The sequence below is a fragment of the Dendropsophus ebraccatus genome, chromosome 1 (genome assembly GCF_027789765.1).
Source record: "Dendropsophus ebraccatus isolate aDenEbr1 chromosome 1, aDenEbr1.pat, whole genome shotgun sequence".
Classification (NCBI taxonomy): Eukaryota; Metazoa; Chordata; class Amphibia; order Anura; family Hylidae; genus Dendropsophus; species Dendropsophus ebraccatus.
Window position 1 is genome coordinate 221,872,438 of NC_091454.1, and position 117,943 is coordinate 221,990,380.

The following is a 117,943-nucleotide window of genomic DNA, read 5'->3' on the forward strand; positions in this document are numbered from 1 at the left end:
TGTATCATACAATGTGTGTAATGGTGCAATGGACCAACAGTCTTTTCGTACCCTACACCTTAGAGTTTTAACCAGTTGATCTCTTGTTATCTTCTCCTGGCTTTTCTCTTATGACTGCTTTCCTCCAAGCCTGAAGAAGGGCCTTAACCATCCTAAATGTTGCATATTAAATTGTTTCACAGTGTTGTAATTATACACGCATGGATAATAATTAAAAAAGATAAAGTTATTAAAAAAGATAAGGTTACCCTTGTGTGCTGTCTGCCCTATATCTGGCTTCTATACTACATTGTGGCTTTTAGGGGTTCTCTGAGAGAGTAAAAAGAGGAAAGGACTGGATTTTCTCTCTTTTGCCATCTTGGAGCATAAGATGCCTTCCCTAGTGAGGCTTCAGTTGGTGTCTTCATTTTTTCTTCGCTTCCTGGTTTGGGGGTTTCCCATGATGCACTTTGTCTCTTCTGATGTCTGACTCTATAAAACTGTTAGATGGCTTACATCTTGCTCAGCCAATCAGAGCCGAGCAACCTGAGTCACCTGACAAAGAGAGGCTGGCCTAACAGGGCTTAAACTCGCCTTCCTTTTGATGAAGTCATTATCACAAAATGGCTGCCACAAAGCAGCCTGGGGTCAACAGTCATTAGGTAATAATGAGTTTACTTCACTTCCTTGTTAGAAGTTGATGGGGGAAAATAGAGGGAAGGGGGCAGATAGGCGATTGAAGCATGTTACAAAGTTATATAACTTTGTAATGTGTTTCAATTACTGGGGAAAAGCTTTTTGCCGGAGTACCCATTTAACCCCTTAAAGACAACGGGTGTATGGTTACGACCTGCGGTCATTAAGGGAGTTCAGAGCGAGGACGCGAGGCAACCCCGCTCCGAACCGCCGCGCTCCCGGGTGCGGCATTTAGCCGGGGACCGTGGCTATTAGCGGGCAAGGTCTGATCACCGTGCCCTCTAATAAGGTAATCAGATGCAGCTGTCAAAGATGACAGCTGCATCAGATTATCTAATGCAGCCGTTCCCTGGTGTCTACTGGCGAAGATCGCCGCCCGAGACGTTGTCCCGGAGGAGTGATCCCCGTGTCTGCTGCCAGCCGGGGTCTGTGCCGTAATGTCGCTGATCCCGGCTCGGCACTTGGTTGCTTCCGGCTGCAGCAGCTGGAAGCAATCGAGTGCCTATATCATTGATCTATGCCGTATTACTTTACAGCATAGATCTCAATGAGAGATCAGTGTACTTATACTAGAAGCCCCACATGGGGAATAACCCTAACCCCAGGGGGGAATAACCCTAACCCCAGGGGGGGAATAACCATAACCCCAGGGGGGGGAAATAACCCTAACCCCAGGGGGAGGGGTACTCCTAACCCCAGGGGGGAAATAACCCTAACCCCAGGGGGGATGACCCTAACCCCAGGGGGGGATAACCCTAACCCCAGGGGGGCTTCTAGTATAAGTGCAAAAAAAAAAGTGTTATTAATAAAAAGTCCCCTCCCCTAATAAAAGTTTGAATCACCCCCCTTTTCCCATGTTATAAATAAAAATAAATAAATAAACATGTTTGCTATCGCCGCGTGCGTAATCGCCCGAACTATTAATTTATCACAGTCCTGATCTCGAACTGTGAACGGCGTAAGCGCAAAAAAATCCCAAAGTGCAAACTGTGCATATTCGGTCGCATTAAATTCAGAAAATTGTAATAAAAAGCGATCAAAAAGTCGCATATGCGCAGTCAAGGTTCCAATAGAAAGAACGCATCATGGTGCAAAAAATGACACCTCACACAGCCCCATAGACCAAAGGATAAAAGCGCTATAACTCTGGGAATGGAGCGATTTTAGGGAACATATATTTGTTACCAATGGTTTGAATTTTTTACAGGCCATCACATACAAGAAAAGTTATACATGTTATATATCATTGTAATCGTAACGACTTAACGGACGAATGGCGATTATTGTAAAAACAAATACCCCCCAAAAAAACAAAATGCTTTTTTTTTTTTTCAATTTCACCACACATTGAATTTTTTCCTGCTTTTGCAAGGTACTTTATAAAAAAATTCAGCCTGTCATTGCAAAGTACAATTAGTGACACAAAAAATAAGGGCTCATGTGGGTTTCTAGGTGAAAATTGCAAGTGCTATGGCCTTTTAAGCACAAGGAGGAAAAAAAGAAAACGCAAAAAAACGAAATTGGCCCGGTCCTTAAGGGGTTAAAGGAGTTGTCCAGAATTTGAAAAGCATGGAAACTTTTTTCCAAAGAAAGCCAAACTCTTGTCTCCAGTTTAGTGGGGTTTTGCAACTCAGTTCCTTTGAAGGGAATGGATCTTAAGGGTAGCTTCACGCGTACTGGATCCACAACGGATTTCACGCTGCGAGTTTGCAGCGAAATCCACTGCGGATCCTGGTAGTGTGAAGGTCTATAGGGTTACATATCCGCAGAGGAATTTTCATTCCACTGTGGATATGTAACCCGGCCCCTTTAACCCCCCCCCCCCCCCCCCCCGCCCGGAGCATACATTACCTGCTCGGCACTGCAGCTTTGTGTGAGGCTCCCGGCTCCCATCGAGAGCGAGGGGAGCCAGGAGCCTCACACACAGCCACAGCTAAGAGCAGGTAATGTATGCTCCGGAACGGGGGCTGCGGGCTGTTAAAGGGGCCGGGGTACATATCCGTAGTGGAATGAAAATTCACACTACCAGGATCCGCAGCGGATTTCGCTGCAAACTTGCAGCGTGAAATCCACCATGGATCCGTTATGTGTGAAGCTACCCTTAATGTAAACCACACCTGAACCCCAAAAGTGGGGCTGTTTCTGGAAGAAAGCATCCAGTAATGTTATTTCTAATCAGTTTTATTTAATTTTAATTGGCTGCAGCAGTAGTACCCCAGACCAAGGTTTACTCAGACATTTTCTCTCTCTCTCTCCCCCTCAACCGCATAGGGCACATAGTATGCTCCATCCTACCTTCTTGTGTTCCATTGAACTCAAGTTGTCCCTAGAGACAGATTTCCCCTGACAACAAGCGGTGGTCAGTAAATATCAAAGAAAGAAGACACCTAGTGGTCAAGACTTTACAGCAGTTTTTTTCTGGTGTAAGAAGTAATTACAGCAAACAGGACCCTGCTAAACTAAATCCAAATAGACTTACGGACAGGAAATCTCTCGAAGTAACCAACTATCTGGTCTTGAAGTCTTATCCCTGAGGAAGGAAACTGCAGATCTCAGAAACACTTTCGAATGTAGCCACATAGAACCAGAAACATAGTTGATGATATCACCGATCCAGCAGAAAGTAGAACAAAGCAGTGAGCGGAAAGCGAAGACACCAGCCTTGGCTCTCCTCTATCCCAACATCCCCCTCGGACTTATGGAAAGACCTCAACATTAGGTTCAACGCAATACCATATATCATGATATTATAACAAATAAACTTTATTGTTATGGTATAATGTTAAACATAGACTTTTTACATTGTTTATTAGGATACTGATCCTACCTATGATGCTCCCCTCAGGGGTCTACCTGTGATGTCTGGTAGCCGATGAATGCTCTTGCCACTACTTGTTAAGAGTATGTTTCCACTACAGATTACGTGCTGAAATTTCAAGCGGAGGCTGTGTGGTGGACTCTGCTTGAAGTTCTGCCTGTCCCATTGACTCAATGATATTCTCAAGCTAAATCTGCCGTCCTCCCAAAAAAATTAAGCTTAAGAATATCACTGAGTCAATGGGAAAGACGGAACTTCAAGTGGAGTCTGCCGCGCGACTTCTGCTTAAAATTTCAGAGTGTAGCCCATAAAGGTAACATGTACTTAGACAAACTCATCTCGGCAGTGACAGCCCCCTCAGCCAATGACTGAGGTTGGACAACACTGCAACCAGTGACTGGCTGAGCGACTGTCACTTCCAGAAGGAGTTTGAGAGAAGGAGCATTCAGCAAGGGTCAAAAGAAGGCACATAGGGAACCTCAATGAAGCCTTGCAGCCTTGTAAGTGTGAAAGTAAGGATTTTTTATTTTTCTGGTCCCAGAAATATACACAAAATGTTGTGTCTGGATTACCCCTTTAACAGCATCTTTAAATAAATAGAATAAGCTAAAGTAATAAAAAATGCTCACGAGGCAAAAGTTTTGGACCAAACTTAAAGTAAAAAAATTTAAAAAATACTCTTACGCCCTATATGCTGAACTAATTTAAAAGGGAACTCCAGTGACTGTTATTTTACCCTTCAAGCATAAGGCGGATTAGGGTGAATGGCTGGTCTGCTCCCCCTGATTTCTGGGCACTGGTTTTCCCAATACTAATTCCGAAACCCATTGCCGGTCATACTGTTTGTGGATGGGGCATCTCATGGGGAGAGTTACATCTGGATCAAGCAGCAAGCACTGTGTTAATTGGCACTGCAGCGGGGATGGAAGGCGGTACTATTGAGCACCCGGTCAGCAGGCCAACCATTTACCCAAACCCGCCTTATGTTGTTGGAGTGTCACTTTAACAATTATTAATAGAGGAAAAATTATTGATTCATGTTCATCTCACCCCAATAGAAGGAAAAGAATAACCTTGTGCACTAACCTATACCATTACTAAATAATGACATCAATCTAGAAGTAAAATTATTGCTATATAACATCCAATCTGTAACGCCTGGAGTAGTGGATCCACTGGACCGGCACCAGCGATGGCACAAACCTCACCAGGGAGCGGAGTCTAAGGGGCCGCTGGTTTTCACCAGAGCCCGCCGCAAAGCGGGATGGACTTGCTGCGGCAGACGACCCCCAGGTCGCTACCCCTGGCTTGGTTGCTGGTGACGGCAGGCGAGGCGTGGCAGGAGTAGGTACTGACTGTGGCGTGTAGGCGTACCGCAGGTGACAGGCTGAACACAGGAACAGCAGTGAGACGGGAAGCAGGAACCAGGGACTAGGAGTAGGGACTGGGTAGCGTGGCAGGAAACAGGAACAAGGACTAGGGACCAGGTAGCGGACAGGTATCAGGAACAACAGGGAGCTGGGCCAAACGCTATGGGAAGCATGTAGAGGCTCCAACACAGGGGACAGGGCATGCTGGGATTTATAGGGAGTGATTGGGTGCAACTACCAATTAGGGACGGACTGGCCCTTTAAATCTGAGACAGCCGGCGCGCGCGCGCCCTAGGAGGCGAGGACGCGCGCGCCGGCCGGCACAGACGGAAGGCGGAGCGGGACGAGGTGAGGCGCCCCCCGGGGCCAAACAGACCGCAGCGCCGGGTCCCTGCACCAGGACCCCGGCAGCTGCCTGAGCTAGATGGCGGTCGCGGCGGCGGCCCGGAGCACGGGACGCCGCCGCGGCCATGACAGTACCCCCCCTTTGGCCTCCCCCTTTTTCTTGCCTGCAGGAACCCCTTGATGAGATCTTTATCCAGGATGTTAGCCTCGGGTTCCCAGGACCTCTCCTCAGGACCAAATCCTCTCCAGTCCACCAGGAAGAAACGTCTCCCTCTGACAGTTTTCATGGCCAGAATATCTTTAACAATGTAGACGTCATCTGAGACGGCTTGTGGTACAGAGAACGGAGACTGATCGGAGAACCGGTTGAGGACCACAGGCTTCAAGAGGGAGACATGGAAGGCGTTCGGAATCCGCATAGTAGGGGGCAGGCGGAGTTTGTAGGTGACAGGATTGATGCGTTTTAGCACCGAAAAAGGACCAAGGAATCGAGGACCCAACTTGTAGCTGGGAATCTTGAGTCGAACATATTTGGCCGAGAGCCAGACTTTGTCACCTGGACGAAAATTCGTGGCAGGTCTCCTCTTCTTATCAGCCTGGTCCTTCATGCGTTCAGAGGCTTCGAGTAAGGACTGTCGAGTTTGTTCCCAGATCGACTGCAGGTCAGATAACAGCTCCTCCACGGCTGGGACCCCAGAGGATGGAGAGAGAGGCAGAGGAGGACGAGGATGATGCCCGTAGACCACATAGAAAGGAGACTTGCCTGTGGAACTCGAGTCCAGATGGTTATAGGAGAATTCCGCCCATGGAAGGAGATCGGACCAGTTGTCTTGGCGGCTGGACACAAAATGCCGTAGGTAGTTACCCAGGATCTGATTGTCTCTCTCCACTTGCCCGTTAGACTGGGGATGGTAGGCTGATGAGAAGTCCAGCTTTACTTGGAGCTGCGAGCAGAGGGCACGCCAAAACTTAGAGACAAATTGAGAGCCTCGGTCGGACACAATGTGAAGAGGAAGTCCATGCAGGCGGAAGATGTGTCGGAAGAACAACTGAGCCAGACGAGGAGCAGAGGGTAGGCCAGGAAGAGCCACGAAGTGAGCCATTTTAGAGAAGCGGTCCGTCACCACCCAAATAACTGTATTGCCCGCAGATGGAGGTAGGTCTGTGATGAAATCCATCCCAATGTGGTGCCAGGGATGGTCCGGGACTGGCAAGGGCAAAAGTAGGCCGGCAGGTCTTTGACGGGGAGACTTATTCCTGGCACAGACTGCACAGGAAGCCACAAAATCCTTGACATCCTGGAGGAGATTGGGCCACCAGTAGTGACGGGAGATCAATTGCCCAGTCTTTTGAGTTCCTGGATGCCCGGCCACCAAAGAGGAATGCCCCCACTTCAAGATGCGTTTACGGAGCGCGGGGCGCACATAAGTCTTCCCGGGGGGCAGTCTCTGCAGAGCAGAAGTAGCAACTGGTACTAGGCGGTCGAGGGGTATAATGTGACGAGGAGATTCCTCTTGCCCCATGACATCGGATGCTCGGGATAATGCATCGGCCTTTAGATTCTTCTCGGCTGGACGGAAATGGATGGTAAAGTTGAACCGAGAGAAGAAGAGAGACCACCTGGCCTGCCGGGGATTGAGGCGTTGAGCCGACTGGAGGTAGAGGAGGTTCTTGTGGTCCGTGTAGATGTTAACGGGGTGTTTAGCCCCCTCTAGTAGATGACGCCACTCCTCCAGTGCCAACTTAATGGCCAGGAGTTCACGGTCCCCAATAGTATAGTTCCTCTCGGCAGGGGAGAAAGTCTTAGAAAAGAACCCGCAGGTTCTGGTCTTGCCTGATGTGTCCCTTTGCGAGAGAACGGCTCCTGCGCCCACAGAAGAAGCATCGACCTCGAGAGAAAACGGCCTGGAGACATCCGGGCGGACTAGGGCAGGAGCAGAGGCAAAGGCAGACTTAAGGCTATTGAAGGCTTGTTCGGCCTCTGGAGGCCAACGTCTGGGGTCCGCCTTCTTTTTAGTGAGAGCCACGATGGGTGCGACCAGGGTAGAGAAGTGAGGGATGAATTGCCGATAATAGTTGGCGAATCCAAGGAAACGCTGGATAGCTCTAAGTCCCACAGGGCGTGGCCATTGGAGGACAGCTGAGAGCTTGGCCGGATCCACTTGTAGACCCTGGTCGGAGACGATATAGCCAAGAAATGGAAGACTGCGCTGATGGAAAACACACTTCTCAAGCTTGGCGTATAAATGATTGGCCCGTAGTCTTCGGAGGACCTGACGCACTTGTGCCACATGAGTCTGCTGATCTGGGGAGAAGACCAAAATGTCATCCAAATAGACAATGACGCAGACATAGAGGAGGTCTCGGAAGATGTCGTTCACGAATTCCTGGAAGACCGCTGGGGCATTGCATAGGCCGAATGGCATGACCAGGTATTCGTAGTGCCCATCTCTGGTGTTGAAAGCGGTCTTCCATTCGTCTCCTTTACGAATACGGATCAAGTTATACGCTCCCCTGAGATCCAGCTTGGAGAAGATCCTAGCTCCACGAAGACGGTCGAATAGTTCAGGAATAAGTGGAAGAGGATAGCGATTCTTAACAGTCACCTTATTCAAGCCCCGGTAGTCAATGCATGGGCGAAGGGAACCGTCCTTCTTCTGGACAAAGAAGAATCCTGCGCCAGCGGGAGACGTGGATTTACGGATGAAGCCCTTTTGTAAGTTCTCCCGGATGTAGGAGGACATGGCTTCAGTCTCGGGCACAGAGAGAGGGTATACCCGACCACGTGGAGGAGATGCCCCGGGAAGAAGGTCTATAGGGCAATCATAGGCCCGATGAGGTGGTAGAGAGTCCGCCTCCTTGGCCGAGAAAACATCACCGAAATCTTGGTAGTCCTCCGGTAGACCGGCTAGAGGCTTGACATCAGCAGGTGACCTCGTAGAGCACTTGGGTTGAGGAGATCTCAGACACCGGTTATGACAGTCCTGGCCCCAGTTCTCCAGTCCAGCTTAGGGGTATGAAATTGCAGCCAAGGAAGACCCAGCAGGATGTTAGAAGAGGAATGGCACAAGACATAGAAGGAGATCCTCTCCTGATGTAAGGCGCCCACCTGGAGGGCTAGGGGTGCCGTCTGGCAGTGCACAGTTTCGGTAAGAATGTCCCCCGTAACCGAAGAGATAGACCGGGGTTGGGCTAGCTGGATCACGGGTAGCCGCCATCTTTGGACCAAAGAAACAGAGATGAAACTGCCAGCAGAGCCAGAGTCGATGAGGGCAGTAGTCTGGAAAACTTGCCCTGAAGGCGTCTGGATGGAGACGGGTATAGTCAACCTTGGAGAGGTGGCATTCACACCTAGGGAGGCCTCTCCCACCGGACCTAGGTGCGAGCGTTTCCCGGACGCTGAGGACGTTGGGGACATCTCTGCCGGTAGTGATCTGCACCACCGCAATAGAGACAGAGATTCAGCTCCATCCGACGGGCTCTCTCATCAGTCGTCAGGCGAGCTCGTTCCACCTGCATAGGGACTTCTGGAGACGACTGGGGTTAGGAGCAACGGGACTCTGGAACACCGGTGCCAGCCGAGGATGGCGACGGGGCAGGCTCAGTCGTCGTTCCTGCCGGACCTCCTCCTCTCTCTCGGAAAACCGGTTGTCGACTCTGGTAGCCAGTAAGATAAGATCGTTTAGAGAAGGAGGGAGGTCGCGGACTGAGAGTACGTCTTTCACTCGGCTGGATAGGCCCTTCTTGAAGGTGGCTACTAGGGCGGCCTCGTTCCAGTCCAATTCAGCTGCCAGGGTGCGGAACTGGATGGCGTAGTCACCGACAGAGGAGCTCCCTTGAGAGAGGTTGAGAAGAGCAGTCTCAGCTGAGGTGGCACGGGCAGGTTCCTCAAAGACGGAGCGAAACTCGGCCAGGAAGGCCCGGAGATTGGCAGCAACAGGATCATCACGGTCCCACAGTGGCGTGGCCCAGGCCAGAGCTCTACCCTCCAATAGGCTGATGATAAAGGCCACTTTAGAGCGCTCGGTGGGAAACTGACTACTTAACAGTTCAATATGCATTGTGCATTGAGTCAGGAATCCCCTGCACAACTTGGGATCGCCTCCATATTTATTCGGGAGGGCCAATCGAAGTCCCGAGGTGGCTGCAGGTGGTGGTGGGCGCTGGCCTGTAGTATGCTGCTGTAGGGCGGCAGTCAATTGCTGGATCTGCTGCGACTGCTGCTGGATCTGTTGAGCCTGTTGAGCGACCACTCTGGCGACGTCACGGAGATCAGGCACCTCGCCGGGATCCATGGTTGGAGCCTACTGTAACGCCTGGAGTAGTGGATCCACTGGACCGGCACCAGCGATGGCACAAACCTCACCAGGGAGCGGAGTCTAAGGGGCCGCTGGTTTTCACCAGAGCCCGCCGCAAAGCGGGATGGACTTGCTGCGGCAGACGACCCCCAGGTCGCTACCCCTGGCTTGGTTGCTGGTGACGGCAGGCGAGGCGTGGCAGGAGTAGGTACTGACTGTGGCGTGTAGGCGTACCGCAGGTGACAGGCTGAACACAGGAACAGCAGTGAGACGGGAAGCAGGAACCAGGGACTAGGAGTAGGGACTGGGTAGCGGGCAGGAAACAGGAACAAGGACTAGGGACCAGGTAGCGGACAGGTATCAGGAACAACAGGGAGCTGGGCCAAACGCTATGGGAAGCATGTAGAGGCTCCAACACAGGGGACAGGGCATGCTGGGATTTATAGGGAGTGATTGGGTGCAACTACCAATTAGGGACGGACTGGCCCTTTAAATCTGAGACAGCCGGCGCGCGCGCGCCCTAGGAGGCGGGGACGCGCGCGCCGGCCGGCACAGACGGAAGGCGGAGCGGGACGAGGTGAGGCGCCCCCCGGGGCCGAACAGACCGCAGCGCCGGGTCCCTACACCAGGACCCCGGCAGCTGCCTGAGCTAGATGGCGGTCGCGGCGGCGGCCCGGAGCACGGGACGCCGCCGCGGCCATGACACAATCTTACCAAATCTAATAAGATTCTGGTTTAACACCTATAGTAAGCTTCATTGGTCATAAATTTGGTATACTGCTTCACCTGTCCTGCAGAATGCCCCCTACTACATGATGCTGTAACACCTTGTTTCATTATTGAGATGGTGCTACCCATGGCCATTACTGCCGGACTGTTCCATTTTTGTTTCATCAGACTACAAAACATTTCTCTGAAAGGTAAGACAACCCCTTACCCCCGCTTCAGTAGTTCAGTCCATTCTTCAAACATATACATCTATTTTGCAGTACTCAACAGGGCAACAGAAAACACCATCAAATGGACTCTATTTGGTCAATAAAACGAATACCCCTCGTGTTCTATATCACCTTTTAATGTGATTGTGAAATATACTAGTAACACCATGTTCAATTGTGGAGTAAATCCAGCCTAAGCCATGGACCTTCACAGAGTGGTCAACCCTGCAATGCTCTCATACTCTGCTAAATAATATATGGTACCCTTTACTAGAACTACTGACAGGTCAAGTTTTTCCATATATAAGTCTACTTTATATCATTGTGCAGAATATTCCAATTCACCAGTGACCATGTTCCCTATGACTCAGGTTCAGGACTCGTCCCATAGGGTTACTCCAATTACCCAGCCCTTGCGGCATCTCATCTACACAGTAATTGAAGCAATTTTGCTCTAAGGGAATAGGAGAGGACCCAATCCACTTACCTTACATACCATCCTGGTAACCTTTGTTCATGTATAATAATGGGTAGGGCATACTCATGCTTTACATAGTACAATAAAAGTCAAGGGTTAAAGACTGTATCATGGAGCTCTCTCTATAAAAGTCTAGCTTTGATACTGTGCCAGCTATAGGAAGACAAGAAGAGATATGAGACACATCTTATCCTCTCTGCTCCTCCCAAAGCCATTTCTGCTCCGACCACCATCTGTATCTGAGTCTCTGAAACCCATGTGCCCACCTCTGACATATCTAAGGAGCCTTTGTATTGGACATAACGTCATAATTCAACTATTCAACCCCCCAAGATCATTTCTGGACCTTGTCTTGGACGTGAATGTAAGTCATTTATGAGCTCTCTCTCTGTATCTTAGTCAACACGATTGCTTTAGAAACATGGCGACCATCTAAAAACCCATAAATGATATCACTACTACACCAGCCAGTTATTGAAGTTGAACTTCAAGGAGTTTGAAAATCAATAGTCTTTCTATATAAACAACAGATATAGCCGAGCTAAATTTGTTCTCCAACCATGGACTCTTATGTTGGACTGATTTCAGTCAACTGAACCACTACACGATTGTGCTGTACGTGACTGAGAGGACCAGACAACCATATGGTGGTCCAAACTCTTGAGGAGTCCTGGTATTTTACAATACAAAAACTGAATTGCTTTTATGTGAGGTGGGTTCACTCAAGCCTAAACAGCAATTTCCGTCAGTCAGGGCAGGACTTACAGTAACATGACCATATTAGTCTAGTTTTAACTCAACCTTATGGATATCTTCCTTAATGGAATTGTCCACTTTAGATATTTTTTTACTCCATAGCATTTGTGTATATCCTAATCAGGGGTCCTGATCTGGTTTCCACCATCTATGCTGTTCCCACCCTTCTTAAAGGTGAGGGAATCATCAGACCTAGGTAGAATAATGAGGTTCCATCTTCTGGTATTCCAGTACTACTAATGGAGCATTATGATGGTCATTTAGATGAGTTCTCGAGAGGGGACAACACTGCAATAACCGATACATAGGTATCCTCCAAGCCCTCTAGAATCCTATTATATAATATTATGATGAGTTCTGACAAATGACAAACTAAGCTATGCTAATATAACACCCAGCCCTGCTACATCTGTGCATAGACATTTAACACGCTTAGCTTCTGAAGCTACAGTATATAATTATTACGATTGATGACACTTAACTTTAAGGTTTTTACCATAACAGTATCCGGCGTTTTTTTTTTTTTTTTTGGCTTAGGATGGAGATGATCGGCAGAGTGGTTTTGGCCTTGGTTCTGTTTTATCATATTCCTGTCACCTGCTCCATGACGGGTGGAGACAAATGTGACCTTACGACAGCCTCAGACTTGGAGGAGGTGACCCAGCCCGGAGACGTCATGCTGGGGGTCATCATACCGCTTCACCTGGACAGAGTGTATGCAAAAGTCTCCTTTGATGAGAGACCCTCGAGGACCATGTGCACCATGTAAGTAGGGCTGTTAGGATAATGACAGATAATGTAATACTGTTACCTGCTGCCCTATCCGGAACTAGAGATAGAAAGACCATACTACCATATGGGGTACACCACATGATAGTACCAGTAGTGTGCAGGTATAACAATAGTACCATGTGTAACACCAGTATCAGTATAGTCAGTATAATGCATGTATAACAATATGAACGGCACAATGTATGTATAACAATAGCATCATTATACATGTATGACAATATTACCAGTATAATGTACAGATAACAATAGCACCAGTATACATGTATAACAATAGCACCAGTATACATTTATATAAATAGCACCAGTATAATGTACAGATAACAATAGCACCAGTATACATTTATATAAATAGCACCAGTATAATGTACAGATAACAATAGCACCAGTATACATGTATGACAATATTACCAGTATAATGTACAGATAACAATAGCACCAGTATACATGTATGACAATATTACCAGTATAATGTACAGATAACAATAGCACCAGTATACATGTATATAAATAGCACCAGTATAATGTACAGATAACAATAACACCAGTATACATGTACAGATAACAATAGCACCAGTATACATGTATGACAATATTACCAGTATAATGTACAGATGATAATATTACCAGTATATATGTATAACTATAGTACCAGTATAACGTACAGATAATAATAGTACCAGTATACATGTATAACTATAGTACCAGTATACATGTACAGATAATAATATTACCAGTATACATGTATAACTATAGTACCAGTATAACGTACAGATAATAATAGTACCAGTATACATGTATAACATAGTACCAGTATAATGTACAGATAATAATATTACCAGTATACATGTATAACTATAGTACCAGTATAATGTACAGATGATAATATTACCAGTATACATGTATAACTATAGTACCAGTATAACGTACAGATAATAATAGTACCAGTATACATGTATAACTATAGTACCAGTATACATGTACAGATAATAATAGTACCAGTATACATGTATAACTATAGTACCAGTATACATGTACAGATAATAGTACCAGTATACATGTATAACATAGTACCAGTATAATATACAGATGATAATAGTACCAGTATAAATGTATAAATAATAATAGTACCAGTATACATGTACAGATAATGGTACCAGTATACATGTACAGATAATATTACCAGTGTACATGTATAACTATAGTACCAGTATAATATACAGATGATAATAGTACCAGTATACATGTATAACATAGTACCAGTATAATATACAGATGATAATAGTACCAGTATACATGTATAAATAATAATAGTACCAGTATACATGTACAGATAATGGTACCAGTATACATGTACAGATAATATTACCAGTGTACATGTATAACTATAGTACCAGTATAATATACAGATGATAATAGTACCAGTATAAATGTATAAATAATAATAGTACCAGTATACATGTACAGATAATAGTACCAGTATACATGTATAACTATAGTACCAGTATACACGTACAGATAATATGACCAGTGTACATGTATAACTATAGTACCAGTATAATGTACAGATGATAGAGAGAGAGACGCACAGACAGACAGAGAGAGAGACGCACACAGACAGGGAGACACACACACACACACACACAGGCAGACAGACAGAGAGAGAGAGAGACACAGACAGACACACACACAGACAGAGAGACACAGATAGACAGAGAGAGAGACACACACACAGAGACACAGACAGACAGACAGACACACACACAGACAGACAGACACACACACGCAGACAGAAAGACACAGAGAGACATAGACACAGACAGACACACACAGACAGAAAGACACAGAGAGACATAGACAGACATAGAGACACATACAGACACACATACAGACAGAGAGACATAGACAGACAGAGAGAGACACACAGACACACACAGAGACACAGACAGACACACACACAAAGACAGAAAGACACAGAGAGACATAGACAGACAGAGAGACACAGACAGACAGACACACACAGACAGACAGAGAGACACACACAGACAGAACGACACAGAGAGACATAGACAGAGAGAGACACAGACAGACACACACAGACAGAAAGACACAGAGAGACTCACACACAGACAGAGACACACACACAGACACACACAGACAGAAAGACACAGAGAGACATAAACAGAAAGAGACACAGACAGACACACACAGACAGAAAGACACAGAGAGACATAGGCAGACAGAGAGACACAGACAGACACACACAGACAGAGAGACACAGACAGACACACAGACAGACAGAGAGACACAGACAGACATAGAGACACAGACAGACACACAGACAGAGAGACACAGACAGACTCACAGACAGACAGAGAGACACAGACAGACACACACACAGAAAGAGACACAGACAGACAGAGACACATACAGACAGACAAAGACAGACAAAGAGACACAGACAGACACACACACAGACAAAGAGACACAGACAGACACACACACAGAGAGACACAGACAGACAGAGACACAAACAGACACACAGACAGACACATAGACAGACAGACAGACACAGACAGATTCACAGACAGAGAGACACAGACAGACACACAGACAGGCAGAGAGACACAGACAGAGGAACACAGAAAGACAGACAGACAGAGAGACACAGACAGACAGACACACACAGACAGACACAGACAGACAGAGAGACACACACACAGACAGACAGAGAGACACAGATTCACAGACAGACAGAGAGACACAGACAGACACACATACTGACAGAGAGACACAGACAGACACACACAGAGACAGAGAGTCACAGACAGACAGAGACACAGAGAGACAGAGACACAGACAGACACACACACAGACAGAGAGACACAGACAGACAGAGAGACACAGAAAGACACACACACACACACACACACAGAGACAGAGAGAGACACAGACAGAGACACACACACACACACACACACAGATGGACACTCCCTAATGTTACATTACTATGAAGGATGAAGTCTCTTCCTTTTTCAGCCGCTCCCCTGCCCTCCTTCATCTTCTGCCCCCTAGCTTAAGGACCTGGGAGATCATGCTCACATGACCATGACATCATCAAAGGTCCTTAAACTCCAGGACTGGGCGGATTTTGGCCTTAGGGCCCGGAGGCTATTTTGTTAATCTGACCAGTCTCACTTTATGCGGCCATAGCTCTGTGATGCTATAACTTATCCTAACAATTATCAGACTGTTTTATAGTGACATATTGTACTTTAGGTTAGTGGTAAATTTTGCCCAGTATCCATAAAGTTTTTCTTGTGAAAAATGCCAAATTTTCATAAAAAGAATGACAAAATGGTAATTTTTCTCTTAAGTAAAAAAAAAAATTCTGTGGTTACCGTGCGGGTTTAAACATGTGATAAACATATTGTTACACACGCGGTGATACTAAATATCAGCCTCCGTAGCTGTAACATTGGAAGTCTCAGTAAGGCCTCTGGTTGTTATAGCAATCATCTGGGCTGTGCGATCGCTCCGCACACCCACAATGCCCTAGCCTATAGATAATGCTATGGCACTGATCACAATAGCACCGGTATACATGTATAACAATTGTACCAGTATAACGTACACATACCTTCCAACTTTGGCTGAGAGGAAAGAGGGACATGGACATGCCCGGGACATGGACACGCCCCTACCCCACCAAAAGACACGCCCCTTAACCCCCAAGATATGCCCTTTAACCCCCCCAAGAAACGCCCCTAACCCCCATATCACGTCTTTCACTGTTTTTCACACAGTCATAGGGTAGTGCCCTGGTAGTATACTGGTTTTCTTGCAGAAGAAAATGGATTGACCAGGATGGTAAGTATGACACTTTTCTTTATATCTCTATAACTTTTGTAACAATGGCTTCTGCATCTAACCACACGTCACACATTCATTTATTTCTGCAGTTTTTCCCTATGAGGTAATTATTATATTTTAGTCCTAGAGGAGCTGCAGAGTCTCAGGTGTACACAGACAGTGTGGGACTACAACTCCCAGTGTGCTCTGTCTATCTATGTAGCCTTCGCCCCATTTAACTCTGAGTCTTGGGGGAAAGGGGACACACAGACAGCAGCCAGACCATGCTGGGAGTTGTAGTCCCACATTGTCACAGCTCCTGAAGAACTAAAACCCCTTTAGAGCTTACACACAATCACTGCTCTGTATAAGGGCCCTATTCCACCGGGCGATTATCGTTCGCATAATCGTTAACGATTAACGATCTCAAACGGCCGCTATTGCGAAAGACCTGAAAACGTTCACTCATTTCCATGGAACGATAATCGTTACTTATGATCTTATTTGCGATCGTTTTTTCTTTGCTATTGCGTTTATATCTACTGCGAAAGACGGAACGAAGTCTTATTCAAAGCGAACGATTTGCAAATGTTTTGCGAACGAGCAACGATAAAAATAAGTCCAGGTCTTATAAAGTGATCAACGATTTCTCGTTTGGTAGTTAATCGTTAACTACATTTCAACCGAACGATTATCGTTTAGATTCGAACGATTTAACGATAATCTGAACGATAATTGTCTGGTGGAATAGGGCCCTAAGTCAGCAGCCCCATCCACCCAGACACGTATAAACACACACATTCCTTATCAGTGACAGTGTTATCAGTGTTGTATACATCGGAGGGCCCGATCAACTATGTAAACGAGCGGCGATCTGCTAGATCGCCACTTGTTTACTGGGCCTATTCCATGGCCCGATGATCGTTGAGCGAGGGCTGCAAGGACATCGTTACCGATGTCCTTGCAGCCTTTGCAGCATCATACATTACCTGCAGGTCTTCTCCTCCGCGCTGTCTTCATCCCCGGGTCCCGTGCGCTCTATCTTCAGAATGGCCGGTCAGCTGACAGGCCACACTCAACCGGGACCCGGGGATGAAGACAGCGCAGAGAAGAAGCCTGGACAGGTAATGTATGATGATGCTGCTGCTTGTCAAATCGTTGGTCGCCTGCCGCGCACCGCCATTCAACCGTATCGATGCGCGGTGGGGGAACGATGATTTTAGGTCTGGCCTTAAATGAACGATCAGCCGATGACACGATCATCGGCTGATCGTTCTCTTTATTTCACCAAACGATAATCGGCCGAATCGGGCCAAATAGGGCCGATCCGGCCGATTATCGTTACTGTGGAATAGGGCCCTTACATACGGAGTTGTCACTGAGGTCCCAGTGGAGAGGGTTAAGGGGTCACAGGTCATCATGGACAGCGTGCAGGCAACTGAGAGACAGAGCGGCCTCTAGCTACAGAAGCAGAGAGTCTCCTGTGCAATCACTGCGGAGGAGAGAGGGAGGGGGAGCGCCGGGGCCTTATCTCCCGACTCTCTCTCTCTCTCTCTACATACTCTTCTGTCAGATTGACTGTCATGTCTGAGAGGGAGAAAGGAGGGGTGAAAAAAAAATAAATAAAGAGGTTTTTTGCCCCCCTGCTCCCTGGTACCGCCCCCCACAAGGTGCCACCCTAGGCCCTGCTAATCACTCTGCTGTCTGACTGCACCAACTCCCCCCCCCCGACCCCAGCCGGAATGCATAGCAGTCAGACAGCAGAGTGATGAAGACCCCCCTCCCCCAGTGGTGTCAGAATGAATAAGCACATACTTACTGCAGTTATGTGCTTCAGCCCTGCAGCGTCTCCTTCCTCTCGGCTCTGCTGGTGACGTTACTCTCCTGCTCCGCGCCGGAGCGCAAAGGATGAGAGAGACCTCTTGTGACCAGAGGCAGAATGCAGCTTCCGGCCCCAAGAGCAAGCAGTGCACAGCCCCGCATCTGCGAGCGCTCATCAGGAGCACTCGCAGTTTAAGGGCCCTGTATGTTTTGGGAAGCGGGACACTTGGGGCCCGTCCCGCGACAGAGGGACATGACCCCGAAGTCGGGACTGTCCCGCTGGATTCCGGACGGTTGGGAGGTATGCTCCCAAGTGTCCCTCTTTTGGAGAGGGAGTCCCTACTTTTGACCCATGTCCCTCTTTGCCCCTTACATGTCCCTCTTTTTGAATTAGATTTGCATTATTTAAATTTCTATGTTGTTCTAGAAAGTGTCTGGTTTCTTACTGTACAGTAGGCCCAAACCTGTATATTATTCCACCATGTGGTGCAAGTTGGGTCCTAAAAATGTTATATTTGGATGATTTAAGAGACACTATGGCCCCTATACACACATCTGTAGGTGTTACGGATCTCTTTTGGGAACACGAGCCATGCTGCAAAAAATTATTAAAGTGTCACTGTCGTTTATTTTTATTTATTTATTTATTTATTTTTGCAGAAATCAATTTTAAGAAACTTTGTACATGGGTTTATTAGACAAATCTGCCATTATCTGCTTTCAAAAGACTTTCCCCAGACCCCCCCCCCCCTCTACTCTCTCTCATTCACTGCTCATTATCAGGAAATCTCGACTCAGTCGAGCCCTGTGTAATCTATAGAGAGGGGAGGGGGGAGGAGGGAGATTAGTCACCAGCAGAGATCAGAGAGCAAAGGATTACACAGTGGGAACTGTGTAAAAGCCGGTATTCAGACGTCAGAGAGGTCAGTGCTGACTTCAGAGGCCAGTGATGTAGCTGTAAATTAACTCTTTGTTGTCCTGTTTTGGCTCCTCATCTTCCTCCACCCCTCCCTTCTCCATAGACAACCATGAAGAGAGGGGGGGGAGCTTCAAACTGCTTTTTCATGATAAAAATGCTTTTTTAGTGGCTAATAAACCCAATTACAAAGTTTCTTAAAATCGCCTGGACTATTGATTTCTGCAAAAAAAAAATATTAAACAACAGTGACAAATGTGCAAATGTGGACAGTTACTGAAACACATCTATAATCCTGTCCGCAGTTGTGGGTCTGAAGTTACAGACAGGGTTACTGATGTGTGACTGGGACCTAAGGATGCAGTCACCCATACAGGATCTGCTGCAGATTTGCAAATAGCAATGTAACTAAATGCATCAATATGCAGCCGATCTTGCATATGTGTGTTTGCATCCTTAATTTAAAAAATATGTCTGTAAAATTTTCCTAGCGTGAACCACAAGTGTCCCTCTTTGGCCGTCCAAAATGTTGGAAGGTATGCGTACATACTGTATAACAATAGCACCAGTATACATCTATAACAATTGTACCAGTATAATATATGGATAAAACGTATAACAACAGCACCACTTTAATATATGCATAATAATAGTACCAGTAGATGCAGGAATAACAACAGTACCCGTATATTACACACAGTATATGACTATTGTACCATATAATAATAATACTATAGGTATTGTACATATAAGTGGCATAGATTACAATTATAACTGTGTCTCCTATGCTGATCTCTAAGTAAATGCACTGTGCAATCAGTATTTTGTGGCCACCATATGAGAATATTATAAAGATATCATATGACAGTATGCCAGGAATATTGTTATATATTACAAGATCCTCAATCCCTACGTGCCCTTTATAATACTAATAATTATCACTAATCTATGAGGAATAAGATACCAGGAATAAGATAACTCTGTCCCCCCCATAGCTGTATCCATACCCTCACCCTGATGTAACATATCTGTCCAATGCACAAGTGGTAAATGTATTAGGCTGGAGTACCCCTTTACTGGAGCAATTCTTGTTCTTATTAGATATTTTATGTTTTCCACCGTGACCTTCTTGTATTTTCCGTGTCTCACGATATCTCCTGAAGGTTTCATCTCGAGAGTTATCAGCAGATCCAGGCTCTGATTTTCGCAGTGGAAGAGATAAATAGTGATCCCAGTATACTCCCCAATATATCCCTGGGCTACCATGTCTACGACTCCTGTAATGTTCTTCGTCACGATCTGGAAGGAGCCTTACAGGTACTTACAGGATCGGGAAGAGTTATCCCTAACTATCGATGCCAATTGGACGTTCCCCTTGGAGGTGTCATAGGAGCTGCAGTCTCCTCAAATTCACTCCTGCTGGCTCATATTCTTGGGGTCTTCAGGTATCCGCAGGTCAGTATCATCTACTATGAAGGGTTGATGGACTATTTGCTGTATGTTAATGGACTATTTGCTATAACCCCACCAACGTCATTCGGTGAAACCAGACTTTTTCATCTGACTTACAAGAATTTTGTTTCCACTAGGTCAGCCATTTCTCAACAAGCCGTCTTCTAAGTGATAGGAACAAGTTCCCCTCCTTCTTCAGGACTGTACCTAGTGATGCATTTCAGTCACAGGGCCTTGCCAAACTAGTGTTGTATTTTGGCTGGACTTGGGTGGGACTGGTGGCTGTGGACAATGACTATGGTACTCAAGGAATACAACTGGTCAAACAGGAGATAGTAAAGGCTGGAGCATGTGTGGCCTTCATTGTATATATACTAGGAAGCCAAGCCGACCGCAACGCCCAACATATTGTAAAAGTCATCAAGGAGTCCACCGTGAGGGTGGTTGTTGTCTTCGCTACTGAACTTGATTTTCTCCCAGTGGCTGAGGAGATATTGAGGCAGAATCTTAGAGGGAAAATATTTATTGCCAGTGAAGGGTGGTCAACGTCCTTCTTGTACTCCATGGAAAAATTTGCCCCGTTTTTCTCAGGCTCTATTGGTTTTGCTCTCTACAGTGGGATAATCCCGGGATTTGAACACTTCCTACATAAGCTTCATCCCGCTGAAGATTTACAACAAACCTGGGTGAGGATGTTCTGGGAGGAAGTTTTCAATTGTACATTTTTGAGTATGGGAAATAGGACTGGGAGACAATGTACGGGGATGGAAAGTCTAACAAGTGTCCAGAACAGTTACAATGATAACTCCAACCTCAGGGCAACATACAATGTCTACACTGCAGTCCATGTCTTTGCCAAAGCTTTAATGGATCTACAGACATGTAATGATGGGGAAAGACCGTTTTTTAGGAAAATTTGTGCTGATATTAAGGACTTTAAGCCGTGGCAGGTAATCTGATACATTTCTATTCTCTCTATAGTCCACTTTTGACAATAGAAAGAGACAATGGTGATACTCCGACCATAGAGCACCATAACTTTACTCGTATAAAGTTTTGGCAATTTTGGTTCTTGAGAGACAAGGAGAGGTAAAGAGATGCTTTTTACAGTTGTTCTTTGTGCCAACTAATTTATAGAAGTCTTAAATAAGTAACCAATGGGTTTTCCAAATCAATTTAAAGAGAGATTCTTTTTCTTTTAAAATGTATAAGTTGCTGGGGTAGGGTTAAAACAGACAAAAACCTACACCGACATAGACCCACTGTTTCCCCATAGTTCCCATTCAGCTCTATCTGGTTCCCAGATCTTCTGTCTTCTTACTGCTTTTGAAAGAAGCACTGTTGAGTACCTGCCTGCTCAGCCAATCAGCAGTCAAGAAGGGACACTGCTGCTGTTAATTGACTGGCCTCATTACGGGCAGGGGGTGAGGAGACAGTAAAAAAGACAATATGTTTACTGCTCCCATTGCCTGCGCTGCACCGCATCACTGAGCCCACCGGCTGTCATCTTCTCCTGGGTTCCAGGTACGTCACGATCTGTGTTTGACATCAAACAAGGTGGGATTTAGCCCGCTCAGCCAATCAGTGACCCATCCCCAGCCCGTAATGATTTTGTGCCCCTCTTTCCTGCCAAACCTCTTCTTTAATTTCTCTGGTTGCCCAAAGGGTCCCCAGTCCAACCACTATTTTCAAATGTTAAAGTTGTGTCGTCCTCTTACAGCTCCTGTATTATATGAAGAAATTGAGAATGACCTTGAGTAATGGAAAAGAATTTTTCTTTGATGAGAATGGAGACCCTCCCGCCATCTATGACATTGTTAACCGGCAGCTGGGGCCAGAAGGCTCCATACAGCCAATGAAAATCGGTAGTTACGACACCACAACTTCTAATGGGGTCTTCTCAATAAAAACTGGAGCTATCATATGGGACAATGGGGAGAAAGAGGTAGGCCTGGTAACCCTGAGCATTGGCTATGAGTATTCTGTATATGATTCAGGGAAATAGATATCTTCAATATATCAGCAGATTTTTTTTGTCTTAATATTTTACGTTTATGTATTACCTACATTTTTGTTACTGACTTAACCTATTCTATTGTATTTTTTTTTCTTTTACATGATTAATGTGTGATGCCATCTTGCTTGATCTGTTTTAACAGCACTTAGTGATATGTTTTACAGCAAGCTCCAAAGACATAGGGATAGGAAACATTACTGGGCATGCTCTGTGACCTTTGAAGAGATCATTCCACAAAAAGCTGTAGGAGCTGTAATGCAGCAGCCTTCTCTTTATCATCACAAACAGAACAGGCCTAGTGCTGAGATTTAAAACTGTAAGATTTCACGATGATTTTATAATATAGAAAAAAAAATCACCAAAAATTCTTTAAACATATTTATAGCCTACAAACTTGATTTAACCAATAGGTTATTTTCTGATGACAAATACCCTTTAAGTTTTCCTACCTTGTATGCCATACAGGTGTGATTAATGGAATTCTAACCTCTGCTTATGGATGTAGATGGATCTGTTGGCTGGGGACTATTGGTCAGCCTCTCATCAACCAGATTTGTAATCACATTTTATAATGTATATGCCAGTATAAAACCCTTTTGTATAGACACTGTATAAACAATAGGTTGAAAAGTCCTGCCCATTAAAGCAATATAAAGATGGGTACAAAGCTGGACATTGCCCTCGCTGTACATGGTCGGCTGGTCTGTTTAACAGATGACAGTCTATTAAAGGGAAACTATCGGCAGACTAGACAATTTTAACCTGCTGATATGTCCCTACTGCAGAGCAGATGCCAAGGGGGGAGGTGTGTCTCTTACCTTCCTTCTTGGCTCCGTTCTGGTGCAGTTAGTCTTTTGCTCCATGATCCGGTAAGACCTTTAGGAACACTGGGGCACCAGTTAAGAGCACTGGCCGCCCCCATATCACCGATCCGGCCCACTTCTGGCCCTCTTTACTCATTATCATTAGAAAGGGTCAGGTCAAGGGTGAATCGGCACTATAGAGGCAGGCAGTACTCCTAACGGTCTTGCTGCACTATGAAGCAAAAGACTAACTTCACCCGAACGGCGCTGTGGAGGAAGGTAAGACACATACCTTTCTCCTCTCCGTACAATAGGGACATAGCAGTAGGTTAGATTCATCTATAGTTCCCCTTTAAATAAAATGCTACCTTAACTTTTGGGATCCTCATACTATAGATTAATGCTTTTCTATACAGTATACGCTAAGAAATTTCTAATTCCCTTTAGGTCCCTCAGTCTCTTTGCAGCAAGACGTGTCCTTTAGGATATCGGAAGGCTACTAAAATAGGAGAACCCGTCTGCTGTTACCAATGTGTATCTTGTCCTCTGGGTGAAATCTCCAACGAGACAGGTAGAGTAAATTTTCCCATAAATAAGAATTCTCAAATATTCAGAAGCTCTGTAGAGAAAACTCTACTGGGTCAAAAAGCCAATAATCTATTCACAATCTTAACAGGAACGAATATATCCAGCATCAGTGGCTAACGCACTGGGAAAAGATTAAACATTTTTGCTCAAGGACCCCCTTGCACAATAATTATGTGAATGTTTTTACAGTTAGGTGTTTTTGCAAAGCAAAAGATTACTTGTTATCCCAATGGTTAAAACTTAACTTTTATTTCATTAACTTATTAGGGAAAGAAGGAGTGTAAAGTGTATATACAGTGCTAGTGTTAAAAATAATAGTGCAACTGAACTAGTCTTAACAAATGATCAAGTGTAGTCACCCTTATGGTTGGATATATATATATAGTTGTAGTACTCTTCGGTGAGATCGATAGACTTCTTTAGTAGGTATACATCGCTGTCTATCGATCTCACCGAAGAGCACTACAACTCACATACAAGTGAATACACACTAACTACTGACAGTAATCGGTATCGGATGCGATATCGGATATCGATATCGGATGCGATTGTTACCACACGCTACTATTAATGATTCATGTCCTGAGCCAGTAACCACCAACTATTGTTGCTAAAAGCATTGAATCAACATTACTGACAGTTGCATTATCAGCCGGCGATTTCTGCAACTGTATTATACTGACTATGTCTCAGCTAATCATATCGCTCTAAGTTGGCTATTTCACACAGTGGAAATCCAGGCATGATATCACTGGCAAAGAGAAGGCAAAGACAACCTCCTGCCAATAAATTGCCAAGGTGTAATATACCCCCAGCCACTGGACTGTGGGTATATATATATATATATATCCAACCATAAGGGTGACTACACTTGATCATTTGTTAAGACTAGTTCAGTTGCACTATTATTTTTAACACTAGCACTGTATATACACTTTACACTCCTTCTTTCCCTAATAAGCTAATGAAATAAAAGTTAAGTTTTAACCATTGGGATAACAAGTAATCTTTTGCTTTGCAAAAACACCTATCCGTTTAATCATTACTTCCCAATAGGTATAGGATCTCCCATCCTAATGTTTTTACAGTTTGCACCCTGCTTAATATTTTTGATTAGCAAAAAATGGGCTAAAAATTTGAGATAAGCGAACTGGGTTGGAGTCCATCCAAACCCGAACGATCGGCATTCGATTAGCTGGGGCTGCTGAACTTGGATAAAGCTCTAAGGTTGTCTGGAAAACATAGATACAGCCAATGACTATATCCATGATTTCCACATAGCCTTAGGGCTTTATCCAACTTCAGCAGCCACCGCTAATCAAATGCCGAAAGTTCAGGTTCGAATGGACTCGAGCATGCTCGAGGTGCGCTCATCTCTACTAAAAATGGATGCCAGCTCCGAGGAGTTATCCAGCGCTACAAAAATATGGCCACTTTCTTCCAGTGACAGCAACGGTCTTGTTTGGAGACAAAAGCTGTGCTGTCACTGGAAGAAAGTGGCGATGTTTTTGTAGCACAGGACAGCCCCTTTAATAAACCCAGCAGAGCAAAAAAGTGTGGTGCAAAAAAAGTCGACTATTGGGTTTCAATATCAGGTTTCCAATGGACGCTGCTACTCCAATAATAATTATGAATATATAATAAAAAGGACCAACAGGTATTCTTGTGATGCTCGCGTCTTAATCTGGCTCTGATCACCTAAAATATGTTGCTTGTATTTTGTTTTTTATTGATTGTTAAAAAAAAAAAAAAACATTAGTTTTACTGATTTGGTATTTTTTAAACTCCATTGGAACCTGATTTATTGCATTTGGTTTGAATAATTAGATGAATTTATCGAGACCATCATATGTGTTCACCAGTCTTAACAAAATCCCCACTTCTTTCTTCCACACCTGATTTATTGAGTGGAGCACGCCTCAAAAATCCACATCAACTCATGGCATAGATCTCCAGCACAATTTCCGTCTGCTTATGATTTACTCAGATTAAGGCTATGTTCACACAACGTCAAAAATGGAGAAAAGGCACTCGATTTTGATATTTAAAAAAATTTCAGTTTTTGCCGTGATTTAACTGCAATGGCAATGCAAGTCAATGGTAAGAAGGACGTCCAATGCACACAATGCATTGAATAACGGACGTTTTTACCGCTGACATCAAAATAATGAACATGATCATAACTTTTGGCCATGTTTTGCAAACAGCAGATGTTTTTTATTAGTAGTTCACACACAGTTTTTCTAATGTCACAGTTCTTTCTCCGTTTTTACTATTAAATTTAATGGCCTTTTCAATAAAGCGGCACTCAAAGTCCATTTACTAATCATAAACTAGAATAATGTACCAGCAGCCGTCATTGCACTAAGGGGAGGCCAGGCTGCTAAATGACCTCCAGTATTTTAGACTCAAAATGACGGACGTTATTTTAAACGGAGCTGAAAAAACGTTGTGTGAACATAGCCTAAAGGTGCCCATACAACTTATACTAAAGATAGCCAAACAAGTGGATACCGGTAGCATCTGCTGACTGTATAAGGTGGGGCTTCTTGATTCTCCTCTAAGAGATGATAGAGACCCCCATACACCTTTTACTGTCAGCCAAACCTGCTGGTAGCAGCGTGTTAGGCCAACTTAGGTAGAGGTTGGGTGTAACCGATTTTTAACTCCTGACCCTTTTGTTCTTTTCCCCTATCTACAGGGGCCCAATATGGAGATCGGACGCGACTTCCTATTTTTCCCCTTACCTATCGATAGGACAAAAGTACATTTTTCCCGGACAACCCCTTTAACCCTTCCTACCCATTAGGTAACACATGAACATTCGGTCATGCCAAATGTTCTTATATATAGGGAGGCAGGGAGAGGAAACTTCTTGGTGGTGTTCAAGCACCTGGAAGGTCTTTCTTGAATTTTTATGGTCATATCCTAAAATTAGCATGGATTGTCCCTTACTTCTGTTTAATGTGTTTCAGATGCTCTTGAGTGCTTCTCGTGTCCATGGGACAAGTGGCCGAATCTTCAGAAAACTCATTGTGTCCCAAAGCCTGAAGATTACCTCTCCTATGAGGAGCCCTTAGGGACAACCTTGGCTTTTATTAACATCCTCTCCTCTCTGGTTCCTTGCGTATTATTGCGCATTCTAACACTGAATAAGTCCAGTGCCCTTGTGAAGGCCAGTAACTACTCTGTAAGTTGTCTTCTTCTAGGTTCCCTCTCCTTGTGCTTCCTCTGCTCTCTCTTTTTCATTGGCTACCCTAAGCCTGAGAAATGTCTCCTGAGGCAGGCTGCTTTTGGGATGGCCTTTGTTCTCTGTGTATCTTGCATCTTGGCTAAAACTATCACCGTGTTGTTTGCATTCATAGCCATAAAGCCAAGAAGTAACATGAAGAAATGGACCAACGCTTGGGTTTCTTACATGATAATATCAGCCTGCTTTATATTGCAGTTCCTCCTATGCGTTAGCTGGCTTTCTCTAAGTCCACCTTTCATGGAGTACGACCTTCACACCAACCCTGCACTCATTATTGTTGAGTGTAATGAAGGATCGCCCATCGCTTTCTGGACTATGTTGGGATACTTGTTCATCTTGGCTACAGTAAGCTTCTTAGTGGCCTTCCTAGTACGAAAACTTCCCGATAGTTTCAATGAAGCCCAGTATATCACATTCAGCATGTTGGCCTTCCTTTGTGTGTGGGTGTCCTTCATTCCTGCCACCCTCAGCGCCCAGGGAAAATATACTGTGGCAATGGAGATATTTGCAGTCACAGCCTCCAGCTGGGCTATCCTGATATGTATGTTCCTACCAAAATGTTTTATTATTGTGTTCCGACCTGATAGGAACTGTAAAGACTATGTCATGGAAAGACAAAGACGTCCCGGGGTCAAGGCCTACAGAATATGAGCAATGGAGGAAACTGGGTTGGAGGTTGTGTCTTATGTCTGAGTAAAAGCAAATATATCCAACATCAGTTTCTACATAGATCAAATTTAGGCCATCGGCAACAACGGCCGTACTTTGTACGGGTGAACAATGCCTATTGTTCTATGGGATCCCGGCCTGAGCGTATACACATCGTATACGCTCCGGCCGGGATCCTACACGGAGACGCAAAGAACTGACATGTCAGATTTCTGTAAAAACCCCTGTCAGTTCACTCCGGCCGCTCGCTTCACTGTGTGCTATGGGAAGCTCTGATGCGGGCGCGCACTGATGCGCCCGTATCAGAGCTCTGCGGACGGAAAGATCATCTGGCCGGTACTTAAGTACCGGCCGGGATGATCCGGCCAGAGACCAGCCATTCTGTGACCCAGCCGGGTCACGGAACGGCCGGTCTCATACGACGTGTGAACATAGCCTTACAATGCAAAGTCGTCACAATGGGTTTCTGTGTATATACATTACATTACTTATCCTATACTGATCCTGTATTATACTCCAGAGCTGCACACACTATTCTGCTGGTGGGGTCACTGTGTACATACATTACCGTACTGATCCTGAGTTACAGTACGTTATACTCCAGAGCTGATCCTGTACTGATCCTGAGTTACACACTGTGTTATCCTCCAGAGCTGTAATCGTTATTCTGCTGGTCAGGTCACTGTGTGGATATATTACATTACTGATCCTGTACTTATCCTGAATTACAATACATTATACTCTACAGCTGCACTCACTATTCTGCTGGTAGGGCCACTGTGTATACAATAAATTATTTATCCTGTACTGATCCTGTACTGATCCTGAGTTACATTATACTCTAGCGCTGCATTATTTTAGATCTTGTAGCTTAATAAAAGTTATTATATTTTCTTTTATTTGTTAAAGCATTTTATTCAGAGTCTAATCCCAAATCTGGCACATGGGCCCTTAGTTGCCTGGGCCCACCTTTGTGGGATGGGTTTTGCTCTAAACCCAGCAAAACAGATGCTAAATTTGCATGGGTGTACAAAAGAGACTATAGGTACACAACTAAAGACGCCCTATAGACTAATCCATATGAGTAGATTTCATTAAATTAAGAGGTGGGTGAGCTGTCAATCACTGAGGATGGGGTGTCAACCCCACAGATGACCTCTTGAATCCATCAGGCATTAATAATGTCACCTCTCCACTCTTTTGCTTCGGGATCAAGACTTCTGGTGCTCTATGGGTTTTAACTGTGGCCGGCCATTACCCTTTTACTGGTTCTCCCTTCCAGGTCCACTTCTTCTGGGTCCCAACTTGGTTTCCCGGCAAGCAATCACAAGGATAATCATACAAGCACAAATAAATACCTGAAGTACCAAGAATAAGATGGGACCATTAGACTGGAATGGGAGATGATTATACAGTATGGGTGATGATTGTTATGGATGATATCCAGACACGGAACAGAAGCAGTAAGCACAGACACTGGAAAGACCTAATTTTTCCTTTATCTTTCCTTAACCTAAACTGACCAGAAAACAGTTGCCCCTGTTTTATTCCTGTTCTAACCCTAGACTAAACTATACAAAAGAAAGCAGAAGGCTTTAACCATGAATCTGCTGACTGAAGGAGCATTGAGGGCTTTTCAATGTTTTTTAGTCACAGCTCTTTTGTAGAGGTTGTGCCTGGTACTGCAATCTAGTCCCACTCAATCCAATAAGACTGATTTACTGTAAGCCCAGTGCTAGGCATAGCCATGATGCAATATACAAGGCTGTGACCGATGATAAGGGATGAGCGATTTTACAGTTCTAGCAAAGGAAAGCAGTTTGCTAGTATCAGTGGTCGGCTTGTCAGCTGGTTGCCTTTGAACTTGATGCCACTCTGCTCTGGGTGCCTGGAAAAGCTGGGCCCAGTCCTGAGACACTTCTCTGTGTAGCCCTCTTTTAAATGGTCCTCTTTTTGTAGTGCCCCTCATATATGGCCCCCTCTGTTTAGTCTCCCTTCTAGATGGTCCCCTCTGTTTATCCCCTTTATAGATCGTCCCCTCTTTTTAGTGCCCTTTAAAGATGGCACCCTCATTATAATAGCCGCCCTTTGTGTTGCCCCCCTTGTCGCTGGCCTACCTTGGATTGTCCCCCTTATTGATGGCCCCCTCATTGTAGTGTTCCTTATATATGCCCCTCCCCCTGTGTAGTCTCCCTTACAGATGCCCCCCTCTGTGTGGTGCCCCTTATATATGGCCCCCATCTGTGTTGTTCCCCTTATTGATGGCCCTCTTTGTGTTGCCCCCCTTATTGATGGCCCTCTTTGTGTTGTCCCCCTTATTGATGGCCCTCTTTGTGTTGTCCCCCTTATTGATGGCCCTCTTTGTGTTGTCCCCCTTATTGATGGCCCTCTTTGTGTTGTCCCCCTTATTGATGGCCCTCTTTGTGTTGTCCCCCTTATTAATGGCCCTCTTTGTGTTGTCCCCCTTATTGATGGCCCTCTTTGTGTTGTCCCCTTTATTAATGGCCCTCTTTGTGTTGTCCCCCTTATTGATAGCCCTCTTTGTGTTGTCCCCCTTATTGATGGCCCTCTTTGTGTTGTCCCCCTTATTGGTGGCCCTCTTTGTGTTGTTCCCTTTATTGGTGGTCTCCTTTGTAATATTACAGGTTATGGGCATTAGATTTCTGGTTGATCCAGGGATTATTCTGGTTGCCATTGGAGTCGGGGGGAGGGGGGGAGTTTTCTCCCTGTGATGGGGCAATTGTCATCTGCCTCATAGAGGTTTTTGCCTTCCCCCTGGATTAACACAGTAGGGTTTCCCTAGGTTGAACCTGATGGACTCTTGTCTTCTTTCAACCTTATTAACTATGTTACTATGTTACTATGTCCCCCTTATTTGTAGCCTCCTTTGTATCGTTCCTTTACAGATGCCTCTTATGTGCTAACCAGATTTTTTTTTTTTTTTTTAAACTCACCCAACAATTTGCTCCCCCGTTGCTGAAGTTTTCCTTTCACAGATCTCGTCTTTCTTACGGCACAGACAGCATTTGTAAAGGATGCTATCTGTGCCAGAAGTCCTGGCCGCCTGTTCTCACTCAGTTGTGTCCACGCTGATTGCTGCGCTCAGTCAGAAATTACTCACTCGTCAATGATCGATTATTGATCATTGTTGAGTGAGGATCTAGGGAAAAGGGAGGTTCCATCCAGGGCAATACCAGGAATCTCCCCATCCCCCTACTTCCCCCATTCCTTGACCTCACTTAGCAATAATTGATAATGAATGGGCTAAATGAACCATGAAACCAGGGTCCCTAGAGGTGCTGTGGGCCCTGGCACTTGTCCAGGTAGGCTGGGTGGGCTGAAAATATGAGAAAAATAAAACATCAAGCATTTATAAGCAGATTATACTTATTGCTCTACTGTGCTGGTACTGCACTTGCTGCATTTCCCCTATTCTGCCTGCTGTACCACCACTATTGTGCCACCTTGTACTCTGCCTCCTGTTTCCAATTCCACAATTCCCATCTGCAGGGTGCGGAGCTGTAGTTTTGTTAGGACTTTAAAGCCACACAGCACTAGGCCTGGCGGCCAGTAAAGTCCTTGTATACTAGTATCATACGAGAAACAGATCGCTAATCTCAGGGAGACGAGCCAAAGATAACACTGCCGGCTGCTGGCTAAAGCGCTCAATGCAGTGAAATCCTAGGTGCATTGCTCACTTGGAAACATGAATATACAAAAAAGAGCCTGTGGAGCCTCATTTAAGAGTCTCAAAACATAGGACTAGCCAGATATCGCTCCGGGAAGGACCCAGCCAAGGGGTGGCTCCTGTAGGGAAACCACCAAAGCCACCATATTAAGTGGTCAATGTAATGACAAGGGAAAAACCAAGGCCAGGTATCCATCCACAGACAGCTGTTTTGAAATGTTGCCCCTCATCAGTGTGGAGCAGGATTCTGGCTAGTATACTAGTATGGGACACCTGTATATTTTATGCCCAAAGTACTCTATATGTTCCTCCTTTCTGTTCTCCTTCCCTGGAGTCACATATATACTAGAGTACAACACCAGGATATAGTTAACCTCAGAATATAGTTCCTCTATACCCTAATCTAAAGCCTCTGGGCCCTATAGGCCAAAGCCAAGTTCCTTGCCTGCATTGGAGTTATAGAACTGACAATGTAATAACATGTATACACCGGTCATATAGTGTGATGTTTCTTCTTCTTCTTCTATCACTGACTGTCAGTAATACCCCCGGGATTTAGCGTCTGCACCAACAACATCGGCTCCACTTCTCCCAGGAAACTAATAAGCACAGATCTCATATGGAATTATTCTACAGAGAATTCACCGTTTATTCCATCCATGGAGAATCAAATCAAAAGACCAATCAACAATGAGCCCCGGGGGAAGAGGCGATCAGAGCAGAAGGGGTTAATTCATGTCACCCAGCAGCTTGTATATAAAGAAGCAATATCACCTATCAGCCAGGGGAGATAATTATAAGACGTGAGGTATGAAGTGTTATCATCATCATTTTTTTTCCCTGCGTATCTTCCGAACACATTATAAATTTTATTGAATTTAAAAAAATTTTCTTCTTACTTTTTTATCATTTCTATTTTATTTAGTAATTGTTTTGTTTCTTTATTTATTTTTCCTTTACCTAATTGTATATTTTATATATATATATATATATATATATATATATATACACACACACAGTATATATATATATATATATATATATATATATATATATATATATATATTCTTTTCTTACTGTTTGTTTTTATTACCTGTTTCTTAATTTTATCAGCACTTTTTAAATAATTGTTTCAGATGTAAGGTATGAGGCATTATTATTACTATTATTGTTATGTTTTTATTATTTTTAATCACTTACATTGCGCAATTTTATTATTACATTATTATTATTATTATTATTATTATTATTTATAGTTAGCTTGATTTTTTTGCTTTGCTTAGAAAAAAAAAAAAAAGCCTTTGTAAACTTTTAATTCTTTAATCAGCACTTTTTAAATAATTGCTTCACCCCATGGATTTTATTTACTTTTTTTTTTTTGTCTGTCAGAATCTGATAAATGTCGTTCTATTCTCATCAGATGTTGGAGGATGAGAGTATTTTCCTCTATAAGAAGCTGCATTTCCTTAAGGCCTTTTGTATGGGTTTTTTTTTAGCTTGTAAATGCTCTGTGAGATTTGTGTGTTTTTACAAGCATCTTTTTTTCTGGTGCATTTATTTCATGCATTTAAAAAAAAAAAAACTTATAGAGAAAGAAAGAATGAGGAGACCAAAAGGGGTTTCACATTTTATGATTGGATTTCCACTAACGTGCTGTGTTTTTTTTTGTTTTTTTTTCCCCTTCAAAACTGTAGAAGTTGGGATCAAAGTTGCAATTTCGAATAAAAATTTTTGTCACAGGCAAAAACGTATGAAATAACTTCATAAAGATAAAGATCAAAGTGCCAAAGTGCAACACAGTACAGCGTACACACTGCAAGCTAGAGAAACCAAGGGACAGTGAGGATAATATGGGGGGGGGGGGGGTGTAACTGATATAACTAGGAGGGCCGTGCTGGCCGAGTCATTAAAGGGGCCACATTGAAAAAGAATATAGAAGAGAAGAGAGACAAACTAGGAACATGAGGACAAGACACACATGGAAGGGGGAGATTGTATATGTTTCCTAGAAATGCTGTGTGAAACCACCATTATAGTGTAGTAGTAGTAGTAGTAATAATAGTAGAAATGGTAGTAGTAGTAGTGGTAGTAATAGTAGCAGTAGTAGTAGTATTAGTAGTAATAGTAGAAATGGTAGTAGTAGTAGTAGTAGTAGTAGAAGAAGTAGCAGTAGTAGTGGTGGTGGTAGGAATAGTAGTAGTAGTGGTGGTAGTTATAGCAGTAATAGTAGTAGTAGTAGTAGTAGTAGTTATAGCAGTAGTAGTAGTAGTAGTAGTGGTAGTTATAGCAGTAATAGTTGTAGTAGTAGTAGTAGTAGTAGTAGTAGTTATAGCAGTAGTAGTTATAGCAGTAGTAGTAGTAGTTATAGCAGTAGTAGTAGTAGTAGTAGTAGTAGTGGTAGTTATAGCAGTAATAGTATAGTAGTAGTAGTTGTAGTAGTAGTAGTAGTAGTAGACTAGTATGGAACATGATGAGTAAGGCAGGAGATGTGCAGCTACTGTATGTAGTGTTAGTAGTAGGGATAGTAGTGGTGGTGGTGATAGGAGTAGTAATAGCAGTAGTATTAGCAGTAGTGGTAGTATTAGTAGTAATAGTAGTATTGGAACAGTATAGAACATGATGGGTAAGGCAGGAGATGGGTGACTATGAAGGGATAGTAATAGTAGCAGTAGTAGTGGTAGTAGTAGAAGTGGTGGTAGGGGTAGTGGTAGTAGTAGTAACAGTAGTGGTGGTACTAGTATTAGTAACAGTAATACAGGTTGGGGTTGTAGTAGCAGTAGCAGGAGTAGTAATAGTAGGAGTAGTAGTAGTACAATATAGAACATGATAGCTAAGGCAGGAGATGTGCTGCTGTGTAAGATTAGTAGTAGTAGTGGAGTAGTAGTATAACATGGTGGGTAAGGCAGGAGATGTGTGGCTGGGAAGGCATAGTAACAGTAGTAGTAACAGAAGCCGTAATAGTAGTAGTAGTGGTAGTATTAGTAGAAGTAGGGGTGGTAGTACTAGTAGTAGTAACAGTAGCAGTAGTGGTCGCAGCAGCAGTAGGGGTCGTAGCAATAGTAACAGTAGCGGTGGTGGTGGTAGTAGTAGTAGTAGTAGTAACAGCAGTAGTAGGGGTGGTGGTGGTAGTAGTAGTAGTAGTAGTAGTAGTAACTGTAGCGGTGGTAGTAACAGTAGTAGTAGTTGTGGTAGTAGTAGTAACAGTAGTGGTGGTATTAGTAGCAGAGGGAGTGGTAGTATTATAAACAGTAGCGGTAGTAGTAGTAACAGTAGCAATAGTACTAGTAGTAGTAGTAGTAGTAACAGTAGTGGTGGTATTAGTAGCAGAGGGAGTGGTATTATTATGAACAGTAGCGGTGGTAGTAGTAGTAGTAGCAATAGTACTAGTAGTAGTAGTAGTAACAGTAGTGGTGGTATTAGTAGCAGAGGGAGTGGTAGTATTATAAACAGTAGCGGTAGTAGTAGTAACAGTAGCAATAGTACTAGTAGTAGTAGTAGTAGTAACAGTAGTGGTGGTATTAGTAGCAGAGGGAGTGGTATTATTATGAACAGTAGCGGTGGTAGTAGTAGTAGTAACAGTAGCAATAGTACTAGTAGTAGTAGTAGTAGTAGTAGTAACAGTAGCGATAGTAGTAGTATGGAGTTATAGGGACTGCTGCTCTACTACTGTAGCTCTATTCACACATCTCATAAGTGTAGATACTTTTTTATATCCAGTGCAGTTCCCTATATTATACTGGTTTCCGCTAGACAGCTTTTAGTATTATGCTGCGTCTATATTGTGGATCTATTACTATATGTGCATGGCATGTTACAGGTATCCCATCCGTGATGCTGACACTATATTTGCTGGTTTGGATCTTCATCCTCATCTCCCTTATCCCAATGTCCTGTAATGAGGATACACAATGTAGACTGGAGGTTATGGGGCTGGATGGGATTCGCCAGCCCGGAGATATCATCATTGGGGCTGTGTTACCTGTCCGGGTGGCGAGTACTTTCCAGCAGATTTCTTTTACCAAATCCCCTGCAAGAACCACTTGTACCAGGTAAGTGAAGATGTGAGGTCAGTCTGCTGCACGTAAAGCCACATAATATTGTATTGGCATTATTTTTCCCTTTTTTTTTTACGAATTTTAACTTCTGTTTGGATACATTTTATTTAAAGCGGTTTCCACTGAATATACATTGATGGTTGGCCATCTGTTATTTCCTTAATGTATACAGAGCCGATGTATTCCCTAGCATTCTACAGAGATTTCCATCACTCACATCCAGTTTTTATCAGGGTTCATTGAGAGGCTTCCACTGATGGACTATCTTTAGGATATTTGTATATTCTTTCTATAACCGGAACATGTGCCATGGTGCTGTTCAGAGCTTGTCATCACTCAAAGGGTCTCTGTTCCCACTGAACCCTATCATGGTTTGGGAGAAAATGGTGGCATATGAAGGAGACCCACACAGACATGGGGAGAACATACAAACTCTATGCAGATGATGTTCTGGTCAAATTTGAACTACTGTGAGACAATGATAACCACTGTGCCACCATGCTACCTGTTAATGAGGGTCTGATGGCCAGAACCTTGGTCATATGAGGGGTTGTGCCTGGTACTAGTGGTCAGCACCATTCTTTTGAAGTAAACATGATGGCTCCTTTGTTCTGTTAGGGTTGGACCCTTACTGATCCCACATTTATGGCCTATCCTAAGAATAAAGGGTTATGGAACTCAAGAACTTAGGGTAACCCCTCTAGAGAAGAAGAAACTTTTGGGCATGAAGATGTTATATTTTGCATAGTTGATCAGTGACGGTCCAACCATTGGAACTCCCACCAATTCAGAGAATGAAGGTCATCTGAACGATCAGCTCCAGTGCTCTGTTCATTCTCTATGCGCCTTCCAAACATTACCAGGTACATTGCCATTCTCGGGATCAGAAAAGGCCCTACTGATCATCTAGTTACCACCTATGCTGTGGATAGAGGATCATTTTTGATAAGGGCACCCCTTAAAGAAACATGGTCATTTCCTATACGAAAAAGTAATGGTGGAATGTGTTGATTTACGATGTAAGCAATATTTCTTCTAGCAGAAAACTTAAACGGCCACCAGTTATAACCACATGGATGGTGGTCTTCTGTATGGAGGTCATTGTTACTTCTCATAATCTTGATGTTTGTCTTCTACATTTAAGTCATTTTATGTCTCCTCAAGCTTCCACTTCGGTTACTTCCAGCAATTTCAAGCTCTTCTGTTTGCCATAGAAGAAATCAACAGAAATGATGACATCTTACCGAATCTTACCCTGGGCTTTCATTGGTATGATTCTTGTGGGGTAATGCCCATGAACATTGCTGCCACATTGCAAGTGTTATCTGGAGACAAGATGGCCATCCCTAATTATAGATGTCTCTACAATGCTCCTCTAAGTGGATTCATAGGTTCATCCTCCTCCACATTGTCCATAGCTGTTGCCCACATCTTGGGCCTCTACAAATACCCTCAGGTAAGGGTAAAGTATAATTCATGTAAACAAACTTTGCAAGTGTTGTCACATAAGAAGATGACCATTCCCAACTAGTGTTGTCACCACATTTTGAACTCCTAATTTCTCACTTATCTACGATAGGGCAGCTACATAAAATCTCTTTAGTTTTTCTAGTACAGGTTTTGGGTTTGAGTTTGGTTGTTGTGTGATTCCTGTCAATAGGTTATTTCTTGGATCCATGTACCTCATAGATCCTGTTACTGGATACTGTTTGAGTATTCAAACTTTAATAAGAGTATCCCCCACACTTATTTACTATCTTGTAGGTAAGTTAATTTAAGTTGGAATACCCCTGTAAGTTAGGGCTATATACCATCGCCTGACCCCTCACAGTAAGCAAGCAAAGGCTGCACCAACATTGTTAGCGATGCCATAAAAGTGTAAAATAATAAACTTTATTCTTACCTGTCAAGGCTACCCGGTGTTCTTCTAGCTCCTGCCTGCTCCCCGCTGCCAGTCTCTACAGTGACAGGCCACTGAGCCAATTGCTGGCCGAGATGGGACAGTGCTGTGCACAGTGATTGGCTGAGCAGCCAATGACTGGCCAGCAGTGGCTACAGAGAGAGAGGGAAGCTTGAAGGACACTGGGAGCCTAGACAGGTAAGTATAAAGTTTATTATTTTCTTTTCATATTCTCCAGCCGTAAGCCGCACATCATTATTACATGTAGCGATGAGGTATTTAAGCTGGTGTAAATGACAACGATCAGCTGATGATTGTTTCTTCTAGGGATGGTCCGAACCCTCCGCAACGATTACCGCTGTCTGCCCGCTCCGTGCAGTGGACGGATCCAGCGGGAGGAACACCTGGAAAACTGGGATACAGCCATAGCCATAGGCTGTATCCCAGTTTTCCAGGCGGTCCTCCCGCTGGATCCGCCGACTGTCCTGTCCTGCCTTTATCTGAACTTTTTATCAGTGAAATGTTTTTGAAGGGAGACTAGGATCTCCCTTAGGGCCCTATTACACCAAACAGACAGTCTTTTTGGAGCCAAGTCTGCATTATTGTATGTACTTTTGGCTCCTGTTGGCTCTGCACAATACAAGCCATAGAAATTATAAAATCCAAACACAGGTGAGCTAAGGACAGTCATGGTTCCTCTATTCCAGTTACCCATATAGGTCTCAGCACCAACTTCTAAACTTCCACAATAATTAGCTAATAAATCAGCAAACTTTTTTGTAAATTTAAAAAATCAATTTCTTATGTTATTCAGGTGAGTTATTATGCTACCAGTTCTCTTCTGAGTGACCGGATAAAATTCCCCTCCTTCTTCAGGACCGTCCCTAGTGATGCCTTCCAATCTAAAGGTCTTGCAAAGCTTGTACTACACTTCAGATGGACATGGGTTGGGCTACTTGGAGTTGATGATGACTATGGACAACAGGGCATTCAGTTGGTCAAACAAGAGATCATCAAGGCTGGGGCGTGTGTAGCCTTCACTGAGAATATTGTGACTAGCAGACAAGACAGGAATGCACCGCACATAGTAAAAGTCATGAGGATGTCAACGGCAAGAGTTGTGATTGTCTTCTCAGGTGGTCTTGATTTGGTCCCCATCTTGACTGAGATGATGAAGGAGAACATTAAAGGCAAGATTTTTGTTGCCAGTGAAGGATGGTCCGTAACCAGTCTACAGAAGATGAGGAGCTATTCACAACTCTTATTTGGAACTATTGGCCTAGCCTTTTATAATGGGTTAATGCCAGGATTTCAGGAATTCCTCAACAAGATCCATCCCAACATGACTTTAGGAGGCAACTTGGTGAAGACGTTTTGGGAGGAAGCCTTCAACTGTACATTTTTGATTGAGGGGAATTTGGAAACTCAACGAAAGGTGTGTACAGGGGCGGAGAGGCTGAACACAATCCAGAACAGCTACAATGATGTCTCCAATTTAAGGATTTCCTACAATATCTACACAGCAGTTCTCGTTTTGGCCAAAGCTTTAGAAGATCTAAAGAAATGCAAGAGGTGGGAAGGTCCATCTGATAATGGCTGGTGTGCAAATATCCGAAACTTCTCTCCATGGCAGGTAATAACTTCACTGTTGTAGTGAATATATTTTAATAGTTATATTCTTGCACTTGGGAAACAGCATTATAGTAGTTATATTCTTGTATACAGGAGCAGTATTATAGTAGTTATATTCCTGTATATAGGGGCAGTATTATAGTAGTTATATTCTTGTATTCAGGAGCAGTATTATAGTAAAAATGCAACAAGGAGAGAAAGGAACAGCTACACATTCCATCTATGGCTGATACTAATGCCGCTAGGCCTATTTTAAAATTCAACACCAGGGTGTCTGTATATAATTTGATAAAACCATAATAGCCCCGTGTACCACGTGCAGGTGCCCTGGTTCACACTGGTCCCTACGCTAACTCCACACCGTGTCGGTCAGTGACCGCCAACCCTGCAAAGCGTGCACATGCAGGGAAGGGGGGCCATGGAATGGCCCTGCAACCCCAGTGTCACAGGACCAAACCTAAAATGCCCCACCAGAACCCGGCCAGCACCACCGGCAGGGAAGGCTGCCCCCAAACAACACAAGTATGAATAAGGTATTACACTCACCACTGCTGCTCACACAGAATGGGGAAGACATAAGGTACTGACATGTGAGCACAAGCATATCCTGCTAATTTTGTTCATGTGGGTCTTATAAAGGAGTGCGAGCTGTTCAGAAAAGGGAGAACTGTAAAACACGACATGGAGAGAAAGGAATGGCTGCACATCCCATCTATAACTGATGCGGAGACCTGCACGTGGTACACGGGCGGTATGTTTTGATTAAATTATATGCCAACATCCTGATGTTGGTTCTTTAAAATTAGCCTAGCAGCATTAGTATCAGCCATGGGTGTGATGTGTAGCTGCTCCTCTCTCTCTCCATGTCGTGTTTTACAGTTCTCCCTTTTCTGAGCAGCTGGCACTCCCCTTTTAAGACCCACGTGACCCAAATCAGCAAAATATACCAGTGCTCACAGGTCAGTACCTCCATGTTTTTCCCATTCTGTTTGCAGCAGAGGTGGTGAGTGCAATACCATATCAATACTTGTGTTGTTTGGGGGCAGCCTTCTCCGCCGGTGGTGCTGGCTGGGTATTGGTGGGGCATTTTGGGTTTGGTCCTGTGACATTGGGGTTGCAGGGCCACTCCATGGCCTCCCATCCCTGCATGTACACGCTTTGCGGGGTTGGCGTCTGCCGACCGACACAGTGCGTAGTTAGCGTAGGAAACTGTGTGAACCAGGAGACCTGCACATGGTACACGGGGCGGTATGGTTTGATCAAATTATATGCCAACATCCTGACGTTGGTTTTTAAAAATTAGCCTAGCAGCATTAGTATCAGCCATGGGTGTGATGTGCAGCCGCTCCTCTCTCTCTCCATATCGTATATTATAGTAGATATATTCCTGTATATAGGAGCAGTATTATAGTAGTTATATCCCTATATATAGGAGCAGTGTTATAGTACTTATATTCCTGTATATAGGGGGCAGTATTATAGTAGTTATATTCCTGTATATAGGAGCAGTATTATAGTAGTTATATTCTTGTATATACGAGCAGTATTATAGTAGTTATATTCCTGTATACAGGAGCAGTATTATAGTAGTATATTCCTGTATATAGGGGGCAGCGTTATAGTAGTTATATTCCTGTATATAGGAGCAGTATTATAGTAGTTATATTCTTGTATATAGGGAGCAGTATTATAGAAGTTATATTCTTGTATATAGGAGCAGTATTATAGTAGTTATATTCTTGTATATAGGAGCAGTATTATAGTAGTTATATTCCTGTATATAGGAGCAGTATTATAGTAGTTATATTCCTGTATATAGGAGCAGTATTATAGTAGTTATATTCTTGTATATAGGGAGCAGTATTATAGAAGTTATATTTTTGTATATTGGAGCAGTATTATAGTAGATACACGAAGCAATATGGCTTGATCAATTCATATACAGACACTCTGGTGTTGATTTTTAATATAGGCCTAGCGGCATTAGTATCAGCCATAGATGGGATGTGCAGCCGTTCCATTCTCTCCAGTTCGTGTTTTACAGTTCTCCCTCTCTGAACAGCTAGCACTCCTTTATAAGACCCACATGACCAAAATTAGCAGGATATGCCTGTGCTCACATGTCTGGACCTTATGTCTTCCCCATTCTGTGAGAGCAGCAATGGTAAGTGTAATACCATATCCATACTGGTGTCTTTTGGGGGCAGCCTTCCCCGCCGGTGGTGCTGGCTGGGTTTTGGTGGGGCTTTTTGGGTCTGGTCCTGTGACATTGGGGTTGCAGGGCCGTTCCATGGCCTCCCTTCCCTGCATGTGCACGCTTTGCGGGGTTGGCGGTCGTGGAGTTAGCATAGGGACCCGTGTGGACCAGAGGACCTGCGCGGTGGTACACGGGGCAATATGGCTTGATCAACTCATATACAGACACTCTGGTGTTGATTTTTAATATAGGCCTAGCGGCATTAGTATCAGCCATAGATGGGATGTGCAGCCGTTCCATTCTCTCCAGTTCGTATTATAGTAGATATATTCCTGTATATAGGAGCAGTATTATAGTAGTTATATCCCTGTATATAGGAGCAGTATTATAGTAGTTATATCCCTGTATATAGGAGCAGTATTATAGTAGTTATATTCCTGTATATAGGGGGCAGTATTATAGTAGTTATATTCCTGTATATAGGAGCAGTATTATAGTAGTTATATTCTTGTATATAGGGGCAGTATTATAGTAGTTATATTCTTGTATATAGGAGCAGTATTATAGTACTTATGGTTCAGGGAAGAAGAAGAGTGCTGCACCTCACACCTATGGCTGATACTAGCACCTCTCGGCTGCATAAAAAACATCAGAATTCTGTATGTGAATTGATCAAGCCACACTGCCCCATGTACCGCGTGCAGGTATCTGATACACATGGGTCCCCACTGTGCCAGTCAGCGACCACCACCCCCGCAGGCGTGCACAGTCAGGGAAGGGAGGCCATGGAACGGCCCTGCAACCCCCATGCCACAGGACCAGACCCAAAAATGCCACACCAAAACCCAGCCAGCACCACCGGCGGAGGAAGCTGCCCCTAAACAGCACAAGTCTGGATAAGGTATTGCACTCACCATAGCTATCAAAGATAGAATGGGACAGACAGGAGGATTAAAACCATGAGCACTCAGGTGTCTCCTGCTAATTGCGGTCATGTGGGTCTCACCAGGAGAAGTGCAAAACACAGAGAAAAGAGAGAAACAAAATACGGTTCAGGGATGAAGAAGAGTGCTGCACCTCACACCTATGGCTGATACTAGCACCTCTCGGCTGCATAAAAAACATCAGAATTCTGTATGTGAATTGATCAAGCCACACTGCCCCATTATAGTAGTTATATCCCTGTATATAGGAGCAGTATTATAGTAGTTATATTCCTGTATATAGGAGCAGTATTATAGTAGTTATATTCTTCTATATAGGGGCAGTATTATAGTAGTTATATTCCTGTATATAGGAGCAGTATTATAGTAGTTATATTCTTGTATATAGGAACAGTATTATAGTAGTTATGGTTCAGGGAAGAAAAAGAGTGCTGCACCTCATACCTATGGCTGATACTAGCACCTCTCGGCTGCATAAAAAACATCCGAATTCTGTATGTGAATTGATCAAGCCACACTGCCTCATGTACCTCGTGCAGGTATCTGATACACATTGGTCCCTACACTAAGTCCACACTGTGCCAGTCAGCGACCACCACCCCCATGTGCACTCAGGTGTTTCCTGCTAATTGCGGTCATGTGGGTCTCACCAGGAGGAGTGCAAAACACGGAGAAAAGAGAGAAACAAAATACGGTTCAGGGAAGAAAAAGAGTGCTGCACCTCACACCTATGGCTGATAATAGTACCTAAAGACTGCATAAAAAACATCAGAATTCTGTATGTGAATTGATCAAGCCACATACAGAATTCTGATGTTATTTTGCAGCCGAGAGGTACTAGCATCAGCCATAGGTGTGAGGTGCAGCACTATTTTTCTTCCCTGAACCGTATTATAGTAGTTATATTCCTGTATATAGGGGGCAGTATTATAGTAGTTATATTCTTGTACAGTATATAGGAGCAGTATTATAGTAGTTATATTCTTCTATATAGGGGCAGTATTATAGTAGTTATATTTTTCTATATAGGGGCAGTATTATAGTAGTTATGTACTTTATGGAGAAAAAAATAGATATGGCAGGACATCCACAATACTTAAAACTGTGACAGGACTTTTCATCTGCTGGCACTGCCTACAGGGTTAGGCTATGCTCACATTATGTAAGAGACCGGCCGTTCCGTTTAGCGCACGCCCGCATCAGAACTCTCATAGCCACTTGCTTCATTGTGTGAACTGACAGGTCTTTCTGCGGCCGCAATTCACTGAATTCCGTCCACAGAAAACTGACATGTCGGTTCTTTGTGGCGCTGCATGGGATCCCGGTCGGAGCGTATACTATGTGTATATGCTCTGGCCGGGATCCCATAGAAGAATAGGCAGTGTTCCACACCGTACAAAGTAAAGCCGTTGTTGCCATCGGTACTTTTACGCTCTGTGAACATAGCCTTAAGGTACCTTCCCCAAGCCAGATTGAAACACCTTGTAGTTACAATGATAGGACGTTGTGACACCGGCCCACGTTTCCACATCTGTGTCCTGAAACAGGGCAGCGTGCAGTATCAGGATATGAACACAGTTTTGGTGCACGTCACTTGCCAGGTCAGGAGCCAATGGCTAGTTGCAGCACCCAGCAGCCGAGGAGCAGGGGGCCTTAGAGTTCTCTGTCCTCTGACTTGCTTAGATTCTAACTCATGACCCCAGGGCCCAGTCAGATGACAGCTTGCACCTTTAATAATGCAAGCAATGGCATACACCGACTCTCACAGTACCCTGCTAAGAGTCAGTGTGTGTTCTAGGCTGGGGGTCCACCAGAAGACCCATTCACAATTACATTCTCTATTTTAAAGGGAAGAAAATCATCATATGGTTAAGGATCCCTGTTATAAAAGTTAAAACTTGCAATTTTCATTTTTTGGTCTTTTCTACCATAGATCCTGCACTATATGAAGAAGGTCAGAGTCTTATTAAGTAATGAGAGAGAAGTTTCCTTTGATGAAAATGGAGACCCGCCTGCAGTCTATGACATTGTCAATTGGCAGCTAAGTTCAAGCAATATCATAGGTCCTGTCAAAGTTGGCAGCTATGACACCACAGCGTCTACTGGCCAGCTTTTTACCATCAACTCCAGTCTGCTGCTTTGGGCAACTGAAAATAACCAGGTAGATCAGATAGTTTTTTTTTTTTTTTTTTTTTTGCAATTTGTAGTAAATGAGCCCCTACTACAGTACTTACTGAGCAGTGTAGCATACCTTATAGGTCTCCCTGCTCACTTCACATTCAATGGGTTGGGCACTCTGACACCTAGTCGTAAATTACCATATGCATCACCACCTAAGCTTACATGTATTAGGCTATGCTTTGTATATGGGATATAGGATGCCATGGAAACAATGTAGAAAAGTATATGTACTGTATCGGTTACAGTCTCTGGCCCAAAGGAGATAAGTCTCCATGCTGTGCATTGCTACTTAGCTACTTACTCTCTTTCCTTCCTCTTAGACCAGCAAATGAACACTAAACAGGAAGCATACTGTACAGTTTATAGCCTCTTGCCTAGTACCTCCTTATAGCATCTAGAGAGCAAGGACTCCTGTTGGTTTGATAGGTGTCCCAGGTCCTGTACAGTAAGCCACTATGCATTAGACATCCCTGCTTACTGTATGGCCCAAAGAAAATAAATAGCGATGTGTATTATTAATTAACTTCTTTAACGCTCCATTATTGATGGAGTTTGTATTGCTATTATTGCACTCTGTGGTTTCTGCCCACAATCATAGGTGTTAAGCCCAATGATATCATCACTACATGGAGCTTCACTATCAAAGCTATGACATTGTGCTGTCCCCCAGATCATGTAATAGATAAATAAATAAATAAATAAATAAAATATAGATAGATAGATAGATAGATAGATAGATAGATAGATAGTTTACATGTGTTTGAGATCTCATCTTGTATATCTCCTGCTAACTTCTCCCCAGGTACCTACATCAGTGTGTACTGAGAGTTGTCCTCCAGGATTCAGAAAGGCCTCCATTAGAGGGCAACCTGTCTGCTGCTTCCAATGTGTCCCATGTCCACAAGGGGAAATCTCCAATCATACAGGTACAAAGGAAGACAATGGGAGAGATAATTAAAACCGGTCTTATACTTACACAGTGTAAACATAGAATAGATGGTCTAAGTCCCTATTACACAAGGTGATCTTCGGGAGCAAGCGAGCCCTGATCTTTGAGATCAGTTATTACAGGCGCCGACTTCGAGCAGTTTAGTGAGGGGGTATTGCACTGGCGACGGCCGCAGATCATTGCTAACTTAAGGCCCTATTACACTAAACAATTATCGACCGTATTCGCCCAAAATCAGCTGTTACGAACAATAATTGTTCCGTGTAATAAAAGACATTGCTGACAAGCTGACATGAACGAAGACGGCTGATCGTTGCAGTTTTTTGTCTTTCAACATATTGAAAGACAAACAACTAATATAGCAACAATCTGCTGCGGTCATTCCATCAAACACGAGCGGCGGCAGGAGACCGCCACTTTCCTCTATGGTCTGCCCGGATGATCTAGCGATCCCCGCAGCCTCCCCTGTACTTACCCACTCGCTGTCGCCCTGTGTAGTAGGGGCTTTAGTTATTAGTCTTTCAACATGTTGAAAGACAACGACAGACAACGATCAGCCAACATTGTCCAAATACAGCCCCTAATCGATTCATGTAATAGGGCCTTTAGTAAGTTTAGCACACAAATCCCTTATTGCAGTCCTAGGTTAAAGGGGTTATCTGGTATTAGAAAAACATTAGGCTCCATTCACTTCAATGGAACTCAGATGCAAAACCAACACCCAAACTGGAGACAAGTGGTGCTGTCTTTGGAAGAAAGTGGTCTTTTTTTTTTTTAATGCTGGATTACCCCTTTAATAGTTGTAAAAAGGTTTGGTTATTGACTTTTTAGCAAAGGGTAGCTTTATTTCTTGAATTGTTCAGTTTGTGAACTGTTCGCGTGTGGTAAGTGGACAAGAGGCGCTATCATGAATAACCGATGTGGAGCACCACGTGTCATTGTTGTAAGAGGTGAACACTGGCTATGAAGATATGCGTGTGTGGACCGACATGCTACAGGGGAGCAGCTTACCCCTGAAAAGGACCTAGAGGACTACCAGACATGTGTCACACAAGGGATCGGTGATCTCTAATGTATATCGGACTCTGGAGAAGACGGGTTGTCAATGCATCAGCAGAAAAGGCTTCATTTTACCTGGGAATATCAAGATTGCTAGAAGAACACAAGCTGGTGTAGGCAGCGTTATGGTCACGGTGGTATCCTCTGGGTCAAACATCCATGTTGAGGCGATCTCAGCCTATCTGGATATCAATCCATCCTGCAGATCACGTACACCCATACTGATCGTCTTTCCTGGAGCAGATAGGATCTTACAGAAACACAATGTTACATACACAGTAGATAGAAATGTCTAGCGCATGACCAAGACCTCTCAGTTTTACCCTACCTTCAATTCCTCAGACTTAAACCCACTGGATCATCTGTGTCTGTAGGACTTCGATGGTGGTGTTGACCCTCCAGCAGATGTGGGAAGCAGACAGCATGGCTCCAGATACCTGTAACACCTACCAGGACTTTATTGAGTCACTCCCGGACACTCTAGCTGCTGCCTGTATTTTAGCTGGTGGTCATAGTTTTTGGTCATGATTTTGGTTAGGGTCTTGGGTCTTTGCTGGGGGGAACGCAGGCATAAGAGGGCAAGAACAGTGTATGGGCTCCTTGTTGTCAAGAAGCTCCAAAGCAAACTATGAAATTAACAAAATAATGTGCACTCTCTATTTTATTTGCAGGAGTTTAGCAGCTTGATATGTTGTTTTGGTGAAAAATATTCTGTAGAACATGCAATTTATTCATCTAGGTTTATGGTGATCTCACTTAATGATTTACACCTTCCCTATACAAGCGAAACCATTGATTATACATAAACAGTGAAAACTTGGATAACAAGTAGTTGGTCTGAGAGAATTTTGCAAGACAAGCTAAGAATTAAAAAAAAAAAAAAAAAAAAAAAGGAACTTTCTAAACAAGCAAGATTTAGAAATGTAAGCCCCATGTGTCCTCTGTACTGGGTAGAACCTGTAGAACTGGGAATATCCTCCTGTGGAAGCGAGCAGCTCCGCCTTATCTCCTCTCCCTGCTGCCGGAGGACTAAGTGTGAGTGAGGCTGTGGCACTCTCCTACTCCAGTGTGCTGGAAGACTAGATCCTTTGTGTACAGATGTAACCCAAACAGTGAGTGCATCAACCCCCCTGGGCCTCATCCAGACATCTCCCACCACTGACACACATGTGGTGCTGGATGGTGTATGACCGATGCTTACCTTTGACCTCTGAATTAACCCCTTCACTGATAGTTGCTCCAGGCAGCCAGCACTACTACCAGCAGGTACCAGCACCAGCAGATTTTCGGCCACCAGGGGAGTGGTATATGGAGGAAGAGTGAACTGAAGAACCCCTTCTTTACTAATACAATGTTCTTTATAGCTACAGAACAACTTCTTATAGGAAAAGTTTCTTTGATATATGAGCAATTACAAGCACGTTCCCCGAACTAATTAGGCTTGTAATCAACTGTTTCACTGTAAATAACATTCAATGTGATAGGTCTCCGCTAATATCTTGTTATTTTTCCAGTGAATTAAATTGTTAAATTAAGACTTCTGGCATTCTATAAATGTGATGACTTCGACTTTAGTAAATTAATTATTCTCTTATTTCTAGATTCTAATGATTGTCACAAATGTCCATGGAACGAATGGCCAAATCCGGAGAAGAACAGATGTCTCAAAAAGCACATAGACTTCCTTGCCTATGATGACCCATTGGGTGCAACTTTATCAGGTGCCTCGGTCATTTCCTCCCTCATTCCGAGCCTAATACTGAGGCTTTTCATTCAATATAAAACAACTCCCATAGTTAAAGCCAACAACTACATCCTAAGTTGTATTCTTCTATTCTCCCTATCATGTTGCTTTCTGAGCTCTTTGGTTTTTATTGGTTACCCCCAGAAAGAGAAGTGTCTGCTACGTCAAGCTGCTTTTGGACTGGTCTTCGCCCTCTGTATTTCTTCCATTTTGGCTAAAACCATTATGGTAGTGTTTGCCTTTATGGCCACAAAACCTGGCAGTATTATGAGGAACTGGACTAACCCTTGGGTTTCCTATTCAATTACATTTACCTGTTGCTTGTTACAATTTATCTTATGTATCTCATGGTTGTCCCTAGCTCCTCCATTCCAACAATATAACATAGAAAGCTTACCAACACTCATCATTGTTGAATGTAATGAGGGGTCACCAATTGCTTTTTGGACCATGTTGGGTTATCTCTTTCTTCTGGCCATCATAAGTTTCATTGTTGCCTTCCTTGCTCGAAGACTTCCCGACAGCTTTAATGAAGCCCAGTATATTACATTCAGCATGCTGGCCTTCCTCAGTGTCTGGATATCTTATATCCCGGCCTCCCTCAGTGCTCAGGGCAGGTACACAGTGGCTATGGAGATCTTTGCCATCTTGGCCTCCAGTTGGGCTCTAGTCATCTGTATGTTCTTTCCAAAGTGCTTTATTATATTGTTCAGACCTGATATGAACTCTAGAGAATTTCTCATGAGGAGAGACAGAGACAGATAAAATAACTTACAAAAATTACATGATAGATAAGCTATAAATTCTTAAAGGGATTTCCTCGTGAACATAAGCACTCTTCATGTGTACTGTTAGAGCTGTAGGACTAACTCCAGTACTGGAGCTCAACATCCATGTATTACTGAATTGCAACCACGTAATGCTCCATTTCCCCTGTAGTGGCCGCTACAAGGGGAAATATGCAGACAGAGAAGGCTTCCCTGGAAGAATCAACCAACCACTGCACCACTTACAGATTTAGAGGCCAGAGGATGCTACCACAGACTTTGTATTTCTCTTGACAATTTTAGTAATACATGTTGCAAATGGAAAGCCAAACAGTTGACCTAAGGAAGAGCCAAATTTACAAAGGAAAGGAATTTGTCAATAGTTTTGTGTTCTGGTTCACAGAGGTTGGTGCAAGCAAAAAAAATAAATAAATAAAATAATCCCTTTCTACAGCCTAGCAAATAATTTATCAAGTCTATACTTCCCATTTGTGAGCAGTGATGTGATGTTACACACTCTGGGCTGCAAGCTAATAGCACTACCCCAGCTAGGGTGTTCCTGGGGCCTGGAGCAGAGCAAAAAGGACACTAAGAAATAACCAGTGCTCACGGCAGCCTCGAAACATCATATGGTGCAGGAATCACTACCTGGAGTCCAGCTGTACTATTGCTTGCTGCATGGTCAAACCTTCTCAAATCACCTGGAACACATCAGGAGCTCTACAAAGTCTTTAGGACTACAGTACAATAATAGTGACTCACAGGTGACATCTTCTCCGATAAACCATTTGGTTTACGCTTTGTCCACTCGGGGGACAGGGAGAGACTCCAAGTTACCGAATGCAATCTTTTTTGCACTTTAAAAAAAACATGACAGGGTTTAAAGCAACTCTGTACCCACAATCTGATTCCCCAAACCACTTGTACCTTCGGATAGCTGCTTTTAATCCAAGATCTGTCCTGCGGTCCGTTTGGCAGGTGATGCAGTTATTGTCATAAAAAATTACTTTTAAAATTGCAGCTCCGTGCCCTACGGGCGTATCTGTGCCCTAATTTTGCACCACCCCTCCGTCCCTCCTCCCCGCCCTCCTCATCATTAGGAATGCTCCAGGCAGATTGCCTCCTGTTCACCCACTGTGTTACCACAGCACATGGGCTGGATCGTTAAGACACCTGTGCAATGTTCAAACAGAAGTAAATGTTCCAGTGGCATTTCTAATGATGAAGATCGTGGGGAGGAGAGACAGAGAGGGTGGTGCAAAGTTAGGGCATCTGTCGAACGGACCGCAGGACAGATCTTGGATTAAAAGCAGCTATCCGATGGTACAAGTGGTTTGGGGGGGGGGGGGTCATATTGTGGGTACAGAGTCACTTTAAGAGAGGTGAGATGAGAATTATATATAAGGATTTGAAGGATGCTTTAGAGCATAGAATCTTCAGCGTTAAGAAGCAATTCTGGGAAAGGAAGCTTAGGCCAATATCTGAGGAGGATTGGGAGAATGTATTGGCTAGTGTAGGGAGGGCATCAATTAATAGAAATCATCAGTTGGTACAACTTAAAATTATCAATAGGTTGCACTAGTATACGGAAAATGGGTAGAGCATTAGATGACTCGTGCCCAAGGTGTGGACAACTAGGAGCTAATTACATACATATGCTTTGGAACTGTACTAAAATACGCCCCTTTTGGGATATTATAGTGGGGTTTATTAGGACTCAAGTTGGGATGACTTTTCCATATAATGCTTTGTATGTTATTCTGGGCTGTACAGTACAGATTAGGACGGGGTCTCAGTTTTTATCTAAGCTTCTGTTTGTAGCTAGGTTGCTGATTTTGCGGAATTAAATTGCCGTAGCTCCTCCATCCAAGGAACACTGGGTGGAAGCGGTTTTGAAGGTTAAAAACTATGAGAGGATCTATTGTCATCATAAGAAAAACGGTCTAAAGACATATAATGCAATTTGGGGCCCTCGGCCCACTAGACTGGAGGAGACGCCTAGGAGCATTATACATCATATATAGGGTATTAAGTAGTGTAGTAATTTTATCGTAACATGTTTTGCTTTTTTTCCCTCCTCTCTCTCGGGGCTGGGTGGGTGGTAGGGTTGGGGGTTTGTAACAGTTTGGGGGATAAATTTTGTATTACATATTCCATTATGTATTGCTTGTTAAGAATGGTAATTTTCTATGGAAAAAAATAAAAAATAAAAAAGGTAAAGTAAAAAAAAAGTTGTAGGCAGGTAAGAAGGTTAAAGAAAAGAGGTATGTAGTGTTAGAGCAATTTCGACCTCAAATGGATCAGTAGGTAGGTTGGTCATTCCAGTAGGTTTCCCCAGTATACAGGTCCCCCAGTATGTATTTCCCCAGTGTATGGTGATCCAGTAGGCAGCATTTCCTGTACATAGTTTCCCCAGTTTATAGGCTTCTAGCAGTTTCCTCTATAGATAGGCCCCCACTTAGTCTCTTTAAATAGACCCTAAGTAGGTCGTATTCTCTTATGGATAGCCACAGTAGGTAGCGTTCCCCTGTAGATAGACTCCCAGTGGTTGGGTTCCCCCGAGCACCATCACCAAGATTTAAAAAATAGACAAATATCATACCTTCTCCTGGCTTCCCTGCAGTCAGTGGAGGTCTCTTGGTTATCTTCTAGGTCGCAGGCAGCTTCATACCTTCAGCCACTAGAGAACTGGGGCATCTTTACCTCCAGGACACACTCATGGAGAAGTAGTGATGTTATTCTATTCACATGCAGCCCATAGATAGAGATATTCCCAACTTCTAGAGGCTGATGGCACAAAGCTGCCTGTTGGTTAAATCCATCAAATAACCTGTTAGTTAGATATGTGTCCAAATGTGAGTGTATAAAGGCGTCAGAGTCACAGTAGGCCCACTCTTTAGCCTAGGTTCTCTTGACAATCAATACTGTGTATGTAATAAAACTCAGCAGGTCTCATTCTCTTGATATCGGTTAGTGACTATATCTCACACGGAGGATTTGGAATGTTTTAGCTCCATATTACATTGTATTTCACTTCTGATGATCCTGTGGTCAGACTGTATTACTGTGATGTCATTGACCTCTTTATTTATTTTGTGTGAATGAGAAAATAAATAAAAATTACTTAAAGGAGAACTCTGGCGACAACATTTTTTTTTCCAGAAACAGCAGGACACGGTAGGAACATAACAAGCAATGTTAACTCACCTCACCCCGCACCTCTGCAGTGAGGGATGGCAGCTCCGTGACCTCTGACGGGCTCCGGGATATCCTTAGCTGCCTACGTCAGCTGCACTAGTTTGCTCCTCTTTCCCCGCTCAATGCCAGCGCTATTACATGCATGTCGTCAAGGAGTGGGTGAGTACAGGAGGGCTGCAGGGAGGTGCAGGGGGCTGCCTGGGTGATCGCTTAATCGTCTGGGCAGCCCATAGAGGTTAATGACAGTTTGCTTCCGCCGTTCCTATTCCTTGGAGCGACGGCAGCAGATCATTATCGTTCGTCTTTCACTTTACCATAGTGTAAAGTGAAACTCACTCAGCTGCCCCTAGCAACCAATCAGATTCCACCTTTCATTTTCCAAAGAGTCTGTGAGGAATGAAAGGTGGAATCTGATTGGTTGCTAGGGGCAGCTGAGCCAGTTTCACTTTACACCATGTTTGATAAATCTCCTCCTCATGGCTCCACCTCTTCATGGCAGTGGGATCTCCTAATGGCAGTGGCCTCTTTCAGCAGGATAATGCCCTTGGGGCCACACTGGAAAAATTTACCAGGAGTTAGGAACCTGACAACAAGATCTAAGTGGTGACACAGTCTCCAAATTCTACCGATTTCAATCTGACCAATCATCTATGGGGTGTGCATGAGAAACAAGTCCCATGTATGGACACTATACCTCACAACTGGGCCTGGAGAGCTGTCATGGGGACATAGGGCCCCCAAGAAGAGGACTTTGGTTAGAATTTCATAGTAGAAGGGGCATTTCCCCCAGGCAGCACAGAGAATTCTAGGAGAAGAATATTTTGACCTCGTGGTTAATGGCTGATCCACATATATTTACTAAAACAGAATGGGATGTTATAAGAGCTTGAGAAACCCTGTGTAGGGGTGTGTGTATACCATTAGTCATGGTCCTGAGGTCTGTTATCAAGTGGGACAAAGAGTACTAGCATGGGTGTCCAACCTCCAACTGTTGCAAAACTACAATTTCCATCATACCTGGACAGCCAAAGCTTTAATGCTTTCATCTGTCTTCTTCATGTCTCTCCATAGACTTTTTTTTCATTACGTAATCTATAGTGCACATCTGTATAACATGATTGTTCCTTTAATTGTCCTGGAACAGCATCCAGTCCCTCGGGGTGACATGGTTCAGCTCCATAGAGAATATCTATCACTATAACATATCCGTGTTTTCTAGGAACGGCCATGGGTACCCTTTATAGTTCGAGAATGCAAAGGACAGAGCAGCTGTAATATAATAAGCAGAGTGTGGGGCTCGGCTTTTATGGACATTACTCATGTTCCTTACACAACTGTCTGACTACTGGGAAATTATATTTTTTCAATTACATTTTTCTGACACTAGTAAAGGTAAGGTAGACGGGACTATGGGGACAAATGAGACATACAAAGTAGAAGGGACAGGGTTTTTACTAGCACAGATTATTTCAGGGGAAGATCTTTTTGGATAGTGTATGAGAAGGTACCACATTTGTGTTGGAAGAAGGATTGCTATTGTGATGGTGTTTGGACTGAGACCATTCTTGTGATGCTGTCTGAGCAGGGGCTACTTTTCTGATGATGTTTAAGTGAGGATTCGAGATGAGTGAGCCGGGTTCGGGTTCAAGTCCATCCGAACCCGATCGTTCGGCATTTGATTAGCGGTGGCTGCTGAACTTGGATAAAGCTCTAAGGTTGTCTGGAAAACATGGATACAGCCAATGACTATATCCATGTTTTCCACATAGCCTTAGGGCTTTATCCAACTTCAGCAGCCACCGCTAATCAAATGCCGAAAGTTCGGGTTCGGATGGACTCCAGCATGCTCCAGGTTCCCTCATCTCTAGTGAGAATCATTGTTGTTATAGTGTGTGAGCAGGGATCACTTTTGTAATAGTATTTGAGCAAGGACCCTTGTTGTGATGGTGTTTAAGTAGGGACTACTCTTGTGATGGTCTTTGGGCAAGGGGCTACACTTGTAAATGGTTCCAAACCGGAGAAAATACAAAGACCACGGCCACTCACCGGTACTGTGAATTCTTTATTAGTAGTCCATTACCGAGAACGATACAAACAGGGGAAGGGAGGACAAACACAGGTGCAGTGTGGATCAGCGACAATCCTTTCGTGAGACACACTCACTTCAACAGGTCGAGACGTGAGCGTGTCTCACGAAAGGATTGTCGCTGACCCACACTGCACCTGTGTTTGTCCTCCCTTTCCATCTGTATCATTCTCGTTAATGGACTGATAATAAAGAAGTGGCCGTGGTCTTTGTATTTTCTCCGGTTTGCAATATTTGAGTCTTGTGTCTTACCACTGAGCACCACATGGTCTGTACTACCCAGTTAACCCTGCTTATCCCAGTGAAAGCCGTGTATTTCCCATATCTGTTTTGGTCAACTATGCCAAGCTTATCGTCATCTTTGTCACACTTGTACATGGTTTTAAAGCAGGTACTACTCATGTGAGGGAGTTCTTTTGTCACTGTAAGACTGTTCTTAGTCAGATGCTATTTTTGTTGTAGTGTTTGGCCACGAACCATTCTCCTAATGTTGTTTGAACAGAGAGCACTCTATAATACCTATATGTAATCATATTCACAGTGCTTTCTCTATTGCATTCACAGTGGAGTCATTCTGGTCAGCATGCATATAATGATAACCCTATATACAGTCATCTGGATTCTACTTCTGCCTGGTTTCACCTTTGTGGTACAGTCCTCGGATCTGGCCTGCCACCTTCATGTTCCAGAGCTTGAGGGTATAACTCAGCCTGGAGATATCATGTTGGGAGTTGTTTTGCCTCTTCATTTAGACAGTGTGTATCAAACACTTTCCTTCACTGAAAGACCACTTAAGACCATTTGTTCAACGTAAGTGGAAATACATAGTGAGGATGATGATGAGATTATGGTTGTTTTTTGAAGGTTTTTTTTTTTCATTTATAGGCATGCCCCTTTGACTCTGTGCAGACTCTCCTAGTGCTATACAACTTAACTGTCCATTGAAGAGTCAATCATTACTTCCATTATAGGCTAAATACCAAGGGTAGACCTAGGAGAGAAGGGTCTAGTCTTCACTAGTCTTATCTGATCTTGTAAAATACGCTTCACTTCAGGGAAGCTGAAATGTTAGCAAGCAAGAGGAACTTGCACTAGCACCCTGACAATGGCACAGAGCAATAGAATCTAACCCATTAAGGTTTGGGTGAAAGACTCTGGGAGCCAGTTTTTATCTTAGAGGGTAAAGACTTGGTAAAATGAATCAATAGATAGTAAAACCTAAAACCATGATAAGAGACCTATTTTAATTGTTTGCTGTGAGTTCCTAACTTTTATTTGATTTTTACAGAGTTAAAAATAAGACTAGGCCATCATCTTTTTCTCCATTCTTTCTGAAAGGTTCCATCTTGAAAATTACCAGCAACTTCAGTCCATGATATTTGCAGTTGAAGAAATCAATGCAAATCCCAATATTCTTCCAAATGTCACTTTAGGCTTCCAAGCCTATGATTCATGTGACGTTCTTCGTCAGGACCTTCAAGGAACATTACAAATACTTACTGGCTTCAGCAAAGTCCTAGCCAACTACCGATGCCTTCAAAATGTTCCTCTTAGTGGCGTTATTGGTCCCTCAATTTCAACACACTCCATCCTTGTAGCACATATCTTGGGACTGTATAAATACCCTCAGGTAAAGACCTATTATGGGTTCTGTAGATGTTTATGGCCAACAATGCAAACTATAGCAAGGGCATCACTTTGCTGTCATGACATTTTGTCTTTTCCCAACAGATTAGCCACTTCTCCACCAGCCCTCTACTAAGTGATCGGACAAAGTTCCCATCATTTTTTAGAACTGTATCTAATGATGTTTTCCAGTCTCAAGGACTTGCCCAGTTAGTGTTACATTTTGGCTGGACATGGGTAGGATTACTCGCTGTTGACAATGACTATGGCCAACAAGGAATTCAGCTGGTGAAACAAGAGATATTGAAGGCTGGAGCTTGTGTGGCTTTCTCCGAGAACATTATATCAAGCCAGCCAGACCGCAATGCTCCACATATTGTTAAAATATTAAAGACCTCAACAGCCAGAATTGTGGTTGTCTTCTCATCCGCCATAAACCTGGTTCCCATCTTGAATGAAATGTTGAGACAAAATATCACAAAGAAAATATTTGTAGCCAGTGAAGCTTGGTCCACCTCTAGTCTCTTCTCCATAGGAAGGCTTTCAGAGTCACTATCTGGAACGATAGGATTAGCTTTCTACAGTGGGACCATCTCAAATTTTCGCGAATTCCTTAATAAGATCCATCCTTCCATGTCACTAGGAATGGAATGGGAAAAGTTGTTATGGGAGCAAACATTCCACTGTATATTTATAGATAGTAATTCCACCATGTCTATGAACACTTCTGGAAGAGAGTGCACAGGTTCTGAGGACCTACAAAGTATCACAAACAGCTTCAATGATGTCTCCAGTTTAAGGACAACCTACAATGTCTATACTGCAGTACATGTCTTGGCTAAAGCTTTAGAAAATTTAAAAAGTTGCAAGAATGGAGGAGAACACAATTTTTCCCATGAAGTATGTGCCAATATTAGAACTTTCAAACCTTGGCAGGTAGTATCAATATGTATTTTTAATAAAACTATAAATAGTGTATACATACATATTCATTTTCTGGAGTTGTGATTGGGCAAAGAACATGCCTGTGTTCAAGCTTACCTGAATGTGCTCCCAGGATGGACTTTTGCCCTCCTCAGTGGTATCGGGAGCATGGGGTGATAACTATGGCTTCTTGTCCTGCTCACATTACAGCCAATATTGAGAGAGGGGCATTTGTCTTTAGTAGTCACTAGTGTGTGGGTTCTGACTGGCCTATCAAGAGAGAAGGAGCACTGGGCCAATCACTGGCCATGCCCTCACTGCAGGCATCAATGATTGTGTACTTGCTGCCTTCTCTTATGTTCTTCTGGATCTCTCATCTTCTGGTGACTCTTGACTTGGCTTGTCAAAAATCAACAGGAGACAGCACTTCAAAGTGAAAAAACGTGATGCTTTTATTCACATCCTACTTCCGCAACGTTTCGGCTGGTTCTCAGCCTTTCTCAAGTGGAGAACCAGCTGAAACGTTGCGCAAGTAGGATGTGAATAAAAGCATCATGGTTTTTCACTTTGAAGTGCTGTCTCCTGTTGATTTTTGAGGAGTTGCATCTGGACGGAGGGGTCCTGTCTGGTGAGACGAGCACTCTGCATCTACCCTTTCTATTTTTGACTTTGGCCTGTGCTGTTCCCTTGAACTGTTGTTGCATCTTAACTTGGCTTGTTCTTCCTGACTTCTGCCTTTGTACTGTGACTTGGTACTGATCTCTTGTGTCAACCTTGGCCTGACTCTGGTATTGCTATTGCTACTGATTTTGTCTGTTGTTAATTTTTGGTGTGTTTTTGTCCTTGTATATCTGATTTGGCTTTATCCCTTACTGATTTTGTTTTAGATTGACAACATTGACTTTTTTCCTAACTTAGAGTAGGGATGGTTGACCATTTGCTGCCACCTAGGGCAGATCCTCCAAGTAGGCAGGGACAGTTGGCTTGGTTCAGTTCAGGGTTCATTGTATTCCAATGGACGTAAGAATTTCAGATGAAAACAATCAATCAATACTCCCTAAAATATGCTGGAATTGTCTAACTTTCTAAGATATCCGATGTACCAAACCCATGTCACTATGTTGCATTGTTAGTACAATGGAAACTGAACTTCAAACAGCTTAGAATTATGCTCATCATGATCAATGTGATTAATTATGCAATTCACAAATTATGTACAGGTTTGTTTCAGTCCAAGGTGTAGGACCTTCATCAGTGTGTCATAAAGGTCCTACACCTTTGATTAACCAGAAACTTTTTTTAATACATCTTTTTTGTATTGTAATGATCTTAAACCTAATTTTAATGGTCAGCGTACACCTTAGATTTACGGCGGCCGAACCTGATCCTCGTGTCTGTTTTGGCCGCTGGTACAGTATAAGGTGTATGGGGACCTTTAAAATTAGGTTTGTCCAAAATTCAAATGGCTTCCTTCTGAATTCTGATGTCCCCCAAAAGTGACACAGCTTGTGTCCACCATTTTTCAGCTCCTGTACTACATGAAAAAAGCAAGAGTCACATTGGGTAACGGGAGAGACTTCTACTTTGATGAGAATGGAGACCCTCCAGCAGTCTATGACATTGTGAACTGGCAGCTAAGCTCAGAGGGCATTATGCAACATATAAGGATTGGCAGCTATGATACCACAGCTTCTTCTCATCATGTTTTTACTATAGACACAAATGCCATTCTATGGAGCACTGGAAGTAAGACAGTAAGTGCATCAGAAATAATGTATACAGATTATTAAATTTTTGTGTCCCCCCCTCCTTCGAAATAGATATGGACCCTTGGCACAGAAGAGCATACAAAGTATGTCAATAGAGAAATTAAAAGAAGAAGTCTGGCAAGGCAACAAATTTTCAGTTCAGGCCGGGGGATGGAGGGAGCATAACAAGAAGTGCATATTTACCACTCCCCGTGCCCGCGCTGTGCTGTGTCGCTCTCCAGGGGCACTCTCCAGCTCTCCCCTTTTCTGCATCATGATCTGATTGATAGATTCCCTGCTCAGCCAGCCAGTGACTGAGGCAGGACACTGCCGCAGTCACTGATTGGCTGGTGGGGCATCCATCAGCCGGATCAGACATGTTCCCCCGAGTCATCACGTCATTAGGAACTCGGGGAAAATGCCTTCCAGCAGGGGTCCCGAATCTTTGAGCTACAATGCTAGGTATCCTAAAGGGGTTATCCAGAATTAAAAAGCTGCTTTATGCTGATGTAATCTAGACTATTTGTGAGCTGCCACTGCCCGTGTCCACCAGCTGCTGTCTGCACAGCATCTTTATCCTTTAAGGTTCACCATATCCTGCTCCTTTCAGCCTGACCTGCCTGTTAGGACTCTTCTTCTGCCTTAATGTTCACATAGAGAGAATACTGGGATAGGCAACAGACAGCGGTCTGCCTTGGTGTGGTGAGAGTAGCTTGTGGGTCTCCCTTGCTTAAAGGCCTGTCACAACTGTAAGCTCTACATGGATCCCAATTTGTCCAGTATAAGATTATTCCTAAAAAAAACAAAAAAAAATTGGAAAGCTAATAATCATTGAAGAACTTCACAGACACGGCCGAGTCACAGAACAGCCGGTGTCTTACAATGTGTGAACCTGGCCCAAGGGAGCCTTAGCGCTGCAACCAACCTCTGCAACCACTGGTAATCAAATGCCGCACTCTTGGGATTGTGTAGTACATATAAGAATGAGCACTACTATGGGTACAACTTTGGCAAGAGTATACAGTATATATATACAGATTGTATATTTATTTTGCAGCCTCCTGTCTCCGTTTGCAGTGAGAGTTGTCTTCCAGGCTTTAGGAAAGCTCCAATAAGTGGCCAACCTGCCTGCTGTTTCCAATGTGTTCCTTGCCCTCAAGGGGAGATCTCCAACCAGACAGGTATGAGAAAGTCATCACAATGTTATATTAAAGATGTTAACTTTTCTCCCCCTCTTCTCCAGTTAGGGTGATGAACTTCAAATTATTCTTTACCACCTTGGTCCCTTGAAATCATATCCTAATGGATTCTAGGTTTTCAGAAGGTCTTTGTGCGGTAATGAGACCATGGATGGACCATGGTCTAAGTCTATATCTTAGGACAGCATCTTGCATCTAGATGAGGAAAGAGCCAAAAAAAAAAAAAAAAAAAATTTTGAATCACTCCCCTTTTCCCATGTTATAAATATAAATAAATAAACATGTTTGGTATCGAGTGCGTAATTGCGCAAACTATTAATTTATCACATTCCTGATGTCACACGGTAAACGGTGTAAGCGCAAAAAAATTTCAAAGTGCAAACTTGTGCATTTTTGGTCGCATCAAATCCAGAAAAATTGGAATAAAAAGTGATCAAAAAGTCGTATATGCGCAAAGAAGGTACCGATAGAAAGTACAAATCATGGTGCAAAAAAATGACACACAGCCCTATAGACCAAAGGATAAAAGCGCTATAAGCATGGTAATAGAGCGATTTTAAGGAACATATATTTATTTTAAAAGGTTTTAATTTTTTAAAAGCCATCAAATAAAATAAAAGTTATACAAGTTGCATATCGTTATAATCATACCGACTTGAGGAACATATCTAACAAGACAGTTTTACCCCAGGGCAAAAGGTGTAAAAGCAACAAAAAAAAAAATGTGTTTTTTTTTTGTTTTTCAATTTCACCACACATTTATTTTATTTTTATTTTTTTTTGCTTTTGCAGTGTACTTTATGCAAAAATTCAGCCTGTCATTGCAAAGTACAATTAGTAGCGCAAAAATGAGGGCTCATGTGGGTTTCTAGGTGAAAAAAAATGCAAGTGCTATGGCCTTTTAAGCACAAGGAGGAAAAAGCGGAAACGCAAAAATGGAAATTGGTCTGGTCTTTAAGGAGTTAATCTTTAGGTGCAATGGGGGGCTGGAATACTCAGCCCCTGCCAAGCCACTTGTGTTGGGCCGGCTGGGAGCAGATCAGAGCACTAAGGGCGGTAGTCCCATGCTTAGAGCACCAAACGCCTAATTAGCATATGGGTTAAACTCCTAATAGTACAAAAATGGCACCAAGAATGAAGATAAGAAACTTACCTTCATCTTCAGCACTCTGTGCTCTATAGGGAAACATTAGCAGGTGAGATACATCTAGCCTGCTAATAGTTAGCTTTTAATGCTTTTCTAACTGAATTTTGTTCTGTTGCAGACTCCCTTGACTGCATCCAATGTCCCTGGAATCAATGGCCAAATCCCCAAAAAGATTTGTGTCTTCAGAAGGCGATAGAATATCTATCATATGAAGAAACCCTAGGTGCAACCTTGACCTCTGCAAGTTCTGTGTCCGTCCTCATTCCCGTTCTTATACTGCAGCTTTATGTGAAGTTTAAAGTGACCCCTATAGTGAAAGCCAATAACTATCACCTCAGCTGCCTTCTACTGGTGTCCCTATCCCTTTGTTTCCTTTGTGCTTTACTTTTTATAGGATTTCCAAAATCTGAGACATGTCTTCTCCGTCAAGCTGGATTTGGGTTGGCTTTTACTCTCTGTATCTCTTGTGTATTGGCTAAAACTATGATGGTGGTTTTTGCTTTTATGGCAACAAAGCCTGGCAGCAATCTAAGAAGATGGACAAGTCCCAGCGTGTCCTACGCTATTATATTCCTATGTACTTTTTTGCAGTTCGTCTTATGCATCACTTGGTTGTCCATCTCACCTCCATTTCCTCAAAACAATGCTCAAGTAAAACCTAGTGTAATAATTGTTGAGTGTAATGAGGGGTCACCTATCGCCTTCTGGATTATGTTGGGTTATCTCTTCCTTCTGGCCACCATAAGTTTCATTGTTGCCTTCCTGGCTCGAAGACTTCCTGACAGCTTTAATGAAGCCCAATATATTACATTCAGCATGTTGGCCTTCCTCAGTGTCTGGATATCTTATATCCCGGCCTCCCTCAGTGCTCAGGGCAGGTACACAGTGGCTATGGAGATCTTCGCCATCTTGGCCTCCAGCTGGGCTTTGGTCATCTGTATGTTTCTTCCTAAGTGTTTCATTATATTGTTCCGACCCAACATGAACTCCAGAGAATTCCTCATGAAGAAGAACCCAAAACATATCTAGGCTAAAAAAATAAATAAAATAAGCGTCACTTTCATTTAAAGTGAACTTTTGACATGTTCTAGAACCAGGTGTGGGCGCTGAGACCCAAATCTGACGGATGAAGGGAATCACTCAATGCAATATATTCTGAGAATGGAAATGGTGACTCTGGTGTTCTCCCTCAGCATTGAGACTTACAAACTGTAACTGTAATTTTTTTGTTGTTTTTTTGTTCCTTTCAATGGCAGCAACACTTTTAAGTTCCTACTCTGGCCTATCTTAATACCGTGGCCAAGGCAGAGCGGCTTGGCAGAGAGAGTCACCTGCCACCAAGTACAAGAGCAACCTGCCCTGTCTCATAGTTATGCCGTGGAAAGGTCTAAAAAATGCAAACAGATGTTATTATAAAAAACAGATGTGTAGTTTATATAAACTGTTTTTTTTTTAGGTGTGTACAGCACATTTGAATTACATTGCTTATTTTTCAGCAGGTCAATGCTTGGTAAATTATTTTGGATATTTTTGATCAATGTATATTTCCTGTAGTGTGTGATTGCACATACTCTGTATAAATACCATTGGACTCCTTTTTAAAGAGGTTGTGCAGAAGCAGAACCTTATTTGGGGGCCAAAAGGACACTATATTTGGAAACTATCACTGTTTAGGTATACAGCGGCTTATATTTTAAGGCAGTACATTTTAGGAGTGGCACAGATTTATGGGAAGCATAGTGGGACAGTTTATGGGGACAGTGGTATACTGTATAAGGATAGGGGTGTAGTATATTGGGACATTGCCACGGTATATAGGAACAGTGGTTCAGTTTATTTGGGGGCACATTGGTTCAGTTTATTAAGGAAAGGGTCATTTTATTAGGACTGTGGCATCATTATCGGAGAAGGGACAGCGGTATATTTGTTGAGGGCACAGAATGTGGCAATATTGTATTCTGGGGAACAGTATTGTATGTAGAGATGAAACATTGTATTCAGGGGCACAATGTATTATACTTACATTATACAGTATTAGGCCATGTTCAGACCGGTACTGCAGTACTGGCCAGATGATCTTTCACGCAGCTGAGTTCTGATGCGGGCGCATCTGTGCGCGCCCGCATCAGGACTCCCCACTGCACACCATGGAGCATGCGGCCGCAGCCGCTCACTCCATAGTGTGCACTGACGGTTATTCATTGAATAGCAGCCATAGAAAACTGACCAGTCAGTTTCTTGCAGCGCCCCAAGGGATCCCAGCCGGTGTGTATACTATGTGTATACACTCCGGATTTCCTCAGCCTGCAGCACAACGTAAGTAACGCAGTGATTACAGCGGAACTTACGTTGTTTGAACATAGCCTTATACTTACTAGCATGTCTTAAAACGTATGGAGACTTACAGACCATTCATGCTTCACTGGGAATTCTAGGAAGAAAGCATATGCAAAGGCAGTTTTTTTACATCACCTGATAAAGGAGTATTCTCATCTCAACTAATATAGTTATAGTTGTAGGACTGGTCAAGGTAAATACTTCATAGTCAGTGGCGGATTATAATGTGGGCGGTTTGGGCGGCCGCCCGGGGCCCGAGGCTCCGGGGGGGCCCATGCCGCGCCGCCCACATTATAATCCGCCCACGCCGCTGCGGCCCGGCCCCCCACTGCACTCTTGTGACCGCAAGCATTATTTCGCTTGTGGTTACAGGAGTCCCCGGCTGATGTGCAGCTGCCGGGGGTGTCTCGTCCTCTCCCTGGCAGCGCGCGCATCACACAGCTCCCTGTGCCACCTAAGCCCTGACTTCCGGTATTAAGAGCGCACGTTAGAGACGCTCTGTACCGGAAGTCAGGACCCAGGCGGCACAGTGAGCTATAAAGGGGAAAAAAGAGGGGGACCATCTATAAGGGGGGAAAAGAGGGGGACCATCTATAAGGGGGGGAAAGAGGGGGACCATCTATAGAGGGGAAAAAAGAGGAGGACCATCTATAAAGGGGAAAAAAGAGGGGGACCATCTATAAGGGGGGAAAAGAGGGGGACCATCTATAGAGGGGAAAAGAGGGGGACCATCTATAAAGGGGAAAAAAGAGGGGGACCATCTATAAGGGGGGAAAGAGGGGGACCATCTATGACGGGGGAAAAGAGGGGGACCATCTATAAAGGGGAAAAGAGGGGGACCATCTATAAGGGGGGAGCAGAGGGGGACCATCTATAAGGGGGGAAAGAGGGGGACCATCTATAAAGGGAAAAAGAGGGGGACCATCTATAAGGGGGGAAAAGAGGGGGACCATCTATAAAGGGGAAAAGAGGGGGACCATCTATAAGGGGGGGCAGAGGGGGACCATCTATAAGGGGGGGGGAGAGGGGGACCATCTATAAAGGGAAAAAGAGGGGGACCATCTATAAAGAGGGAAAGAGGGGGACAATCTATAGAGGGGGAAAGAGGGGGACCATCTATAGAGGGGGAAAGAGGGGGACCATCTATAAAGGGGAAAAAAGAGGGGGACCATCTATAAGGGGGAAAAGAGGGGGACCATCTATAGAGGGGAAAAGAGGGGGACCATCTCTAAAGAGGGAAAGAGGGGGACAATCTATAGAGGGGGAAAGAGGGGGACCATCTATAGAGGTGGAAAGAGGGGGACCATCTATAAAGGGGGAAAGAGGGGGACCATCTATAAAGAGGGAAAGAGGGGGACCATCTATAAGGGGGGGAAGAGGGGGACCATCTATAAAGAGGGAAAGAGGGGGGCCATCTATAAAGGGGAAAAGAGGGGGACCATCTATAAAGAGGGAAAGAGGGGGACCATCTATAGAGGGGGAAAGAGGGGGACCATCTATAAAGGGAAAAAGAGGGGGACCATCTATAAAGGGGAAAAGAGGGGGACCATCTATAAAGAGGGAAAGAGGGGGACCATCTATAAAGAGGGAAAGAGGAAGACCATCTATAAAGGGGAAAAGAGGGGGACCATCTATAGAGGGGGAAAGAGGGGGGCCATCTATAAAGAGGGAAAGAGGGGGACCATCTCTAAAGGGGGAAAGAGCGGGACCATCTATAAAGGGAAAAGAGGGGGACCATCTATAGAGGGGGAAAGAGGGGGACCATCTATAAAGAGGGAAAGAGGGGGACCATCTATAGAGGGGGAAAGAGGGGGACCATCTATAAGGGGGGAAAATAGGGACCACAAACATTATGTTTATTGGGGTCAGAAGGGAGGGGAGGCAAGCAGTGGTTTTTGGGGACAGCGTTTGGAGGGGGGGGGGGGGCAGTAGCAGATCAAAATGTGGGCGGATTGACTGGGGGGGGGCAGGTTGGGTGGACAGCCCGGGGCCCAGGGTACATTTAATCCGCCACTGTTCATAGTAACATAGTAACATTGTAAATAAGGTTGAAAGAAGACAAGAGTCCATCAGGTTCAACCTAGGGAAACCCTACTGTGTTAATCCAGGGGAAGGCAAAACCCCTATGAGGCGGATAACAATTGCCCCATCACAGGGAGAAAATTCCTTCCTGACTCCAATAGCAACCAGAATAATCCCTGGATCAATGTATCACTGGAAATCTAATGCTCATAACTTGTAATATTATATTTTTCAAGAAAAGCATCAAGACCTCCATTGAACTTATTTAATGAATCTGCCATGACAACATCATGTGGCAGAGAGTTCCACAGTCTTAGTGCTTGTACAGTAAAGAACCCGCGTCGATGCTGATGATGAAATCTTCTTTCCTCTAGACGTAGAGGATGCCCCCTTGTCATGGTTACAGACCTAGGAGTAAAAAGATCACTACAAAGATCTCTGTACTGTCCATTCATAGATTTGTACATTGTGATCAGATCTTCCCTAAGACGTCTTTTTTCTAGCGTAAATAACCCCAAGCTTGATAACCTGTCTTGGTACTGTAACCCACCCATTCCCTTAATGACCTTTGTTGCCCTCCTCTGCACCCGCTCTAGTTCAGCTGTGTCCTTATATACCGGTGCCCAAAACTGTACACAGTATTCCATATGTGGTCTGACCAGTGATTTACAAAGAGGCAAAACTATGTTCTCATCTTTAGCATCTATACGTCTTTTGATGCATCCCATTATTTTATTAGCCTTGGCAGCTGCTGCCTGGCACTGATCACTAAAGTTGAGTTTACTGTCCACCAATACCCCCAGGTCCTTTTCGGAAGTGGTTTTACCCAGTGTTTTATTATTTAGCACATAACTGTACTTATTATTTCTATGGCCCAAATGCATAACCTTACATTTATCCACATTAAACTTCATTTGCCATTTCTCCGCCCAAGCCTCTAGCTTCTCCAAATCCCTCTGTAATATGATATTATTCTCCACTTTGCTGATTACTTTACCCAGTTTAGTTTCATCTGCAAAATTGGAGATTCTACTCTGTTGCCCCTCAACAAGATCATTAATAAAAATAATAAAAAGAAGTGGACCCAACACTGACCCCTGTGGTACCCCACTAGTAACTAAAACCCAATCTGAATATGTTCCATCAATGACCACCCTCTGTTTTCTATCACACAACCAGTTACTTACCCATTTGAATACGTTTTCCCCGAGTCCCAGCATCCTCATTTTGTAGACCAACCTTTCTTGCGGCACACTATCAAATGCCTTTGAAAAGTCCAGATACACAACATCCACAGCCTCCCCCAGGTCCAGTCTATAACTGACCTCCTCATAGAAGCCGATCAGAGTAGTCTGACAGGATCGATCCCTCATAAATCCATGCTGGTGCTGCGTCATAAGATCATTTTCATTAAGATACTCCAGTATAGAATCTCTTACAATCCCCTCAAATACTTTACCTACTATAGATGTTAGACTTACGGGCCTGTAGTTTCCAGGATCACTCTTTGACCCCTTCTTGAATATTGGTACCACATTAGCTATGCGCCAGTCCTGTGGAACAATCCCTGTCATTATAGAATTTTTAAATATTAGGAATAACGGTCTGTCTAACACAGTATTCAATTCTTGCAAAACTCTAGGATGGATACCTTCTGGGCCCGGTGACTTATGGATTTTAATGTTTTTAAGGCGTCTCCCCACTTCTTGTTGTGTTAGGCAGGTGAGATTTATGGGAGGATTTATATTATCCCTAGTCATGTCGTCTGTTATGGGATTCTCCTCTGTGAATACAGTAGAGAAGAATGTATTTAGTAGATTGGCCTTTTCCTCTCCCCCCTCCAGCATTACACCCGTATTATTTTTGAGGGGACCAACATTTTCAGTTTTAAGTCTTTTGTTATTTATATAGGTGAAGAACATTTTGGGATTTGTTTTACTTTCTGTGGCTATTTTTGCTTCTTTTATTTGCTTTTTACACATTCTATTCTTCTCTCTATATTTGCTCAATGCTTCCCCACTACCTTCTTGTTTTAGTAGTCTGAATGCTTGTTTCTTATCATTTATTGCACCCCTCACAGCTGTAGTTAACCACATTGGATTTCTCTTATTTCTACTACTTTTATTCCCATATGGTATGTGTCGTTCACACGATTTACCCAGGATGCTTTTAAATATGTCCCATTTCTCTTGTGTACTTTTATCTCTGGAGGCATTGTCCCAGTCTATGTTCCCAAGGTCCTCTCTTAGTTTTTGGAAATTAGCCTTCCTGAAATTTAATGTTTTTGTTGCCCCTCTACTAATCATTTTATTGAAGGATAATTGAAAACTTACTATGTTATGGTCACTATTACCTAGGTGACACCCCCACCTCTATTTTTGATATTCTGTCTGGCCTATTGGTTAAGATCAGATCCAGGAGTGCCCCCCCCCCTCTTGTTGGTTCCTCTACTAGTTGGGAAAGGTAATTATCTTTTATTTTTTCCAAAAACCTGCTTCCCTTCCTGGAGCTGCAGGTTTCTGTTCTCCAGTTTATATTTCGGTAGTTAAAGTCCCCCATAATAATGACTTCCCCCTGCTTCGCTGCCACATCTATTTGTCTTATAAGAAGATTTTCTGATTCTTCCACTATACTTGGAGGTTTATAACTCACTCCTATAAGAATTTTATTATTCTTCGTCCCTCCCCTTATTTCTACCCAAAGCAGATTCCACATTATCATCACTTATATCCTCCCGCACAATGGGCTTAAGGCAGGATTTAACATATAGACAGACCCCTCCCCTTTAGTTATTTTTACGATAATTTCTGAATAGACTATAACCCTGGATATTAACGGTCCAGTCATAGCTCTCATCCAGCCATATCTCGCTTATCCCCACTATATCATATTTCTCTTCCACCATTATGAGTTCTAATTCCTCAGCTTTATTAGTGAGGCTTCGAGCATAAGTATACATACATTTAATATGTTTGTCCATATTCCCTTTCTTCTTGTAACTAGAGACTGTTCTATCCCCTCCCGCCGCTCCACCCCCAGTTCCATAATCTAGGCCCAGCTCTCAATCTTCTCTGTCTTCACTTGCTGTATTGTAGTGCTCCCCCCCCCCCCGGTCCCTAGTTTAAACACTCCTCCAACCTCTTGCCCATCTTCACCCCCAAACTGGTGTAAAGTGAAACCGGCTCAGTTGCCCCTAGCAACCAATCAGATTCCACTTTTCATTCCTCACAGATTCTTTGGAAAATGAAAGGTGGAATCTGATTGGTTGCTAGGGACAAATGGGCCAATTCTACTTTACACCAATTTAATAAATCTCCCCAATTGCTTTAATGTATTGGGCTATTGGCCCAGATTTATCATCTCAGCATCAGGTGAATACTTCATACAGTAATTATAAATTTTTGCGTAAAGCCCCTATTCTATTTTTTAAGTTCATCTGGTGGAGCTCCATTCAACTAAAGGATGGGAAGGGTAGTGCGGCAAGGTGGGTGAGTGGAGGGTCAGATTAAGGGGAGTGGCTCATGCACTCCACCAGGGGCGTAACTAGGATTCATGGGGCCCCATAGTAAAAAACTGTATGTAGCCCCCCTCCCATATATATATATATATATATATATATATATATATATATACTTGGTGATGTGGCAGAAAAAAAATCTCCTGTGGCCAGAGGCTGAATTCTGGTGCGGCCACAACAGTGAGGAGAAAGCCAATGTGTGCTTGTTCTGTCCAGCCACTGTATTTAACTATAACAGCTATTAGGAGCCTCATGGTTATATACATAGGTGCAGGAGCAGACAACCTTTTGCTTAATCCTTTATTTACTGCAGTGTGTAAGTGACCCAGTGTTCTCATACATACATTCTGCAACACAAACAAAGGGTTAATGCAGAAGACAATTAGCTCTCTCCTTGCTACTCCTGCACTGATAACCCCTGACCTCTGCAGGAGCTCAGAAGTCAGAGGTTATCAGAAAGCTAATTGTCTTGAGCTTATATTAACCCTTTTTGTGTTGCAGCATGTAAGAGAACACTGGGTCACTTACTCACTGCAGTACATAAGGGGTTAAGCAAAAGGACACAGGAGGCTCTTATCTTCCCTGGGCCCCCTCCCTCCACGGGCCCCATAGCAACCGCCTTCCCTGCCTCTACAGTAGCTACTCCACTGCACTCCACCCATCTCCTGGGGGTGATATAAGCAGAGATTAGCTGAATCCTACATGCCCAGTGTGTAGGATGAGTATTAGCCCTGGAGAGGCTAGTGCCTCGAGAGTACAGTATAGTTCCATCCCGTAGGCTTAGTACTGGCCCAGAATAGGCTAGTGCCCCGAGAGTACAGTATAGGTCTATCTCATAGGCTCAGTACTGGCCCAGTAGAGGCTAGTGCCCCGAGAGTACAGTATAGGTCCATCCCGTAGGCTTAGTACTGGCCCAGGAGATGCTAGTGCCCAGAGAGTACAGTATAGGTCCATCCCATAGGCTTAGTACTGGCCCAGGAGAGGCTAGTGCTCGAGAGTACAGTATAGGTCCATCCCGTAGGCTTAGTACTGGCCCAGCAGAGGCTAGTCCCCGGAGAGTACAGTATAGGTCTATCTCGTAGGCTCAGTACTGGCCCAGTAGAGGCTAGTGCCCGAGAGTACAGTAAAGGTCCATCCCATATCTGAGGCCACCTTACCGTGGTGGGATGGTACACACTGTTTGATCAAATGGAATGCCAACAGCCTCATTTTTTGTATGTTTTCTACAGTACTATCTATACCAGCCACGTGTCTTGGAATTTTTTAGCATGCTGGTGCACTTTTTTTACTTCTATCTCATCTATCTCTTTTTTACTTCATGTCATCTCTATTGAGTTTGAAGCCCAGACATCTTTAATTTCTCACTTTTACAACAGATTCTCATTCTCGAAACAAATAAAAGCTCCTCTAAGTGTTATATACCGCACCATGTGAATAACACCAATAACACCTCCTAAATATAATACTGCCACATTCTGTAACCTCTGAATATAATACTGCTATACACGGAAATTAATTATAATACATACTATTCCCCCCCCCCCCCTCACCCCAAGGAAGATTTAGGGCACCATGCCACTCACTGACAATGTAATGCATTGTGTCCTCTATAGTGAGATATAATGCTTGGTACTTTCCTAAATGCTATATATTGCACTTTGCCTCTCCCTCAATGAGGTATAATACATTGCATCCCCCTTAATAAGGTGTAATGCATTGCCCCCCCCACCTCCCACAATAAGGTATAATGCACTGCACCCACCAACATATTGATGTATATTACCCTTGAGCCCCCCAATAAGGTATAATTCATTACATCCTCCCTAACAAGGTTCAATGTTTTGTCCCCCAATGAGGTATAATGCACTGCACCCAACTTAATGATGTATGCATTATGCCCCCTGAAAACACAGTTTCCTCCATGAGGTATAATGCATTGTACCCCCATTAATGAAGTATATTGAACCTGTAATGAGGCATAATGAATTGTGCCCCCCCAATGAGGTATAACAGATATAAAAATGTGGAAGAAAACAGAGAAAAGAGGACAGCGCCTCGTGTAATCCTGTTGGTACAAGTGGGGTTGAGTGAGGGAAATCACCATGGACTCCTTTTAGCCCCCTGGGCTTGATGCATATCCCCTTACCTAGGGGTTGAAGTAGTTGAGAGAAGCTGCTTGCCTGGAGGTTTTAGGTCAGAGATACTCCCAATGTTCAGGGCCGGTCACAGAAAATTGGTATAGTAGGAAAAGAGAAGGCCGGATCTCCTGTCCCGGTCCACACGCACAAAATGAATAGATAATAGATGAATGCCAGTTTATTGGGTATAAAGACACACATAAAATGATAAACCAATAAAATACAAACTATAGGGTGATGAAAAGGTTGCAGATTCTGGACCCAACGTCCCTTTATCAGATCTGTAGAAAAGTGGTGCAGTGATTGTATTTATAGATGACTAAGAGTTTCAACTAGAGATGAGCAAAGCGATTGGGATGACAATTCCTGTCCATTGATCGAGGAAATTCACAAAAAGATTTGGCTGTCCAGGTGTAGTGTCCAGGTGTAGAGGCCACCTTATTGTAGGCGGGATGGTTTATACTATTTGCAAATGGTAACCAAGAGCCTATTATTTTTATGGAGATTTTTTCAGCAGTTGGGGGGGGGGGCAGCTTTTAGTTATTTTCATATCTGTAGTGGGTCTGTATCTTGCCATTGGTGGTGAGATGTTTAATTTTTCAGCGTTTTTGTGTGTTTGGAATTTCAGCCATGGCGACGTGCTCCTGCTTAGTCTGAATTGTGTTGTTGGAGAGCTGACCAAATTTGCCTTTTTTTTGTGTTCCAGATGGGGAAGTGGCTGCCTGTACTTGGTTGTGCGCTCCACGCATCCCACCCAGGTGGGTATTATTTTTTCCAGTATTAGATGGATCCTGCATGCCCAGAACATAGGCGTATTATATGCCATGGAAAGGCCAAAGTACAGTGTAGGTCCATCCCGGCAGGAGGCCACTTTATCGTTGGTGGGATAGTTTACATTATTTTTATGGAGATTTTTTTGGCAGTTGGGGGGCTGATTTTAGTGGATTTTAATTTCTGTAGTGGGTCTGCATCTTGCCATTGCGGATCTATCTGTTTGGCAGAAGTTAGCACGCTACCGGCCGGAGCGCGCCATCTGCCAGAAGACTAACTCTACTACCAGCTTCACATCTAGCCTGCCCCCCTCACACAAGTGGATCTACCTTTCCGCCAGCAGGACCACTACCCACCTGCAGACCACCGATGTGTTTATCTGCCATCGGCAAACTCATCACTTCACTCTCGAGGTCCGTTGTCCATGTTCAAGATCAGGTCAGTGTGCGATTCAAATAGTCACAGTGCACAATAGTGAAACACTCTTGTAATACACCAATTGTCCTAAGTCTTGAATTATGTATCATATTTCAACAATTATCAATTTATTGTTTCAACCTCATTACATTGTGGCACAGCGCGGAACGGCAATCATATGCTTTTACATTGCGGTGAGCTGTTGCATTTATCTGTGTTTTTGTAGTGTCTTGTCTGTCACCTTTCTAAAGGTTACTCTGTCAAGTGAGATGCAAAGAGGTTAAGAAGCACCTTTGTTTTTAGATCAACGAATAAAAGTTATATTTTAACTGCTGTCATCCAGGAGTGTCGGCTCTACCACTTTGCATCTCAGCTACAGTACCTTCACTTACAGTTAAAGGTAAAGAGTTAACAGTTAGTTTGTTCTGTTCACTGTTCAACCAATCACTGGTGCAGGTACCACACACACCAAAATCCTATCACGCTTTTCTTTCTCCAATAGGAGGTTAGACCTGATCACCTCTATATAAGTGAGTTAGTTCCTGGTGGGAGGGTCTTTTGTCAGATGTCTGCAGTGAGGAGGCACAGAGAGAGTTGCTTCTGCAGTCTTCAGCAAGGCTTGGCTTAAGCCAGGGCCCTGGTATGGGCTGTTGTAAGTAGTGGAGTTGGTGCGAGAGAGAGACACACAGTTTTTTCCCGAGAGAGACTTTTTTAAGCTAAGATGCCCTGCTAGGCCTAAAGGTGGAGCAACTGTCAACCTTGCCTACACCTGGGATCCGTCTAACAAGTCAGCACAATTTACCAAGTCAAAGGATTGATCCTCAGTGGGACAAAGGGCCTAAGCCAAAGTATCCCACTGGTACCTGCTCAACCCTTTCAGGTAATCTTAAGATATTAGCTTCGCCCATTAGCCTGAGGCCCTGACAGTCTTTGGGCTGGTTTGGCAAAAAGTGGTCTTTTATCCAGCTCATTTCCTCTAACCGTGGGTATGAGGATTTCTTCAGTAACACTAAGTCATTCTCAACACTATCCCAGCAGAGTACTGCACTACCTAGGCAAGGTCCCCAAGACAGTCCCTGAACTTAGGTCAAGCTACACTCTTTCTAGTCTTATCTTCTTCTATCAGTCACTCTCTCAAGCACTATCAACACCTGTGCCTACTGTCTAACCTGCATTGCACTGAATTTCTCAAGTAAAGCCATTCTTTAAGTGCTGGACTCACACATAGTGCTAACCCTTTACAAAGCCCAGTGCAAGTGTGTCCAGGGGTGGGTAATACCTTTCCTGGCCACAGAGATAAGTGCCCCGGTGAAAACGCCAGAGCCCACCTGCTGTTTGGCATCCAAACACGGTGGCCATGGTACAGGCATGATGGGAATAGGAGTTGCAACAGCTGGATGGCCTGAGTTTAACCCCCCTGATCTATAGCACTCTGCAGGCTCAGACCGGTGGTGCAGCGGAGCTTGAGGTTCCTTACACTGATGACTCCATGCACAAAAGCCCCTGTCCTAAGCTTTTAAAGTGACAGGGATGCTATGAGTGCTGGCTCCATACAAACAGCACCTCAGTCACAATAAAACTATTGGTAAAGGTGATGTATATAGACTTGCACCCAGGGCTTCTGACTAGAGAAAGAGCATGTATCAGATCATAGCAATCGATTATCATAAGCAAAGCAATATTGATCATTTTTCTTTATCACTTATGTATCTATTTGCGTAAAAGTCATCAAATATAATTTCATGGAAGGTCCCATCTGCACAGAAAGGAATCCAATTTTCTCCTGTCCCCAGGTCCAATGTAATATAGTCTCTCTGAGGATCCTCATTTATGTTACCATTTGGTGCTAGGAGAAATCCCAGCTCGTGTTCTGCACGCATGAGGATAATGACTAATTTGCAGGTAGTGTCTCTATATATAGGAGATCAATAGCGTAATCTCAGAAGACATCGAAGAATACAATGTAAGTACTCGGCATGCATAAAATTTTTATAGATTTGCTATCTTCTTACATATACATAGGATCACACACGTATGGGCAGGTTCACATACTACCCATTCAGAGCTACACATTGCATGAGGCTATTGTACAGCACTGACAGCATTGTAATCCACACCATGAATGTTTGAATAATTTATACTTAATTCAGTGCAACATAGTTAATACCTGTTAGTGCAGTTGGGTGGGATTCCATATGTCCGTGCACCCATGTGAGCTGCCTGGATCATTCATTGACTGATCTCCAGAAGATGTCTTTGGATTTAGGAGCAATCTTTATTGGCAATTTCAGGTGTTTTATTGTCTATACAATGTAGAATGAATCATGTTGACAATGTCCAGTTCAGAACCACATCTAGATGTGTCCAGTCTCACCTTTCCTTTGGTTAACCAACTAATTTCACTTACACAGTATATAAACTTAATAGAAGGAGGTTATGACCCTAAGTTGCTGGAAAAGTGGTCATTACTAGCACCCATTACTTCCTATAAATAAACCAGTAGACCCGAAAAATATATATATTTTCATCTGTGGCTAAATTGAGCTGATGGATATAACATTGTATCATTCACATAATCAGCTACACAAGCCATTGGGCTTAAAATAGTTGCAAGTTCATTGTAAAAATTTGGATTAATAAATTGCTGCTAAATTATGTATGTTCATCCATGTAGGGTGAAGACAATTATCGGCTTCCAGATACATACTATAGCTATTTATTTTATATATTTTTTGGCCTTTTTTTTAATTATTTGTTTTTATGTATTATTCTACTATATATTAGTTATTTTTATACATATGTCTATTTTTTTTATTTATGTTTGGATTTCAATTTTTTGTGTATTTTTTAGTTTTACTTTATTATATATTAGTATTGCTATTATGATGATGATGATTATTATTATTTTGTTTATTTTTATTTTACTTTTGTTTTTTTTTGTTTTTTTTCATTTGTATTGGCTTTGAAACTTTTTAATCCTCCTTATGTATTAGCAGATCAAGGTCCGCAGACTACACTCAAATTACACTCATATATACAGCATCACATGCAGACATTGTACTGGATATAGAGCAGTGATAAATTCTCAACATGTATATACTAGCTACACACTGACTATATTCCCCAGGTACTTTTGACTAACAGAAGAGAGATGATCAGCCCATACACATGCAGCCTGATATTTGCGCTTATTATGTACATTTACGCCATATACAACAAAGATTCCCAATGCAGTCTGGATAAAACCGATCTGGAGGGGATAGAACAGGCTGGAGATGTGGTCATTGGTATTGTCTTACCCATTCATCTGGACAATGTGTACCACCTCAACACCTTTACCGAGAGACCCCCCGGGACCACCTGCACCAAGTAAGGAACCATAACATTGATGACGTGTGTTTTTTTTTTAGATCAAGGCTTGTATGGCAGGTTCTGGGGCAGTATTGCTTCTTTTTTATTTCTAGTAATGGACCCTATAGTGACAGTCTGGTCAGCCAGGATCTTAGATTAGATGTTTGGTCTTCAGGTAGAGTCCTTAGGCAGTCCACAATCTCATCTCTGTTCTTACATGGTACAAATTTTTGGATTCCCATGAAAAAAATTTTCTTTATTTTTATGTTTAGTTGTTTTCCATGTTTTTGACGATAAATGTTTATAGTTGAAGTTCAATACAGTAATAATTGTATATTTTGTTGTGTGACCCTCTTTTTATAATTTTTATAGGCGTACATACTTTGCTTTTCTTTTGAGATTGTATATATATATACACACACAATCTGTGTGTGTCTGCTTTAAAATTGAAATGCAATAATATGTGCCTACCCCTCACTACTACCACCATCAGCTGAACGATTACAAACTGCCTGTAGGAGAAAACAAGCGTATAATTACCGGCTTCTGCTGCTACTGACGTTTTCCCTTTTAATTGACGACCACTGGTAGATGGAAACCTAACGTGCTGCTATAGAATATATTTTATTGTATCTGAACTGTTTTTAGATTATTATATTTCATTCAGCTTATTTTGTCATGTACAAAAGTAATTTGATTGTTCCTTTTTGTGGCCAATGGAGGGTCAAGTCTTTGGAGGGTCAAGTTTTTCCTAATGTACCTTCCCTATGTTTCAAATTTAAAAAAAGGGAATTATAGGAAATATTAGGATGACTGGAGAGGCAGCTTTTTTTCTCGTGTATACTAAATAGTCTATATACTCTTTCTTAACCATAAAATGTTCTTTTGATCTTTTTTAACTCCTTAGATTTTAAAAAATATCATTTTCTTTTTCTTTAAGGGTATGTTTATATTAAGGAACAGGCATGGAATTTCAAGCTGAATCTGCGCTTAATTTTACCGCTTGAAATTCCGCCCATAAAATATGTACAGAGCAAAGCCCTATTGTATTCAAAGATATTTCTGCTCTGTTGTTCACACTGCGGGATTGGCACGTGGAATGTTCCAACATGGATATGCTTTCCATCCAAAGAATTGACATCCCAATTCTTTGGGCGGATTTCGCTAGAAATCCCATAGAAGTCACTGGGGCTTTTAATTTCCTCTTTAAGGCTGTGTTCACACTACGTATATTTCAGTCAGTATATTTCAGTCAGTATTGCAACCAAAACCAGGAGTGGATTAAAAACACAGAAAGGATCTGTTCACACAATGTTGAAATTGAGGGGATGGCCGCCATTTAATGGCAAATATTTGCTGTTATTTTAGAACAACGGCTGTTATATTGAAATAATGGCCGTTATTTACTGTTATATGGCGGCCATCCACTCAATTTCAACATTGTGTGAACAGATCCTTTCTGTGTTTGTAATCCACTCCTGGTTTTGGTTGCAATACTGACTGAAATATACTGACTGAAATATACGTAGTGTGAACGTAGCCCCAACTTGCATTCCACTAGAATTCTGCTTGAATTTCACTCAAATTCTGCTCGAATTCCTCTCAGATTCCATTCCTCTCAAATTCCATTCCATTCCATGAACAATTGCATTGGGGGTGCTGATTGGAGGGTTAGCACTAGTCAAATAACCTTATAAACACTGCATTTAGTAGGTTACATGACCAGCCACGGTCAGTACCTTCCATGTATGGAGCAGACTTAGCTCCTGAACCCACTTCATATACCCCTTCATGATCATTGATATATAAAGCGACATGGCAGACATGAGGGGATTAAGCTAGAGTACATAACAATTGAGCTCTACCGCCTATCATTAACAAATTCTGAATATGTCCTCATTTTCTTCAAACTAAGGTTTGGATTTGACACCTACCAGCAGTTCCAAGCAGCGATGTATGGGATTGAAGAGATCAACAGCAATCATGAGCTTCTCACGAACATCACGTTGGGTTTTCAAGCCTATGATTCTTGCGTTACTGTCCTGCACAGTTTAGCAGAGACGTTGCAAGTGGTAACAGGACAAAGCAAAGCCGTCCCCAACTACAGATGCCTCCTGGACAGTCCCCTAAGCTCTGTCATTGGTCATACGTCCTCAACACATTCAATTCTCATGGCTCATGTTCTGGGGCTTCTTAGGTACCCTCAGGTAACAAATATTTGACAGATTGGTTTTAATCAATAAGTATTCTGGTTATCAGAAATTCAGAAAGGAAATGAATAGTTAGAACATGTTTAGACCAGCCAACTAGAATACTGGAGGATGTTTTGGTTGGCTTAGGTGTTCATATTACATTGTCACCTCATAGGTGTTACTTAAAGAACCAAGATCAAAATGAACATTTGTAACAGGGTCATCATGTTTTACTTTTGGCTTTAAGTCAAGCCAAATCCTTGACTTTATGTAGCATGCCATGAGCTCCTAGGGCAGTGATGGGTAACCTTGACACTCCAGCTGTTGCAAAACTACAATTCCCATCATTCCTGAACAACCAAAGATATGGCTTTGGCTGCCCGGGTATGATTGGAATTGTAGTTTTGCAACAGCTGGAGTTTCAAGGTTAGAATTAATTAAGGTCAGTAAAAATAATGTTTGCAAATAAGAAATTCTTTAGTTGTTGACGAGTAAAACCATTTCCATTATACCATTATTTTTTACACAGATTAGCCATTTGTCTACAAGCCCTCTCCTCAGTGACCGCACAAAATTCCCCTCCTTCTTCAGGACTGTCCCCAGTGATGTTTTCCAGTCCAGAGGTCTTGCTCAGCTAGTTTTGCAGTTTGGGTGGACTTGGATAGGACTTTTGGCTTTGGACAATGACTATGGCCAACAAGGGATTCAACTTATCAGACAAGAGATAATAAAGGCCGGAGCATGTGTGGCCTTCATAGAAACCATAATCTTAAGTCGACCAGATCGCAATGCTCCACATATTGTTAGAGTAATAAAAAAATCTTCAGCCAAGGTTGTGGTTGTCTTCTCCAAGGACATTGACATATTTCCAATATTAGTTGAGATGGAAAAACAAAGTGTTAGCCAAAGGCTGTTTGTTGCCGGTGAAACTTGGTCGACCTCAGGCTTCTTCCAGGGAATCAACACAAAGCTTGTTCTAGGCACGATTGGTCTGGCTGTAAGCAGTGGGACAATTCCTGGATTTAAAGATTTCCTAAACAATGTTCATCCATCCATGCCTTCAGGAGGAACATGGGCAAAACTTCTCTGGGAAAAAACTTTTAATTGTGAATTTATTGAAGAAAACAACATCACAAGTTCTTTATCTTCTTCAGTAAAACCATGTACAGGAGCAGAAGACCTCAACAATGTATCAAACACCTACAATGATGTTGACCATCTGCGAAACACATATAATGCCTACACAGCAGTAAAGATCATCGCCATGGCTTTAGAAGACCTTAGATTGTGTCAAAGTAATGAAAATGTGAATTATCACCAGACATGTCCTGACATTTTCAAGTTTGAGCCTTGGAAGGTAATTTATATTTAAAAAATATATCTCTTTGCCTTTATACTGTATATCATATACCTACAGGTGGGCCTTATAATGGGCCATAATACTAAAGTTGTAAAGTTGCATATAAAAAACATCCCTTAGTTAGGCCAGCCTTCCTCTACTATGTCACCTGTTGACTTACAGCTTGCTAAGCCTCGCTTGGCTGAGTAAGCTGTCAGCCTTCTGATACTCTTCAGCCCCCTCTACGATGTTGTTAGAGGGGCGGGATTTTTTAATGAACAAACTAGGAAGTGGAGAAGAACAGAAGATTGCGTTTGGCGGGGTCCTGAAAAGGAGAAAGAGTAAGAGTAAGTATGAAAATCATCTTTGAGAGGCTTTTTTTTTCCCACGTCGAAGTTGTCCTTTTATGTTCTCCCTCCAAAAATACTTATAGAAAAAATTAGAACGGAGAGGAGAAGAAGGAGGAAAATTTCAGAACTTTGTAACTTTTAATCTTCTTCCTTTTCCTCTTGGTTTCATTCTCAGCCAATGGGTCATGGACACCTTACTGTCGTAATTGATGGAATCTCCAGTAGTCAGTCTTACACTGATCAATTATTATTAAGGTTGTCCAGGGACTTCAGAAAGGACTCTGGGTGCTTCAAAGCTAAATATATGATACTCACCTGCGCTGATCCCATATGACCGCCCTTCCAATGATTCAGAGTCCTCAGAGGTCTGTTTCTTCCTGCTTTTAGTGATGTACCGACCGACAGCTCAGCAAAATAATAGTTGGTCACTGTTGTGGCCAGTACTTACCTTAAGGGGGAAGTTCCTGCAGTGTTGTTCATTATTGGAAGCAGGAGGAAGGGGAAATGATCTGTAATCTGTCAGAATGGCAGAGGAAGGAGATCACAGTAGATGTTTATTCACAGTTTTTTTTTTTTTTGTTTTGTTTTTTTGCCGCACTTACAGGTCCATCCAATTTTTAAATCTTTCTTTTTTGTAGACTTTTTGTTTGAAATAATAACCATTTTCTGTAATTATCTTTTTCACAGCTTCTACCCTACATAAAGCGAGCAAGGCTTAGACTGAGTAGTGGTCAGGAACTATATTTTGATAAGAATGGAGACCCACCTGCAGTCTATGACATAGTAAATTGGCAACTGGGCCCAGACGATACCATAAACCATGTCAAAATTGGAAGCTATGACACCACAAGATCTTTAGATCAAGTTTTCCATATAAACACAAGCATTATGAAGTGGCCTGTCGGAGAACCGATGGTAAGACCATAAGAAAAGGCTTAAGTATTTTTAAAGATTATACTGATCTGAAACAGATGCTTTTTGTAGCATGTCAGCCTTTTTGTAGCATATCAGCCTTATGAACTACCCAACCTAATTTGTAACAATTAGCTTATCATTTGTAATGTTGGCTTTGATGAATGAGAGACATTTTGGCCAGAATGGCTAATAGAAATTATAGTGTGCCAGTGATCACAGCCACCATATATTTATAATGTCCATTCCAGCTTCTGATGCATAGAGCGGCCAATCTGGTTGAACTAACCTCCTTCAGTCCAGGTGCCAGCACCTCACATGATTGGCTCAGGTTCTGGTAACCACCTGCTAATCAGACCATCGAATCCTTATGGTGCTGAAACATTGTGATCCCCAGCTCTCCGCAGCATATCAGTGTCTGTTGGTGCATATAGCTAACATTCTCTGGCTTGAGTAAAGTGCTTTGGACCTTAAGCAATCAAGTGATGGCCCCAAGAGCAAAAGTTATTAGTTATTTTAAACCATAGACAACCCCATGATAAAGGAATTCAGTTGTTTCCAGGTTACAGAAGCAAAGTGGGCCCCTTTTATTACAGTAACTTTCATTTTCTGGTCAGAATGCCATCATCAGAATCAGAACCAGAATCATATTTCAGTGAAAGAACCCAAACCCAATGTTGTTAATAAATTTATAACTACATCTAAATGTTAAAATCATTAGAGCCAGAAAAGAGCAAGTTTCAGTACTTCTCATCTTGGCCTCATCCAACTCACTGGAAATAGCCACCGATATAAATCTATGGACAGTGAGATAGAGATCTAAGTAAACCAGGGAAAGAAGCACTCAGCTGAGCAGTAGGGCAGTGTTCTTCCTTCCGACCTGATATTTTTCAGTCCTTCTAAACTAGAGAAGATATTATTGAGTCATGTGGACCTGGAAATTTCTAAATTATTTGAGTGTGTACTTTAATATACACCAAATATTAGAAGTATTAGAAGTTTGACACTGTACATACACTGTCTCCTAGAAGATGTTAGAAATCCAAAAATTCAATTTTTTGTACCCTCAGGTTCCTCGCTCGGTCTGCAGTGAGAGTTGCCCTCCAGGTTTCAGGAAGGCGACAAGAAGAGGAGAACCTGTCTGCTGTTTTCAATGTGTTCCATGTCCTCAGGGAGAAATCTCCAACCAAACAGGTAAGACACTGTCTATCTTTTATACAGTACACCTAAAGTGAAAATACGAAATCGCTAAATGTTTGTTATTATTGTTTTAGATGCTCTGGATTGTTTCAAGTGTCCATGGGATCAGTGGCCAAACCTTGACAAATCCAAATGTATTCCAAAAACAATAGAATTTGTCTCTTATGAAGATCCATTGGGATCGACCTTGGCCGTGACCACAGTCATTTCCTCCATAGTTCCTGCATCCATTTTACGACTTTTTATAAAATATATGAACAGTCCCATAGTGAAGGCAAACAACTACCATCTAAGCTGCTTTCTACTTGTTTCATTGTCTTTATGTTTCCTCTGTTCCTTGGCTTTCATTGGCCCACCTGAGCCTGAGAAGTGTCTCCTACGACAGTGTGCATTCGGGATTGCTTTTGCGCTTTGTGTCTCTTGCATCTTGGCCAAAACTATCACAGTAGTGTTTGCTTTCTGGGCTACAAAACCGGGCAGCCGACTAAAAACCTGGACAAGTCTTAGAGTTTCTCTCTTATTTATATTCCTATGTTCCTTATTACAGTTTCTCTTGTGTATCATTTGGGTGTCACTTGCTCCTCCATTTCCCCAGTACATTAGTACACAAGCACAACCCACAATCATCAGCTATGAATGTAATGAAGGGTCACCTATCGCATTTTGGTGCATGTTGGGATATCTTGGCCTTTTGGCATCTGTCAGCTTCATTGTAGCTTTTATGGCCAGGAGACTCCCCGACAGCTTCAATGAAGCTAAATTCATCACTTTCAGCATGCTGGCCTTCCTTAGTGTCTGGGTGTCTTTTATTCCAGCCTACCTTAGCGCTCAAGGAAAGTACACTGTAGCTATGGAGATATTTGCCATTCTTTGTTCCAGTTGGGCTCTGGTGATCTGTATGTTCCTTCCTAAATGTTTCATAATCTTGTTCCGACCTCACATGAACTCTCGGGAAAACCTTGTGAGGAAAGTTAGGGTCCAATGGCAAGGATGACACCAAGATCTCCAGGCAAAAACATCAGCGAGGACCAGCATCTATCTACTGTATCACAGCCATGTATGTACATAGCCATCTTCATTGAAGTCTGTGGGGTTTTTAGAAATAGCTAAGCCAATATTTATTATAGACTTCAAAGAAGAGAACCACTTGCACTTAGAGTTACCTCTCAGCCTTTTCTTGTATAAAATCATTGAATGGCTAAAAGTAAACTCTATTCCCTTGACAGATGGAAGCCCATCATAATAGGAATTCTCCGAGCCATGGCTACCCTATGCAGAGTTTACTGCTCTAATATCTTTAGATCTTCAATTTGTCAGTGCTTTATTTTGGCAGAAAACACTGCGGAGGATATCGGTGTAATATGTTGTATTTTCTTGCTGGAAGATCCAACCCTCTCCAGTAATCAGCATGTATGGGTGTACCTGAGCCACAAGGATGGATTCATACCCATCTCGAGAGCACCTCAACTTGGATGAGCAGTTCGAAAAATGCCACAAGAAATGTAATGCTGCCACCACCAGCTTGTCTTCTTACACCCATGGTTGGAGGGCGTTTGTTTTCTGATGTTTCTCATGTGACACGCCAATATCCCTCCATCTGATGTTGGAGGAGATGTGTCCTCCCAGAGGGCCTACCAGAAGTAGAGTGCCGAGCCCCACACACTGTAGATTTACTGAGCTGCGGTGTTGGACACCTGGTGTTTCATTTCAGTGTTGAGCTGCTCCACTGCAATGTTGACCTTTCACATCAATGACACTGGCCGCTCCACGTTTTTTTATTCCATTTATATGCAGTGACGTCATTTATCAATTTTTGATAAAAATGTAATGACAGCAGCAGGTGAATGGTTCACAAAATCAGCAGTTTCAAAAACAACACAACAACAAACTCCAATTCACAGCGGGCATTAAATTCGCATTGTAGCGATTGGTGAATTTGCCAGATCTGCTTTGCAAATTCACCAGACATGGCGGCCGCACATGTTAGCTTACAGAACTGTCTTTTGGTGGGAGCAAGAGATTATCCATAATCCCTTGCACCCGTCCAATTAGCTGCAAACCTCACTGTGATGTCAGCACCGCCCCTCCCCCACTATATAAGATGATTCGCTTCCTGGAGGCGGCCAGTCGGCTGTGTATAGTGGAGAGCAGGTTGCAGCAGGATGTTAGAGGAGGGAGAGAAATACAGAGAGATAGAGACAGAGAGGAGAGGAGGGTGGATTGTGGGTGGTTTTCTATAGGAGCAGTGAAGCCATTGTCCAGTATACCAAATAACTGGGTGACTGTTGTTCGTTATACCAAGTCACTGGGTGCTGGGTGTGTATTATAGAAAGTCACTGGGTGCTGGGTGTGTATTATAGAAAGTCACTGGGTGCTGGGTATGTATTATAAGAAGTTACTGGGTGCTGGGTGTGTATTATACCAAGTCACTGGGTGCTGGGTGTGTATTATAGAAAGTCACTGGGTGCTGGGTGTGTATTATAGAAAGTCACTGGATGCTGGGTGTGTATTATAGAAAGTCACTGGGTGCTGGGTGTGTATTATAGAAAGTCACTGGGTGCTGGGTATGTATTATAGGAAGTTACTGGGTGCTGGGTGTGTATTATACCAAGTCACTGGGTGCTGGGTATGTATTATAGGAAGTCACTGGGTGCTGGGTGTGTATTATACCAAGTCACTGGGTGCTGGGTGTGTATTATACCAAGTCACTGGGTGCTGGGTGTGCATTATAGGCAGTTACTGGGTGCTGGGTGTATATTATAGGAAGTCACTGGGTGCTGGGTGTACATTATATCATGTCACTGAGTGCTGGGTGTCCATTATAGGAAGTCACTGGGTGCTGGGTGTGCATTATAGGAAGTAGCTGGGTGCTGGGTGTGTATTATAGGAAGTCACTGGGTGCTGGGTGTGCATTATAGGGAGTCACTGGGTGCTGGGTGCTGGGTGTGTATTATAGGAACTCACTGGGTGCTGGGTGTGCATTATAGGAAGTAGCTGGGTGCTGGGTGTGTATTATAGAAAGTCACTGGGTGCTGGGTGTGCATTATAGGAAGTCACTGGGTGCTGGGTGTGCATTATAGGAAGTCACTGGGTGCTGGGTGTGTATTATAGGGAGTCACTGGGTGCTGGGTGTGCATTATAGGAGGTCACTGGGTGCTGGGTGTACATTATAGGAGGTCACTGGGTGCTGGGTGTGTATTATAGGAAGTCACTGGGTGCTGGGTGTGCATTATAGGAAGTCACTGGGTGCTGGGTGTGTATTATAGGAAGTCACTGGGTGCTGGGTGTACATTATAGGAAGTCACTGGATGCTGGGTGTGCATTATAGGAAGTCACTGGGTGCTGGGTGTGTATTATAGGAACTCACTGGGTGCTGGGTGTGTATTATAGGAAGTCACTGGGTGCTGGGTGTGTATTATAGGGAGTCACTGGGTGCTGGGTGTGCATTATAGAAAGTCACTGGGTGCTGGTTGTGCATTATAGGAAGTCACTGGGTGCTGGGTGTGCATTATAGGAAGTCACTGGGTGCTGGGTGTGCATTATAGGAAGTCACTGGGTGCTGGGTGTACATTATAGGAAGCCACTGGGTGCTGGGTGTGCATTATAGGAAGTCACTGGGTGCTGGGTGTGTATTATAGGAACTCACTGGGTGCTGGGTGTGTATTATAGGAAGTCACTGGGTGCTGGGTGTGTATTATAGGGAGTCACTGGGTGCTGGGTGTGTATTATAGGAAGTAACTGGGTGCTGGGTGTGTATTATAGGAAGTGACTGGGTGCTGGGTGTGCATTATAGGAAGTAGCTGGGTGCTGGGTGTACATTATAGGGAGTCACTGGGTGCTGGGTGTGTATTATAGGGAGTCACTAGGTGCTGGTTGTGCATTACAGGGAGTCACTGGGTGCTGGGTGTGCATTATAGGAAGTCGCTGGGTGTGCATTATAGGGAGTCACTAGGTGCTGGTTGTGCATTACAGGGAGTCACTGGGTGCTGGGTGTGTATTATAGGAAGTCACTGGGTGCTGGGTGTGCATTATAGGGAGTCACTGGGTGCTGGGTGTGTATTATAGGAAGTCACTGGGTGCTGGGTGTGCATTATAGAAAGTAACTGGGTGCTGGGTGTGCATTATAGGAAGTCACTGGGTGCTGGGTGTGTATTATACAAGTCACTGGGTGCTGGGTGTGCATTATACCAAGTCACTGGGTGCTGGGTGTGTATTATAGGAAGTCACTGGGTGCTGGGTGTGCATTATAGGAGGTCACTGGGTGCTGGGTGTGCATTATAGGAAGTCACTAGGTGCTGGGTGTGCATTATAGGAAGTCACTGGGTGCTGGGTGCGCATTATAGGGAGTCACTGTGTGCTGGGTGTGTATTATAGGAAGTCACTGGGTGCTGGGTGTGCATTATAGGAAGTCACTGGGTGCTGGGTGTGCATTATAGAAAGTAACTGGGTGCTGGGTGTGCATTATAGGAAGTCACTGGGTGCTGGGTGTGTATTATACAAGTCACTGGGTGCTGGGTGTGCATTATAGGAAGTCACTGGGTGCTGGGTGTGCATTATACCAAGTCACTGGGTGCTGGGTGTGTATTATAGGAACTCACTGGGTGCTGGGTGTGCATTATAGGAGGTCACTGGGTGCTGGGTGTGCATTATAGGAAGTCACTAGGTGCTGGGTGTGCATTATAGGAAGTCACTAGGTGCTGGGTGTGTATTATAGGGAGTCACTGGGTGCTGGGTGTGCATTATAGGGAGTCACTGTGTGCTGGGTGTGTATTATAGGAAGTCACTGGGTGCTGGGTGTGCATTATAGGAAGTAACTGGGTGCTGGGTGCTGGGTGTGTATTATAGGAAGTCACTGGGTGCTGGGTGTGCATTATAGGAAGTCACTGGGTGCTGGGTGTGTATTATAGGGAGTCACTGGGTGCTGGGTGTGTATTATAGAAAGTCACTGGGTGCTGGGTGTGTATTATAGGAAGTCACTGGGTGCTGGGTGTGTATTATAGGAAGTCACTGGGTGCTGGGTGTGCAATATAGGAAGTCACTGGGTGCTGGGTGTACATTATAGGAAGTCACCGGATGCTGGGTGTGCATTATAGGAAGTCACTGGGTGCTGGGTGTGCATTATAGGAAGTCACTGGGTGCTGGGTGTGTATTATAGGAACTCATTGGGTGCTGGGTGTGTATTATAGGAAGTCACTGGGTGCTGGGTGTTTATTATAGTTAGTCACTGGGTGCTGGGTGTGTATTATAGGAAGTCACTGGGTGCTGGGTGTGCATTATAGGAAGTCACTGGATGCTGGGTGTGCATTATAGGAAGTCACTGGGTGCTGGGTGTACATTATAGGAAGTCACTGGGTGCTGGGTGTACATTATAGGAAGTCACTGGGTGCTGGGTGTGTATTATAGGAAGTCACTGGGTGCTGGGTGTGCATTATAGGGAGTCACTGGGTGCTGGGTGTTTATTATAGTTAGTCACTGGGTGCTGGGTGTGTATTATAGGAAGTCACTGGGTGCTGGGTGTGTATTATAGGAAGTCACTGGGTGCTGGGTGTGCATTATAGGAAGGTGCTGGGTGCTGGGTGTGCATTATAGGAAGACACTGGGTTTTGGGTGTGCATTATAGGAAGTCACTGGGTGCTGGGTGTGCATTATAGGAAGTCACTAGGTGCTGGGTGTGCATTATAGGAAGTCACTGGGTGCTGGGTGTGTATTATAGGAAGTCACAGTGAACACAGTGTCCATCTTAATAACTCACTGGGTGCTCATTTACCAACATCCCTGGCTCTCCTGAGAGAACATTGATATTACGTGGCTGATCCACCAACGTCCACCACTGTCCATGGAAGAAACTGAACGATTGAGAGACTGATTGATATTTTTTAAAAATGCACATTTTCCAATTTTCACACCGTCACAGCAACAGCTGTGGGAAAAAAAAATCGCTACACTGTAATAGTCCCACTATTGTAGCTACTATAGTTTGCCTATTTTAATAAGAACGTTTAACGATTTGCGAATATTCGCAAATTCACAAAAATATTTGCGAACTTCGCGAAACAAATTTCCGAGTGATTCACTCATCTCTAAACACCACCCTTTGCGCTAAAAAAACAACAGGACTGGGATAGGAGATATGTGTGGCGGTAGCCTCAATATACAGTATATGATCACCAAGAATGATCAGGAATGCGGCTCCCTACATGCTGCTGAGGACGTGGTCATAATAATCTGACTCCGCCGTGTATAAAACTAATAGGCTTTAACAGAAAGAGGCACACAGGATTGGCTTCATTTCCTATTTTTAGAAATGATGATGAGCGAGTACTAAAATGCTCGGGTGCTCCATACTTGAGAGGAATGTTTCCCGATACTCGGGTGCTTGTTTCGAGTAACGAACCCCATTGAAGTCAATGGGAAACTCAAGCATTTTTTCAGGGGACCAAAGCTCTGCACAGGGATGGTTGTGTGAAAACCTGGAAACCTCAGAAACTGATGGAAACAACATGGAAATTGACAGTAAACAGCAGGGGCAGCATGTATGCATGCCTCTGAGGCTGGCTAATCGCAACAGTACGCCAAATTATGGGTAACCGTACAGTGAGGATAGGTATAGCTTAACTACAGATCCCAGCCAGCCAAGAGAATGTCAGCAACAGGACAAATTGACTACTGACAGCAGCCAAGCAAGCAGCCAAGAGTAGCAAAAAATATATATATATGTTTGAAAAAAAATGTGAGCCCTTAGATGACTGTTGGGTTCTTCGTGTTGGATTCCTGCCTAATCGCACACTAATTCCCTCCCTAACACTCTCCCTCACAGACAGCAGCTCTCTCCCTATGCTCGTTCAGCCTATGTCTAACGTGAGCACTGCAGGACCTGATTCTTATATGCCCAGGTCATCTGATCTGGCCAGCCAATCACTGCTATCGACACATAGGGTTCCCACATGGTGCTAAGGGCTTCCAAAGAGTCTCCTGCATGATGATTGGCTGAAAGAAAGTCACCAAACTTGCATGAAGAGGAAGATGCCATTGTCTTGAGTATCGCGAGATGCTCGTCCTAGTAACAAGCTCTATCGAGTACCAAGCTCAGACAAGCATGTTCGCTCATCACTACTGATCAAGTAAATCCCAGGCATGGTGAAACCCGCCTCTGCTATCTATAGATATGATAGCTGGTCAGGGAAGTCCAGGACACATAGGAAGCTAGCAGTTCACCACTTACTATATTTCCCAGAAACCTCTATGAACTTTGGTGTCCTGTCCTTGACCGGCTTTCACAGAACTTTATTTGTAAAACACTTGTAAAATGACTTTACTTATCCTGGAAATTGAGATTCTGTTCTTTGTAAAAATAGAAATAGCTAATAAATGTATTTTATGAACCATATAATGTGTACTTCCAGAGTTGCATAGATATAGTTATATAGAAGAATCTAACTTGCTGATATGTCCCTATTCCCTATAGTGCACAAGGTACTGAGGATGAAGATATGTTTTATCAGCACCATTTCTGTCTACTTTGTAGTTTAATGCATATACTAAGTTGTGGTTTGGTGCATTGTAGGTGAGACTACCACCCTCAGTGCACCAATCTAGCTCGGCCGACCCGTCTCTTCTAATGACATCATGAAAATAGTGACGTCACTCCTGTGTTGTCTAAGCCGTGTGCTCTGGGTCATTGTATTGGTGGAAGGTGAACTTTCGACCCTTCACCCTGACTAGTTTCTTCTCCACCCAAATCATTATTCTGCCTCCACCATGGTTCACTGTAGGGACGGTTTTGGGCAGGTGATGGGAAATGCCTGGTTTCATCCTGACATGATGTTTTGAATTGAGGCTATAAAGAATTGATTTAAAAAAAAAGAAAGAATTGAGGCCAAAAAGATCTATGTTACAGTATATCAGACCAGATAATCTTTCGCACAGTTCTTTAGGCCTTATGTTATGCAATCTCTTGGCAGCCTTCATGTATCTGTTACAGAAGCAGTCTCTTTCTGGCTACATAAAGCCCAGATTGGTGGAGGCTGTAGTAAAGGTGGACATTTTATAAGTTTCTACCATCTGCACATAGGATATTCAAAACTCAGCTGGCATGACCATTGGATTCTTGGTCACCTCTCACCTAAAAGGCCCTTCTCCCCAATTACCTAGTTTGGTAAGGTGTCAGCTCTAAGAAGCTCTCGTTGTTGTCTTCCTTTTCCAAATAAGAATTATGGAGGCCCTTGGGAACTTTCAGTGCAGCAGAAATGTTTTTTGTTCCTTCTCCAGATTCTATCCTATCTCTACAGGTGGTTCTTATAAAATGCTACACCCTCCTATTTTATCCGCTCTGTGTTCAGTGTATTTTTTTTTCTGCATAGATGATGTGCCCATAATAACTGGCCTCAGTGGTAGATGGTACAAGACCCAGAAGCTAGTAATTGGCTGCCAGGTAAACAGGCGGGTCATCTCTGCAGAGAAGTTGAGTGGAGAAGTAGAGCGTCAGCACTGGATACAGCGGGAGTAAAACAGATGAGTATTGTTCCACTGTGGCCTCTTACATTCTTTCTTTGTGCCACCGTTCCCCTAATCATCTACACCTAATCATCTGTACCACCATGCCCATAATCATCTGTACCGCCATGCCCATAATCATCTGTACCGCCATGGCCCTAATCATCTGTACCACCATGGCCCTAATCATCTGTACCACCATGGCCCTAATCATCTATACCACCATGCCATAATCATCTGTATCACCATGCCCCTAATCATCTATACCACCATGTCCCTAATCATCTATACCACCATGCCATAATCATCTGTATCACCATGCCCCTAATCATCTGTACCACCATGGCCCTAATCATCTGTACCACCATGCCCCTAATCATCTGTACCACCATGCCCCTAATCATCTATACCACCATGGCCCTAATCATCTATACCACCATGCCCATAATCATCTGTACCACCATGCCCCTAATCATCTATACCACCATGGCCCTAATCATCTATACCACCATGCCCCTAATCATCTATACCACCATGGCCCTAATCATCTATACCACCATGCCCATAATCATCTGTACCACCATGCCCCTAATTATCTGTACCACCATGTCCCTAGTCATCTGTACCACCATGCCCCTAATCATCTATACCACCATGTCCCTAATCATCTATACCACCATGGCCCTAATCATCTGTACCACCATGCCCATAATCATCTGTACCACCATGGCCCTAATCATCTATACCACCATGGCCCTAATCATCTATACCACCATGCCCATAATCATCTGTACCACCATGGCCCTAATCATCTGTACCGCCATGGCCCTAATCATCTGTACCACCATGCCCATAATCATCTGTACCACCATGCCCCTAATCATCTATACCACCATGCCCATAATCATCTGTACCACCATGCCCCTAATTATCTGTACCACCATGTCCCTAGTCATCTGTACCACCATGCCCATAATCATCTGTACCACCATGCCCCTAATTATCTGTACCACCATGTCCCTAATCATCTGTACCACCATGTCCCTAATCATTTGTACCACCATGCCCCTAATCATCTATACCACCATGTCCCTAATCATCTGTACCACCATGTCCCTAATCATCTGTACCACCATGCCCCTAATCATCTGTACCACCATGGCCCTAATCATCTATACCACCATGCCCCTAATCATCTGTACCACCATGCCCCTAATCATCTGTACCACCATGCCCATAATCATCTGTACCACCATGGCCCTAATCATCTGTACCACCATGTCCCTAATCATTTGTACCACCATGCCCCTAATCATCTGTACCACCATGGCCCTAATCATCTGTACCGCCATGGCCCTAATCATCTGTACCGCCATGTCCATAATCATCTGTACCACCATGCCCCTAATCATCTGTACCACCATGCCCCTAATCATCTGTACCACCATGCCCCTAATCATCTGTACCACCATGCCCATAATCATCTGTACCACCATGGCCCTAATCATCTATACCACCATGTTCCTAATCATCTATACCACCATGTCCATAATCATCTGTACCACCATGCCCCTAATCATCTGTACCACCATGCCCCTAATCATCTGCCCCATTTTTACAGCAGGCCAGATATATGGAAAAAAGTAGGAGTTGATGATGGAGAGGATGATGTGGGGTAATAGTAGTGCCATTGGTTGTAGATGGCTAGGCTTTTCTTGTAGTGTATAAGACCTCAGCTCTTAAGACGAGGGGATGCTATTGATGAGCTGCTGGGTGACTGAGAGCGACGACTTAACCGACAGGATGGCTGGGCCTTTTAGTGTGTCACTGGCAATGGGCTTCTGCCGAAGGGTGTTGACTGCTCTTTAGCGCTTCCCTTTAATCCCTCTCTCAGGGATCCACTCCAGAGGGTTTAGAAAGAACTGCTCCTAGGTTTTTGATGGTGTTGGTTGGTAATGATTGTTGGGGGAGTGTATCTTGTGTTTCCCCAGGACCAAACATAGTATCCCAATCTAAAACATGTAAAAGACAGCATGTGTTTGTCATCTGTTTCGCATTGTGGTACTATGTTTGTTCTACTATACATCCCTTGTCAAAGTTGTGACAGAAACTTATCACAGAAACTTCGGGCAACCAGTTTATGGTCTGTGATACCTAGAAGTTTGGAATAAAAATACACCAAATTCACTTGCAATTTACCCTTCTTCTACCTACCCTTTTTCTTCGTCAGCTACCAATGTTTCAGCCATTACCTATTTGTTACCTTGTTTTAGAGACTATGCCTCCATTTGTGGTGGTTCACACATCCGGTAAAGGCTTTATTCAGCTACAACAGGCATAGGCCTTATTATTGCTTTTCACCATCATAAACCCCCAAAAGACTTCAGGACAGATAATTTACAGCGCTGGGGGGGGACTATACCCTATTAGGACTGTTCGGTGTACATATATCTTAACCAAATGTACTGTATCTTCTAGTCCTCAATAGAGATGAGCGAATACTATTCGATCGAACAGGTATTCGATCGAATAGTGCTCTATTCGAGGTATTCGACCGCGGTCGAATATTCGTGCTAAAATGCAGTAAAAAATTGATTTGCCCTCCCACATGCCCTGGCGCTTTTTTCCAGCCAATAAACATGCAGGGGGTAGGGGCAGTCATTAGGAGTAGGCAGGACTTAAAAAGAAACCATGTGACCTCCTGAATAGAAAGAATAGTGATTTCAGATTCGTATCACTTGCTGGTTGGAACTAGAGAGGGACAGACTGTAAAGCAGGGAGAGGAAGGTTTTAGGTGAAGTTAGGTAGGAAGGGACCCTCAAAAGCTCTTGTTAGGGCTGAAACTATATAAAAACAGACATTTACAAGCTGTTGTGAGACAGGCAGTGTGTATACACTGTATAAGCAGTTGTGAGACAGGCAGTGTATACACACACTGTATAAGCTGTTGTTAGACAGGCAGTGTATACACACACTGTATAAGCTGTTGTGAGACAGGCAGTGTATACATACACTGTATAAGCTGTTGTGAGACAGGCAGTGTGTCTACACTTTATAAGCTGTTGTGAGACAGGCAGTGTGTCTACACTGTATAAGCTGTTGTGAGACAGGCAGTGTGTATACAGAGTATACGGTTATGTACAGTAATTGTGGGATAATACCTTTTATCTTGCTACCACACATTTGTGCATACGCAAGTTTGCAGGTATATAGTGTGTGGGATAGTATAGCTGTTATCTCGACTCTAGAGATTTGCGCAGTCTGCGTCCACTAAAGGCAACGATCAGCCCTTTTTTTCTATTGTTGTAAAAACAATTCTATATCAAGTATACAGCTGTATACAGTGTGTGGGATAATATAGCTTTTATCTCGACTCTAGAGATTTGCGAAGTCTGCGTCCACTAAAGGCGACGATCAGCCCTTTTTTTCTATTGTTGTAAAAACAATTCTATATCCGGTATACGTCTGTATACAATGTGTGGGATAAATTAAAAACTATCTGGTACGGCTAAATTTTATACTATTGAAAAAAGTTAAACGGCTACTACAATGCATAGGGCAAAGTGAAGAGGACAGGGATGCGGAAATACTGCTGGGGTTTTAAGCTGTGGTGAAGTGATTAGGGATACAGCGTGTGCTTCAGAGGGACGTCGAGTATCACCCGCACCCACCATCCCTGGCTTTATAGGACACTTGGGCAGGAGGCGGGGTACACAACAAGTGTTACGATGGATGGCAGAGAGTGCTTCCAGTCATTTATCCACTCACTCCAGTCAAAATCTGGACCAGAAAACTCAAGTCGCGAGGACTGGTGATAAGGAGACCCAATTGCCATTAAGCCAAATAATTGACAGTGTGCAGGAGGAGCAGTAGAGTGAGGAGATAGAGGAGGAGGAGCCGAACAATGAAGCGAACGACCCGACCTGGCAAGGGGTGATGTCCAGTGGGGAAAGTAGTGGAGGTGTGGAGGCCCGCGCCGCACCAAAAAAGGCGCAAAGAGGCAGAGGGATGTCCAGAGGTAGAGGACAGACGAGTCAACTGAGGCAGGCCAGAGTCACCAGGGCCAAAGCTTTCCCCCAAAGCAGCCAGTCACGCCCCCCTTGAGGTCATGCAGTTCTTTGGTGTGGAGGTTTTTTATATGTTTGCGCAGATGACAAGCTGAGCGCGGTGTGCACGCTATGTCACTCCAAACTGAGTAGAGGCTCGGAGAATAGCAACTTGACCACCTTGGCCATGCGGCATCACCTGGAAGCAAAGCACTGGGCTCAGTGGGAAAGAGCACACGCAGCAGAACCTTCACCCGGCGTTGCCACTGCTGACTCTTGCCCTGTTCTCTCTGCTAGAGCTACAGTCCAGACCACCACCAGCCAGAACACTTCGCCATCTCCCTGTGCTTCGGCCACTTTGGTGCCTTTTTCACCTCCCCTTGGCCTGCGTCTGCTCCTTCGCCTGCACCGTCATGCGCCTCTTCAGTGCAGCTGCCGCACCTCAGTGTTCTGTCCCTAGCCTCCACTACTTTTCCCGGTGTGCCATCCTTGCCTTGCACCAGCACGTGTCACGTAACATCGAGCGGGCCCTGAGTTACCCGGTTAGCACAAAGATCCATTTGACCACCGACGGGTGGACAAGTGCTTGCGGGTCGCTATATATCACTCACGGCACACTGGGTGAATGTTGTGGAGGCGGGTACCGGGTCTCAGGCAGGGACAGCCTCCCTCCTCCCCCCGCCTAAGAGTGCCAGCACGAGCTCTGACAACCCCTCCCTCTCCTTCTCCTCCGTAAAATCACCCTCATTGGTCAGCTGGAAAAACTGCAGCACTGGCGTAGGGAGACGTCAGCAGGCCATGCTCAAGCTTATCAACCTGAGTGATAAGAAGCACAGCGCTCCAGAGGTAAAGGATGCCATCTTGCAGCAGGCAGAAATTTGGCTGTCGCCGCTGCAGCTGGGACTAGGCATGGTCGTATGTGATAATGGCCGTAACTTGGTGGCATCTCTGGAGCTTGGAGAACTCCAACACGTTCCATGCCTGGCCCACGTTTTTAATTTGGTGGTGCAGCGCTTTTTAAAGACCTACCCCAACCTGCCGGAGCTACTGGTAAAGGTGCTGCGCCTGTGTGCCCACTTTCGGAAGTCCACCATGGCGGCTGCTAGCCTTAAAAAGCTCCAAAAACACCTACATTTGCCAGAACACCGGCTGTTGTGTGATGTCACCACTCGCTGGAAATCCACATATCATATGTTGTCCAGGGTGTGTGAGCAGCAGAGAGCTCTCATGTAATACAAGCTACAAAACCCACGGGTGCTTTTTATTATTATTATTATTATTATTATTATTATTATTATTATTTATTTATAAAGCGCCCTTAGTTCCAGAGCGCTATACAATAGATAGGCAACAGGCAGGAACAATACAAGATCAGAAAACATTACATGAAGGCAAAAGACAGACTGGTACATGGGGGAAGAGGACCCTGCCCGCGAGGGCTCACAATCTATGGGGCTTTCAACTCAGCTCCCTCAGTTTGCCAACCATGAGTGGCCATGGATGGCAGACTTATGTGAAGTTTTAAGGGTATTCGAGGAGTCCACCAAGAGGGTCAGCTGTGATGATGCCATAGTGAGCATAACCATCCCACTCTTATGAGTCGTTAAAGAATCCCTTATCGCCATCAGGGAGAATGCCTTGCATGAACCAGAGGCGGGTATAGGAGGAGATGTGACGGAGCTAGACAGTCACACTACACTACTGTCAGTTTCTCAGGGTCGATTCCTGGAGGAAGAAGAGGAGGAGGCTGGCCATACTGTCAGCGAGGCTAGCGGTGCAGTTCTGTGCATCCCATTGGTCCAGCGAGGATGAGGCGAAGAGGAGGGAGAGGAGGAAGAGGAGGAGGAAATGTTGAGCGATACTTCTGGTGGGGGGAGCAATGTGCCAATTCACAGCCTGGCACACAATGCTAAGTTTATGTTGGGCTGCTTTGCGAGGGACAAACCTGTTGTCCACAAAGATAATGTCTCCTCATTCATTCCAGTAGAGGAGAGGACCACCAGACTACTGGAGTAAGAGAACTGCTGCAGAATATGATGGAGATATTCCCACCTTCCATTGCTGGTAGCAGAGAAGAGAGTTCCTCCCAAAGCCAGACAACATCCATCAGGTCCACGGCCGCCAGGGGAACACTCTCCTCATACTCATAGGCCTTGTGAGAAGATACTATTTGTCATTTTAGAGGACAGATACGTGTCACTGAGGTGCCTGGCCTTGGTGAAGTGAACTGGTAGCTTTAGACAGTAACTGTAGATTATTGTCACTTTTATTAAATGCATCAACTGTTTCCACAGCTGATCCGGGTTCGGCTTTCCTGGAGCAGTCAAAGTGACGGGTGGGACGACTGCTCCCACGTATTCCAGGCTTTTCCATTGCCTCAAAAAATAAAAGGACTGCTGTTTGGCTAAACAGCATGGGGAGAGAGACTCTATTGCCGTTTAAAGTAATCCCCACACCAACTTAGCTCTTTGTGATTTAAATGGCTGCATGATAAATTTTCTTTTGCTCAATATTTGGCTTTACATTATAAAAAGCAGTTATATTGTGTTTGGAGTCTATAGTTGATAGTCTGTGATAGTGGCGTAATACTAAAAGTGGATATATTAATGCAATATATTCATGTGTGCAATTCAAATCACTGGCTGGGCAATATATAACTCTGCAAACAATTGTATTTCACAAGTGTACTGAATAAATAAGAAACAAACAAACATACGCTAATATTACGCACCACCTAATAAGTACCGCTAGACCAAAAGGTACACTTCTACTTTAGGTTCATGTACCCTGGCATGCTTCCCCTGCTGTCCCATATGCATCCAGAGGTTTTGGCGTCATTTCCTGAGGTTTTATTGGGCACTTGCTGAACTCCTAGTGGTCGAATCTTGATTTCCAAGTCCCAAGGATTTTTCTCCCATAGACTATAATGGGATTCGATATTCAATCGAATAGTCGAATATCGGGAGCTATTCGAATCCAATAGAATAGAATATTTCACTATTCGCTCATCTCTAGTCCTCAATGATCGTTGATAGACATGTAATCCTCAGCTGGATAATCCCATCTGTATAGAAGTCATTGTAATTATCTTTTGCCCCCAAGGTCCAAGGTGACAACGTCTCTGAGGATCGACATTCATTTATCCATTTAGCACATAATGAATTCCCTGCTCAATAAGTTGCAGTCTCTATATATAGGACATATAGGAGATATATATATATATATATATATTCGTCTTCGGTGTGAGCAGATATCAGAGAATACAATGTAAGTACTCGGCATGATTTGCTTTCCTTGATACATAGTATCACATTTCATACTGACTGCAGGTCTCTCGTATATAGAATTTACTCTCACCAGTTGACTGGTTTACATGTTGCACATTTTATTTAGATCTACATACTTTCGGTAGGTACAACATTACAGCGACAGCATTGTGATCCATACATCCAGGTCTAGAAGTCTTCTATTAAATTTAGTGCAAATATTTGAAAACTAGAAATGTTAATACCAATGGGTCTAGAGTAGGGATGGTCCGAACCTGCCGAGGTTCGGGTTCGTATGACCCCGAACGCTCGGCAGCAGATTCCCGCTGTCTGCCCGCTCCGTGGAGTGGGCGGATCAAGCGGGAGTAACGCCTGGAAAACTGGGATACAGCCTATGGCTATGGTTGTATCCCAATTTTCCAGGTGGTCCTCCCGCTGGATCCGCCCGCACAGCGGGAATCATTGCCGAGGGTTCAGGTTCGTACGAACTCGGTTTGGACCATCCCTAGTCTAGAGAGGTCAATGGTTCTATGTGATGTACTGACAGCTATGTACTGTTTCTGTGACCACAACCAGGTGGTTGTTAGAGGGTTACGAGGGTAGGTAATGGGTCCAGCATGGTGATTTAGAGATACACTATGTGAGTTTAAGATGGTTTCCTGGGGGAAGATAGGGAGAGGGAATGTAGCTGGGGGCTTTGTGTGGGGACAAAGGGATTAGCTATGCGGAAGGAATACCTGGGGGAGGTATAAGCTTATTGGTATAAAAGGGGACAGGTAAGCCTAGGGGCCCCTTGGCAGGGACAGTACTGCTAGGCGACAGGCTGCTGTCAATGGGGGAGAGCATGTCTAGGGGGACACCCCTCAGAATGGACTTTTTAGTTAAAACTCACTTCCTAGTGTCTGGAAGGGTCGTGATTTGTGTCGGGCCTCCCCGGTTGTATCCTTACAGTTAACCCCTTAAGGACAGAGCCTGAAATGGCCTTAATGACAGAGAAAAATTTTATGAATATGACCAGTGTCACTTTATTCATTAATAACTTCGGGATGCTTTTACCTATCCGGCTGATTCTGAGATTGTTTTCTCGTGACATATTGTACTTTACATTTCTGGTAAATTGGAGTCGATACTTATAACAAATCTTTATGAAAAAAAACCCAAATAACGTGAAAAATTGTAAAAAAATTCATTTTTCCAACTTTGAAACTTTTTTGCGTATACAGAAAGTGGTTATACCACATAAATTATATATTAAATAGCATTATCAACATGTCTACTTTATGTTGGCGGCATTTATTAAATGATCTTTCATTTTTTTTAGACAATAGAAAGCTTAAAACACAAGCAGCAAATTTCCAAATTTTCAGTAAAATTTCAAAATCAGATATTTTTAGGGACCTGTTCAGGTTTAAAGTGTATTTGAGGGGCCTGTATGTTAGAAAGCCCCACAAAGCACCCCATTTCAGAAACTGCACCCCCCCACACTCTGCAAAAGCATATCTAGAAAGTGTTTTAACCCTTTAGGGGAGTCACAGAAATAAAAGCTAAGTGTGTAAGAAATTTGAAAATTTTAATTTTCCGTGCAGAGATTTTATTGTAATCCAATATTTTTCATATTTATAAACCTATTACCAGAGAAATGCACCCCAATATTGATTGCCCCGTTTCTGCAGTTTATAGAAATACCCCATATGTGGCCCTATTGCGCTATTTGACGCAACCACAAGCCTCAGATATAAGGGAGCGCCTAGTGCATTTCAATGGCTCCGTTATATTTGGTCATTTCTGACTGTACCACTTCAGGTTGGCAGAGGCTCTGGGGTACCAAAACATAAAAAACACCCCTAAAGGGACACCATTTAGAAAACTACACCCCTCAAGGAATGTAACAAGGGGTGCGGTGAGCATTTGGACCCCACAGGTGCTTCACAGATTTTCCGAACAATATGGCGTGAAAAAAGAAAAATTTATTTTTTTACACTAAAATGTTGTTCTAGCCTTCAATTTTTCATTTTCACAAAGGGATAAGAGGAAAAAAAAGACACAAAACATGTAGTGCAGTTTCTCCCGAGTACGGAAATACCCCACATGTGGCGATAAAGTGCCAAGGGGGCGCAGGACGAGCCTCCAAAGGGAAGGAGCGCCAATTGGCTTTTGGAAGCTAGATTTCACTGGAATGGATTTCAAGGGCCATGTCGCATTTACAGAGCCCTCGTGCTGCCAAAACACTGGAAACCCCCCACAAGTGACCCCATTCTGGAAACTACACCCCTCAAGGAATCTAACAAGGGGGGCAGTGAGCATATGGACCCCACTGGTGACGGGCACAAATGTAGAAAAATGTGACGTGAAATTGAAAATTTTCATTTTTTCACTTTCACGGCACATATGTGCCCGTCATCCAGCGGTACATATCCTCACTGCACCCCTTGTTAGATTCCTTGAGGGGTGTAGTTTCCAGAATGGGGTCATTTGTGGAGGGATTCCAGTGTTTTGGCAGCACGACGGCTCTGTAAATGCGACATGGCATTCATCATCTGTTCTAGCCAAATCCAACCTCCAAAATCCAAATGGCGCTCCTTCCCTTCGGAGGCTTGCCCTGCACCCACATGGCGCTTTATGTCCACATGTGGCGTATTTACGGACTCAGGGGAAATTGCTCTACACATTTTGTGGCTTTTTTTCTCTTTTAACCCCTTGTGAAAATGAAAAATTCAAGGCTAGACCAACATTATAGTGTAAAAAATGTAATATTTCATTTTCAAGCCACATTGTTCCACATTTGTACCCGTCACCAGTGGGGTCCATATGCTCACTACACCCCTTGTTACATTCCCTGAGGGGTGTAGTTTCCATAATGGGGTCACTTGTGGGGGGTTTTCACTGGCTTGGCAGAACAGGGACTTTTTAAATGCAACATGGCCTTTGAAATCCATTCTACCGAAATCCAGCCCCAAAAAGCTAAATGGCGCTCCTTCCCTTTGAAGGCCCGTCTTGCGGCTGCATAGTGCCTTAAGTCCACATGTGGGGTATTTCCGTACACGGGGGAAATTTCTCTACGCGTTTTGTTTTGTTTCTTCTCTTTTAACCCCTTGTGAAAATGAAAAAACCAAGTCTAGGTCAATGATTTAGTGTAAAAATGAAAACATTTTTACACTACATGTTGGTCTATACTTGATTTTTTCCCTTTTCACAAGGGTTTAAAATAGAAAAAAAGCTCAAAGCGTGTAGAGCAGTTTGTTTCGAGTACGGAAACACCCAACATGTGGACATAAAGCGCATTGCGGCCGCAAGACGGGCCTCCAAAGGGAAGGAGCGCCATTTGGCTTTTGGAGGCTGGATTTGGCTGGAATGGATTTCAAGGGCCATGTTTCATTTACAAAGACCCTATGCTGCCAAGACAGTGGTAAACCCCCACAAGTGACCCCATTCTGCAAACTACACCCCTCATGGAATCTAACAAGGGGTGTAGTGAGCATATGGACCCCACTGGTGACGGGCACAAATGTGGAACAATGTGACGTGAAAGTAAAAAATTTAATTTTTTCACTTTCACGGCTCAAATGTGCCCGTCATCAAGGGGTCAATATCCTCACTGCACCCCTTGTTAGATTCCTTGAGGGGTGTAGTTTCCAGAATGGGGTCAATTTTGGGGGTTTTCCACTATCTTGGCAACACAGGGCCTTTGTAAATGCGAGATGGCATTCACCATCGATTCTAGCCAAATGGCGCTCCTTCCCTTTGGAGGCTTACCCTGCACCCGCATGATGCTTTATGTCCACATATGGGGTATTTCCATACTTGGGGTAAATTGCGCTACACATTTAGTGTTTATTTTATCTTTTAACCCTTTGTGAAAATGAAAAAATAAAGACTAGATCAATGATTTAGTGTAAAAATATATTTTTTTTTACACTAAATGTTGGTCCAGCCTTGATATTTTTCATTTCCAAAAGGGGTTAAAAGAGAAAATAAATGCAAAACGTGTAGGGTAATTTCCCCTGAGTACGAAAATACCCCACATGTGGACATAATGTGCCATATGGGCACAGGGCAAGCCACCAAAGGGACAGAGCGCCATTTAGAGGCTGGAATGGAGGACGGAGGCCATGTTGCATTTACAAAGCTCCTGTGCTGCCAAGACAGTAGAAACCCTCCACAAGTGACCCCATTCTGGAAACTACACCCCATAAGGAATCTAACAAGGGGTGCAGTGAGCATATGGACCCCACTGGTGACGAGCACATATGTAGAACATGTGCTGTGAAGATGAAAAATACTATTTTTTTCACTTTCACAGCACAAATGTGCCCGTCACCAGGGGGGCATATCCCCGCTGCCCCCCTTGTTAGATTCCTTATGGGGTGTAGTTTCCAGAATGGGGTCACTTGTGGGGGGTTTGTACTGTCCTGGCCGCACAGGGGCTTTCTAATTGCATCATGGCATCCTCTAATGGGAATGGGGGCCATACCTATTTAGTTGGGGAAAAGGAACAATTTTAATTAATTTGGGGGTATTGGGCCAATTAGAAGTTTATAAGGTTGAAAAGGAGAGGAGTCCATCAAATTCAACCTGTGTTGATCCAGAGGAAGGCAAAAAACCCTAGTGAGGCAGAAAACAGTAGCCTCATCACAGGGGAAAAATTCCTTCCCGACTCCATAATGGCAATCAGACTAATCCCTGGATCAACGTGACCCCTGAAATAAGAATAAGGGACAGAATATTGAAAATTTAGAACTCCAATGACGTGTGGTACGCCTTGAAGCAATCCTTTATGCAGAGGCCGGGGTGATCAGGACAAGTGTCACACTGGTAAATGCTGTCCTTCCTGATCCCCCTTTTGTGGCACACTCTGCACTTCTTTTGGGATCTCCCCTTTTTTCCAGTGTGGGGGACTTCACCTGGAAAATGTTGTTCCTCTACGATACGGGGTCCTTCATATCCAGAAGCGCTGGGGCCCGCTCCGTGGCTGCAGAATATCAGGGCTTTGATTACTGCTTCCTGGAAATCAAGGAATTTCCCCTGGTGGCCGGCACATCGGTACAACACAAAAGCGTTGTACATCGCTGTTTGTACCAGATGTACGGCCACCTTTTTGTACCACGTTCTGGTTTTTCGCGTGGCGTTATATGGCTTGAGGACTTGATCTGAGAGATCAACTCCTCCCATATACTGATTGTACTCTAGAATACAATCAGGTTTGTTCACCACGTTTGTGGTACCACGTACAGTGACAGGGGTGGTGCTATTCCTGTGAATTGTGGTCAGAATAAGGACATCGCGCTTGTCCTTATATCTGACCAACAACATGTTTTCACAGGAATAGGCCTTGCACGCACCCCTTCTCATCGTTTCTCTAACAGGGTGACTTGGGAGGCCTCTTTGGTTTTTTCGGATCGTGCCGCAAGCTACTGTAGCTCGGGTAGCGAGTGACTGAAACAGGGGGATGCTGGTATAAAAGTTATCAACGTACAGGTGATAACCTTTATCCAGCAGTGGGAAGATCAGCTCCCAAACGATCTTCCCACTAACTCCGAGGATGGGGGGGCATTCTGGGGGCTGGATTTGGGTGTCCCTACCCTCATACACTCTAAATCTGTAAGTGTACCCTGAGGTACTCTCACAGAGTTTGTAGAATTTCACGCCATACCGCGATCTTTTATTGGGAAGGTACTGGCGGAAATGCAGTCTTCCTTTGAAGCTCAGGAGGACTCATCTACTGAGATGTATTTCTCTGGGATATACATCTCAGTAAATTTGGATGAGAAGTGCTCTATGACCGGCCGTACTTTGTACAGTCGGTCATATGAGGGGTCATCTCGTGGGGGGCACCTTGCATTGTCATTGTAATGCAAGAATTTTAGGAGGGTTTCGAATCGTACCCGTCCCATGGCCATTCTGTAAAGTGGGGTATTATATATAATATCCCCACTCCAGTATTGCCGCATTGTGGGTTTTTTTACTAGGCCCATGTGCAGCAGGAGCCCCCAAAATTTAGTCATTTCGGCTGCATCAGTAGGGGTCCACGCCATGGGCCTAGCAAAAGAAGAGGAGGGGTTCTGGGCCAGGAATTGGTGCGCGTACAGGTTTGTTTGCGCCACCATCAAATTTACAAGGTCACCAGAGAAATAGAGTTTGAAAAAGTCTATTTCTCTGAGACCTGTGGGGTTAACCTGGATTCCCGCCATTGCCGTAAAGCCAGGAATCCAGGGCTGATGATTTTGGGGGTCTGGGGTCCAGATGGGGTCACCTGTCTGGGGGACAGTGGGCGGGATGGGGTCACCTGTCTGGGGGACGGGGGGTGGGATAGGATGACGTGTCTGGGGGGCAGGGGGCGGGATGGGATGACTTGTCTGGGGGGCAGGGGGCGGGATGGGATGACTTGTCTGGGGGGCAGGGGATGGGATGGGATGGATTGACGGGGGGCAGCCCGAGGCGTTCTCCTTGGACGCCGTGGTGGATAATCATCATCACTGAATGATGATGATGAGGATGAATGGAGGAATGAAGGATCCCCCCATTCATCCTCACTGGCTGTTTCGGTGTCAGAGGCGATAAGTGCGTACGCCTCTTCCACCGAAAATCGTTTCTGTGACATTTTTATACGGGGATTGGGGTAGGGGGGTATGTAAATGTAATGTGGTGTAGTGGTGTAGTGTAAAGCTTTATTAGATGTATTGTAATGTAATGTGTGGTAGTGTAGTGTAGTGTAGTGTAGTGTTTTGTGTTTTACGTGTTTTTCACAGTAAGGGGGGGGGGGAACCTACGCCAAAAAAAGAGTTGCTGATAAATGCCGCACTTATGTGCGGTACTTTTCAGCAAACAGTGGCGGTAGGATATAGAAAAAAAAAGGGTGAAAAGGGGGGAAAAAACCCCCTACGCCAAAAAAGCGGAGTTGCTGATCAGCGGCGCACTTACGTGCGATGCTGATCGGCACTCAGCGGCGAAAGGACGCAAAAAAAAAAAAAAAAAAAAATTGAGGGGGAAAAAAAAAAAAATGCTATTTCTTCACCCCAAAGCCACTGATTAGTGTATGATATACACTAACCAGCCGCTAGGGGGCAGTACTACGTACCTGACGGAAATAGCCGAAGATCTCCGGAAAAAACTCTACAAGACCCGAACGAAGAAGCTGAACGATGACGTGGAAAGAAGCCGACGCAGAACGAAGACGCGGACGCCACGGAATCGCCGATTCGCCGCACCGGACGCTACGATCAGGTGAGTATGGTGCACTACACACCACACACACCTGCTCTGCTCACCTCAGGTAACCGACTGAGGCGTGCAGATCAAAGTAAAAATATTTATTTTTACTTTGATCGCCGCTATTGGCCGGCCGGGCTTGGCCGGCCAATAGCAGCGATCTGGGGGGTGGCACCATGGCCCCCTCTAGTATACACACTAATGATGATTGGTGCTGTCTCGGACAGCACCAATCATCATTAAATTCCGGGTCCCCGGGTCGCCGATGACCCGGGAACCGGAAAATCACTGTAGTTGGCTGATTTGGATAAATCAGCCAATTACAGCGATCGTTGGCACGGAGGGGTTAATCACCCCCCCGTGCCGACAAGCTACGGTGGTCTGCTGTTAGTAACAGCAGCCATCATTACCCGATCGCCGCGTGTTTACACGCAGTGGTCGGGTAAACATCGGGCGTAAATTTACGCCCTGGTGCGTTAAGTACCAGGCTGCGAGGGCGTAAGTTTACGCCCGATGTCGTTAAGGGGTTAATAAAGGGCAGCTTACACTGCCAAATTTTCTGCCAAGAATGTTGTCTGTGTTTTATTGGGGTTTGTCACAAACACCCATTACCCCCTATAACAATGGCCTCGAGTAGACTCCTAAAGAATATGGAGAAAAAGCAAAGTGTGGACATAGAAATGCAATCTTCTGACCTTACAAGACAGTGAGGTGTGTGGTATAATATAATTAGGGTTTGAGACAATTGGGCTAAACTATTCTTGGTATGTTGAGTTATTGTAGATATGTGGATTCATAACGCAGATGATAAAAAAAAAATTTGTGTTGTTGTTCTTGTTGTATGTTTGTAGCTGAAACCACATAACCATCTTATTTAAATGGTGCCCACAAGACTGATAAGCTAATGTGGAAGAAAAAGTTCACGAATGACTACACTCATATACAAAGGTAGTTGGGACTAGGATAACTGTATACCTAGAGGTTGAGAACAGCTTACCAGTCCACTCCTTTAGAGTCAGTATAACCACACAAACAGGGATTCAGGAGGCTAAAAGCCGTCTTCTTGGTTTCCATAAAGCACATAACATTATAGCAAGATAGGTGATGCGTTTCAGGTTAAATGTCCCATGATTAGGCTTGTTTGACCCAAAATGCGTCGGTTGTTTAGTTATACCCCTATGTGTTTTATTGATCTTTGAAGATAAATAAAGAAGGCTGCCTTTATCCTGACATTTTGCTGCTAGATATCTGTAATTGTGGTTATGAAGGTTGCTCATATAGTGCACTCCAAGGTATGATATATTTTACCATGTGAAATCACATAGACCTGATAGAGAGCAGTGATGGGCAAAGAGAATGGACATGTATATACTAACTACACACTGACTATATTCCCCAGGTACTTTTGACTTACAAGAGAGAGATGATCAGCACATACACATGGAGCCTGATATTTGCCCTTATTCTGGACATTTACGCCTTATACAACAAAGATTCCACATGCAGTCTGGATAAAACCGAGCTGGAGGGGATAAAACAGGCTGGAGATGTGGTGATTGGGATTATAATATCTCTTCATATGGACAGTGTGTACCACCATAACACCTTTACTGAGAGGCCGGTCTGGAACACCTGCACCAAGTAAGGAGCCATTACATTGATGATGTTTTTGTAGAGCAGTGGCCGCTCCTTAACCCCTTCGGGACCGGGTTGATTTTGGCCTTGATGTTTTTGTAGAGCAGTGGGCACTCTTTAACCCCTTCGGGACCGGGTTGATTTTGGCCTTGAGCCCATTTTTAAAATCTGACCTGTCTCACTTTATGCGGTCATAGTTTTCCCCCTGAATTTAACCTCAGTAAGCCATTAGGGGCCCTGAGGGTGTGGCTACCGCCCTTCAGAGCACCAATCTAGTAGCCCCCAGTAGCCCCCCCACCTCCATTGATACTTATTAGGGGGGCTGGCCGCCTGTGGGAGGGAACTAGAAATCGCCATGCCCCCCAGTGCTCCTTACGGCTTACCAAGTATCACTAACAGCAAGGAAACAGCGCTGAGGATAAAAGTAAGAGACATACGTTACCCTTGCCCACTAACCTGCTGGTAGTTACCATTTAAGATAAGTGCAGTTCCTAAAGATGGGGTTAACATCCATCAGTGTCAAATTCAAATTGGTTCTTTAACAGTATAGAACTGAGATGGAAACCAGCCCCATATATAAAGAAACAGTCAACTGCACTCAATTGAACCTGAAAAATATTTAGAAAGCTGAAAATGGGTCATTCAGTTAAAATAGGAACATTTTGGAATATCATCGCCTGTGAGTAAAATCCTCACCTGGACATCAGGTTTCTTTTTGGTAACTTATTGATCCATATCTCATAAAAGTTATAATTTACGGTGCATTCATATCGCCACTAATTTTTCACATTCTAAAAATACTTAATTTCTTTCCATCTAAAGGTTTGGTCTTGAGAACTACCAGCAACTCCAAGCTGTCATTTTTGCAATTGAAAAGATCAACAGCGATCCTGAGTTTATTCCAAACATCACTTTGGGTTTCCAGGCCTATGATACTTGTCTTGACGTCCAGCACAGCTTAGCAGGAACTTTGCAGGCGGTATCAGAACAGAATAAAGCCGTCCCCAACTACAGATGTCTTGTGGACAGTCCCCTAAGTTCTGTCATTGGTCTTTCAGCATCCACACACTCTCTTTTTGTGGCCTATATTCTGGGGCTTCTTAGATACCCTCAGGTAATGAATGTTGTTAATGCATTGGTTTAAGGAATTAACTACTGTTCCGGTAGTCATAGATTCGTGAAGATATATTCAAGCTGGACAGGTCTAGCTAGAGGGCCAGAGAATCCTCGTGAAGTTATAGATTCGGAAGGGTGTTGGGCATTAGAAATAAGGCTGGACCAATCTAACTAGAAGACCAGAGAATCCTCATGTAGTGACAGATTTGGGAAGATACTGAGAAGGTGAGAATAGGTCTGAACTAATCCAACTAGAAGACCAGAGAATCCTCATGTAGTCATAGATTGGGTAGAGATACTGAGAAGATGCGAATAGCTCTAGACCAGTCCAACTAGAGGACCTTAAGATTCTCATGTTTTCATAGATTTGGAAAGATTGGGCAGTAAGAATGGAGCTGGACTGATTCAGCTAGTAGACTAGAGGTTCCTCATATAGTCATAGATTTGGAAGGGTAATGGGAATTGGCCAGGGACAGACAAGAAATGGAGAGTTATGCCAGGCTCTTCCCTTGGCTATAATTCATAATTGGATCTCGAGAACATCAAAAGTTTACATAGCTAATAGTAATACTTTAAAGGAGTATTCCCATCTAAACTAATATAGTTATACATAAAGGGATTGTAAAACTAAATATTAGTGCAAATACATTCATTTAGCAAACTTGTCTTCTTCTCCTGATATGCTGCTCTTTTCCTTATATTGTTAACAGCTCGTTGTCTAGGTTACTGACCACCACTCTACTCTAAAAGCGGTAGTCTGGCTGGTGTATATGTAGCTATGATATAGGTTTAGAAATATAGGGGGACATTTATTAAGAATGTCATACTTGTATGCCGATCTTAAATTGGGCCTGCCCCCATTTCAGATGCTTAATTTACTATTAGAGATATGCGAACCTGGAGCATGTGCGAGTTCATATGAACCCGAACTTTCGGCATTTGATTAGCGGTGGCTGCTGAACTTGGATAAAGCCCTAAGGCTATGTGGAAAACATGGATATAGTCATTGGCTGTATCCATGTTTTCCAGACAACCTTAGAGCTTTATCCAAGTTCAGCAGCTCCCGCTAATCAAATACCGAACGTTCTGTTTTGGATGGACTTGAACCCGATTCGCTCATTTCTATTGACAAGCCCTACAGGTATCACTATACTAGTTATGGGAATAATTCCTTTAAGTTATTAAAAACAGAGTAATATTCATTTGTAGAATTGTGTTATTTGGGAGTCCAGAATCCAATTATCATTAACCGATTTTGGTTTAATCAATGAAAAATTTTAATTTTACGTTATTGTCATTAATAACAGAGCAGATAGTACTTACAAAAATAGTGCAAAAAAAAATAAAATAAAAAAATATAAAGTGAAATACAAGAATTTGCACAAAAAAAAAACATCTGATTTTGGCAGTGTTATCAAAGTTGCCAACATTTTTTTTCCCTCATTTTTTCCTATATATAGGACCACACCTATACAGGACCACACCTGCATAATGCAGATGCCAGAATCACTCACCAGTATTAGGCTCCCAGCATAATACAGACTTCAATATCAGACCCTATTATCAAACCCCAGAATCAGGCAACATAATACAGACCTAGCATTACACCCCCAGCATAATACAGACCCTAGAATTAGATTCCAGTATCAGGCCCCGAGCAAAATACAGACCGTAGAATTAGACCCCATCTCATGTATACTACTTGCATGCTTCCCCATACCTTGCTTCATATTGCCCCTCCTCTGCCATGTACTGCTACTTTGGCTCCCTATATATCTCCATATATCTGCTCCCCATCACCCTCCCTATACTGCCTCCATACCCCCCCCCCCGTTTACTTATACTGCTCCCTAAAACTGCTCTCTATGACCCCCCCCCCTACAAACTGCTACCATGTTCTCCATCACCGATTTAATGTTTCATTAGCCCCTCCCTCATATTGAGACTCATTTTCATACTCATTTTCATAGGAAATATTTCCGCCTAAAATCAACTGACGCTGAATTCCGAGCAGAATATGAGCAGAATATAAGCAGAATGCAAGCAGAATCCCTGCGTATTCCGCTAGGAAAGTGTTCAGCTCGTAATCAGCTCTTGACAAATTCAGCGAGTATTTGGCGAGTAAACTAGACTATACCAGAATATATACTAGAATCCTCCTCCCCCCCTTTTTTCCCCATTTCCGCGCTGATTCAGCGCGTAATTTCCGCTTGTATTACGCTTGTATTCCGCGCTAAATACGCGCTGAAACAGAAAATTAGAGCCCCATTGGTTTGTATAGGCTTTCGCTAGCGGAAGAATGAACATGTTCATTCTTCTGGCGGAAAGCGGATTAGTTCAGTACAGAAATTCCACCGTGTGAACTGCAGAGCAGAATTTCCACTCAACACAATGGAAATTAGCTCTGCACCTATTTTAACGGCTGAAATTTCAGCGCTGATTCAGCGCAGAAATTCAGCTGCTTTTGCTCTGTGTGAACGAGCCCTAAGTGTGCCTGTGCCTATCTATGAGATCTGTGTAGCCCAACAGCTATAGGACCACATGCTCATTACTAAAACCTATAATTCTTTCAAAATTGCAGCAATAAATGCAGCAATTTGGCACATGATTGGCAGATTACAGCAATGCAATAATGCCTTTGTAGTTCCATAACTGTTTATTCGGGGTCAAACTGGGCCATTAAGCTGCCCTATTTTTTAAAGAACATATAGATCTTTAGTAAATTGATGTTGACATGTAAACCTACAGTGTTTCTATAACTTATTTTCTACACAGATTAGCCATTTGTCTACTAGTCCTCTCCTCAGTGACCGAAGAAAGTTCCCCTCCTTCTTCAGGACTGTCCCCAGTGATGTTTTCCAGTCTAAAGGTCTGGCTCAGTTGGTTTTGCAGTTTGGATGGACTTGGATAGGGCTTCTAGCTGTGGACAATGACTATGGTCAACAAGGGATACAACTTGTCAGACAAGAGATAATAAAGGCTGGAGCATGTGTGGCCTTCACAGAAACCATTCCCTTAAGTCGAGCTGATCGCAATGCTCCACACATTGTTAAAATAATAAAACAATCTTCAGCCAAAGTTGTGGTTGTCTACTCTAATGACATTAACTTGTCTCCAATATTGGCTGAGATGATAAGACAAGATGTTACCCAAAGGATATTTGTAGTCAGTGAAGCCTTGTCAACCTCAACCTTCTTCCAGGGAATCACTGCAAAGTTTGTTTCGGGCACACTTGGTCTAGCACTGAATAGTGGAACAATTCCTGGATTTAAGGATTTCCTAAATAATGTTCATCCGTCCAAGCCTTTGGGAGGAACATGGGCAAAACTCTTTTGGGAAAAGACTTTTAATTGTGAATTTATTGGCAAGAACAACATCACAAATTCTTCTTCTGTTATAAAACCATGTACAGGAGCAGAAGACCTCAGGAACGTAACAAACAGCTTCAACAATGTTGACCATTTACGAGCTACATACAATGTCTACATAGCGGTAAAGATCATCGCCATGGCATTGAAAGACCTAAGATCCTGTCAAAGTAATGAAAAAGCCAGTCTTCCCCAGACATGTCCTGATATTCCTAATGTTGAACCTTGGAAGGTATTTTATATTTCAGATTAGGAATTGTAGAAATAAACTTTAAAAAAAAAAATGTAAATGAAGATTTTAAAAAAGGTATAGAATTTTTAGAAAGAAATGTGGAGCTGTCAGTCCAACCATCTCTACCAATAAGTTAAAGGAGAAGTCCGGCAGGGGGGAATCATTACAGGCAAGGGGTGGTCAGAAGATGTAAAAGCCAGTATGCTTACCGCTCCCAGTACCCACTCTGCACTGCATCACGGAGCTACTGGACCCCTTCGGCTGTCATCTTCTCACTGGTTACGGATACGTCACGACCCGGGATCCACATCACAGACTGTTGGGATTTAGCCCACTCTGCCAATCAGTGACTGCAGCGGTGTTCCTGGCTGAGCTGGGAATCCGTCAGTCGAGTTGTGACGCTGCCAGCGGGGAGCTCAGAAGACAGCCGGCGGGGTCCAGGAGTGAGACACGGCTCTGCGCAGGCACCGGGACAGGTGACTATAACTTGTTTTTTATTCTCCCCCACCCCCTGCCTGTAATCATTTTTTACTTGTATATTAAGTAAAGCTGGACCAAGCACTACATCCACTTCATTGTTATTCCAGTTTGAAGCCCTTTTGCTCCCATTGATTAAAATGGGACATTCAGAGCGTATTTGTGTAGAGAAGTGACATTTTATTTATTTTTTCATGTAGTTCCCTGATTCCCATTGAAATTGATTTGTCATAAAGTGGCTCTGTACCCAGGGCCAATTTCAAGTTGTCTGCCGCCTGAGGAAAACCTCAGGCAGCCGCCCCATCACGGAACTTCAGATGCCCACCTGCCCCTAACTATCCCCCCCCAGCAATCCGGATTACCCCCTTATCCAGCATCCATGACAGAAATCCCCCCCACCCCCGACGCGACCCCTGCCCACTCCGGTACTCACCAAGACACAGAGCAGGGTGATGCGGGTGATGTCACCGACGGGACCTGGAGGGATGTGGGGACGTCAGTGAGCGTGGGCGGCAGGACAGCAGGGATAGAAGTGAGCGGCTTCTGAGCAGGGCTGTGACTGCTGTCATTTTCGCTTTGTTAAGTTAATCTTAACAAAAATGACAGCAGCAGGGAAGACTATTCCGCTCCTTCTGGAACCGCATAATCTGCCACCTGATGCGGTATACGAATTCCGCGTCATGGCAGAAGCAGCCCTGTCTGTACTAACAGTCTGCCCTCCCCCCCAACCATTTGTACCGTTGGATATCTACTTTTAATCCAAGATCTGTCCTGGGGTCCATTTGTCAAGTGATGCAGTTATTGTCCTAAAATAAAACTTTTAAACTTGCATCCCTGTGTCAAACTGGTGTGGCCTAGAGTGTGTGTGCCCTAGGCCTGCACCGCCTCTCCTTCCCTCCTCAACAACCTTATTCATCATTAGGAATGCCCCTGGCAGGATCTTTCCTAATCATTGTCATCACTTATCCAAACACTGTACATGTGCTGGATCGTTTAGGCCCATTAGAAGAAAGCCTGCCTGAGGCATTCCTATTGGTAAAGGGGACGGGGGAGGAAAAGAGAGGACTAGGGCACAGACACTCTAGGCCATGCCAAGTTGACACAGGGATGCCAGTTTAAAAGTTGTTTCTTAGGACAATAACTGCATCACCTGCCGGACGGACCCCAGGACAGATCTTGGATTAAAAGCAGATATCCCATGGTACAAGCAGTTTGGGGGGTGGGGTGGGGCGGCAGGTTGTATGTACAGAGTTGCTTTAAGCTCATAATCAATCTGATCTGACTTTAAGGTATGGTCTGGTAGACTGGTGGAGTGGCTAATGGGGTTTATCAATTGTATTATCTATACTGCTCCCATTTTCAACCTTGGACACTAAATCTATATGGTAGCAAACAGAGTTCTTATGCGCATTGGCCCCTGTATACCACCATATTATGCTTACATGTAATTATGCATTATGTCGGTATACTTACTTTCACGAATGAGGCAGTGGCAATACAGACAAGATACACAGGCAATGAACTCTGAACTGGTCCCCACCGACTGCCCCTACCTACTTGCCACTGTGAGCCCTAGGCTGCTGTGGACAACCACAAAGACGGTCCCTGTACTGGTATAAAGTGTCACACAGAACATAGACAGACAAAAAAACACAATATAGCAGGGTGGACAATCCAGGTAAACAACTGCGGGCAGCAGAAGTACAAGATCACAAAACAGAGAATAGTCACTAGGCAAAGCAATAATGTCAAGGTAGGCGGCAATCATGGATAGTCCGAATTTTAGGGAAAGGTCAGATAAACAGAAATAGCAAAACAGCATAATATAGCAGACAAAGTGAACTCAATAACCGGCCAGGAAAATAGGCAATACACACACTATATAGGGGAACAGAGGTCTGGTCCAGAAGGAGGTTGGAGCGCCTTTGATTCATAAACACACACACCTTTGAAACAGACAACCTGACTGGCAGGAAAAACTGCAAGTCAGGCTTACAAAGCAGAAGCAGAATTATCCTTGAGGTTGCCAGAACACAACAGGCAACACGGGTGGGACTGAAGAAACCTAAACGGGGATAGACTAGTATTCAGTTAGAGTTCAGGCAAAATGTAAATAAACATAGAACAAGTGCCAAATCATGACCAAAAGTGTAGTCTCGGTCGTAACTTATGACCCGAGGACAGGACTGCTCCAAGTTCCGAACAATGAAATTGCTAACACCTACGTAATATTGTCTTCAATAGTATGTATGGTACATACCACACAAATTGTTATGCTGTACTCCATATCTATTTGCCTCCATATGTTATCAGAGGCACACAGAGGTGCTGTAAGGCCCCAGCTCCAATCACTGAATGAAGTTTCATTTACTGTTATAGTAAGACAATGGCCAACTAAAGACCTGTATGGAGCCATAGAGTGATCTCCAATATGAGCTCTAAAAGAGGTGTCCTGACTTAAACTTTATCCACTGGACAGGATATAAGTGTGATAGTGAGGAGAGTCTGACTACTAGGTCTTCCCCCAATCTAAAGAATGGGGCCTGACTCCAGTGTTTTAAATGAAGCGATGGATCAGCACACATCCCAAACATTCCCACACATTCTCTGTGGATGGTAGCTAAGCATTGTACTTGTGTTTGGTCTTTATAAAAAAAAAAAAAAAAAAAAAACACTCTTGCTTTCTTATTTCTTTTAAATCTGTTTGCAAATTTTTTTTTCATATGTTCATTCATTCTTTTTTTTCTAATAACCCTTTTTACAGCTTCTACATTACATAAAACAAGCAAGGATCAGGCTAAGTAGTGGTCAAGAACTCTACTTTGATAAGAATGGAGATCCACCTGCAGTCTATGATATACTGAATTGGCAATTGGGTCCAGATGACACCATAAAACACATTAAGTTTGGAAACTATGACACCACAAGATCTTCAGATCAAGTTTTCCATATAAACACAAGTTTAATCCAGTGGCCTGCTGGAGAACAGATGGTAAGACCATAAGAAAATGACGTTTTACTGTACCAATGAAAATGACATCTTCATGGTTATCAATGGCTATCAAAGTGTAATGACTGAAGTCAAGTCCTTTTTATTATCATTTGTAAAGCTGGCCATAAACAACTCATGGTTGGTGCCAAGGTCCCCCCCCCCCCCCACCACTGCACAGTAAATTAACATTGCTGCTGCAGTGACATTAATTCACAATAGAGGATGACACAGGCGCAGAAGCTGTGCCTGTGTCTTCCGTGGAAGGTCCCAGCTCTCAGTGAAAGCCATGGACCCACCGCAACTGTTAGCACCCGAGCCGTGCTCCAATGCTGACAGTTAACCCTATAGATACTGGGGTGTGCATTACTGCAGCATCTATAGGGCTTCAGACAGCGAAGGCTCCCTTTACAAAGGGAAAATTTTCTGTCTGATAACAACTGGGGCTCTGCGATATGATCGCAGAGTCCTGATGGTAGCCATGGACAACAGAAGCCTCAGGCTTCTGGTGTCCTGGCTACGGAGGCTGGCAAGGAAAGGATAGAGGTAAAGCCAGCTTGGGGGGGTGTCCACAAGCTCTGCCCCTCCCCTCTCTTCCCTGCCACTGTTACAAGCTTCTACCAGTGGCAGGTGACAGAGGGGAGGGTGCATAAACAGGGACTTGTCAAAAAACAACCTGGGCACTGATGAATTAATGACCCATGGTCATGAAAGGCTTAATATATACAGGAAACCTTAAATTAAAATCACTACCTGATATTTGGTTCCACCATGATCCGTGCCTTAACATACGCATGTTGTGGATTTGTGCTTTAAGTTGGCAAATTCAATTAAGTATACCCCTTCACATATCCCAGAGATGAGAAGGATGACAAAGTACAGTGATCTCTAAAAAGCCTTAAGCGTTTTTTCTCCTCAGTTCTTAGACCCTCACGTTCCTCGCTCGGTCTGCAGTGAGAGTTGTCCTCCAGGTCTAAGGAAGGCTGCAAGAAGAGGAGAACCTGTCTGTTGTTTTCAATGTGTTCCATGTCCTCAAGGTGAAATCTCCAACCAAACAGGCAAGAAACTGTCCAACATATCTACCTTAACATAAAAATATCATGCATATTAGTTATAGTATACCAAATTGCTCACATCTTTGTTTATTGTGTTTTAGATGCCTTGGATTGTCTCAAGTGCCCATGGGATCAGTGGCCAAACCTTCAGAAATCTAAATGTCTCCCAAAAACCATAGAGTTTCTCTCCTATGAAGACCCATTGGGATCAACCTTGGCAGTGACCACAGTCATTTCCTCCTTAGTTCCTACTTCCATATTTCGAATTTTCATAAAATATAAAAAGAGTCCCATAGTGAAGGCGAACAACTACCATCTAAGCTGCTTTCTTCTCTTGTCATTGTCTCTATGTTTCCTTTGTTCCTTGGCTTTCATTGGTCCGCCCCAGGCTGAGAAGTGTCTCCTACGACAGTGTGCATTCGGGATTGTTTTTACACTTTGTGTCTCTTGCATCTTGGCCAAAACTATCATAGTAGTGTTTGCCTTCTTGGCTACAAAACCGGGCAGCCGACTGAGGAAATGGACAAGTCTTAGAGTTTCTGTCTCATTTATGTTCCCGTGCTCCTTATTACAATTTCTCTTGTGTATCATTTGGGTGTCACTTGCTCCTCCATTTCCCCAGTACATTAGTACACAAGCACAACCCACAATCATCAGCTATGAATGTAATGAAGGGTCACCTATTGCGTTTTGGTGCATGTTGGGATATCTTGGCCTCTTGGCATCTATCAGCTTCATTGTAGCTTTTATGGCCAGGAGACTCCCCGACAGCTTCAATGAAGCTAAATTCATCACTTTCAGCATGCTGGCCTTCCTTAGCGTCTGGGTGTCTTTTATTCCAGCCTATCTTAGTGCTCAAGGAAAGTACACTGTAGCTATGGAGATATTTGCCATTCTTTGTTCCAGTTGGGCTCTGGTGATCTGTATGTTCCTTCCTAAATGTTTCATAATCTTGTTCCGACCTAACATCAACTCTCGAGAACATCTTGTTTGGAAAGTTAGGGTTTAATGGCATGGGTGAAATCAAGAGGAAATTATCTTTTGATGTATATTTTGTAACATATGAAACTTATCACAATTTATACACGTTGCAAGTCAAAAGTAGATTTCTCTTACAAAGTTCTAACCCAATCACCTGACACATGTTCTTTGAAATTTTAAAATGGCCATACTCCTTATACTAAAGTCAGCTAAACCCGCAATCTGCAGGTAGGTGCCACCAACAGTATGAGATGTATGGGAGCTTCCCAACTTTCCGACGACAGACAATGTCGGTGGAGATAAGGGTCTTGTATGCTGTATTTTCAACACCGTCCCTTTTGTTTTTCGAGGGATAAGCCAGCAACAGAGCAGTCTGCCTTAATCTTAACCCTCCCTTGCTTATAGGGAACATATAAATGTTCATCTGTGCCAAACTGTGCAAATGGAGAAGTTAGAAGAAATAAGTGTTGATCAATCGTTAATCCAAGACTTATAGAAAATGTAAGTACGCCTTAAGAAACTCGTCGACTTTTCTATGACTTCTACAGCCTTCAACAGAGAGAACCACATATATCCATGACCACCTATATGTGACTGTCATAGGTGATCAGGTAAAGGTCAAGTTAAGACCCATAGGTAATATGGTGGCCTCCACTATTTTATGGTCCAGAGACCTCCACCCACCTTTATCCTGCCCTGACGCTGACAAGGAATACCAGAGTTCTTGTAAAACTTAGTTTTAGAACACTAGGGTAATAGGTACTTGGACTTTGCTTTCCTTTACCAAGAGTTGAAAATTCCCGCTAATAAAGTAACTATATGAAATACTGTAATAGTTGTTGTCTCACATGATTCATTTGTGAAATGTTCATACAGATATGCAGTCGTTCTTCAAAACAAAAAAAAGGAAGGAGATTACTTTCACCAGGAATGTAGCTATCGGGCATATATTGGGTGCTGTGTGCCAGGTGTGCAATATGAAGCTATCTACTGTTAACAATCTTCTAAAAATTAAAAAGAATCCCCCCGAAATGGGCCAATTTTTTAATACTTAGACTCGGAAGATTGTAAATTAAAAAATATATATACTTACCTTCCTTGCTCCACTACCACCCGTATTTGATCAGTTTTGATTTGATCTGTACTGTGTATTACTTCTGGGATCAGGGATGTGATGTGATAGACCCTCTCAGCCAATCAATGTCTTTGGCAGAACACCGATGTGGGTGGCTAAGCAGGTCTATGACTATTTGATTTACTTACTGACCTATTGAAGACCATTTGTTTTTCTACAGAAAACCATTACCTTAAGCACTTAAAAGAAAATTCTGGTCTCAGGGTTTTTTTTTTCCATTGGCAGAGCACAGGGGTGAATCAATAAACAACACTAATTTACCTCTCCTTGTGCCCATGATCCGCCATCTGACTGGCCCCGGGACCCCCTACAGTTTGTGAATGTTCAGCGAACACAAACCGAGCACAATCACAATTATTTTTTTTCTTTTATGTTCTTGTTTGAGATCCGAATCGAACATCGGGATGTTCACTCATTCCTACCCATCAAACTGTTCTGTTAAAATGCTGAGCGTTCTAGTTCAGAGACAATTTCCGAACCAGAACAGATTGATGTGTTCACTCAACACCAGTCCAG

The 117,943-nt window shown here is 43.6% G+C and overlaps 6 protein-coding genes across 6 annotated transcripts; all 6 read left to right on the forward strand.

The window, feature by feature from the left end:
• The first annotated feature begins 20,411 nt into the window (after window positions 1-20,411).
• Window positions 20,412-27,820, forward strand: LOC138784861 (extracellular calcium-sensing receptor-like). The gene is made up of 5 exons (XM_069960562.1): window positions 20,412-20,501; window positions 20,646-21,458; window positions 22,229-22,453; window positions 23,776-23,899; window positions 26,892-27,820. The coding sequence occupies exons 1-5, from the start codon at window positions 20,412-20,414 to the stop codon at window positions 27,818-27,820; spliced, it is 2,181 nt and encodes a 726-aa protein (XP_069816663.1).
• Window positions 27,821-31,998: 4,178 nt separating this feature from the next.
• Window positions 31,999-38,891, forward strand: LOC138784866 (extracellular calcium-sensing receptor-like). Its single transcript, XM_069960565.1, has 5 exons — window positions 31,999-32,334; window positions 35,344-35,575; window positions 36,746-37,037; window positions 38,296-38,699; window positions 38,789-38,891. The coding sequence occupies exons 2-5, from the start codon at window positions 35,358-35,360 to the stop codon at window positions 38,889-38,891; spliced, it is 1,017 nt and encodes a 338-aa protein (XP_069816666.1). The 5' UTR covers window positions 31,999-32,334; window positions 35,344-35,357.
• A 5,384-nt stretch (window positions 38,892-44,275) lies between these two features.
• LOC138784874 (vomeronasal type-2 receptor 26-like) lies at window positions 44,276-48,952 on the forward strand. The gene is made up of 4 exons (XM_069960572.1): window positions 44,276-44,283; window positions 44,337-44,415; window positions 45,238-45,361; window positions 48,045-48,952. The coding sequence occupies exons 1-4, from the start codon at window positions 44,276-44,278 to the stop codon at window positions 48,950-48,952; spliced, it is 1,119 nt and encodes a 372-aa protein (XP_069816673.1).
• A 5,626-nt stretch (window positions 48,953-54,578) lies between these two features.
• Window positions 54,579-62,236, forward strand: LOC138784883 (extracellular calcium-sensing receptor-like). Its single transcript, XM_069960582.1, has 7 exons — window positions 54,579-54,629; window positions 54,894-55,048; window positions 55,577-55,868; window positions 55,970-56,764; window positions 58,315-58,542; window positions 59,594-59,717; window positions 61,001-62,236. The coding sequence occupies exons 1-7, from the start codon at window positions 54,579-54,581 to the stop codon at window positions 61,909-61,911; spliced, it is 2,556 nt and encodes an 851-aa protein (XP_069816683.1). The 3' UTR covers window positions 61,912-62,236.
• A 13,041-nt stretch (window positions 62,237-75,277) lies between these two features.
• LOC138784893 (extracellular calcium-sensing receptor-like) lies at window positions 75,278-94,427 on the forward strand. The gene is made up of 9 exons (XM_069960593.1): window positions 75,278-75,453; window positions 77,351-77,642; window positions 78,157-78,984; window positions 80,004-80,231; window positions 80,480-80,565; window positions 81,299-81,422; window positions 81,523-82,398; window positions 92,152-92,230; window positions 94,072-94,427. Exons 1-9 carry the CDS (start codon window positions 75,278-75,280, stop codon window positions 94,425-94,427), a joined length of 3,045 nt encoding a protein of 1,014 aa, XP_069816694.1.
• A 9,945-nt stretch (window positions 94,428-104,372) lies between these two features.
• On the forward strand, window positions 104,373-116,320 carry LOC138784899 (extracellular calcium-sensing receptor-like). Its single transcript, XM_069960606.1, has 7 exons — window positions 104,373-104,454; window positions 105,933-106,080; window positions 106,897-107,188; window positions 109,966-110,790; window positions 114,032-114,259; window positions 115,176-115,314; window positions 115,413-116,320. Exons 1-7 carry the CDS (start codon window positions 104,373-104,375, stop codon window positions 116,318-116,320), a joined length of 2,622 nt encoding a protein of 873 aa, XP_069816707.1.
• Window positions 116,321-117,943: the final 1,623 nt, after the last annotated feature.

Coding starts and splice junctions, on each gene's coding strand:
- LOC138784893 (XM_069960593.1), top strand. CDS start 75,278: ATGTACATTTACGCCATATACAACAAAGATTCCCAATGCAGTCTGGAT. Junction 77,643..78,156: donor GGCTTCTTAGGTACCCTCAG/GTAACAAATATT, acceptor TTTTTTACACAG/ATTAGCCATTTGTCTACAAG. Junction 82,399..92,151: donor GGGAAAACCTTGTGAGGAAA/GTTAGGGTCCAA, acceptor TTTCTTCGTCAG/CTACCAATGTTTCAGCCATT.
- LOC138784899 (XM_069960606.1), top strand. CDS start 104,373: ATGACGTGGAAAGAAGCCGACGCAGAACGAAGACGCGGACGCCACGGA. Junction 110,791..114,031: donor CTAATGTTGAACCTTGGAAG/GTATTTTATATT, acceptor CCCTTTTTACAG/CTTCTACATTACATAAAACA. Junction 114,260..115,175: donor GGCCTGCTGGAGAACAGATG/GTAAGACCATAA, acceptor TTTTCTCCTCAG/TTCTTAGACCCTCACGTTCC.
- LOC138784874 (XM_069960572.1), top strand. Junction 44,416..45,237: donor GGGCAACTGAAAATAACCAG/GTAGATCAGATA, acceptor ACTTCTCCCCAG/GTACCTACATCAGTGTGTAC. Junction 45,362..48,044: donor GGAAATCTCCAATCATACAG/GTACAAAGGAAG, acceptor TCTTATTTCTAG/ATTCTAATGATTGTCACAAA.
- LOC138784861 (XM_069960562.1), top strand. CDS start 20,412: ATGCCAATTGGACGTTCCCCTTGGAGGTGTCATAGGAGCTGCAGTCTC. Junction 20,502..20,645: donor CATATTCTTGGGGTCTTCAG/GTATCCGCAGGT, acceptor TGTTTCCACTAG/GTCAGCCATTTCTCAACAAG. Junction 21,459..22,228: donor AGGACTTTAAGCCGTGGCAG/GTAATCTGATAC, acceptor GTCCTCTTACAG/CTCCTGTATTATATGAAGAA.
- LOC138784866 (XM_069960565.1), top strand. CDS start 35,358: ATGCTGACACTATATTTGCTGGTTTGGATCTTCATCCTCATCTCCCTT. Junction 35,576..36,745: donor GCAAGAACCACTTGTACCAG/GTAAGTGAAGAT, acceptor TGTCTCCTCAAG/CTTCCACTTCGGTTACTTCC. Junction 38,700..38,788: donor TTTGTTGCCAGTGAAGGATG/GTCCGTAACCAG, acceptor GGTTAATGCCAG/GATTTCAGGAATTCCTCAAC.
- LOC138784883 (XM_069960582.1), top strand. CDS start 54,579: ATGCCAAGCTTATCGTCATCTTTGTCACACTTGTACATGGTTTTAAAG. Junction 54,630..54,893: donor TGTACATGGTTTTAAAGCAG/GTACTACTCATG, acceptor TTTGTGGTACAG/TCCTCGGATCTGGCCTGCCA. Junction 58,543..59,593: donor GGAGCACTGGAAGTAAGACA/GTAAGTGCATCA, acceptor TTTATTTTGCAG/CCTCCTGTCTCCGTTTGCAG.